The sequence below is a fragment of the Rana temporaria genome, chromosome 5 (assembly GCF_905171775.1).
Source record: "Rana temporaria chromosome 5, aRanTem1.1, whole genome shotgun sequence".
Lineage (NCBI taxonomy): Eukaryota > Metazoa > Chordata > Amphibia > Anura > Ranidae > Rana > Rana temporaria.
Window position 1 is genome coordinate 380,309,948 of NC_053493.1, and position 144,179 is coordinate 380,454,126.

Consider the following 144,179-nt stretch of genomic DNA (forward strand, 5'->3'; position numbering starts at 1 on the left):
CTGGTATGCTCCTGGGGGGGGGAACCCATGCCGTTTTTTTCTTTGAAAATTGGCATGGAGTTCTCCCTCTCAGGAATGCATGCCGAGCGACGCTGACAATTTTTCTTTTTTGTTTTTGTTTTCCCGGCGCTTTTTTTTTTTCACCCGTCGCAACTTTAGTGTCCCGTCGCAATCCACAAAGCCCGCCGTAAATTACGTTCGCGCGCTGCACGTCAGGAAAATTACGTCACACGCATGCGCAGTACGGCCGGCGCGGGAGCGCGCCTCATTTAAATTTTAAACGCCCCCCGGAGAGGAGGACCGCCTTGCGACGGAGGCACTTAAGTTACACGAAGTGTAATTTCTAGGTAAGTGCTTTGTGGATCAGGCACTTAGGTAGAAATTTTAAGTCAGTGTAACTTAACTGCTGAAAGTTAAGTTAGGCAGCTTTTTTGAGAATAAGGCCCCTAATGACTACATAAAAATATGTTTACAACTTTTCCCTTTGCATGCAATACTTGCATATAAACAATACCATATGCCTGCTGTAAATCTTAATATTGAACAGGTGACATACAGTAGTACTGAAAGAATGGAGTGAAACAATTTGCATTAAATAAAACATATCATAATAAATCATATAGCATCAGTAAGAGATCCATCTAATGCTTTAAAGCGGTATTAAACCCAAAGCCAAAAATTTAATATATTGCAGTTTACAAATCATTAGATGTAGTGTCTGCATTAGTTTATCAAATTATTCATGAAGCCCAGAGATTTCAATAAATGCACCACCTCCTATATTGTATAACAGAAAAGTGTGTAGGCCCCAAGGGGGCAGTGAGTGGAGTTTTAAAGGATCACTAAAGGATTTTTTTTTTTTAGCTAAATAGCTTCCTTTACTTACTGCAGTCCTGGTTTCATGTCCTCATTGTTCGTTTTTGCTTTGAAGTAGCTGTAATCCTTCTCTGATCTCCACACTTCCTGCTTGTCTGACTCATTATGAAAAAACTCATGCGAGCTTCTCACTGTGGTCCATGATCAAGATTACTGTGTGTCTAAAACTCCTCAGAACCAATTAGATTAATTTTAAAAACAAACACTGCCCTGTGTTTGTTTGTTTTTGTTCTGTGTGTCTCTGTACTTCACATAAACATGAAACTAGTTTAAAAACAAAACTAAACTGAAGGCCCATTATATGATTGATTTGTATCTATTTTTAATCATTTTTAAAAGGAATCAGTTAACTATTATGTCTATATACCCTATAAACAGTCATTTCAGCAAAAACACTTTTTTCCTTTACTGCTCCTTTAAGGTGCAGAAAATCAAAGAATCAATTATACACAAAATACAAAATGTATTGACACATAAACAGTATCAAACTACTTAAACAATTAGGGCTATAGATAGCCCAATGGTCATATTAACCACTTCAATACAGTGCTTCTAAACCCCCTTCTTACCCAGACCAATTTTCAGCTTTCGGTGCTCTCACACTTTGAATGACAATTACTCAGTCATGCAGCATTGTACCCAAATAAAAATTGCGTCCTTTTTTTCACACAAATAGAGCTTTCTTTTGGTGGTATTTAATCACTCGTGGGTTTTTTATTTTTTGCGCTATAAACAAAAAAAGACCGTAAATTTTGTGAAAAATTGCCTTTTTCTTTGTTTTTGTCATAAAATTTAGCAAATTAGTAATTTTTCTTCATACATTTTGGCCAAAATTTATACTGCTACATATCTTTGGTAAAAATAACCCAAATTGGTGTATATTATTTGGTCTTTGTGAAAGTTATAGAGTCTACAAACTATGGTGCCAATCCCTGAAAAATGATCAATCTGATCACACTTGAAGTACTGACGGCCTATCTAATTTCTTGAGATACTAACAAGTCAGAAAAGTACAAATACCCCCCAAATTACCCCATTTTAGAAAGTAGACATTCCAAGGTATTAAATAAGTAGCATGGCGATTTTTTTTAAGTTGTAATTTTTTCCCACAATTCTTTGCAAAATGAAGAATTTTTTTTTTTTTTTTTTTTTTTTACAAAATTGACATATTAACTGGCTATTTCTCTCACAGAGCATATGCATACAACAAATTACACCCCAAAATACATTCTGCTGTTCCTCCTGAGTATGGGGATATCAAATGTGTGGGACTTTTACACAGCCTGGCCACATACAAAGGCCCAACATTGAAGTAGCGCCATCAGGCGATCTACGAGCATAAATTGCACATCTCATTTCTCAACCACCTATTACACTTTTGAAGGCCCTGGAGCACCAGGACAATGGAATTGCCCACAAAATTACCCCATTTTGGAAAGCAGACACCCCAACGTATAATCTAGGAGGCATAATGAGTCTTTTGAGCGGTTATTTTTTTCCAGAAGTTTTGGGAAAATGTGCAAAAAAAATGAAAACGCATTTTATTTACACAAAGTTGTCTATTTATAAAGATATTTCGAACACATAGCATATGCATAGCAAAAATGACACCCCAAAATACATTCTGCAACTCCTCCTGAGTATGGGGATACCAAATGTGTGGGACTTTTACACAGCCTGGCCCCATACAAAGGCCCAACATTGAAGTAGCACCATCAGGCGATCTACGAGCATAAATTGCACATCTCATTTCTCAACCACCTATTACACTTTTGAAGGCCCTGGAGCACCAGGACAATGGAATTGCCCAACAAATGACAACATTTTGGAAAGCAGACACCCCAACGTATAATCTATGAGGCATAATGAGTCTTTTGAGCGGTTATTTTTTTTATTTTTTTTTTTTATTTTTTTTTTTTTATTTCAATATGTTTATTGAATATTTGAAGGGTAAAAACATAAAAAACACAGATAACAAAGGGCATCATAGGTATTGTGACATACAAGCTTCCAAAATGTATTTATACAATGTAGACATAGCAGGGTGAAAAGTATTACCATGCGGCAGTAGTATCTAGCCACGTAGCCCAGCAGTCGTCAAAATGCTTACATCTCATTGAGTTAATAGCTATCAGTCTCTCAAAAGTATAATTCCTATGTGTGGCTATTACTATATCTGATAGGTTTAAGGCCTGACTAGATTTCCAATTTTGTAGAATCTTGGAACGTGTCTCTAAGAGTATGTGCGTAACCATTGGTCTTAAGACATGATGAAATTTGTCAATGTTTAAGTGTAAAATCGCCAAGGCAGGGTCTGGAGGTGTGAGTACACCTGTCAGGGAAGAGATAAGACGGAACACCTGGTTCCATAGACTTTTTATATTCGGACAGTACCAAAGCATGTGAAGCAGGTTCCCCGGTTGTCCACAGTTTCTCCAGCAACTAGGAGATGCTCCTGGGAAGAACTGGGCAATTCTAAGCGGAGTGTAATGCCATCTATTTGCTAACTTGATTGTTTGTTCCCAGTGTTTGACACAGTGTGATGCCGTATGTATGGTCTTGAATGCTTGCGTCCATTGGGAGTCAGAGAAAGTGGTACCAAGGTCCGATTCCCATTTTTTCATTGCTATGGTTTTTGAGAACGTCAACCTATCCCTAAGCGTGTTATAGAAGAAGGATATGCCTTTTGTGACAGGTGTGGCTGAGGAGTAGAAATGCCATATCTTGCTCGGGAGGTGTATTGTTGGTGGAGATGTAGTTCTGAGGAAGTGATTGATTCTCAAACACGTGAACAGTGTGGTGCTGGCGAGGCGATATTGTGCCATAATTTGGCATGTCGATTTAAGTGTAGGGCCTGCGTAAAGGTCAGAGATATGTGTAATGCCTTGGTCCATTAAGCCTCTCACCTTCAACATTGGGAGTTTAACCTCCAATAATTGTAATGGGAGTTTGTATTTCGTGTCTTGCATGTCTTGTTGGTGGTGTTCCAGTAGGAACCTCCATGCCCTCATAGAGGCTTGTACGGTAGGTGGAAGTGTAATCAGGTCCCACTGCACCCATCTATCACTCAGGAGTAGTAGTTTTAAGTCTGTAGTTACTGACATGTCCCTTTCCAGGTCGACCCATAGAGGCGTATCCCTCTCTAGGAACCAGTGCTTGATTTGGTCCAACCTCACCGCCCAGAGATACTGATATACATCTGCCAATCCCGCCCCTCCTACTCGTTTATGGGAAGTTAGGTTGTTACGTGAGCATCTTGCTTTTTTACCTTTCCATATGTACTTCCAACCCATAGATGTGAGTTTCTTCAAATAGTGCTGTGGTATATGGATCGGCAGAGTGCGGAACACGTATAATATTTGCGGTAATATGAGCATTTTGTATGCAGCGATTCTACCCATCCAGGATATTTCTTTTTGTGCTATATCCCTGAGTTGGTTCTCCAGTCTAGCTATGAGTGGGGATACATTGGCTCTGACAAGCGCTGAAATGGTGTTTGTAAGCGTAATGCCGAGGTATGTGATTTTCCCCGAGCTCCAAGTGTAGGGCAGAGTGGTTTGTAACAGGGATCTAGTGCGGGGGGGTACCCCCAGGTCTAAGATCAAAGACTTGGCAAAATTGACTTTGTAGTATGATACCTCCCCAAAGGACGTGAGAATGTTGTGTGCTTCTTTCAAGGATGTATGTGGATTGGTCAGGAGCAGAATTACATCGTCAGCAAACAAGTTAATAACATGCCCCCTAGAACCAAACTGAAAGCCCGTAATCTGGGTGTTCGACCTGATAGCTTCCGCCAGGGGCTCTATCATCAAGTTGAAGATGGATGGGGACAGGGGGCAACCCTGCCTTGTTCCATTGGAAATGTTGAACGTTGATGACAGAAACCCCCCAGAAAGCACCCGTGCCGAGGGGCATGAATATAACGCCATAATAGCATTCAATATGGGTCCCCTGAAACCAAACCTTTCCAGAACTTTTTCCATATAAGTCCAGTGGACTCTGTCGAACGCCTTCTCTGCGTCAATAGATAGCAGCAGAGAAGGCGTTCGAGTTCGCTCAGCATGATGTATAATGTTAACAAGTCTCCTCGTAGCATCGGAGGTTTGTCTCCCCCGCACAAAACCCATCTGGTCGCGTTGAATGATATGGGGGATAATATCTGTCAGCCTCTTGGCCAAGAGTTTCGCATAAATTTTTGTGTCCGTGTTGAGGAGAGATATGGGCCTGAAGTTTGCCGGTGTCGTGGGGTCCTTGCCTGGTTTAGGGAGGGTTACTATGTGGGCTATTAGCATTTCTCGTGGCAGGGAAGCTGAGACTGTGGCTTCATTAAAGATAGTGGACATGTGGGGAGACAGAATGGATTTGAATATCTTGAAGTATTCATTGGAGAACCCGTCGGGTCCGGGTGATTTCCCAGGAGGGAGTGAGTGAATTATTTTTTCCACTTCCTGTTCTGTAATAGGGGCATTAAGTAACGTAAGTTGTTGCTCAGACAGGGAAGGAAGGTGTATCTTCCGCAGGAAGGTATTGATGGCTTCCTCGTTTGGTTGGGGGGTGTTAGGGTCGTCTCGGAGGTTATAAAGTGAGCTATAATACTCTGCAAATTGGTTAGCTATTGCTTGGGGATTAATTATTTTGTGAGTGGAGGTTTGGTTAAACAGATATGCAATTCTCGTCTTAGTGCGAGCTGCTTTAAGCCTATTTGCCAGGTATTTTCCTGCTCTGTTAACATTAGAATAATGATTGAGCCTGAGGCTTCTCAAGTGTTTGTCGTATTGTTGAGTTAGGAGTTCTCTAATTTTTTCTCTAAGGGCCTGTAATTTTTTTGCTAAAGGGGCCGAGGGAGATTGTTTGTTCTGGTCCTCTATATCTCGTAATTCTGCGAGTACCGTGTTGAGCTGACTGGCCTGCTTTTTTTTTTCAGTAGCCCCTAGTTGGATCAGTATGCCTCTTATGAAGGCCTTGTGCGCGTTCCATATAGTAAATGGATCCCCCACCGAACCTGCGTTATCGAGAAAGTAGTTGTGTAAGTGGGTCGCTATGGTTTTTTGGTAGTTTTGATCTTGGAGGATTCTGGGATTACAGCGCCAGATGGGTGGTGAAGAGGAGACTCCCCTTTCTTTTACAGACAATGCAATAGCTGCATGGTCAGACCATGTAATGTCATGAATTGTTGTGGCTTCCACATTCTGCAAGAGCCACTTATCCACCAAAAACATATCTATGCGGGAATATGAGCAGTGTCTGTTAGAAAAAAAGGTGTAGTCCCTTTCATTCGCATGAAGGCATCTCCATGCATCAAATAGTTCCTCCCTGTGGATCAGGGACTTGATTGCCAAAGCTCCTTTGACCTTGCCTGAGGAAGAATCTATGGATGGGTCGCATGTAACGTTGAAGTCCCCGCATACCAGCAGGTTACCATAGTTCAGGGCTTTTGCTTTCTTGAGGACTTTGGTTATAAAGCGTAGTTGGTGCTTGTTAGGTGCGTATAATGTGGCTATGGTGTAAGGTTTGGAGTTGATATCCCCCGCCACGATAATATATCTGCCACCGTCATCCAGAACCACGTTTTTAGGTTGGAAGGAAAGAGTGTTCCTTATAGCAAGCAGGACCCCTCCGCTCTTGCCGGTAGGTGTGTAGGCTGTATATACATTTGGAAAGTCTTTATGGGAGCAGGCTGGGGCGTTGCCTAAGTGAAAGTGGGTTTCCTGCACACATAGGATGTCGGCTCCTCGCTTACGGGTTTCTTTCCACATGGAGAACCGTTTAGCAGGGTGGTTTAGACCCCGAGCGTTCATTGATAGTATTTTAATCGTCATTGTGACAGAGACAGAGTATTCTGGGTGACAGTGCTGTTCAGGTACTCACAGGTCTTTGGTCGATCGCATCTGGGTGCCGGTAATGTGGACGAGGGTGAAAGTCTGGGTAGTCGGTCTTCGCCAGTGCTGGGCTTATTAAGACGGAAGCGGCTGTGTACATCACAAAAACATGGGTATATGAGGGAAGAACAAAAAATGCAAAAAAAAAGAAGAAAACCAACAGAAACAGTTAACAAGGTTGAATTAAGAAATGGATCCATAAAGCGATCCTTGTGCAGTCGTAGCTGCTATTGAAAAACGGGGGTGAGTGGGAGAGTTAGAAGACAGTAACTCCTCCCGTTAGGAGAATGTGGTTCTGTAGTTAGGCGTGAGCAAATCCACTGGTATTCTTTTTGGAGGATCTCTTGCGTGACACCACCTGCCACTCATTTTGCAACGGTTGTGGGGCAGAGGCGGGAGGTGGGAGAGTGGATTGATCCGGGATTATGCCCCAGTTTCGTAGGGCCGCCAACCCTTCTTCCAGCTTGGACACCGTGACAGTATTGCCATTGTGGGTGATCGTAAGCGTAGCTGGATATTTCCACTTATGGAGGATATTGTGGTTTCTCAACGCTTTGGTAATAGATAACAGGTTCCGCCGACGTTGCAACGTGTGCCTGGATAGGTCAGGTAGAAGCCTTACTGTAGCGTATTGCTGAGGCATACCTCCAGGTTTACGGGACATTAGCAGGATCTGGTCCTTAATATGAAAAAAATGCACTCTTAACAGGACATCTCTCGGAGTGTCATCAGGGAGGAAAGATGGTTTGGGGATTCTGTGGATTCTGTCCACTAGGAGATCCTGAGCCGTCGCCTCCGGTAGCAGCGTGGAAAATAGGGTCTGCGCAAATTGTAAGAGCTGATTAGGCGCAACAGACTCAGGAACACCGCGCAGTTTGAGGTTATTCCTCCTGGTTCTGTCTTCAAGGTCCGCTATTTTGTCTTTTATCCAGCCCATTTCCTCCCTCTGATCTGTGTGAGCCCCAACCAGCACATTGTACGATGCTGTGCACTCCTCCATTTTGTTTTCCACCTGAGTGACTCTGTTCCCCAGGGCGTGGACCTCTGCCCGACATTCTTTAAGCCCTGCATATAGATCAGCCTGCAGGGATGATCTCAGGGACAGTAGCATGTCCTTAAGCACCGTGTCAGACAGAGGCCTGTTGTCAATGGGGAAGTCCGTTATGGGATCCCCTCTCTGAGGCCTCTGACTAGAGCTGTCACTCTGGGGTCCGCTTACCTCCATGTCCGGAGGGAGGTGCTGCTGTGACGGAGAGTGCCTCCTCTGTTTAGTCTTAGCAGGGCTCCGGGTAGTTGGGCTGTCCGTCCCCGACGATGAACTGCTGATCGGGAGCAACGGGCGGGTGTCATCAGACAGGAGATCGCGTCCCCCGTGCTGCGCTCCGTGCCTGTCCTCTCGGGTGCTTCTGGCGTCGGCGCCATTTTGTTGAAAGCCGCGCGCTGCTGAGGAGAAGAAGTTCTCCAATTTCTGCGGCTGAAGGGGTTTTTTTCTGTTCTTCCCCATCGCAGATCGTGCGGCCTCGGTTCGCAAGGCAGGCGGTGGTGTTTGCGGCTGTGGATGCTGCCTGTGAGCGCTGTTGGGAGCTGATTTTCTCCTGGGGATCACGGAGCTCCTAAGCTATGCGTCCATCTTAGGGTCCGGTCGCCACGCCCTTGAGCGGTTATTTTTTTTCCAGAAGTTTTGGGAAAACGTGGAAAAAAAAATAAAACTCATTTTTTTTACACAGAGTTGTCCATTTATAAGATATTTCCAACACATAGCATGTACATAGCAAAAATTACACCCTAAAATACATTCTGCTACTCGTTCTGAGTATGGGGATACCACATGTGTGAGACTGTTACACAGCTTGGCCACATACAGATGCCCAACATCCAAGTAGCACCATCAGGCATTCTAGGAGCATACATTACATATATAATTTCCTGGCAACCTATCATTTTTGAAGGCTCTTCATATTTCTAACACATAGCATGTACATACCTAGAATTACAATCCAAAATAAATTATATTGCGGAAAGGGTAAAAAAAAGTCTTACCTGTGCTTTTAGTAGTGTCCACAGAAGAGAGCACTGGTCCAGGCAGCAGTCAGGGATGTGTTTAGCGACAGCTATAGTGATTCTCCAGGCAGCATATTTCCAGATAGCAGTGGTCTGGCTCATTCATGCCGCAGGCAAATATGATGGCAGGCATGATGGCAGTAAGTCAGCAGCAGGCTGAGGGCTGCAATCGGGTAAGACCTGTGCACAGGGGCACAGGGGTAGAGGCTTCGACCCACCCAAATCTCTATGAAGCCTCCGAACTCCAGACCCTAATCCGGAAATTACGAAACCCGGAGAAAACAAAAAAAATGTTTTCTCCATCCGGAAAAACTATTCTGGAGCCCCTCACATATGTGAGACCCCTGTGTACTACAATAGCAGGGCAACAGATCAGTCCAAGTGGAAGGCAAATGCATAGTCCATAAAACAAGCCAGGGTCAGTTCACGTGAAATCAGTCCAAACGGTAGGCAGAGGCATTGTCAAAAAACAGGCCAGGGTCAGTTTACGTGGAAGCAGTCCAAGCGGTAGGCAAAAGCATAGTCCATAAAACAAGCCAGGGTCAATTCACGTGAAATCAGTCCAAACGGTAGGCAGAGGCATTGTCAAAAAACAGGCCAGGGTCAATTTACGTATAAGCAGTCCAAACGGTAGGCAGAGGCATAGTCAAAAAACAGGCCAGGGTCAGTTCACGTGGAAGGCAGTAGGATGAAAATGGTCAGAAAATGGTGAGATGGGGGAAATGGTTAAAAATATAGACTAATATTTTAGGGATTCATGATAATTTTCGAAGCATTCTCCAATGCAAAGGCCAGGTTGGGAGGGACATCGGGGACAATGGTAGCTGGTATCTTTTCGAAATCCTTTTTTGCTGCACACGCGACATCTTTTTTGCCGTCTTCGGCCTTCTTCGGATGGTGGGATGTTGTAAGGGTAGTGGCGTCCATGAAGTCGGCTAACAACATCAGAGCAAAGGGTTTCAGAGGGGGGTCTTTTTGCATAGATGAGGGCCATGACTACTTCTTCTGTGAAGTGTAGGAAGGGGGCAGGGTTTTCAGTGGATTTGGAGTAGACTACATAAGAGTTATAAATGGCCAAATGGATAAGGTAAATTGCTACCTTCTTGTACCAGAATCGGGACCTCCTTATTGATAGATAGGGCTGAATCATTTGATCGTTGAAATCCACCCCCCCATGTACAAATTATATTCTTGGACACATGTTGGCTTTTCAATGGGACCTTGTCTTCGTTGAACAACAACAGCAGTGTCATTATGAATGGTGGACAGCATGTGCACGTCTCTGCTATCCTTCCACCTCAAGGCCAGCACTTCGTTGCACCTCAGTGTTGCTCTTTGCCCCCTTTGCAGCTTTTTGCTTACAATGGATTGTGGGAAGCCCTTCCTATTTTTTCTGGAGGTTCCGCAGGCCAGGGTTTTTTCAACATATAAGTGTCGGAAAAGGGGCAGGCTCGTATAAAAATTGTCAAGGTAAAGATGATATCCTTTTCTCAGGAGTGGGTAAGCCAGGTCCCATACAATTTTTCCAGCTGTGCCTATGTAGGCCGGGCACTCAGGGGGCTGGAGCTGGGAATCTTTTCCTTCATATATGCGGAACGCATACAAATATCCCGTGGCTCTCTCACACAGTTTGTAAAACTTGACACCATATTTAGCCTTTTTACTAGGAATATATTGCTTTATTCCTAGACGGCCACAAAAGGGTACCAGGGATTCATCCACACATATGTGTTTATCGGGGACATAGAGTTCTGCAAATTGTTGGGAAAGGAAATTTATCAGGGGGCGAATCTTATACAACTTATCGGAATCTGGATGATTACGGGGAGGGCACTGGGTATTGTCATTGATATGAAAGAATCTCATTATCATTTCATATCGGGACCTGGGCATTGTGGCAGAATACATGGGCTGGTGGTAGATGGGTTTGGTGGACCAATAGGAATGTCCTTGAATTTTTTTGTTAAGCCCCATGTTTATCGTAAGGCCAATAAACAATTTGAACTCCTCCAAATTTACTTCTCTCCACTCAAATGGACGGGCATAAGATGATTGGGGGTTGTTGGCAATAAACTGCTGGGCATACAAATTTGTCTGGTTGATAAGGAACTGCAGAAAAGTGTCGGGCAAAAAAAGATGAAAAAAATCAATTTCTAAAAAATTTTGGGTGTTGGCCTGCACACCTGGCTGTGCTGTGAAAGGGGGAATAATTGTTGATCCAGATCCGGAAGGCAGCCATGTTGGATTGGCAAGAACATCTGGCATAAATGTAGTGGCCCTGGCTCCTGGGGGACGTGACACTCCAGGAGTTGGGGGGGTTGAATTTCTTGCGCTGGTACTTGGATGTGATGTGGCAGCATTGGTACTGGGCCTGGGCATTTGTTCGCGAGGGGTTTCGCTGGCGGCATCGCTGGTACTGGACCTTTGTTCCCGGGGCCTATTGCTGGCGGCAGCGCTGGTACTGGGCCTATTGCTGGCGGCAGCGCTGGTACTGGGCCTATTGCTGGCGGCAGCGCTGGTACTGGGCCTATTGCTGGCGACAGCGCTGGTACTGGGCCTATTGCTGGCGGCTGCCTGGTTTTCAGAGGGCCTTGCCCTTTTAGGGGGGACCCATTCTTCATCTGAGTCATTGCTGTGTTGAATCGGTTCAAATGACGAATTTGATTCGGAATCAGAAATGGAATCTGATGAGAGCTCCCCGGTGCTCTCATCGGTCATTGAGATGATCTGGAACGCCTCCTCACCAGAATACAATCTTTTGGACATTTTGGCGGGTAGCTGTATACGATGGGTGGCAGGTGACGGTCACTGATGGGTGATGGTGTGACGGGAGATGGTCACTGATGGGGTGACAGGCCACGGACGGTGACGGGTGATGGGTGACAAGCCACAGACGGTGACGGCGATGGTCACAGATGGGTGACAGACGATGGTCACTAATGGGGTGACAGGTCACAGACGGTGATGGGTGATGGTCACAGATGGGTGACAAGCGACAGACGGTGACGGGTGATGGTCACAGATGGGTGACAAGCGACAGACGGTGACGGCGATGGTCACTGATGGGTGCACCGCTGATGGTCACTGATGGGTGACGGGTGATAGGGCAGGTCACTGATGTGTGACGGGTGCACCGCTGATGGGTGATGGGAGATAGAGCACAGTCACTGATGGGTGACGCGTGATGGGTGACAGGTGCACCGCTGATGGTCACAGATGGGTGACAGGGCAGGTCACTGATGGGTGACGGGTCACTGATAGGTGACGGGTGACAGGACAGGTCACTGATGGGTGACGGGTGACAGGACGGGTCACTGATGGGTGACAGGACGGGTCACTGATGGGTGACAGGACGGGTCACCGATGGGTGACGGGACAGGGCAGGTCACTGATGGGTGACGGGACAGGGCAGGTCACTGATGGTTGACGGTTGATGGCAGTCTCTTTGTGTGACAGGTGCACTTTATGGGTGACTGTTGGGTGACTAGTGACAATTGGGGGGGGCAAAGGGACAGGTGTGGTGTTTGTGCAGACACTACAGAAACACAGAACTAACTCACTGCTTCTAGCTCTTCTCTCCTCACACTGGAAACGATGTGTGAGGAGAAAAAGAGCTGGCAACAGTGTTGCAGGCTCTGTGTTTACACTTAGTGATCAGGCTGTGAATGGATCACAGCTGATCACGTGGTACACAGCCCTGACCAATGGCTGTGTACCATTGTCGGTGACGAGCAGTGTTCCCGAGAACACGCTGCCACCGACGTGCACTCGCGGCGCGCGCGCGATCGCGCGCGCGACGCATACACCGCTTCTTCCTATTATGTGATCAGCCGTGAATTCATCACGGCCGATCACAGGGTTAACAGCGCATCCGCGCCGCTGTTCACCCCTGTCGGTGACGAGCGGTGTCTCGGTGACACGCCGCCACCGACAGTACAGGGATGCGCGCACGCGATCGCGCGCATTCCCTATTTAAATGACATGACGTCATATGACGTCCTGTCAGAACAATGGAGTCCTCCGCCCGCCGTCATTTGACGGCGCGCGGTGGACAAGTGGTTAAAAAAAAAATTATTGCCTCTACATGTTTCACCACAAAGGTCCTACAAAAGCTCCAGAAGAAGCATGTTGAGGCAACCATTCTTTTGTAATATGACCATTGGGTTAGCTATAGCACTAATTGTATAAGTACTTTTATACGGTGTATGTATCAATACATTTTGTATTTTTTGTATAATTGATTGGTCATGTAACAATACCAATACTAGATAATGTAGTTTATTTTATTGCCATCCATGTCCTTTGAGTCTGGGATATCTTGATACGAATGAGCAAAATAAACACCTTGACTAACAAAAGATTAGTCTTATCAGGATGACAGTGAGCACTTGTGATAATGCAGCTACACATGTCATCATCTAATAATTATCTACCAAAGCCATATATTTGTTTTCATTATTTGGTCCCTGTGATGTTATTTTTATTATGGACACATGCTGAACACTTTAATTTGTTGTATTGTTTAACTTGAGAAGTGCAATGTGTTTTATTATAAAAACACCATGTGACGACTGACCATAGCTTAAAGCTATCTAAAAAAACAAACACAATTTTACAGTGTAACTCATTAACAGGACTGTGGTAGTGGTTTGGTGCCATGCTCCTTCTCTTCAGCATGCTGTCACTTGAAAACTGGCAGCATCATGTATCTGAGATAAAGACCCTATTACCAGTCTGGCTCGGCAGCTATAGTTAGAGAAATAAAAAAGAAATACACAAACATTCACACAGAAAAAAACAAAAAACAGCAGTTAGCTGTACACCACAAACAATAAGGTAACAAAGTAAAAAAAGATGTCATAGTCTGGGGCCTTCATAGACTTGTTATTGTAGCACATGCCACAGATGCTCAGTTGGATTGAGATTTGAATGATTTGGCGGCCAAGTCAACATCTCAAACTCATTGTTGTGTTCCTCAAGCCATTCCTAAACCATTGCAGTGTGACAGGGTGCATTGTCTTGCTAAAGGAGGCCATTGCTATTCAGAAATACTGTTTCCATGAAGGGGTGTACTTGATCAGCATCAGTGTTTAGGTAGGTTGTATATTTCAAGTATCATTGTCCACATGTATGGCAGGACCCAAGGTTTCCCAGCAGAACTTTGCCCAAAGCAACATGAGTCAGCATGGGCAGCCTGACCGGTCTGCTGCTAAACGGTCCCATACACAACAAACTGTGATGCACATTTTTTTTCAACATATCAACTTCAGGGACAGCATGTTTACTTGCTGCCTAATATATCCCACCAACTTTAAGTTGTCATTGTAATAGGGTGATCAATGTTATTCACTTAAATTGTAAGTGGTCAAAAATGTGTGGCTGCTCTGTGTATACATAGTAACCAGTAACATGGAGGAATAAAATAGAAACATGGAGACCAGTCTTCTAACCAAAAGTGGGATATGGATCACTGTATGGTGAAAAAAGAATGTTACAAACCAGTTTTTGGTTTTATGCTCTAGTGTCCATGCGCTAGGGTCTGGTGGACAATTGCTTCATATGCTGTTTAAACTATAGCATTTCAAGTAAATAAGGATGGATTATGAACAAGAAATGCTTCATCGGTCAGATTATTACACTTTAAAAAAAGAAAATGCATTTAGACCTCTGGCATTCATCACACAAGATTGCAAGGATCTGAAGTTATCTAAGATTTCATTACATGTATAAAGAACTCTTAAGCTGGATCCTTAAATTTAATCACAGCCTACAATAAACCTACACATGCCCTGGAACAATTTGAAGTTGCTAACTCCACTAGCATTCAAGTGCAGTGTATAAACACTCCTTTGTATGATTGCCATCAATTTTATTGATCAGTGTTTTCCAGCTGCAGAAGAATGCTAAAAAGGCCAAGATAAAATTCAAGGAAAATTCCAAGCTCTACTTACTGACCAGTCTGTGACCAACCAAATTGACATTTCGAACAGTATGCATTCAAAAACAGGGGTTTAGTCTGCACACATTTGCAAATACATGCACCCCGGCAAGGCCCCCTGTTACCTGTAGTACCTACCTCTAACCTATAAAAGGCACAAGCATTCTGATGGGATAGATGAAGGGCAGATGGTCTGGAGGGAGTCCACCCCTCCTTAAAGGTACAGGGATACATTGAACACCCACACATAGCACCATTACTGCAAAGACTAAACCCCTGTTTTTAAATGCATACTGTTAGACAGGTCAATTTTTTTGGTCGCAGGCTGGTCGGTAAGTAGAGCTTGGAATTTTCCTTGAATTTTATATTGTTCTTTTTTGACATGTGTTGCTCTTCCTTGCTCCTTGCTGCATAGCCCAGTTATAGGTGATGGCAATAGCTAACTTTTTGTACGTTTGATATATAGGTCAGGCAACGCACTGACACATTTGCAGCCTTGGTGCTATGTGCTGGGTGTTCAGTGTGTCCCTGTATCTTTAAGGAGGAGTGGGCTCCCTCCAGCCCAACTGCCCTTCATCTATCCCATCAGAATGCATGTATTTCCACTGTTGAGCCTCTTATAAGTTAGAGGTAGGAGCTACAGGTAAAAGGGTGCCTTGCCGGGGCCTGTAGCTTACGCATGTATTTGCAAATGTGTGCAGACTAAACCCCTGTTTTTAAATGCATACTGTTAGACGAGTCAATTTGGTTGGTCGCAGGCTGGTCAGTAAGTAGAGCTTGGAATTTTCCTTGGATTTTTCCATAGCCTTTTTTGACATGCGTTGCCCTCCAATGCTCCTTGCTGCATATGCCAGTTATAGGTGAGGGCAATGCCTTTTTGTATGCAGAAAAATGCTGCAGTTATGGCTGGATGTCCATCTTATTCATTATGGAATTTAGATTCTGTGGTATCATGTCAAAGCTCATACTTGACATTTTTATAACAATAAAGATGATGTTGACTTGAGATAACAGTTTAATTGTATGTTGAAAACAGTCATTAGAGTACTTATTGGAGAGGTTATTCTTTATGGAGTAGGTATTTTTCTTTTATGGAACACTAAAGTGTAATTCCAGGCAATAAGCAAAGACAGTCATTGAGCTGTAGATCCTATCTACCAAACAGCAAGAAACCAGAGAGCACTACAATAATCCCAACAGTACTAATTCCTCCCTATCCTCTTCCCGTATTATCAACCGCATTCAAGTGTCTGAGGCAAACCTAAGTCTAATTGATTACATTAAATTTAGTACAAGATTAAAAAAAAAACATTATTTTATGAAATTTGTTATTTCCATCTCAAATTGTATTTGAAATTGTGAACAGTAGTGATGCGAACATAGGAATCCAGATATTATTTATAGTCTTTTTTCTTGTAGAAGGTTACTTCTAAGTACATGTTGGTTCACCTGTATATTTTCTTCTGCTTCTCTACAACTCTGTTCAGATCTTGCTCAAATAAATTTGTGTTCCTTTGTACATATGCAGGTTTATCTGTTCTCCATCGTTTTTATGGTCACTTTCGAAAGTTTTTTTTCTCAGACAGTAGGTGCAGATACTCCCCCATTCCAATTCACCCCTTGACTCTGCCCCCTACACACCTCTGAGCATCGTCTCTTAGTTCCACCCCCTACCCATCCGCCTGTACTGCCCCTCTTAGATAATAAAGAACAAAGTATTTTGTGGTGCTAAGTAGTTTGTATGGACTTTGATCACATTAACGAGAAAATCAGTAAAATAGATCTCCTGCAGCTAGCAACAAACGACCCCTCTATCCCCCAACAATAGACCCTCCCAGCATCAATATACCCCTATAGGAACAGTAGAACTCTGTCATCATAATCATATTTCTCACACACCACCATTATATCAGTATTGCTGAGCCTATAATAACGAATAGCTTTAGAAAAGCTAATACAAGATGGTTTAGAGCAGCACTTCTTAATTAGGGCTCTGTTGAAGCCTAGGGTTCCTTCAGAAGTTGCTAGCTATTCCAATAGATTTGACTTATTAACTTCCCATCTGATGGTGCCTGCATAATTATTAGACATGTGCATTCGTTTTCATCCAAATGCATTTTCGTCCGAATTTCGGGTATTTTCGTTATCGTTTTAACAAACTAAAACAAGCGCACAGAATCCAAAATCGGAAAGATCCGACATAATAAAAGCTTTATTTTAGTTTTTGTTGCTACATACATATAGATAGGAGATTCGACGCTGACAATAGCAATCTGTGTCTATTAAACCTGTGGTCGAATGTGCCTAACCTTAACTATATTAGTCCAAGATTATTCTATATAGAGAGGAAAGATTCGACATAGAGAGAAAATATTTAACATTATTGAGACAGTGTTGGGGTAGACCATTCAACATGAACGACGAAGATTCGACAAAGCAGCGAAAAACATACAAAGGTTGGACCTTACTATATAAGATGCTGACGCGGACGTACGGCTGGCAGATGCGTCCGGCGGGCGTCCTATGAAGGCAGCAGACTGTTGGATTATACAGCGGGGAATCCAAACACTGCATTCTTAAAAGGTAAATGGCCAATGGGACCTTTTAGCTCTAATTATAATACAAATACCCTCTGTGTTTTGCAGTAAGTAAAATTCAGTAGTGGTTATGTCTAAGCAGGAGAATGGGTTGCCTTACATAGCAACACTTTCCTCCTCCTTCTCCTTAAAGGAGTTTACCTTATATATATATTTTATTTTTCTTATTTCTAGAGCATTACCACCAGTTGGCCCCAGCCCTCCACCAGCTTCAGGTTCAGGCCTCACATATATATATATATATATATATACAGGGAGTGCAGAATTATTAGGCAAATGAGTATTTTGACCACATCATCCTCTTTATGCATGTTGTCTTACTCCAAGCTGTATAGGCTCGAAAGCCTACTACCAATTAAGCATATTAGGTGATGTGCATCTCTGTAATGAGAAGGTGTGTGGTCTAATGACATCAACACCCTATATCAGGTGTGCATAATTATTAGTCAACTTCCTTTCCTTTGGCAAAATGGGTCAAAAGAAGGACTTGACAGGCTCAGAAAAGTCAAAAATAGTGAGATATCTTGCAGAGGGATGCAGCACTCTTAAAATTGCAAAGCTTCTGAAGCGTGATCATCGAACAATCAAGCGTTTCATTCAAAATAGTCAACAGGGTCGCAAGAAGCGTGTGGAAAAACCAAGGCGCAAAATAACTGCCCATGAACTGAGGAAAGTCAAGCGTGCAGCTGCCAAGATGCCACTTGCCACCAGTTTGGCCATATTTCAGAGCTGCAACATCACTGGAGTGCCCAAAAGCACAAGGTGTGCAATACTCAGAGACATGGCCAAGGTAAGAAAGGCTGAAAGACGACCACCACTGAACAAGACACACAAGCTGAAACGTCAAGATTGGGCCAAAAAATATCTCAAGACTGATTTTTCTAAGGTTTTATGGACTGATGAAATGAGAGTGAGTCTTGATGGGCCAGATGGATGGGCCCGTGGCTGGATTGGTAAAGGGCAGAGAGCTCCAGTCCGACTCAGACGCCAGCAAGGTGAAGGTGGAGTACTGGTTTGGGCTGGTATCATCAAAGATGAGCTTGTGGGGCCTTTTCGGGTTGAGGATGGAGTCAAGCTCAACTCCCAGTCCTACTGCCAGTTTCTGGAAGACATCTTCTTCAAGCAGTGGTACAGGAAGAAGTCTGCATCCTTCAAGAAAAACATGATTTTCATGCAGGACAATGCTCCATCACACGCGTCCAAGTACTCCACAGCGTGGCTGGCAAGAAAGGGTATAAAAGAAGAAAAACTAATGACATGGCCTCCTTGTTCACCTGATCTGAACCCCATTGAGAACCTGTAGTCCATCATCAAATGTGAGATTTACAAGGAGGGAAACCAGTACACCTCTCTGAACAGTGTCTGGGAGGCTGTGGTTGCTGCTGCACGCAATGTTGATGGTGAACAGATCAAAACACTGACAGAATCCATGGATGGCAGGCTTTTGAGTGTCCTTGCAAAGAAAGGTGGCTATATTGGTCACTGATTTGTTTTTGTTTTGTTTTTGAATGTCAGAAATGTATATTTGTGAATGTTGAGATGTTATATTGGTTTCACTGGTAAAAATAAATAATTGAAATGGGTATATATATATTTTTTGTCAAGTTGCCTAATAATTATGCACAGTAATAGTCACCTGCACACACAGATATCCCCCTAAAATAGCTAAAACTAAAAACAAACTAAAAACTACTTCCAAAAATATTCAGCTTTGATATTAATGAGTTTTTTGGGTTCATTGAGAACATGGTTGTTGTTCAATAATAAAATTAATCCTCAAAAATACAACTTGCCTAATAATTCTGCACTCCCTGTATAGATATATATATATGTGTAGATATATATATCCACTTATTCTTGGTTGATTATTTATGTGGAATACCATCTACGGAATTAGTAGGTATTTTTATTGATTATCTCAATTGGTTGAGTATTTGTGTTGGATTTATCTAATACAAAATAATTTACATGGATTACCATTATATAAATTACGTTTAGACCCTGAAAGCCACATATCCTTATAAGTGGTAATAAGGTCCAGCAGCTCCACAGCAATCTGATGGGTCTGGCTCCCATCGGTTGTATGTCCCCTTGTGAATGATCGTTACTGTCTTTGATGTCCACGAGTCGCCTTTTGCAGTCCCCATAAAAATCCGACAGATTAGGTGAGCATAAAATCTTAATTTGATTACCAGTAAATACGTTTTTGATTTAATAATGTTATTATACCCTGTAATGTCAATCTATACTAGTAACACGCTTTGTGCTTTATTTTGTATATAATTAGATGCAGAAATAGATGGATGCGGCGCCCTGATGACGCTTAACTGTGAAACATGTTGGCGACCAGCACTATCTCCGTCTAATAATTCTGTCACCAGCATTCTATAAGGGAAAAACTGATTTATTTATCATATTTTAATTTATTTAATACAATTTGTACTTTTGTATAAAAACTTTGTTGTTATCTATGCTCGCCTTTAATAGACACACTCTCTCCATAAAAGTTCTAATTATTCTGAGTTGGCTAATACCCACTCAGTTTACATTTTTTCCAATTTTCTTTTAACATTCCAAGGACTGGAGCATCGTGTCTATTCTGGAAACTGTCCAATTATCTTCCTCTAAATATACAAAGGTTGAATCTGTCAATGAAGGCTTATGGTGTGTGTCGAAAGTTCTAAGAAGATTCGACAAGCAGCTAAACTGTACGACGCCGCAATCGTACATTTCCGGTCAAATGCTCGGCCCATAGGCTATAGAAGAATTTGAATGTTGGTTGACTAGTAATAATAATTTATAAATATAATTATTACTAGTGTCATACAACATTAGAATTCTTCTATAGCTTGTATGCGGAACATTCGACCAGAAATGTACGATTGCAGCGTTATACAGTTTAGCTGCTCCGTCAAATCTTCTTAGAACACTCAACGGACACCATAAGCCTTTAATGACAGATTCAACCTTAATTAATTCAGATTTTCGGATGAATGCATTTTTTAATGAAACAAAATAAATATAAATTAATTTAGGGAGTAACTAAATAAATGTATTTTTCGGACGAAAACTAAATTCCGAAACAAAATAGTTCAGTGTGCACATGTCTTATTAATTATGGGTCTAGCAGCACTTAGCATAGCCAGCTGCATGACACCAATGATCTTTTTAGCTGTCTGATAGGCCCCGTACACACGACCAGTTTCCTCGGCAGAATTCAGCTTCCGACCGAGTTTCTGGCTGAATTCTGCCGAGAAACCCGGCCGTGTGTACACTTTCGGCCGAGGAAGCCGACGAGGACCTCGGCGAGGAAATAGAGAACATGTTCTCTATTTCCTCGTTGTTCTATGGGAGCTCTCGTCCCGCCGAGCTCCTCGGCGGCTTCAGGGCTGAACTGGCCGAGGAACTCGATGTGTTTGGCACGTCGAGTTCCTCGTCCGTGTGTACAGGGCCTAAGTGTGTACTAGGGGCATTCTTCTCCCCGACCACCAATGTAAATTACATGTTTTCCCACTGTTCCTTAAACACGCTGTCATTTGTGAGGCTCCCTGAGACCTGAAAATAATTTCAAGGGTTCCTCTGAGGTAAAAAGGTTGAAAAAAATGGTTTAGAAGCTGAAAACAAATACAACAAATTATTTTTTTGTATGTATTTTATAATATATAACTTCCAATGACTTCCAATAACTTCCAAAGAGAAAATTGAAATGTTTTTGTTGTACCATTTTTTTTAATTAGGACCATAAAATATAAAAAATTAAGCTGTATTGAAACATTAGGTGTATTTTAAACTTTGCAGCAAAACTTTTGTATTGCTGGAGAAAAAAGGCATTGCATACACTAGAATTTCCCTTTGAAACTTAAAAAAATATTTACTTACACACTGTGCACTCTTGTTAGTATATAAATCTATATTTCAAAAGGACATTGTGAATAGTACACAGAACGTAATGCGCAGCAACATCCATAAAAAGAACAATACCTTTCTGCCCAGTTTTTGTTTGTTTTATAGATAAGATATGACACACCGCCTGCGACACACAGTGAGAGACAAACAAGATGTAAATCACTTTGATATCCCTGTACAGAATAATGTATAATATGTATAAATATTCCAGAATGTATCTAAGCAGAGACTCTCTTCATTATCCATTAGGTTAGGAAGACAGTGGAAGGAGGTGCACTGCTGCTTTAGGATTGCTTTTCTATTAGGCAGACAATAATGATTAATGAATTGTATGATTCTCTGCTTTTGAGTGCTTATATTCAGGGAAATAAGGAAATAGGCAATTCGCCAGTTTCTCAGAGTTGTCACCTGATTTGCGTATATATGTTTCAGGAACAATCCCTCAGTCATCTGAAACTCATTAGATTTGTTTTTTGAGGGCTTTTTTAATTTTTAATTGAGAGGCACTAAAAACACATGGTTGAGCCGTGTTTAAAGCAACCCCCCCAACTGCCCTGTCTTAAGTTGCAATGAGACCGAAAGGGGGTATTCACAAGCCATGGTTACAATGCTTTGCTTTGTTCCCACAGAAAAATTTACCCTTGTCACTTTTGGCAACAGAACCACCACTGTATATGATCTATTCAAGTGGGTCATGTGCACTAAGGAGCACGCCACAGCCATTGGTGCAGCATTTACAGGGTTAAAACAAGTGATGCGGAGCATCATATCACCTCCTCTCTGTTTGTCAAACCATCCATACGTGACATTTTTAGGGCACCTTTCCTGATGACTGCAGTGGACCATGCATCATATGTGTTAAAGGAATTGCTTGTAGCTTCCATTAGAAGTCAATGTGACAGAATGGCAATGCATCCAACACTCTCTTCCCAACGCACACATTCCTGTAAAAGTGGTATGTCCTGTATGTCTAAGTGGGTGCTGAAGCAACCAGCGGCTGGAACCATGAGCAATCAGAATGAGAAATGTCACCAGCACACCATGGGTCTCCAAAAAATGGGTCCAAAGCTTTATTAAGCACATTGTTACAGCAAACAACAATGTTTCAGAACCCAATCAGGCATGTGGTGTAAGTTTCCTGATGAAGGGGTCTTGTGAGACTCCGAAACATTGCTGTTTGCTGTATCAATGTGTTTGCTGAATAAAGCTTTGAATCAATTTTTTGGAGATCCATGGTGTGCTGGTGACATTCCTTGTTCAGAATGGCAATGCAGGAGCCCAATTGAAAGGCAGGGAGAGCATTATCACACTTATCAGGAAGTTCCTGAACAAGGACCATCATAGCAAGGTCATCAGATATTATTTTAGTGGAAATTTTAATGAAAATTTTAAAATGTTGGAAATTACTTTTGCAGTGTTAAGCCTCATACACACAATCGGACTTCCATCTGACTTTTACGCGGATTTTTGTTCGAAGGGCATTGGCCGTGTACTTGTTCTACATACACACGGCAGGACTTTTTCAGCCAACTTTCACCAAATCACGTGATTTTTCAGCTCTTTACCACCACCCTGTGGGCAACTTCTGCTATTGTTGTCTGATGTTTAGCATTGGTTCTGAGCATGGGTGTTTGTACTTTGGACTTTAGTTCGATGGACTTGTGTACACACGATCGGATTATCCTCCATCGGACATTTGTTGCCAGAAAGTTTGTCTGTTTGCACAGCGAACATTTGTCTGATTAAAAACAAAATGGGCCGGATTCAGGTAGGAGATACAATGGCGTATCTCCAGATATCGCCGTTGTATCTCTGAGTTGCGGCGTCGTATCTATGCGCCTGATTCATAGAATCAGTTAAGCATAGATTTCCCTAAGGTCCGACTGGCGTAAGTGTCTTACACCATCGTATCTTAGGCTACATATTTACGCTGGCCGTCGATTTACGTGAGGAATATGCTAATTAGGTAGATACGCCGATTCACAAACGTAAATACGCCCGTCGCTATTTTGTTACGTCGTTTACATTAGGCTTTTTCGGCGTAAGGTTGCTCCTGCTCTTATGAGGCGTACGCTGTGTTAAGTATGGACGTCGTTCCCACGTCAAATTTTGAAATTTTTACGTCGTTTGCGTAAGTTGTTCGCGAATAGGGCTGTACGTAAGTTACGTTCACGTCTAAAGCATTGACGATTTGCGGCGGAATTTCGAGCATGCGCACTGGTATTCTTTTACGAACGGCACATGCGCCGTTCGTAAAAAACGTCAAATACGTGGGGTCACACTAAATTTGAATAAAACATGCCCACATCTTCCAAATTTGAATTAGGCAGGCTTACGCCGGAGCACATACGTTACGCCGCCTTAACTTAGGGCGCAAGTTCTTTCTGAATACAGGACTTGCGCCCTAATTTACGGCGGCGTAACGTATTGGAGATACGTTGCGCCCGCACAATATTACGCAAATCTATCTGAATCCGGCCCAAAAAGTTTGTCCGATGGAGCATACATGGTCGGATTTTCCAATCAAACAGGTCCATCGGACATTTGTTGTCAAAAAGTCTGATCGTGTGTATGGGCCTTAAGACTATTGAACCTTGTTTGGCCATTGATTAATGCAGAAATATTTAAGTATATATGATACCCTTGGCTAAGGTAGCCATTGGCTAACTTAAATGCATTTTGAAATGACAATAATTTCTTAAGACTTATATGAGATTGGAGTAATTGAGCATATATATATATATATATATATATATATATATAGATATCTATATATTGATAGATCTATATATATAGATATAGATATATATAGATATATATATATATATAATAGATATATATATATATATATATATATATATATATATATATATATATATATATATATATATATATATATATATATATATGTATAGATAGATATAGATATATATATATATATAGATATAGGTATATATATAGATATAGGTATATATATATATATATAGGTATATATATATATATATATAGATATATATATATATATATATATATATATATATATATATATATATATATATATATATATAAATTTGGAAGTTTGACTGAAGTGTACTTTTAGCAATGTGAAGACACCAAATTGAGGAGTGAGGATGGGACAGTTTCTAGAAAGGCATTTCTCAAGATAAGGTTCTCATCATATATTGTGTATGGCAATACAGCTCCAGAAAGTATAACAGGTACACAGGCTGACATAAATAATTATGTTATTTAAACAGATTTGATTTAGGATAACTATACATGTGCCCTTCTTGCATATGCCAGAGTTGCCAGTCTAGACCTGCTGGGCATTTTCATATTCATACATTTGAATGACTTGTATTTATTAGGCTGTTTTTCTTTTTTTGCTGTTATTTTGCACCTGGGTACTTTGAGTTATGAGCTGCAGCACTAAACAGACTGATGTATATAAATCTAACAGTATATAGTGCTCTTCATTAACTTTAGGGAGCTCCAGAAATGTGTTGGAAGATTAATTTCTAAATGGGGTCAAGCGAGACTTGTCAGATATTGCTTAAAAGGCTGTCGCCATTTCCACCTAATGAATACGATGTGCATTTGTTTTCTTTTATGAAATAAAATTACCTTGGCACATGATGTATATGGCTTATTCTAGATTTCTACTGGGGTTTCCTGTGTTAAGCTACACAGTAATGGAGGTCAAAGATGCAATTAAGCTGTGGCACACAGAACAACTTCTCAATCCAGCTGATTTGATTAAGGTCAGGTCTTGTGCATTACAAATACATTTGTAGCTTTGGGTAATAATCCATTCTCAGAACCTTTAACATTAACTGGATGCTTTGAAAAATAGCTCTAAACAGGTTGAAAGGGGGTAATCACATTCCGTTACAAAGAGAAAAAAAACACTTCCAGAAACTTTATTCAAAATTATAGGTCATTGTATTCTTTTCAGATTTAATACCAACATAATCAAACACTAAACTAAAATGTTTAAATGGCTCAACACTTGACCATGTTTTAAAATCTATTTTTAAGCTGATAGTGTTCCTGAAATACGCCTAAAGAACATCAAGTGAATGCTTTCTTGGGAACATTTTAACCTGTTCAACCATAAAGAAAGGGGATGTTAACATATTCATTTGCTATTGAGCCCATTAATTTGGTCAGATTGTGGTACATCTAAAGCCCCGTACACACGATCGGACCTTTGTCCGACCAAACTCACATCGGAATTCCATCGGAGTAAAAGAGAACATGTTCTCTATCTAAACTCCGATTGAATTCATCGGAATTACTCCAATGGGGCACACACAGTCAGAATTTCCGATGGAAAAAGTCAGTCTGACTTTTTCCATCGGAAATTCCGATCGTGTGTACTGGGCTTTACATGTTCAAACCATGTCCAATGTTCTTAAAGTCTTTAAATGAAACGCCATTATGAGAGTACACAAACTCAATGTTTGTCAACATCAACCACTGAGCTTGCCCCTAATAAAGCACACTCTTATAAGTTAAAACAACCAGTGCTGAAGGAACTATGCAGGCTGCCATTGATGACCTCCTTATTAAAAATGCTAGCTGCCAGGTAGTAGTCATGCTGAACCAGTAGCTCAAAATGTATTTAATGTCTAACAATGAACTTCTGTTATTTGCTACCTTGCTTTGATTATTGAAAATGCTTTGTTCAATAAATCATCTGTTTAATAAATGCATGCCATAAAATCAGTCTTGTGCACACTTCCTGTGTTATCTCAAGGAGCCTAAATATTCTTCCCAGGTCTTGTCTTGGGCTATAAAACAAATAGTTTCTTTCCTTATAGTGCAGCGCTGTATGACATTTACAAAACTTTTTTTTTTTTTTTAAATATGATAATCCACTTTTATATATTCTAAATAAATGATTGATATCCCAGTGAATCCAGTCCATATACATACAACATCTATTATTGAAAAAGATAGTTCTTGTATCACAGTGTATAAAAAAAATCCACCGCTGTGCTCATCCGTCCTAACTGAGATCAATACTTGTATATCCTTCACCAGCCAAAATGCCGGCTAACCTCAAAGATGAGTAAATAACTGATATAATGGTCACTCCTTTCCTCTCCTCTACAATCTCTCTCCTCCACGCCCCAACAGCTGATCCTCCTACGCTCTCCAAGCAGTGTGCTCACACTGACAGCTTCACAAGGATTGAATCAAGGCAGTTGTCCCTTTCCTTACTGCTTGCAGCTCAGCTCAGCTTCTCTCACAAATCGATCATTAACATGTCATCACTGCTTACAGCTCAGCTCCGCTTCTCTCTCAAATCGATTGTTCACATGTAATAACAAACGTAAACTCCATAGTGCTCTCTGCTTGTTACTTTATAAAAAAAAAAGCCCAAGAATAAGGCACACTTACAAGATCCAAGGCTAAAAACAGCATAAATATATAGTTCACTCGTTCACCAATACCATGGACTCATGGTGACTGTATGACATCACAGGCTCAGTTCCTCCCCTCTATAAGCGTGTCTCCCTCTAATTGGGCTTCATCAGTATCTATGTATAGAGTTAGGACTGCAGTACACTGGGGCTTATGCCTATATTTGCAAATATGTGAAAATGAAACCCCTGGTTTTAACGTGAACTGCTAGACAAGACATTTCAGTTTGTTGCAGGCTGGTTGGTAAGAGAGCTGGGAATTTTTCTTTGTTGTTTTTTTCACAGGCTTTGATTTTCTATGTGCTTCTTGCTGCAAAGGCCAGTTATAAGTTGGGGTAGTTGCCATTTGTTTGTACGGGCCCAGATTCAGGTACGGGCGCGCACTGATATGGCGGCGCAGCGTATCGTTTTTACGCTACGCCTCCGTAAATTAATTGAGCTACGCTTCATTCACAAAGCATTTGCTCCATAATTTGCGGCGGCATATCGTAAAAGGGGCCGGCGTAAGCGTGCATAATTTAAATGATCCCGTAGGGGGCGTGGATCATTTAAATTAGGCGCGTTCCTGCGCCGAACGTACTGCGCATGCTTCGTCGGGAAAATTTCCCGATGTGCATTGCGGTAAATGACGTCGCAAGGACGTCATTTGCTTCGAAGTGAACGTAAATGGCGTCCAGTGCCATTCACGATCCACTTACGCAAACAACGTAAATTTCGAAAATCGCGACGCGGGAACGACGTCCATACTTACCATTGGCTGCGGCTCCTAATAGCAGGAGCAGCCTTACGACGAAAGCGACGAACGCAAACGACGTAAAACACGACCGCCGGGCACGCGTACGTTTGTGATTTGCATACTCTACGCTGACAACTACGGGAACGCCACCTAGCGGCCAGCGTCAGAATGCACCCTAAGATACGACGGCATAAGAGCCTTATGCCAGTCGTATATTAGGCTACAGTCGGCGTATCAAGCTTTCTGAATACAGAAAGTTGATACGCCGGCGCTACTTAGCAATTACGCTGCGTATCTATGGATACGCAGGCGTAATTGCTTTCTGAATCTACCCCACTGTGTGTGAAAACGCTGACTGAATGCTGACAAGGTACAAGAGATATCAGTTTGTTCTGAGGGACACAAATACCCATTCACCTGATTAGTTAGGAATTGACCGGAATTTAGTCAGTGGCGTGGATGAGCAAAAGTGCAGGACAAACATACTTTGATTCTTCCAGTGTGTCCCTGCCATGGTCAATACCGATTGTGCATGTACCCCTAAGGCCATGTGTAGATTGAGCAGTATGATAACCTCTGTCACATTTTTATGTGTTCTAATGATCGATGTCTGTCAGACAGAAAATTAGGGTAAATCTTACCAACAGTACTGTGACAGGGATCCTATTTTTTTTCTGCAAACAATGTTTACTGTTGTCTGTTTTCTCACTGGAGAGATTTTCCGTCACTTCCTGTTCTATTGACCATTGTCATCCGGAGTAACTACCACCATTGCAGACAAAGACAGCAGTAAAACTTAACAAAGGTCCTAACCTTTTGCCTAAACATTCTTTTACTCCAAATGTGTAATAAAGTAGCTGTGTTTATTTAATTACACTACATTATTTATAAGAAAATTAGGCAAAAGGGGTTTTGCTAAACTTGCTCATATGCATTCTACCATGGACCCTACCTCCCACGCATTCAGGGTAGCGATAAGAGAGTTTAACCGCTTGCCGCATGCAGATATACGTCTGTAGCATGGCACAGGCAAGCAAAAGGACGTATATATACACCCCCTTTAAGATAGCAGCATTGTGGATGCGCGCCCGCCCCAAGCTCCGTGACTCTGACCGCGTGTCCCGTGGACTCGATGTCCGCGGGTATACCCGCGATCGTGTCACGGTGAGAAAGAACGGGGGAAATGCTGATGTAAACAAGCATTTCCCAAGTCTTCCTAGTGTTCACGGCTTCCTGTAATCGGAAGTTGTGATCACTGTCCTGTTACACACAGTATATCCCTCTACAGTTAGAATCACTCCCCTTCAGTTCCACCTAGTAGTTAACCCCTTCACTGCCAGTGTCATTTTCACAGTAATCAGTGCATTTTTATAGCACTGATCGCTGTAAAAATGGCAATGGTCCCAAAAATGTGTCAAATATGTCCGATGTGTCTGCCATAATGCCGCAGTCATGATAAAAATTGAAGATCGCCACCATTAATAGTAAAAAAGATAATAATAAAATAGCCATAGTTCTATCCCCTATTTTGTAGACGCTATAACTTTGGCGCAAACCAATCAAGAAACTTTTTTTGCGATTTTTTTACCAAAAATGTGTAGAAGAATACGTATCGGCCTAAACTGAGAAAAAAACATGTTTTTTTTTAATATATTTTTAGGGGCTATTTATTATAGCAAAAAGTAAAAAATATTGAATTTTTACAAAATTGTCGCTCTATTTTTGTTTAAAGCACAAAAAGTAAAAACCGCAGAGGTGATCAAATACCACCAAAAGAAATCTCTATTTGTGGTAAAAAAGGATGTCAATTTTGTTTGGAAGCCACGCTGCACGACTGCGCAATTGTCAGTTTAAGCGACGCAGTGCCGAATCGCAAAAAGTGGCCTGGTCTTTGGCCAGCAAAATGGTCCAGGGCTTAAGTGGTTAATATGGTTTTGTAGCAGTGCTTTAAAGGGCCACTATAGTCCCCTGTACAAATTATAGTTAAAAAATACTTTTTTTGCAGCTTAATGTTATATGTAAGCTTTTATGTTTTTTGGAGGCAAAATTAGATAACTATTAATTTTCTTCTATTGGATTATTTCATAACTGTGTGCTGGAATGGCACTTAACTATTTTCAATTTACATCTTTAAACATAAATTGCAATGTTACCTTATTGTATCACTTAATTTTTCGAAATTTGTAATCAGGTAAAGTAGCCCTTTAAGATATGCCCTGATTCTTTATCTCTCTGTCAGCTGCAACTACACAAACTGGCTTAAGTTCCTTTGTTAAATGAAAGTGATGATGACATTTTAACCCACCTAAATCCTTGAGGAGTCATATATATTAATTGACTAGACTCAACAATATGACCCCTTGACCTGTTAGCAGTCACGATAAAAAAACGACACTGCTCCAGTCCCAAGCTTCCCACCTTAAGTACTATTATAGATGCTTGGTTACCATGGTAAAAAATACAAATCTGTTGATCACTTTTGACCTATGCATATAAAATACAACTACAAGATATACAAATAAATGGCAATAAAGAGTTAATGCAATTCTGGATAATAATCTGCTTTTCCAGTCAACCCTCAAAAATGTAGTACAGCGTAAATATTCACTAAGGCAGTACAGCGAGTTTGTATTTTGTCACAGAAATCTATAATTCTGATATATCAAACCTATTATTTTGTATACAGATCTGGGTACCAATAAAGGATTTAACCACTTAAGACCCGGACCATTTTGCAGGTAAAGGACCTGGCCCCTTTTTGTGATTCAGCACCGAGTCGATTTAACTGACAATTGCGCGGTCGTACGACGTGGCTCCCAAACAAAATTGGCCTCCTTTTTTTCCCACAAATAAAGCATTCTTTTGGTGGTATTTGATCACCTCTGCGTTTTTTTTATAGAAATAGAGCGACAATTTAAAGAAAATGCAATATTTTTTACTTTTTGCTATAATAAATATCCCCAAAAAAATATATATATAAAAAAAAAAAAATTTCCTCAGTTTAGGCTGATACGTATTCTTCTACATATTTTTGGTAAAAAAAATCGCAATAAGCGTTTGTTAATTGGTTTGCATAAAAGTTATGGTGTTTACAAAATAGGGGATTGTTTTATGGTATTTTTATTAATTTTTTTTACAGTGATTTTTTTCATGACTGTGACATTTTGGTGGACACATCTGACACTTTTGACACATTTTTGGGACCATTGTAATTTTCACAGTGAAAAGTGCTATAAAAATGCACTGATTACTGTGACAATGACAATGGCAGTGAATGGGGTTAACCACTAGGGGGCGTTAAAGGGGTTAAGTGTGTCCTATTGTGTGTTTCTTACTGTAGGGGGGTGTGGCTGGACGTGTGACGTCACTGATCATCGTTCCCTATGACAGGGAACAGACGATCAGTGACAAGCCACGGAGAAGAACGGGGAAGGTTTGTTTACGCTCACCTCTCCCCGTTCTTCAGCTCCTGTGACCCGATCGCGGTAAACCGGGGGCGTTTGGGTCAGGACTAGGTCGTGATGAAAAGCATACAATGACCTATAATTTTGAATAAAGTTTCTGGAAGTGTTTTTTCCCCTTTGTAACGGAATGTGATTATCCCCTTTCAACCTGTTTAGAGCTATTTTTCAAAGCATCCAGTTAATGTTAAAGGTTCTGAGAATGGATTATCTCTAGAGATCATCTATTATGTCTGTCTCTTCAAAAGAACTAATAGACATTTTCTTTGTAAAAGAAGCAAGGGACTCCTCCCCCCCTACAGAGTGGATCTGGTAGAAGCATGGACTATGACTATACAAAAATATATTTATTCTTTAAACAATCCTGATGATAGTAAAAAAACATTGTTAAAAAGACCAGTCTGTAAAAAATCATGTAGTTCTTATCTATCCCATTGCCTGTGCTGTTGATTTTCGCACAGATATGGTGACTGAAAAGTTTTCAGCATCCAACATCTCTGGAATGCTGTGGTTACATCTACAGGCCCTCTAAATCACTATAGAATTCACTAGGGATATAGCAGCCAGCAGATGGAACCACAGCGGGCAGTGCGGGAATCAGCCATCAGGCACAATTCTTTTGCAGAAGATTTTTCAGCTGTTGGAACTCTACAAGACGCCAAATGGCAGAAGAGCAGGTAAGTATTAAAGTATTAGTCCAGCCCAAACAGTTTTTCTTAGTTCAGTGTAAAATCATTGTCAGCAGTCCAGGAAGTAGGGGACAATCCCTTTAAAAGAGCCCCAGATAGCAGTTAAAAACAACCATAGGTTCTAATCCTTTAACACTCTTTTTTTAAATTAAATTAACAAAAAAAGGAGGGGAGTGGACAAATGGACAATGGTTAAAAAGACAAAAAAATATATATGCAACCACTTTTTTATAGACATGTGCACACTGAAATATTTTGTTTCGGAATTTCTTTTTCGTCCGAAAAATACATTTATTTAGTTACTCCCGAAATGTGTTTTTATTTTTGTTTCGTTAAAAAATGCATTTGTCCGAAAATCCGAATTAATTAAGGTCGAATCTGTCATTGAAGGCTTATGGTGTCTGTCGAATGTTCTATGAAGATTCGACAGAGCAGCTAAACTAAATGATGCCACAATCGTACATTTCCGATCGAATGTTCTGCCTACAAGCTATACAAGAATTCTAATGTTGTATGACTAGTAATAATTATATTTATAAATTATTATTACTAGTCAAACAATATTTGAATTCTTCTATAGCCTATGGGCCGAGCATTTGACCGGAAATGTACGATTGCGGTGTCGTACAGTTTAGCTGCTTGTCGAATCTTCTTAGAACTTTCGACACACACCATAAGCCTTCAATGACAGATTCAATGTTTGTATGTTTTTGGCTGCTTCGTCGAATCTTTGTCGTTCATGTCGAATGGTCTACCCCAACACTGTCTCTATAATAGTGAATCTTTTCTCTCTATGTCAAATCTTTCCTTTCTATGTAGAATAATCTTGGACTAATAGAGTTAAGGTTAGGCACATTCGACCACAGGTTCGATAGACACAGATTGCTATTTTCAGCCTCATGTCGAATCGACTATCTATATCCAACTGTTGTAGCAACAAAAACAAAAATAAAGCATTTTTTTATGTCAGATATTTTGAATTTTCCTGATTCTGCATGTTCATTTTCATTTGTTAAAACGATAACGAAAATACCCAAAATTCGGACGAAAACAAATGCACATGTCTACTATTTTTGCACAAATACATATAACGATATAACAGATATTAAATGTCAGCATTTTAGATGCCTTTGCCAATGAATTAAAATAAGGAAATTATCCTGAAAACCTTTCAAGGAAACCCTTAAGGAGAAAGGTAGAGTAAAGACCAAAAAAAGGTGTTGTGTGCTATAAGGTAAAAGTATACTGCTCTTTTAATGGTACCATTGATACAGTAAAAAGCACCAAGGTTGTTTTTCTTTAGTGGTTTATTTGGAGAAAAGTAATATTCCACCAGTGCTAAAAGCTATTAGTCCATTTGGGTGTCCCGCATTCTGTCTCACTATAATTGCTGCATATTTCACCAGAGGGTGAGATGATAATCACTCCTGGCAAGGGTAACACTAAAGCCAAACTGTTTACTAAATGAGTGTCTTGTTTGGCAGTTATATTTATTTTATCCCTCCTTTAACATTAAACATATGCTGTATATTGCTTTTTTTTTATGGATAACTAAAGCCATTGCAACTGCATATTTTTCCCATTCTTAGATATGCTTGCTACATTAACTTTGATTTTTTTTTCATGCTAAGAACGTTTTCAGCAAGTACAGAAAATACTTTTTACCAGAACTAGCCTTGTCACTCTTAAGAGATGAGCCGTAAACTTAAAACAATCTTATCATCTTTCTGTAAACTACAATTCCCCATACCCCATGTAATGGAGAGGAATAAAGGCAGACATGTCCAGCTTTTGTCCACAGAGGATGTGTTTTAATTGCAGGATTACAATTTTACGATTTAAAAAAAATAAAAAAAAAATAAAGGAAAAGGCTTTACATAAAGAAAATTAATGCAGCCATCACATCCTAGAGCTTGTAAGATGCAATATATTAAATGTTTGTTCTGGGTTTAGATGCTTTAATGAAGTTATGCTTTCTATACATATAGAAAGATATACAAAGAGAATATAATATGAATTTGGTTTATTTGGCAATGTCCCTAGTTTTAAGGCTAGCCAACTGTACTCCAAAACCATATTGGTCATATAAGCAAGTTTTTTTTTATTTTCCTATATTTTATTGCACAAATTAAAGACTGATTAGCTTTTTAAATTAGTATCAATCTAAGCTGTAGGCTGTGCTGGCTGGTAAGATCGGCACATAATTTGCCACACATTATAACTGATTTGAAAATGTGTGTGAAATATGTAATATCACATATTTACAATGGTTCCTTATCCATCAATTTTCTAATGGAAATGTCTTACTGTATATTTGTATAAAGGCTTCATTTAAATGGCTTAAATGTGTTCTTTACTGACCTAGCATAAAGATCTGCTTCCCGTCTACATTAATTTGACTTGGATCTTTATATCCTCTGACCTCGAAAAACATATGCATTCATCCTTGTCTGATCAATATATTAGCACATGAGTAAGTACTTAAGCCCCTTCAAGTTGCACTAATTAACCTCTTGCCTCTCAATGACAGACATGTGGTGAAGAGATCAACCTTATCCTGACAGAGAGCAACCAAAGGACTAATCATAAGTTCTGCTTTTTTTTCCAGGGTGAAACTTATTAAACCCTTTTCAACCATATATTGAACCCCCTATACATTAATTTATTACTTAGTTGGTGGAGTTACCCCTTGAAATAGCAGAATCACTAAACCATGTCATCCTACTACTCTTTGGCAGCCATCTGCATAGTGCAAGTACAGAACTCAACCTAATTTTTAGACCTCAAAGAGAAAACATAGCTGGGAAAAGGTGAAATCTGTCAATAAAGAAAATTCTTTCTTCCTTCTATTTAATTATGTTTAAGTTAAATCTCAGCACCAGCAAAGGGTTCTAACTTTTGTCAAATTTTTAAAGCAGTCTGTGGTCCCTGTCAGATAGACCTACCTTCACTTCCAGATGATCAAACAAGAAGTGGGAGTTCTCTGCAATAGGAACACAGATGGCTGTAAAACCTGCCAGAAGTTAAAACACTTAGCCACTATACTTGAAGAGATTTTATCTTATCTTGATGACCACAAGGAAACAGATTGCTTGTTCACACAAGCGTAAAAAAAGTGTGCGCACTGAGGTACTTAGTGTAGGGGGGGTAGAGATGGGCCAAACACCCCCCCCCCTGTTGGGTTTGCAGCAGAACTCCAGAACAGGGGAAAGTTCTGCCCCGAACCGGAAACTCTACTAAAGTCTATGGGAGCAGAACATGAGGAATCAAAAGTCCCCATTTTGAAGGTTTATGTGCAAGTAATTGGCCATACAAATGATATGGGGGTCTGGGTACTGCCTTGGGGAATATGTATCAATGCAAATAGTTTTTTTAAAAACTATTGTTTTTAAAGGAGCAGTGATTTTAATAATACTTGAAGTGAAAATCAAAACAAAAATGTCTTTAAATATAGTGCCTGTGGTGGTCCCCTTAGTCTGCATGTAAAGTGGCACATCTGTAGAATGCATAGAACATGCTGCAGTAAAAATGTAACTTTTAAATAAAATCACATTAAAATTGTTGCAATTGCTGGCATAGCTATTTAAAAAAGAAAAAAAAACGTGGGGTCATCCCTCCCAGTCCATACCAGGCCCTTTGGGTATGGTGTGGATTTTAAGGGGAAACCAATGCCAATTTTATTTTAAAACGGCATGGGATCCCCCCACACCAGACCCTTATCCGAGCACACAGCCATGCAGACCAGGAAAGGGGGCTGAACAAGCGCCCCCCCTCCTGAACCATACCAGACTACATGCCCTCAACCTGGGGGGATGGTGCTTTGATGATGGGGACAAGGGTCTCTTCCCCACAACCCTGAACTGTGTTTGTGAGGGTCTGCAGGCAGGAGGCTTATCGGAATTTAGAAGCCCCCTTTAACATGGGGACCCCCAGATCCCGCCCCCTCATGTGAATGGGTAGGAGTACATAGTACCCCTACCCATTCAGCAAGAAATGTGTTGAAAATAAATAAAAACAGTAGACAAGTTTTTGACTATTTCTTTATTAAAATACCTAAAAAAAATGCCCCCAGATGTAAATCCAATGCCTGCAGCCACCGTCGGACCCCAAAAAAAATGTTCTGCTATCAATGAAGGCCAACCACCTACTGCAGGCTCTGGTGTTTGACAGTTCTTTTATAGGTAAGGGACAGAATCACCTGGAGATGTCACCTTGTGATATCATCGTCCCAGCATGCACTGATGGGTGATGCCACAAGGTGACATCACCCCTTACCTATATAAGCACTGTCATAGATGGCGGCTGAAGTAGGCAGTCAACCTTCATTGACGGCAGAGTATTTAATTTTTTTGTCTTTTTTTGGGTCCAGTGGTGGCGGATCTACACTGGGGGGGGGGGCATTTTTATTTATTTTTTAATACAATAATTGTCAAAAACCTTTCTATTGTTTTTAATTGTTTTTGACAATTTATTGGTGATTGAGAAGTGCTGCAATGTACTCATACTTCACATGGAGGAAGGTGGGATTTGGGGGTCCCCTTGTTAAAGGGGGCTTCCAGATTCTGATCTCTGCCTGCAAACCCTCACAACCACAGCTTAGGTTTGTGGGAAAGAGACCTTTGTCCCCATCAACATGGGAAAAAGGTGCTTTGGGTTGGGGGGATGCCTTGTTCGAAAAACTCTAGTAGTGAGGGTTGGTGTGATGCATTGTTAGAGGGCATCACACTGTTAATTTATTTTATCTTGTTGAAGTGTCACAAAATTACACATTATTCAAGTATATGCAGCACATCACACCTCCATGCAATGTAATGGTGTGAACAGGGTACATAAAAAAACAATTGTGTTCATGTGTCCTTGCATTGAGCCTGCATTAATCTATGCAGCTTACTGCAGCTCAACAGATTAGGTGTGAATGGATCCAGATGGGAAATCTCTCCAATTGCAACAGCAACAACAACAGAAACTTGACAAAGGTTCGAACTCTTCCTACACTCTGCCCTCTACAAAAACAAACAACCAGTGCAGTCACCAGTGCTTTACAGTCTCTAATGATGGTGATTTTTCCTTTTTTCATTAATATTTCCATGTCTCAATCATCATCAGTGAAAAGTTTTGGCCTTTAAAGCGGAAGTAAAGTTTGCTATAAATTTTTTTTTTTTAAAGTCCCCCAAGTGGGGTATACCATAATGTACTAGTATGCACAGCATATTAGTACATGATGGCAGACTTACCTGTCTTATGGTGTTCTCCAGCACAGCGCTGGAACCGATTTGGTGGGTCCCCAGTGCTGACAGGCAGAAGGATGCATTTATGGCAGAAGAGACCAATATGGTCTCTTCTGTCATAAATACACTGCCTCTCAGCTAGTTGATTACACATCTACTTTACTTCCACATTAAAAAGAAGTGTGAGGGCTGCTATTGCTGACCTTCTTATGTGGATGAGATACTGATCCAATGGCTTCAGTAATCTCTTAACAAGCATGCAGATTTGAAATCCTAATCTTTAACTTATTTTCTGTCTTTCCCAGGTCAATATCTCAAAGAATTGAAACCAGAGACAGTCAGACAACTGGCAATTTCAGAAACGATAAAATGTGTAGGGGATTTTCCTTGTGATTTTATACATTTTTGTAATTCTGTCACTGTATCTGACATTTATAGCTTGTTTACACTGGTGTTTTGGGGGTGGGGGTGGTAAAGCTATGGCTATGGCTATGGCTTTACCACCCCTCAATCTCTCCCTCTTTAGCTGCAGAGACAATGGCCAGGATGCTTTGCTTCACAGCTGCAGAAGGATATATACCCCTTGTCACCCATCGATCTCGGCCCATTAAAGTCAATGGGGACACTCTACAACTGCCTGCAACCGCATACAATGCATGTGACTGCGGTTTGCAAGTGTGCGTTTTGAAGGGTTAAAGCAGGCAAGGGGAAGGTGATGCAACACCTCCTCGCTGCCTGTCAAATGCTCTCTGAAGAGCAATCAGAAAATGGATCACAAACAGACTGGGAGACAATCTATATGCATGCCCATAAGGGTTCTCTCAATGTAGCCACCCAAAAATGTGGTTTCAAAATTATTACTAGATGGTACAGAACTCCCACACTGCTTCATAAATTTTCACCTCAAATATCTAATAAATATTGGAGATGCAATCAATAGGAAGGCTCGATATTACACATATGGTGGTCCATACCTTCTTGAAAATGGTTCACGATACTATTATCTCAATCATCTCAGAAAACCTTAGGCTTGATCCAGCACAGTATTTATTGCATCATAGCTCGATCCCTAAAAAACATTATGTAAAATCCCTGGCAATGTACATGATAAACGCAGCTAGACATTGCGTTCCCTGCCACTGGAGGTCGATCGTTACACCAACACAAAAAGGAGTGGTTTCGTAGAATAAATAATGTCGAAAAAATTTAAGAACTCATTAGCATAGCTCAGGAGAAAATAAACAAATTTACAGTGATATGGTACAACTGGTTAGAGTTCAAAAACACCCCAGTCTATAAAGCACTCAACATATAATGGTTTAAACTATCATATAGAAGTTCATAAAAACTCCCATTGCTCCCTCCCCCCCCTTAGTTTTTTTCCCTTTCCCTTCCCTCCCTCCTCCCCATACCCCATTCACATTTTAATACTTATATATTATTTCAATAAAAAAAATGAATGTAAATTTTTATGCACATTATGCACATGTTCCTTCTATTCAATCTTTGTTCCTCCAAACAACATATTAATGTCTTGTTAATAGTAATGTCTTAAAGTAATATGTACAACATTGCTAATGTGCCATTGTTACATACAGAAGACTGTGTATTCCATACATTGTTTGTACATGATATTTTCTTTTTGTATTCATTCAATAAAAACTTTATGAAAAAAAAAAGAAAATGGATCACCCCTCAGACAGCATTACTAGTGTGTATGAGCCCCTAAGCTGTTATCCTGAGACTGAAGTGGTATCTGCAAGCTGACATGTATTTCACAAGTGAACCTCTAGTCACCTGCACTGTCACAGAGATCTCATGCTCAGTAATGACACTTATGTCCTGTACACACGATCGGTTCGTCTGATGAAAACGAACCGATGGATTTTTTCATCAGATATCCAATGAAGCTGACTTTCATCAGTCTTGCCTACACACCGTCGGTTAAAATCGTGTCAGAACGCGGTGATGTAAAACACAACGACGTGCTGAGAAAAATGAAGTTCAATGCTTCCGAGAATGCGTCGACTTGATTCTGAGCATGCGTGGATTTTTGACCGATGTATTTCACCACATACGATCGTTTTTTTAATCATAAGAAAAATGTAAAACAGGTTCTATTTTTTTTCACCGATGGGAAAAAAACTGATGGGGCCCACACACGATCGGTTCGTCCGATGAAAACGGTCCATCGGTCCGTTTTCATCAGACGAACTGATCGTGTGTACGGGGCATTACTGGTTGCTTATCATTTGTAGAGGCCTTTAGCTGTCAGTGACAGTCCAGTGTGACAGCTTGCAGCGAACATTGTGCATGCTTCTAGCTGTCAAATGAGGGAGGCAGGTTAATAAGACATGTACCTTGCAAAGATAATCTGCAAATTGCAGATGTATAGTGGATCAGCAAAGCATGCAAATCACATTACATTATAAACAGATGACCACTGGAGAAAGTATTTACAAATCAGTATGTAAAATGCAATTACAAAATCATGGAATGGGAAGCAGGTAAACATTTGAAAAATTAGTTTCAGTTAAAAGTTACAATACTGTGTGCTTTCTAAAAATATAATTTTGTTTTTCTTTACAGCATCCTGTTATTTCTTTTCTTAAACAGTTTTTTTGGAGGGGGTTAGTATTTGAAGTCATACATTGCCTGTCTTTTAGAGAATAGCGGGTAGTTAAACCTGTGACTATTTTCGTGACAAAAAAAGTGGATGGACCACCAAAGGAGAGAGCAGATTGAAAAATCAGACAATAGCCAAGCACCTTTTAGTTATAGGTAAAATACAGTCTTGTGGCACACTAAAAATGCTCTGAATTGCTGTCTGGAGATCATTGCGCTATACTGTTTCAATTTACCCTGCTGTATATTTTTAGTTCACTAACAAATAGATTTTTGTGTATATACTGCTGACCTCAAAATATCAAACAGCTTTAAATTATATGCTGTACATTTGAAGTAACCCAGATAAATATATAGCACCTCACGCTTGGTATATTTGAGAAAAGTAAGCACAAGATTACATGTTTCTAGGACAACGTAACTGTTCTTGACCTCAATATATTCCAGAGATTCAAAAATAAGGTCATACCAAGGTGTTTTTCTATGAACTCTGTAGGAGTTGCAGAAAGTATACAGTATATTTTGATTGCTTGTATAGTTTTAATACATTAAATGTGTTGATTCTGTCTCTGTTACGTGTTGCAACTAAGACATAGACTTAAGAATCACTTGTAGGGACCCTGTGCATTTTATGTTTTTTTTGTATCTGTTAGATTGTTTCCCTGCCAAGCTGTCCCAAAGTGTTTATACAGTAATGTGTTTTTTGGTTTACTGCATTAATACTATATACTAGGAACTGTCCATATTTCTCAGTATTATAATCATGTGCTGATTGCCTCCCAGACAATCTCTCGAATGCTTTTGTTTGGCAGTACATGTTAGCTAAGCATTTTGCAGGTAAAAAAAAATGTGCAATCATATTTTTTTTAGGAGTCTGTAAAGCATTACACCCATGATCAACAGATCACAGGTGCAATTTAGGCTCCTGCAGACTGTCTGTGTAGCTGCCACAGTTACAGGAAGAATCAATGGACTTTAGAGTGCTCACCAGTGTGGACAGTAAAACGTATTCTTTAAAGGCTTGGATGAACTTTCTGGAAAGATCTAGTGCAGGGGTAGGCAACCTAGGCAATTTAGCTGTAGCGCCCCTAGGAGTCATGTAAATGGCTGTTATGCCTTGTACACATGACCGTTTTTCACGATGAGAAAACTGCAATTTTTTATATTGGTCGTGAAAAACAATCGTGTGCATGCTCCCTAGCAGTTTTCGCGACGAAAAAACTGCCCACAAAAAATTTAAACCAGCTCTCTTTTTTCTCGTCGTGTTTTTCCGAGGGGAAAAAAATGTGCATGCTCAGAATCAAGTATGCAGCCCAAAAAAAAGCCCAAAGGGTGGCGCCATTTGAAAGGAACTTCCCCTTTATAGTCCCGTTGTACGTGTTGTACGTCACAGCACTTTGGTCGGACGTTTTTTTGCATGAACGTGTGTTTTTGTAAGTCAAGCTGGAGAGCAATCACGTCGGGAAAAACTTTGTTTTTTTTGCTGCCGAGAAAAATGGTCATGTGTATGAGGCATGAGAGTCTTGCAATGTTTCATAGCATTTGTAGTTTTACTAAAGCTGGAGTTCTGAGGTTGCCTACCCCGGTCGAGGGGATTTATTTTGGAAAATCTTCCAATATGTGATGTCTGTGTCAACTACCCACCTGAGACTAGGTATGCTTCATGCATTTTCAAAAACAAAAAGGCTTGATGAATGTTTTAATATTAAAAAATCTCTACTAAATACTAATCCTGGTACAGAAAATATGGCAGAACCTCTGCTGGTGGACATGTTACCATAGCATGAAGCGCAAGTGACCAAATTTAATTGGACAATTCCTGGAAACAACTAAATGCTTAGATGAAATGCATATATGGGTGCTGTCTTATCTGGTAAAGGATTTGTATTTCTGCCCATTTGGCTCTGAGAATTACTCCAACCCATCACATAACAAAGCCAGGCAGATTAGGTAGGGACTTTAGAGTGGTGTCCTACCTCTTGTGCAAGCACTCTGAGTACAGTAAAAGGCAACAACAGACTGATGAGGCACTTTTTCTCCACCTATTGGAATGTTCCTTTTCAAAACATCTGCATGCAGAATTCTTTATTGGCTACTAGTCCTACCCTTCTTTCTCCTAATCTAAGTGCTATTGTATAGGATATTGCAAGAGACTTATAATAAGTCATATTTTTGTACATAAAATATTTAGCTAAAAAGGAATGGTTTAATATTGAATACAAAGTTATTAATGTGTTTCTTTTTTTATATATCTGCTGTTCATCTTTTTTACATCTACTCTAATATCCTCCCCCCCTCCAGCCCATTACCAGCCCCATTGGGTCTTGTATGGATATTAGGGGGAAACCCGCACCCAAATAAAAAAAAAGGAAAGGCGTGGGGCCCCCAAGCCCTATATACTCTGAACAGCAGTATACAGGCGGTGCAAACAAGACAGGGACTGTAGGTTTGTAAGAAACCTAAAGCTGGCTCCTCCTCCTCCTCCTCTCTCCTATCAGGCACCCACGTGGAGTCAGTGACCTCATCATCCCCTCCCTCCTCATCACTGGAGCAAACCTGTCAGTATGCTGCAGCTGGGGGAACATGACTGCCAGATTGCTGTCCTTCTTGGGCACCCCCTTTCTTTGGGCTCACGTTACTGCCTTCCTCTACCTGGGTACCATCATCTGAGCCTTTAAAACTCTAGGCATCCTCCTGCAGCATGTACCCTACACTGTGTTCAAACAGTTCGGGGGACTCCTCAGGAGGATATGGTGGGGCTAGGGAAGGAGTGACTGATGCCATTGAGCCGAGGGAAGAGGCCGCGTTTGCAGCTGCTTTGCCAGACAAAGTACCCTGAGCCTGGGTGAGAGAGGATGAGGACGGCTTGGTCATCCACTCTACCAAGTCTTCGGTTTGTTGCACTCAACACGGCCAGCTGCTGAAAAAAGGACAAGCATGTCCCACGGCTACGTGCTGATGAGGATGCACCGTGTCCACGACCAGCACTGTTGCCTCTAGACACAGAGCCTGCTTGCCCTTATTGGCTTGTGACTGTCTGCCTCTTCTTGTTGGCCTTCCAGACATACTAATGGCCTGCAATGAGATGTAGCTGCACAAAGATGGGATGTATATATATATATATATATACTGAATTTTGAAAATTTTACGTTGTTCGTAATTCGGCGAACAACCGAACAGGCGATGTTCGAGTCAAAGATGGGTTATATTCGAACTCGAAGCTCATCCTTAATCAACAGCTGTTAAAGCGGAGTTCCAGACAGTTTTTTATTCATTTTTTTACAAATTTACCCCTTTCTTTAACAATTGGCTATACTAAAAAGTGTCCCCTTTTTGTTAGTTGTGCAGCATTGTTTTCTTACTTTGTTCTCCTTATACACAGCGAGGCCATCCTAACTGTGGGCATTTGAAGCCCGCTGGGTCTCTCTTCCGAGATTAGGTGTGTGCTGGCTACCCAGCACGCACCTCCCGATCTTGCAAATGGAGTGAGATCTCCCGATCTTACCCATTGACTCCTGGATTTGATGACACAGCAATCCTAGGAGCTGATGCAAAAGAGCAAATAATGTACATTGCCGCAGCGAGCTAGGACGGAAGTCCAGCATGAAGACATTAAAAAGGGTACCAAGCGACAAAAAAAACTATATCCAAAAATGAATGGGAGTGGGGTCCTCTCTTATTCAATACATAGTTGCGTTTTTGCCTGGAACTTTGCTTTAGTAAGGGATGCAAATTGTTTGCCAAATGAATGTTTGCATCCTCTAGTGGGCCTAGTCTATATTTAATATAGTAATTTAAATATATCAGAGCAACAAGCACTGGGGAAGGTTGCCAATGGGAACACAGGCCAAAATAAATCCAAATATTTAGTAGAGAAGGGAAGAGTTAGAACATCTATTCTTCATACTGAATATTGTATTGCTTTCTGCCTTCCTGTCATAGAAATACCTGCATCTCCCATTTGTGTATGGGTGTCAAAAATGAGAACTTCCAAATAGAGTAACAGAGGAGAATCAAAAAAGCAGAAATGTTAACGCTTTCCCACTTAATCCAATTCTTTCAGTGGTTAAGCTTGTCAATTTTTATTTTTTATATTATGTTTTTACAGTTTGTGCGGTATGTTCCTGGAAACGTGGTACACAGGAATACATTTGGGGATTTTAAAAGATATCTGCACTGTTAGTTTGAACATAGGTTAATTTTAGGCCTCTTTAATCTTACCACCTACAAAAATGAAGATCACCTTGACACAACTGGGACCTTTGGGTGACATAAACACATTTTCTACAAAAAATAAAAATAAATCTTCTACCAGGATATGCAAACTTGCAATAAAACAGTTCTTACTAAAATATGTTGCATGTCAACGAAGACAGCTGGCGAATTTGAACAAATAAGAGTTCCCATACACATCAGTAACTGGTCACTTAGTACTTGCTGATCAGGCAGTCCCATAACTTTTCTACCCATATACTACAGAGTGACATTTGGCCATTTTTAATGTCAGCATAACGTTGGAAATGAATGATCTCTTCCAATCTCCTTCCTGCTGCTGAGCAAGCACATTTCATAGAATCATCAGACACTATCGTTAGACACCTCCACACCACACACTATTCTGGCAATGAATACAAATTTCCAAGTTCTGTGCACAGTTGTACTGTACACAGCCAGATAGCTGAAGAAAAATGTGTTATAGAAGAAATCCAGATACAGCAAATACAGTATACATTGATATGGATATGGTATAATTATGTGAAAGATATTTTAGGAAACACATTTTGAACCTGCTGAGATCTGCCCAATCCTTCATATGTAAATGTTCCTCTAAAAACCTGACATCTAGAATAATTAGTTATAGACATATGAGATATGGCTTTTCTTTAGATAGGTTAGCATACCTGGAAATGTTTAAAAGCTAGTGAGTCTGCAATAGGTTGGTGCACACCATGGCAAACTGATGGGTTTAATAAGCAAAAATGGCAATCCAAAGAACACATGGGCAACAGCAATTTGCTCATTTGTTGCTCTTGTGGGCAACAAATGGGCAATCATTACAATGCAATACAAATACAATTCTTCTTCTATCATTACACTGCATGGCAATAATAACAATGTCTTTAAACATGTAATTGCATGGTGCCAGAGTGAACTCAAACTGATTAGCTGGAGTCTTTGAGTGAAAGCTAGAGAATTTCCAGCCATGGAGATTAGGAAAGGGATTTGTGTAAATTCCAGCAAAATCTAGTGGGAACATCTTGCATCTCTAGTGAGAAGGCTTTCCTTTTGGTGTTGCAGGTAATGTATTTGCAACCTTTAAAGTATATATCTAGTGCATAGCTCAACCTCCCCTACATTGTTTGTAGGGAAGCAATGGGTGCAGGGTGTAATATAGTTGTGTCTGTTCTATTAGCAGTGATGAGCAGAAAATGAGATGAAGCCAAAGGGTGATTATTTATTTATTATTATTATTATTATTATTATTATTATTATTATTTTCTGTTTTGCTGCATCTCAGATCTCAGAGACTGTAGGATAAAGTATATAACAAGTACAGGCAATATTAAAGGGTCAGACTAATATTTCAGTTATACAGACAGTCTGACGGGTTGAATCGCCTGGCTTCCAGCTATCGCAACTTTAAAACTCATTGGACCCATGTAAAAACCAGTAGTATGGTATTATCGCAAGCCAAAAAATCCACATAATTATAAAACAAAGATGTGAAAAAGCAAAGCAGAGAGGGGAGCCTAGTCACATGACTAACACTAAAAACATGACTAAAACATTTAACTCTTCAGTATCTATCAGAACCGAAAGCTCCCTTTTCAGTGGACTAACCCTTTGGCCCACAACAGAGATGTGATAATCTTACCATATTTTCAGTGGCTCAGATCCTTCAACTTCTAAGTAATCATATTTTTCCTCCATCTGGAAATCCGTAAAAACAAGCGATATGGTGTCTCCAGGTTCTGTGAAAATCGTCCATGTGCAGTCAGCGTTGTTGTGGTATTCATTAGGAAATCCAGGGCTTGAGATGATTCCATTGGTTCCTCGTACAGTGCCCCCACAAGCGTCTTCAGCTGAAATATAAATAAAGAACTATTTGACTAAACAGAGAACACAATACATTCAGTTTGTTTTAATTCTCATTTTCTGTCTTAAACTCTTGAATTTTCTCTGAGTATTTGCAATTGTCAAGATGATCTTAACCACTTCCTGCCAGTCCGACGACTTTCTACGGCCGCAATGTGGATCTGAATTGCCGGGAGGCTGTCTATATACGGCCTCCGGCCTCCAGCCACTGGGGGCGCGCGAGTGCCGCTGGCGGCGCGTGTGCGCATCGCCTGCCGCGTCATTTAGGTGCCGATGTGCGTGCCTGGCGGCCACGATGTCCACCAGGCAACCGAGATCCACAGTCACAGAGACAGGGACATGAATCTCTCTGTGTAAACACAGAGATCCATGTCCTGTCAGGGAGAGGAGACCAATGGTGTGTCCCTTGTATATAGGGATAACCATCGGTCAACTCCCCCAGGCACCTCCCACAGGGCACACATTAACCCCTTCCTTGTCCCCTAGTGTTAACCCCTTCCCTGCCAGTCACATTTATATAGTAATCTGTACATATTTATAGCACTGTTCGCTGTATAAATGTGAATGGTCCCAAAAATGTGTCCCAAAAAACTTTAGGTCCACTGGCTACCCCAGCAGATGTAATTTAAAAAAAATTTGTCCCACCCCAATACCTTTGTACCTGTGATGGCTATCAGAAAAAAAAATTGACCTGTGTGGGGCAAAAGATCTCTGTCAACAATGTACTTTATTAATCTTATTAGGTCTAGTGGTTGTGTGACGCTGATGAATCAGAAGACTTTTTCTATCTACTTGCCTATTTTATTTGACAATAACATTTCCATTACCTATGATATTGAATAATCAATAATTTCTTTTTAATGTGTTTCAGGAATCATTTTAGTTTTATTTGATCAATGGCAAAGATAAATGAAAAGTACAACGTTTTAAAAGTACACCTTTATCCCAAATTTGACCAATGGTGTTTAGCTAGAGTTGGTCTAAGAAGAAAACCTGTGAAAGGAGAGATATATTGGCTGTTCACTGTACACTTGACAAAGATAATGTTCACTTTGAAAAATAAATGATAGTAAATAAGGTCAACACCCAAAAGTCTGCATATTTCCTTCAGAATTTACAATCGGCTAGAGATTATTTAGAGAGTTTAGTAAAGATGATGCAGCTGTGCTCACCTTAGTCAGTTAATTACTTGTCCGCAAAAATCAAGTTGTTTTCAGGTTAGTTTTCAGGTAAGTTTCACATAATGTGCTAGTATGAGATGCATACTAGCACATTGACATTGCCTTTCAGGTTAAAAAAAAAACACCCAGTGGTTTACTACTGCTTTTAGTGGCTTAAAATAATAGGTACACTATTGGTTAATTTCATTTGTAGGATTTAAGGATTTTTTCATAAGTAGAAATATTAAGAATCTGATGGAACTCAAGTTCCTAAAGAAATTTAAATATTTTGCTGTTTAGTATATTTTTCTAAACAAAGTCATTTTTTTTACACCCCTTGAATGGGGAAAATAAAAAGACGTATACGTTTATAATTTCCCTTTGACCCAATAAAACCTACTAAAAGAAAACATAAACCAAGACATATTATGATTCTAACAGGAGTCATTACTTCTACCTCAAACAAGACATTATATATGATTATAACTGTAAACAAGCATACTTGATTTTAAAATGTCCAAAGGCAAAATAGAAATTGCAGAACATTTCAAATGCAGAGAAACAAGAATTGAGATTTAGGCTAGCAACTCAGTGTTTATCATTTTATCACTACGTGAATCCTGCTGGGTTAATGAAACTGTGGTCATACAATACAGCAATTAAATCAACATCTGAAGTTAAGGGTGTCATCAAAGTAGATACTCCACAAGCAATCCGGTTATAATGTAATTGCTAGAATTTGTTTTCGGTAGGAAGTGTGGCAACGATTTTTCAAAGCAAGAGTTTGATACTTCTAATGCACAATTATCGTCTCCATATATAATATAGTCATACAACTAAAGACTCCAGTCCTGATATGCTCTAAGTGAATTCAACAGGAAAAAAGGAACATAAAGTAAACCTATTACAAACTTTAGCAAATGCTAAACTGAATATTATTATTTACATTATTATTATTCAGAATCTATATACAGTAGCCCCAACAGTTTGTGCAGCACTTTAGAATATAAAGGAAGACAGTACATTTACAATACAGGGCCCTGCTTATGGTGCTTACAATCTAAATGACACATTTTATACTCAATATACTCATATAATCACATTCAATTAAGACCACGTGAAATTCTATTCTATTCCCATAAATTGGGTTCTATACCAGGCTGTCTCCTGATTGGTGCTTTAAACGTGTAAGACACTCTAAATAACAAATAGAGAGAATGGTAAAATTAGTGGAGTGAGGTTCAGGCTCAACTTTTCTGAAAAAAAAATGAAGGTCTGTAAATAATTTCAGCTATTATTATCTCTGTATTTAGTTAATATTTTAACATGTGGCTTTCACTGGAGATAATCTCTGCTTAGATTTTGTTTTTCATGATAACAATTATCTGGTTTTGTGACTAAGTTACTTTAACCACTGGTTGCCAACATAATGCATATGTGTGGCAACAAAGATGGTGTGCTTTAATGCCTACATGTTGCACTTATGCATCCATTGGTTTGAAAAGATTGCTGTGCGCTCACGCTCACTGTGTCAAAAAATTAATTCCTGGTCACTGGCAATGGTTGGGAGCTTTCTTAGTCTGGCTACTGATCATGTGACCACTGTGGCAGCCAATCTCACTAGTCATGTGATCAGGCAGACCTTCCCACCCCAAACCATTATAGCTTAATTAAAGGGATTGCTGGGGCTGGGTGGAAAGGGGTTAAGGCTGTTGTTCAGGCTTAAAAACAATGTAAGCAAGTGCTTCAACCTTTTTGTTGGGCATTTCTTTATGTAGCCACAAGCTCTAGTTAGGTATAATTCACCAGGAAATGTTGCTAACCTACTCAATGCTTCCTTCCCCAGCTCTGCAGGACATGTTGTCCATCTTAATGTAGGGTGCCCTGGAAACTCCTACTTCTGCTATGCTGGAAGCCAAGATTCAGGGCACCAGGAGATGGACTTCACCTAATCCACTGCTTATACCATAGCAGTTGCAGATTGCAGTACCTGGATCTTGCTTGGTACCAAAGCACAAGATACATGTGCAAGAAAGACTGTGCACATGCTGCTCATATGATTCATTTCAGGTTTATTAACAGCCTAAGGGGCAGAAACAGCCAGTCTACAATATAAAAAAAATTGATGTGTTTTGTACGGTAAAGCCATTACTTATTGGGTCCATCTTATATATTCTACTATTTACAGTAGCATTTACAATAAATTGGAATGCCAATCTCAGTAGTCATGTGATCAGGCAGACCTTCCCACCCCCTAAATCATTATAGCTTAATTAAAAGATCTGCTGGGGCTGGGTGGCAAGGGGTTTAAGCTGTTGTCCAGGCTAAAAAATTAAAAACATCTAACCAAGTGCTTCAAACTTTTTGTTGGGCATTTCTTTATGCAGCCACAAACGCTAGTTATGTATAATTCACCAACTAGTTGTGTACTGTATGATCAGTCCTCTCAATGCCTCCTTCCATAGCTCTGCAGGACATGCCTTCCATCCTAATGTAGGGTGCCCTGAAGACTACTCCTTCTACTCTGCTGGAAGACAATATTATGGGCACCAGGAGATGGACTTCACCTAAGTCACTGCTTATACCATAGCAGTTGCAGATTGCAGTACCCGGATCGTGCTTGGTACCAAAGCAAAAGATAAATGTACAAAAAGGACTGTGCCCATGCTGCTCATATGATTCATTGCAGGTTTATTAACAACCTAAGGGGTAGAAACAGCCAGTCTTCAATATAAAAAAAAAACTTGATGTCTTTTGTATGGTAAAGCAATAACTCATTAGATCTATCTTATATATTTTACTATTTGGCAGTTACCATAAATTTGAATGCACAGAAAAAAAGGAAAACCATATCCTGTTTGTGTCTCACAAATCTCATTCAGAAACATACGATATATATTTTGCTGCTACTTTCCAGTATTCCTGTGGAAGAGAGCCAATGACAACCTAGCTCAAATGACTAGGAACAGGGGTGCCTTAATATTTTAGGATTCACAGAATGCCACACTGAAACTAAAGCAATCAGCAACAGCATGGTGTAAATAGAACAAGGCTTTATATATATAACACAAACACAGGTACCTTTTCCCCCACGCAGTTCAATTACTTTACAAAGCTGAACAGCCAGCGAAGAGACAAAGCAATCTTGTTACTGTATTTTTTGGGGAATCAGAGCACATTTAAGCACACTACCAAACATCCATAATTCTCAAAAAGCTCAATTATATTTTATACTTATAAATCTTTTAAAATCCTGAGTCATTTATAAATTATCTAGATATAATCTTCAGTGTTCTAAGGCGAATACAAATTGGAATATACAGATTAAGACAGAGACTAATGACATAGCTGGTCAGCGCTGTGCAAGTTTACAATTTATGCTCACATTAAATAAAGTTGTAGTTAGTGTTTACACTTTGATGACCTTGGCTGTAAAACAATATGTTTTAAGACTTTAGTCTGGTGAAATAATTAAAGCTGAAACATTATAATGGTCTCCTCAGTCCGCCAATATGTCCTATTACATAGTTACAAATTGTTATTACTTTTGAGATTGGTGGCATTTATCAGTGTTACCCAGCTGGGAAACAACACGTCATCTATTTTATCAAGAAGGGCCATTCCAATTGAAATTGAAATTCAATTGGATTTTTTCTTTTGATATGTGTGGTACTAGCTTTAGCTGCAGACTTTGATAAACAGACCCCTTGATGTCGACAGGAGAAACGTCTTCATTTTGGTACAATTTCTCCTCATTATATTTATTCAGCCTTGTCACTTGTTAAAGAAAGAGGGCAACAGTTTAACACAAATGAAGAATTTGATGAGGTATTTTTTTTTATAAGTTATGTTGCCATTTGTTTGAGGCACGATTGTCCTATTTACTGCTTGGGTAGCATGACATCCTGTTTTATTTCTTATTCTTTCAATAATATTTCTATATTTTTGGAATATTGGTAGGTTTTAGTTAAGATTTACAATTTGATTTGATTTGATTTTGTTATTTGTAAAGTGCCAAATACAGTTCATGAAGTGCAAACACAATCCAACATTTGCAGCATTGCGGACAATTATTGTATCACATTGGAAGTTATCCAGCAGCAATAAAGACTTTTTTGAGAGACTTTGGTGTTCTTGTTTCTATAATGCAAAACAATTTTTTTTTTTTAGGACTGAGAGATCTTTTTTAAGTCATGAATTTGGCAGGGGAGTCTTACAGTAGAATAGATAGATATATAGATAGATAGATAGATAGATAGATAGATAGATAGATAGATAGATAGATAGATAGATAGATAGATAGATAGATAGATAGATAGAGAGATAGATAGATAGATAGATAGATAGATAGATAGATAGATAGATAGATAGATAGATAGATAGATAGATAGATAGATAGATAGATAGATAGATAGATAGATAGATAGATAGACATTTTATTTAAGTCTTATATAGGACAATTATAACATTCAATACAACATTTTTTTTTATGCAAACAACTTAAGAACTTGAACTTTGACTTATGTTTATGTGCTCATGGGCTAACAAGAACCATGTTAATAAAAGAAGACAATAGAGTTAACTACTTCAGCTCCAGAAGGTTTCGCCCACTTCCAGAGCAGACCATTTTTTCCTATACTGCACTGCATTGCTTTAACTGACAATTGCGCAGTCGTGCGACACTGTACCCAAAAAAAATTGATGTTCTTTTTTTCCCCACAAATAGAGCTTGCTTTTGGTGATATTTTATCACCTCTGCAGTTTTAATTTTATTCGCTATAAAAAAAAAATTCTATTGAAAAAAACTATATTTTTTACTTTCTGCTATAAAACATTTACAATAAAAAAATCAAATTTCTTCATAAATTTAGGCCAATTTGTATTCTACTCCATATTTTTGGTAAAAAAACAAAAACAAAAAGCATATATTGATTGGTTTGCGCAACAGTTATAGCGTCTAAAAACTATGGGATATTTTTAGTAACTTTTTTTATGTTTTTACTAGTAATGGCGGTGATCAGTGATTTTTAGGGGGACTGCAGCATTGTGGTGTACAAATCTGACACTTTTTTGGGACCAGTGACACCAATACAGTGATCAGTGCTAAAAGAAAATACACTGGCATTGTATAAATGAAGGGGTTAACATCAGGGGCAATCAAAGGGTTAATTGTGTTCTCTGGCAGTGTTTTATTACTGTGTGGGGGAGAGATGTACTCAAGGAAGAGAGACATCTGTTTTCCTGATTAGCAGGAATCACAGACGTCTCTCTTCCTGTCTGAGAGAAGGACGATCTTCCTTGTTTACATAGGCAGACTGTCCTTCTTTCTTACCAGTAAGTGACCGTGGGTGGCTGTACGTATGGCCCTGAGCTGTGCATGAGAATCACGTACAGGTACATGTATTTGCGCTTAAGGGCCGCCTTGCCACAGTAAATGTATGTGGGATGGTACCTAAGTGGTTAAAGGAATACATTTATCAGTCTACTGCTTCTCTTTTCACTGTTATGCAAAGGGCTGTGTGCAGGGACAATACATGTAAGTATTACTTAAAGTGATTCTACAGGTTCCTTTTTTTGTAACAAACATGTCATACTTACCTACTCAGTGCAGTGGTTTTGCACAAAGCCACCTTGATTCTCTTCTGCTTGGATCCCCCTCCTGGCTCCTCTACTAGTTCCCCCAATAGCAAGCTGCTTGCTCGCTCCCTAACCCTGATCTATGCATCCATAAGAAACATAAAGCTGCGTCTTGGCCCCACCCCCGCTCTCTGCTTATTGGCTCAATGGCTGTGATTGTCTCCCACTACTGTGTATCAGCCAATGAGGAGAGAGAGTACCAAGACACATGCACCAATGCGCATGGCTGGATTGAGAAGGGGCTCAGGTGAGCATTAGGGGGGTTGTGGGGGGAACAGCACACAGAAGTTTTTTTACCTTAATGCATAAAATGCCTTTAGAAACCACTTGAAACTAATCTCCACTCCACTACGCTACAATTCAATCGCGGACCCTTGTACAGAAAAGTTACCCGCTTGCTTATTCTACGAGTAAGGGGACAAGAAGAAATCCTTACCTTATTCCTCCCTTTTCAAGCAGGTGGTGCACCTCTACCCTCTCCTCAATGGGTGGGCCATCAATGTAGTTAACCTATGGCTCTGTATTGTACTTGATGATATAAGAGAGAGGCTGTGAATGAATGAGTGGCAAAAAGGAGAGACTTCAAAGGATCAGTTGTATGGCATGGCAGGAATTTTCAGGAATGATGAATAAGACATGTATGTCTTTTTCTTCCTTACTCTATAATTTAAACAAGCAGGTAACCCATGCTATGCAAGGGAGAGCAACTGACTAGCAGAGTTTAAGGCTGGATTCACACTGCAGCATGCTCCAGCTCACAGCAAGAGTCTAGTGTGTCCCCATTCACCGTTTCAGGTCCCATTTCAGCCCAAATATTTGGCTGAATTTTAGACCTGAAGATGTGTGAACATAGATATCCTGCTATGTGAACTGATTCGGGGAAACCCACATCCAATTCGCAACAGTGTGAACCCAGTCTAAAGGTTAACTGGAGAAAAATCAGGTCTCTTGTCCGTCCAGTCAGCACTGTGCTGTGTGGCAGGGTTGTGTATATCTCATAACTAGATGGTCAAAAATACAATTCCTGGGCATGCACATCAGAGCATTCCGGTGGTGGCTGGATAAGGAAATGTATCAGATCAGGCAATTTTATACTTCCGCAGGACCCATTTCCCTCTCCTATTGTATTAAAATTCTGGATCTACCTAATTCGGAGAGATTCAGATTTCAACAACTGTCACATTTCCTGCATTCTATCTGGTCTACGAAACCTGAGCATTCCCAATTTACCCCCTATGAACAATGGTGTGAACTATTAATGGAGTAAAGAGGAGGGATTTCCATAATTTATTTGTCACTTGCCTTAAATAGCAAGAAAACTCCTTATATGCTGGCGTGGGAGGCTGATATGCAGGAAACCTGGGACTTGGACATTTGGCACAAAGGTTTTTCCAGATCATTCAAGGGTATCCTCAACATCTCTATAGCATAAAGGTCATTGCCAGATGGTACCTGATACCCCTCAGGCTCTCCACCATATCTCCTTCGGTTTCCTCTTTGTGCTTCCGAGGGTGCCACATGAGGGGAACTATGCTGACACATAAACTAACACATTTAGTGGGAATGCCCAAAAATCAGAAGCTTTTGGAACAAAATCTTTAAAATAGCATCCAAAGTCACAGGACTTGTGGTCACCAAGTCTCCTTCAACAGCTCTTCTCAACCAGTTGATTCCCAAGGTTCCGAAATTCTCCCAAAAATGAATATTCTTTATATTCTTGGGAGCTAAACTCACCATAGGCCTGGAAACGTCCCAAGGTCTCTATCACAGTGGCTAAATGCAAAATATTGTTGATTATGTCCCAAGAAAAAATGGTGAGCTCCATCTTAGACACTGCCACCCGGTTCAGGGGGATCTGGGAACCTTGGGCCAACTACATGGGAGTTGGCAACTCCCCCAATGCGTTTTAGCTGTAATGATTGTGTTTAGACCCTGACTGACTGACGTTGTTGTCTCTTTCTCTTCTTCATACTTTTTTCTTCCTACCCCTTTCCTGTTACCTTTCCCATACCCATTTGCTATGTTTGGGCTTCGCCCTTATGTAATGGTGTATTACAAGTGGACACATTTCTTGATATAGTTGATTGAAGGGCTTAATCCTGTGCATGCCATGCAACAACATATGCAGTACAACATGTTAAGGTCAAATTTAGACGTATGAATATTTTACAGATACCGATTTTGCATGAGGAAATTACGATGGGAAGCGGACAGGTGGGTGGGGGTCGGCCCATTCCTCCCTGGAACAGTTAGATCCCTTTAGGGGTGCTGGGAGGGGAGGGGACAGATCCATACCCCGAGGCCCACTAGGCTACCAGCTCACGAGTCGTTATTGCACTGGCATCCTTGGTAGCAGAAATGCTTGAGCGGTCTTACGTACCAATTCTATAAATCTTTTTTATAAGACATTGTACTGCTTTACTCCCTTACATGTGCTTTGGTATGTCTTATATATCCTTTGAAAAACACTAAAAACATCTTAACAAAAATACAATTCCTTAGAAAGGTAAAACAGCTACCTTATATCTATTTTTTTTCTCTGTTTTTAGACTGAAGAAGACATGTTTTTAACCAGAGGAGCTTCTGTCTGGACATAATTTGCAAACAAAACATAAGAAGATCTTTGTCCAACAATTGTTTAATATATTTTATGTTTGTCTCTGATATTCCTCATATGGCATGCATATGTGGTGGAATTATGTATGCAGTACTAAATGTAACCAGCAAGATCTTTTCCTTCCAGTCCTAAAAAAAATGGGGGTGGTTCTAGAGGACTATTTTACTAAAAAGTGATCTAGGGAATAGAAAACAGAATAATAGAAATAATTCTCATATCTTTGTAATAAAAATTATATATTTTGTAAGCATGCATACCACAACATCAACTCACTGAATCATTAGTTCATGCATTAGTTCATGCTTGCTTCCAGTCTTGTCAGTCACATCCTTGGGCATAATAATGTCCTTCTGTTCCATATTCACTTTGTGATAGCCTGTAGTTGTTCTGCCCTATGCCATTTTGTCTAAGCAGTTTCCTAACTGCAAGCAGAACTATTTTTTCTTCTTCTTCTTGCTTTAGATATCAGCACAGCATTTGCAATAGTTAAACTATCCAAAACAAGAGGTTCATGGTGGTGTGATAAACCTAACAGCATATTTGGCTACTTGACATTTACACATTTACGTAGGTCCCTAATGCAAAACGGACACTTAAACATTATCTTTATTATCCATTTCCTTTGGTGTGCAGATATATAAACTCAGAAAAAATCTTGTAAAAAAAGTTCTTGGAAGCTAAAATGTATAAGTGAAACCAGAGACATGACAGATATGTATGGTATGTAGGATTTTTTGAGGCAGTAAAGAAGGACGTGTTTGGTGACATATATTTGGAGGATTTTGCCAGACTTACAATTTTTTGCAAATAGGGGAAGTGATATAATATTTTAAAAACTCTTCTCATCCATCATCTGCATATAAACATTCCCTAACACAATTTCCCACACTAGTGATACTGTCACTAGGGTCCACACTGACTATTGAAAATCAATCACAGTCAGGGCTGGTGCAAGGATTTTTGACACCCTAGGCAAAACCTAATTTTGCCACCCCCATTGGCTCCACCCCTGACTTCACACCCTTTAACCTACCCATATGACAGGAGGCAGCGCTATACAGGAAGCATTGGCTTCCTCTAGCGCTGGTTTCAGTTCTGCGATGCCCCTCTAATCACACCACTGACAGAGCAGCTGCCTGGGACTGAGTTAGTTACATGCTGCGGCCTGCAGAGCATGCAGACGTGGAGGGAAACCAGTGTCCAGGCGCTCCTAGGCAACAGTGCACCCTAGGTTGCTGCCTAGTTTGCCTAGCGGTAGCACTGGCCCTGATAACAGTGGTTCTGCATCATCTGAAGTGATCACATGCAAACTGGAGGCTTTGTTGAAAAAAAATGAAAGCCATTAGCTTGCAGACAGACATTTCCACCTACAGGCTTCAGTGTTCACTTGTAGTGTTATAGGTTTTCTGTAACTATCATGTTACTACATTATTGATAAAATAATTAAAACATATGCATTTGTAAACCCAAAATTATTATTTATTTTTGTAACAGAGCACCAAAGAAAAAACTTGTATGCCTTTTTTTACTACAGGTATTTATATAGCCCAATTTATTCAGTGCTTTACATAATATACCTTAACATCAGTTCCTGCCCTCAATGAGTTTAAAATCCATGATCTGCATCATACATGCACAAATGTGTGCAAACACATACTAAGGCCAATTTTGGACAGGAGGCAGTTAATCTACCAACATGTCTTTGTGGTGTGGGAAAGAAAAAAGTACTCAGAGGAAACCCATGCAAGCACAGGGACAACATGAAAACTCCATGAGAGTGTCCTGACTAGGATTTTAACCAGGGACTCTAGTGCTGCAAGGTAACTAAGTCGCTTGCTGCTGTTTATAAAAAAAATATAAAAACTAAAAATATTTCGGTATCTTATTAACTTCTCTGGTGTTCTGATGAACTGCTGCTTACAGTGTTCCAAAACTCAAGCTGCAATTTTAGCTGTAAATAAATAACTCATTCTTCATCAGATGGCTCCAAATGAAGATATAGTCAAACAAAGAGAGGTTCCAGTAAAGCATCTTCTGTTATCTCCCATAGTGCTTTGAGAATCCTTTGTCAGGTATACAATGTTTATTTGTAATAAAAAGAATGTATATTTGGAGTACATTTACAATACAATTTGATGGTTATTTGCCAGAAATTCATCTGATACATGCCCAAAATTGGGTAACATTCACTCTATAAAGCAAAATTAGTGGACATTTATCCAGCAATTACCCAGCAGAAATGATATATCCAGCTCTGTCCTTCCATGGGAGAATATCTTTCCTCTAATATATTAATGGGTGAGTATTGCCGTGCCCACACATTCAACTGTAATTTCCACAATCTGTTTATGAATAACATTTGTTTGCTGTCAAATCTGTAGAATCATTATATTTTCTTTAATGCTCCTAGTTTCAGAACCATGGAGAGGTCCTGTGGACATATGTTTTTTTGGTGAATTTCAGGACAATTTGTTATAAAATACTATATAAATAGACCTCGTGGTATAAACCAGGGGTCTCCAAAGTATTGCCCGCGGGCCACATCCGGCCCGCTAGAACCTTTCTTCCGGCCCGCAGCTAGAGTCATCAGACTTACTGCAGGGACGGTCTCTGCTCGGGTTGCAGGGCTTGCTCTACATACTGACAGGCAGTGGGGGCTGTGCAGTGCAACTCGAGAGACCCGACAAAGTTCAGATTCATTCACTGCAGACCAGCTGCTCCTCCTGCCTCCCGCCCGCAGTTAAATTCAGTGCCCTTAATGCTGTCATGTCACATACAGCGTACACGTGTAACAGCTGAGCGGGAGCCGGGAAGTGCAGTAAATCTTCACTACAGCCAGCCCTTCAGAGGAGTATCAGCGGTAACGTACACAGATCTACAGGGGAAGTATAGGATGGTGCAGGGAGACTGATGGAGAAATAAATGTGCTCTGGTAGGGATGCAAGAGAAGGGGGGACTGTGATGGGGGACAAAAGTGTGGAGGGAGCGAGCTGTAATGTTGGACACAAATGTGAAGGGGGGCTCTGATGGGGGCACAAGTGTGGGGGGATTCTGATAGAGGACACGTGTGTGGGGGGCTCTAATGGGGACACAAGTGTTTTGGGGGGCTCTGATGGGGACACATATTCAGGGGGGATTATGATGGGGACACAGTTTTTCATGGAGTCTCAGGTGGGGACACAATTGTGGGAGGAGAACTCTGGTAAGTGACACAAGGATTGGGGGGCTCTGATGGAGGCACATATTCAGGGGGATTATGATGAGGACACAATTGTTTGGGGGGACTCTGATGGGAACACAAGCATTTGGGGGGACACTGATTGGGGTACACGTCTTTGGGGGGGACTCTGAGGGGGGCACAAGTGTTTAGGGCGTGACTCTGATGGGGGTACATTCAGGCGGGATTAAGATGGGGACACATTCAGGGGGGATTAAGATGGGGACACATATTCAGGGGGATTAAGATAGAGACACAGTTTTTCAGGTAGTCTCTGGTGGGAACACAAATGTGGGAGGAGGACTCTGATAGGGGACACAAGTATTTTGGGGGCGGCCTCTGATGCAGACACATTCAGAGGGGATTATGATGGGGACACAGTTGTTCAGGGAGTCTCTGGTGGGGATACAAATGTGTGAGGGGCTCTAATGGGGACACAAGTGTTTGGGGGGGCTCTGACGGGGACACATATTCAGGGGGGATTATGATGGAGACCCAGTTGTTAAGGGAGTCTCAGGTGGGAACACAAATGTGGGAGGGGCTCTGATTGGGGCACATATTCAGGGGGATTATGATGAGGACACTATTGTTTGGGGGGACTCTGATGGGGGGGTCTCTGGGGCACAAGTGTTTGGGGGGGACTCTGATGGGGGCACATTCAGGGGGGATTAAGATGGGGACACATATTCAGGGGGGATTAAGATGAGGACACATATTCAGGGGGGATTAAGATAGAGACACATATTCAGGGGGGATTAAGATAGAGACACATATTCAGGGGGGTATAAGATAGAGACACAGTTTTTCAGGGAGTCGCTGGTGGGGACACAAATGTGGGAGGAGGACTCTGATAGGGGACACAAGTATTTTGGGGGCCTCTGATGCAGACACATTCAGAGGGGATTATGATGGGGACACAGTTGTTTAGGGAGTCTCTGGTGGGGATACAAATGTGGGAGGTGGACTCTGATAGGGGACACAAGGATGGGGGGCTCTGATGGGGGACATAAATGTGCAGGGGGCTCTGATTGGGACACAAGTGTGGGGGCTCTAATGGGGACACAAATGGGCAGGAGGGGATTTAATGTGTGTGGGGAGGTGGCTTTGAGGATAGTGTGTGGCAAGGTCTCTGATGTGGACACAAATGTGTGGGGGTGGCTTTAAATGGAGACACAAATGTGCAGGCAGAATATGATAATGACACAATTGTGTAAGGAGACTCTGATGGGGACACAAGATGTATGGAGAGACTCTGCTGGGGACAGAAATTGGCGGGGAGTCTCTGTTGGAGACACATATGTACTGTATGAGGAAATTCTAATGCCATGTACACATGATCGGTTCATCCGATGAAAACAGGCCGATGGATTTTTTCATCAGATATCTGATGAAGCTGACTTTCATCAGTCTTGCCTACACACTATCAGTTAAAAATCTGATTGTGTCCAACGCGGTGACGTAAAACACAACGACATACAGAGAAAAATGAAGTTCAATGCTTCCGAGCATGCGTCGACTTGATTCTGAGCATGCATGGATTTTTGACCGATGGATTTCCCCACAGACAATCTTTTTTTTTTTCTATCGTTTTTTAACCATCAGAAAATTTTAAAACAGGTTCTATTTTTTTTCACCGATGGAAAAAAAAACGATGGGGCCCGTACACGATCGGTTCGTCCGATGAAAACAGGACTGTTTTCATCAGACGAACCGATCGTGTGTACAGGGCATAAGTGTTTAGCCCTGGTGCACGAGACTCCGGGCTCTGAGAGCAGCCTTTCAAATTCTATTCTATTTCTTGGCTGAAGATTAATTTTGAAATAACTCGCCCTGCGAATATCTGTGAAATTTATGATGTGGCCCTTAAAGTAAAAAGTTTGGAGACCCCTGGTATAAACCATCAGTTTAAAAGCTTATATGCTTAGAAAAAATACAATTAACCTAATATCACTACTGTTTAACTTTAAATCTTTACAAAACTATGGAGTACAAAAGGAAGAAAACAACTAAATACGTTTTGTTGAATGTTTTTGGAAATGTATAGAAAACATGAATCATATTGCTGGATATTTTACATTGCCTTGTCTCAGTCTTGAAATTGTTATGATCATCTAAACACATTACTGAAATGTAAGAAGTCAAGATGTCCTTTGTATGCAAATTTGAGGCACTCTCTTTTTTTACTGCAGAAACCGAAATTTCAGAATTTGACCAAAGGTCTCGATAAATTAGTAATGAAGTCTCTTAAATGAGCACAATCCATTTTATCTGTGAGTGGAAAAACACAATGTTATCAAATACACGAACAAAGGTAAAGCTGGCCACTCATCCAGGTGAAGTAATGATCTGCAAATAATGAACACTTATGTCTTGCTTTGCAGCGTAGAGTGTTAATAACTCAATTTACCAACATGATACCCTGCAGGTGCACCATTACTAATGCAAAGACAAATGTGTAATGCCCGCTTGACAGATTCTACTATTACAAAAGGACAACAACAAATCACTCTTATAGCTGGTTAGATATTTATAGATCAGATCTGGGCATTCTACATGAGTGCTAATTAGCTCACACATGTCAACTTGGATTTCTTACAACCACATTTTCTATAGCGGTCAATAACCTCAAGATGTCTAATATATATATATATATATATATATATATATATATATATATATATATATATATATATAAATGAAAGTATTTATATATTCTTAACCAGCTGCTGACCTCCCTCCCTCTCAGAGTACCCAGATTAGAGTGCTGGATGGCAGCTTATTCATCGTTGGAATGGGAAAGCAGCATTGACTAAGCTCCTGAGTTCTTGCTAGAAGGGCAGCAGGGTAAGTTGATCTGCTGAGTAACTGCTGGAAGGGGGCGTAAGGAAGTTGAGCTGCTGTGGAAACAACTTGGTGTTTCTGCTGTAAAATTTGAGGATAAATTGTTCCACAGATTCTGCAGCTACAGAGGTCAGTGAGGGCTTGTTCTAAGTTCATGTACTACTTGATACCAGTATGGAAGCAATTAAATGTATATTGCCTTGCCACAGGTCTTGTCCACTTTAATAGTAATGAGTCTAGTGATAAATCCTTGGTCAATTATTGGTTGAAAAGAAGTAAACATATTTTTCTCCAGATAATCTCCCAAAGTATTGGCATACAAAGTGAAACTATACTTATTTTTTAATGATGACATACTATGAGTTTTTGTGAAGTGAAAGTATTATAACCTCTTGCTGATCGCATAACACATTAATGTAACAGGAAAATAAGTGAATTTTAACCCCCAGCCACTATACATACAGTATGCATCATTGGTGGCCTGAGATTGTGTGCTGAGAGAGAGCTCTCTGAGTGTTCCCAGCACACTGACCGAGCTGTAACCGACAATTCTCAGGCAAGGCTGCTAATCGGGGTCAACTGAAGGACGCAATGATGTCAGCACAACAAAACATGTAGGGCATGGCCTGGTTTACCTTATTTTACAATGTAAGTGCTATTTTATATTTATGTTATTAATAAATAGTTCCGTAAGCACTATGCTAGCCTTTATTTTTATTTGAGCATTGAATTGCACTGATCTGCCTTCCCATCACCTGAAACATTTATATTTAATTTTTAGGTGATTTTTCACTTTGTTACTTGCAGATTATAATATATATATATATCTATATACATATCTATATAGATATATAGATATTTATGGTCGGATCACCCTGTCCGGAGAGATATGAATCACATAAACATGTCACAAGACTAACAACATAAAGTAGACCTGAAGTGTTCCCTGGTCTGCTGGACGGTATGCCAAGAGAAGGGGGCATACCCTAAGATAAGTAAATGGATGATTTTGTAGAGAAATAGTTCCAAGTGAAGTATCCTGAAAAAGGGGAATGGGTGGGTGGGTACCACGCACTGGAACCGACACAGACTATCCTGGGTGGTCTGCTTAAATACCCCTGAGCTCCTCCCATAATTTCAGGCCACCATACTGGCCTTCATATATATATATATATATATATATATATATATATATATATATATATATAGAGAGAGAGAGAGAGATATAGATATATAGATATATTCATAGATATATTTATAGATAGATAGATAGATAGATAGATAGATAGATAGATAGATAGATAGATAGATAGATAGATAGATAGATCGATAGATAGATAGATAGATAGATAGATAGATAGATAGATAGATAGATAGATAGATAGATAGATAGATAGATAGATCTTTATATATTGTGAGGGGGTTAGCTCAGCTTTGGTTGTGTGTGACCCCCTGGAAGAGTTCACTACACAAAAATTAGGCACAGCAAACAGTAGTGAAAGTGAACAACAAAGGTGTGGTTTATTTACACTATATACAATGGTCAAGAACAGCAAAACAAAAATGTTGCTGGGCTCATTAACTCTACCCCTGCATTAGCATGTTAAACCATACATTTTAGTCATTGGGTTTAGATGTACTCTAAAGCTGCACACCTCTGTTTATTCTACAGTTTCTTGAGTAGATCCAAGTATATGAATACAAACCTCATGAATACATTTCCTGTTGTTTACATAATTTAATAATCCTAATTAGTGATGATCATAACTGATGAAGCCTACTGTGTTTGTAGTGTATGTTTTTGAAAATCTTGCATCGTACTAATATTCCTGTAAATACAGGATTTGTTTTGTTTTTTTTCTTTCAAATTATTGCAAATCTTGTAGTTTGTGATCCCACATAATTATTGCTTCTGCAAGCAACGAAAACCTGTAATGTAATTAAAATGGAATACACGGTAATAAATTGAAAGATTTGTTCTGACCCTATAAAATATATCCAAATTTAATGGAATGCAAAAGTGTAATTAAAGCATTGCTAGTTAGGAAGACAAGTTATAAAAAAATTAGAATGAGAGAATTAGAAGTGTTCCATGTTGATTATGTCTGAAAAGTAGCATAATTATTTTAATTTGTACAGTGCGGCACACATAGTGCTGATTTTTTTTTTTTTTTAGTAATTACGACTAATGGAGTTAAAACTAGTAATGTGCTGAATAAACACATAACATACTGCCACAATTTATAATTACATCTGTGTGCCTTGAATAAAGAGGTGGGTGGTATATTTAAATCCTCAGTCTGCCACTACCATGCTTAAAAATGTATAAATCTTTTGCTATACTTCTACTTTTTAGGTTGTGAGAACCACTGAAAACTTGTACTTGTATTAAAAGGGGTCATATTGTGTCTTAGGCCCTTGTGGAATCCCTTAGGATTCAGAGACTTTTTTCACAAGTTTAAGATTTAACCATAACTTCTGGTGACGGCCCTTCCCCTGTTTGCTGCCAATTGGCAAATTTCAGTGGATAGGAGAAACTGTGGCATTCAAGGTAATGAGGTTTGGTGTTGTTGATTAATGCTTGACATGAATTCTGGCAAAGTTAAGACACAATGTATAGATTGGGTGGACAGAACAGTAGATTTAAATTTGGAGAAGGAACAAATCAAATTAAAAATACACAAATCCTTTAAATAATATGCTTGATGGATGGCTTGAAGATGTGTATCGAAATATGGAGCAGTATAATTTTCACGAACAACTTTGAAAACGAAGTACTCTGGCAGTGTATATTTAACTGTGAAATTGAATGTATTCTTTTTGGCTTCATTCAGGCCCCATACACACGGGAGTATTTATCCGCGGATACGGTCCAGCGGACCGTTTCCGCGGATAAATCCTCTCGAGGATTTCGGCAGATTTTAATGCGATGGAGTGTACTCACCATCGCATTGAAATCCGCGCCGAAATCCTCTGGCGATGACGTGTCGCGCCGTCGCCGCGATTATGACGCGGCGACGTGCGCGACGCTGTCATATAAGGAATTCCACGCATGCGTTGAATCATTGCGACGCATGCGGGGGATCCCTTCGGACGGATGGATTCGGTGAGTCTGTACAGACCAGCGGATCCATCCGTTGGGATGGATTCCAGCAGATGGATTTGTTCTGCATGTCAGCGAATATCCGATCTGCTGGAATCCATCCCAGGGGAGAAATATCCGCGGATAAAGATCCGCTGGCGTGTACCATAGGATCTATCCGCTGAAACCCATTTGCTGGGATTTATCTGCGGATGGATTCTATGGTGTGTATGGGGCCTCACAGTAGCAATGAAAAAATGAGAGGACATTTCTAAAAGTATATAAATCCATATGATGATTTTGAATGGTATAATTCCCACTGTGCATTTCCTTGCATTTCGGTGCATTCAGTTTAGCTGCACCCCAGTGATTACCTCCTTCCTGTCCAGGCCATTTTTTAGCTTTCAGTGCTGTCGCAATTTGAATGACAATTACACAGTCATTCAACATTGTACCCAAATACATATTTTTATCTTTTTCTTCACACAAATAGAGTTTTCTTTTGGTGGTAGTTATTCACTGCTGGGATTTTTACAAAAAAGAAAAAAATGTTGAAAAAAAAAGTTTTTCTTCGTTTCTGTAAATTTAGTAAAAAAGTATTTTTTCTCCTTCACCGTTGTGCGCTGATGAGGCTGCACTGATGGGCACTGATAGGCTGCATTGATGGGTACTGATGAGGTTGCATGTATGGGCACTGATGAGGCATCACTGATGGGCACTGATAGGAAGCACTCTTGGGCACTGATATGTGGCATGGATAGGAATCACTGATGGGCACTGATGGGTGACGCTGATGGGCACTGAAGGGCAGCACTGATGGGCATTGATGGGGGGCACTGATGGGCAGCACTGATTAGCAGGCACTGATGGGCACTGATGGGAGGCACTGAGTGGAATCACTTTTGGGCACTGATTGGTGCCACTTATGGGCACTGGTTGGTGGCACTGATGAGCACTGATTGGTGGCACTGATGGGCACTGCTGGGGCTTTTCTGTAATCAGGGCACAGATAATAAGTGCCCTGATTACTTTCCCAGGTCTCCCCTGCGAGGAGATGCCACTGATTGTCACTCTTCGCCACACACTCTGTCAGTGTGAGGTGAGGAGATTTGATTCACAGCACTTCTGTAATTACATGAGACCTTCTGTAATTAGACACAGCCGATCACATGGTTAAAGAGCCGTGACTCCTTACAGAGATCGGAGTCGTGCCATGTCCTAGCAACATGACATGGCCAAGATCGCCACGCTGCATGCCACTGCAGCGACATTCTGGGGCACGATCACATGATGGTTTTTTTTTCGGTTTTAGCAGTGACAGGTACCATTTTTGTTAATATCATTTTCACTAAACCTGTTTTGACCGGCAGTAATAGTAACCACAGGTAGTGCTACCCCCGAGGGGCCTCTGTAGATTTAACATGTTCTTTACCAAAAGAGTGCAGAAGCAGCCTAACACACAGCAACAGTCTTTTTAGTATTTATTGCTAAAAAAACTTGTATCAGGGCCAAAAACTATGGGGAATAGGACACTCCAAAATGCTTGAGTACAGTTCTGCAGGGGACACTTATTCCTTAGCAACAGCAGAACAAGAAACAGGCAGACTGGAGCAGTCTATAGGTTCATGGCTGGGAACCATGAAGTATGGTCAAGTACAAGTAGTGGTAGACTGGAACAGTCTATAGATTCATGGCTTAGAACCATACAGTAGATTTGAGCAAAAGTAGTGGTAAACTTTAACAGTCTATAGGTTCACAGCTGGGGAACTATAAAGTAGGCTTAGAAACAGGTAAAGGAGGATCCCCCCCAGAAAGCCACATGATCAAGTAACGAAACGCATAGGGGTGGAGCTGGATTACATCATGACGTACATTGTAAACTGGTAACAACTATCTAAAAAGATTCTAGTGGCTGGAGTTTACATGTCTGTATATGTATCAGATACATTGCTGCATGTTGGCTGGCTATACTTTGTGCGGTTTGAGCGCCTTATAAATGTGAGTGTATCAGGTTTTATCTTTGTGAGGCAATAAACATATTTAAAGGATAATGTAGTTTCTCTTTGCTTCAGCATTGTGATTGGGTGAAGAAGACCAAAGAGTGCGTTTAAAGGGCCAGAGTTCTTTTAAAAGTTGGCTGTTTCTCAATATAATTAAAGAAGCAATACAGTAACACACTAATGGATTGATGAGGATGTAAAATAGTTCACAGAGGAGGACAAAAGTGCAATTGACCCTACAGAATATGTAAAGTCATCAAGGTGAGAGCACAACTGGTGATGGCCACAAGGAATAATAGAGCCCAGTGGTGGAAATACAGAAGATATTGAATAATCACAAATGGACTGTTTTTTCCATACTTTGTTTGGAAGTGTTATTGAAGCAAGAGACTTTATTTGTGATCTAATTTTTAAAGGCATCAGGCACATTATGTTATATGTATAATATTGATTGTACACCAAGCTCTGTACGTTTTTTTATTTAGTGTTGTAGCTGCTGACATTTTTTTTTAAACAGATAGAAAAAAATGCTTTAAAATGGAAGTCCATGCTAAAACTAAAATCCCTGCATCTATAGCCACTAACCTCTCTAGCCACGAAAATAAAAAATCTGTATACATATCCTCTCTGCAGGCGATCTGACCCAATCTCCAGTGGTGGAATCTTTGATCCTACGCTAAGCTGTCAGCCGCGGTTTCGCTGTGTGGGCGGGTGCAGATGACACATCCATCAACGGATGCCCCATAGTAACTTTATGGGTGACGTCACTTCCCATTAATTTTACAGCCTTTGTCGTATGAGTACTCAGCAGAGCTTCCGCCACTGGAGATTGGGTCAGATCACCTGCAGAAAAGGTATGTATACTGATTTTTTTCTTTTCAGGGCTAGTGTTAGAATGTTGATGGCCATAGATGCAGGGGTTTTCGTTTTAGCCTGGACTTCCACTTTAAGCAGTAAAAATACTAACTCTAAGTGATTAATATGATATACTGTATATATTAAAAATACTGTAGCTGCTGACTTTTAATATTAGGACACTTACCTATCCTAGGCGCTCGCAATGTCTGCACCCGAAGTCGATCTGTCGCTCGGCTCTCGAATGCTACCGCTGCCATCTTCTGGAAGGGAATCAGGAAGTAAAGCCTTGCGGCTTCACTTCCTGGTTCCCTACTACACATGCGCGACTCGCTCTGCTCTATCCCACTTGACCCTGTTGTCTTCTGGGACCAGTGTGTCTCCCAGAAGACAGAGGATGTGGGAACATAGGCACAGAAAGTGGCGTAGGTCACAGAGGTCGCTGCGGTGATCTATGCCTGGAAGTGGGAGCTAATACCTGGATTACACAGGTATCTGCTCCCTCCTTCCCGCTGAAAGGTGTCAAATGCGACATCAGAGGGGGGGGGGATTCCAAAAAGTGGAAGTTAAATTTTTGGGTGGAACTCTGCTTTAATAGCTACCTGGCTAAAAAGTCTAAGGCCTTGTACACACGACCGAACATGTCCGCTGAAACTGGTCCGTCGGACCAGTTTCCGTGGACATGTCCGACCGTGTGTAGGGCCTACCGGACAGTTTTACGGCCTAGCGGACAGGTTTCCAGCGGACAAAAGTTTCTTAGCATGCTAAGAAACTTGTCCGCTGGACATGTCCGATGGTCAGTACGACTCATCGGACATGTCCGCTGGCCCGAAATCCCACGCATGCGTCAAAGTGATTCGACGCATGCGTGGAAGCATTGAACTTCCTTGTGCGCGCACGTCACCGCGTCATCGTCGCCGCCACATCACCGCGTATTCTGTCCGCGGGGAATTTGGTCTGATGGTGTGTACACACATCAGACCAAATGATCCCAGCAGACATGTCCGATGAAAACAGTCGTGTGTACGAGGCCTTAGAAAATTCAAAGAAAATTTATTTTCTATTAAACCGTATTTTTTTGTCCTGAACATACTTAAAAAAAAAAGAAAAAAAAAAGACATCATATATTTGAACACTATACCCTTTCAGAAAAATCAACTGGACCTAATATATACACAATATTACATAACAAGATATATTGAGTAGATACATATTTATCTATCAGTCTATCTATCTATCTATCTATCTATCTATCTATCTATCTATCTATCTATCTATCTATCTATCTATCTATCTTTCTATCTATGTAGATGTTACATCATACTAAAATGACTATATTCCTACGTAACATACTAGAACTTTTTGTACTTTTAAGTTACAGAAAAGTAATGTACAAATATATTAATACAGTATGTGTTTGTATTTTATAAATAATATTCAAACCTATTCAAACCTTAATTGGCAGCTTTTACAAACCCAGCATCCAAATATATATTTACTTTCATAGATTTAGCTTTAATGGTCTTTTAATACGATAGGCATTTTATGAAAATGGAAAAATAAAAAAAAACTTGAACAATGTGTTCAAAAACCTATAAAGACTCTTTTGTCCAAGAGAAAGTGGTAATTAATTTCAGTTTTAAAGTGTTGCAAAGGTCAGCAAGGATCGTTTTCTTTGTATAAATGTCTATATGCAATTCAGGTTCCCAGTGTAGGTCTAAAGTTTAATTATATATGACGTGGCACAAATGATCAATTCTTAGGGTGCACAGAAAAGGTATCTACCACTCGATGGAACCTTTTTTCTCTGGAAGAAAAATGTTCTTCTAAATAGAGCTATTGAAATGTAAAATGTGTTTTTACTTTTGGAAAAAAACATGCAGGGTGCCAGGCCAGCATACAATAAAACAAATTAAATTAAAACAGTAGAATACACTCAAACTAGAAAATAAAAAGCTACCAAAAAAGGCAGGGGATAAAGAGATGTAATTGTTATTTAACAAGTTACCTATTGACGTAGGAAAGCTGGAGACTCAACCCCCAGATGAATATGCTGGAAACTAACGTGGCCTTAACAATTTTACCAGCCAAGTAGGCATGTTAACATGGAACTATAGCTTCCCTTCTGCAAATTGTCACAAGTACCCGTTGATCCTTCCAGTGAAGTCCACCTTATTCTGTGGGTGATAACACTGGTGCTCTGCTTTAGAGCATTGCCTAGAAAAGCCTGCATACCAGGACATTGCAGGGGTATAGCTATCAGCATTGCCACTGCTAAATCACAAGCCTGTAGCCTTGTCAATCAGCACCTGTCAACACCAAGTCTAGCCCACTGATTTCTGTGTTGGCAGTATTTCCTCTTTTATTGGAACCCTCTCATTGTGAGCTGTCATGTCCGGACAGGGGACCATGTAAGGCACAACTCTGCATAGTTAAAGGAAGTATTTGTATTTAATTTATGAGACATACTATGGATCACATGGTAACTGGAATTGGTACCTGTTTTAATTGTCATACTGGAGCCTTTAGATGTACTTTAGCACTGTTTGCTTACTTATGGGAAATATTAGTAGTAATTTAGGAAATAACAAATATTTTTTTTTATTTAGACAGCCAAAAAGTGAACTGACCAGGTGAAGCCTACAGACAAATAACTTATCATTTTAGCTCTCATTGGCTTGACAAGAGTTTTTGTCAAGATTGGACTTACTTGATGAATTCATTATAAAAAAGCTTTGTTTTGTTGATTCCAAAATGCACCCAATTACCCTGATGAATGGGTTCTTTTTAGAGCTCCAAGATGAGTTGGAGCTTTATATGGGCCTTGATTGTGCACTGGTCCAAATGATTTAGTGGAGTGGGGATTATGGTGTGGGGTTGTTTTCAGGGGTTGGGATTTGCCCCTTAGTTCCAGTAAAGGTGACTCATAAGGCATCAGCATACCAAGACATTTTGGACAATTTCATGCTCCCAATTTTTTGGGAACAGTTTGGAAATTGCCCTTCCTGTTCCAACATGACTGTGCACCAGCGCACAAAGCAAGGTCCATAAAGACATGGATGAGTGAGTTTGGGGTGAAGGAGCTTGACTGGCCTGCATAGAGTCCTGACCCCAACCCGATAGAACACCTTTGGGATGAATTAGAGTGGAGACTGTGAGCTAGGCCTTCTCGTCCGACACCAGGGCCTTTCCTCACAAATGCACTTCTGGAAGAATAGTCAAACATTCCCATAGACACATCCCTAAACCTTGCGAACAGCCTTACCAAAGGGAGTGCCAACTTAATATTGAACCCTACGGACTAAGACTGGGATGCCATTAAAGTTCATGTGCTTGTAAAGGCAGGTGCCCCAATACTTTTGGCAATATAGTGTAGGTCTTTACTAGAACCCAATGTCAGTCTATGTGGGAGAGACGCCTAGAGAAATATTCTCATAACAACAATTTATAAAACTAAGTTTTTAAAATTATTAAAAGATCCAGTGCTATTTGTTTTTGCCACCCTACTGATTTTATATTTTTATATCATTACAATTTACCCATATATAAAATAAAATGTGTTGTTTTTCTGTGATCAAAAAACCCTTCATTCTATTTATGCATATCAAAATACATCATATTTAATTATACCTTCAGCACCCTCTCTAAAGTACAGAATAATTGTGGGGGCAGTAGGTATTTCCTGAGGTAAAATGTAAGAATGTAATATTCTCTGCGTTAAAAAAAAGTAAAACAAATGTATTACCTGAAGCAATGACAACTTCTCATTCACGAAGCAATACCTAAGTTTGTTTGATTCTTATATAACCTCAGCACATTAACTTTTATATTAAGTCAAAACTACAAAAAGTCAGAACTTAAAAGTAGCTCTCAAAACTATGTGGACCCCCCTATAAGTTATTTAGCTCAGGTGTTTCATGTGAAAGGTGCTACTAAAGCATGCATACATCTCAAGCCTCGTACACACGACCGAGTTTCTCGCGGAAAAACCAGCAAGAAACTTGCTGGGATTTTTTTTTTGCAGAGGAAACCGGTCGTGTGTACATTTTTCGATGAGGAAACTGTCGAGGATCCCGTCGAGCCAAAAAGAGAGCATGTCTTCTTTTTCCTCGACGGGAATGGAGAAACTTGCCTTGTCGAGTTCCTCGACAGCCTAACAAGGAACTCGACGAGGAAAACAATGTGTTTTGCCCATCGAGTTCCTCGGGTGTGTGTACGAGGCTTCAGACAATTGTGCACATCCAACATTGTGGTAACAGTTTGGGAAAGGTCCCTTTATTTTATGGCATGGCTGTGCCCCTGCGCACAAAGCCAGCTCAGCAAATATATGGTTTGATGAGCTTGTGAAGACATGTGAGTGGTCTCTACAGAGCCCTAAACTAAAGCTATTTCACACCTTATGCCTCGTACAAATGATCAGTTTTCCCGGCGGTAAAAAGTCTGCCGGGAAAACCAAGGGGAAAACCGAGAACCTTCTCAGTAACTTTTCCCCCTACACACGGCTGGTTTTCTTGGCAGGAAAACTGCCATGAGAACTTTGGTCGGGAAACCCGGCTGTGTGTATGCTCCACCGTAGGCTTTTCCCATAGAAAAACTGCCGACTTAAAAACCGCCGTGAATCTCGGCAGGAAAAAAGAAAACATGTTCTAATTTTTCCTGTTGGGAAAACTGCCATGGAGCATACACACGGACAGTTTTCCCGGCTAAAAGCTGTCATGGCTGTTTTCCCGACGGGAAAACTGGTCGTGTCTACGAGGCATTACAGATGAATTGGAGCTCCAATTAGGAGCCCGGCCTCTTCATTCATCAGTGACATGGCTGCATAAATGCTCTTTTGGCTGAATGTGCACGATTTTTTACTGATATCACTTAACATCTTGTGGAACATCATCCCACGAGAGTTGAGGTTGGTATAGCTGTAAAGGATAGGAAAGGATATCTTAATGCTCATGTTGTTGAAAAAAAAAGTTCATGGCACACGTGTACCTGTTGTTGTTGGGCAGAAACTCACATTTATATTCCAACCCGCTTCCTTAGTGCTGTACGGGTGTATTTGCTTGCTACAGTCACATGACCAACCACAGTATTGTAACAAGAGAAAAACTACTGGAAAAAGCATTAAGCCAATCACTTTAGCTACAAATTGAATTTCTGGGTATGTTTTGTATGAAAACAATGTCTGCAGTCCAAGTTAAAAGATCAAGGGGCAGATCCACATACATCTTTGTGGGCTCAGCGTATGCGAGATACGCTACGCCGCTGAAACTTACTTTTCTTTTCTTTGAATCCTGAAAGAATTTGCGCCGTAAGTTACGGCGGCGTAGTGTATCTCTCGCGGCGTAAGGGAGCGGAATTCAAATTGGGCAGGTAGGGGGCATGTTTCATTTAAATGAAGCGTGTCCCTGCGCCAAACGAACTGCGCATGCCCCGTCCATTAAAACTCCCAGGGTGCATTGCTCCAAATGACGTCACAAGGACGTCATTGTTTTCGACGTGAGCGTAAATGGCGTCCAGCCCCATTCACGGACGACTTACGCAAACGACGTAAAATGTTCAAAGTTATACGCGGGAGCGACGGCCATACTTAACATTGAGTACGCCACCAGATAGCAGCTTTAACTATACGCCGGAAAAAGCCGAACGGAAACGACGTAAGAAAATGCGACGGCCTCTCGTACGTTCGTGGATCGTCGGAAATAGCTAATTTGCATACTCGACGCGGATTACGACGGGAACGCCACCTAGCGGATGTCGAAAAATTGCATCTAAGATCCGAAGGCGTACGAAGACGTACGCCTGTCGAATCTAACCCAGATGCCGTCGTATCTTGTTTTGAGGATTCAAAACAAAGATACGACACAGGAATTTTGAAATTACGCCGGCGTATCAATAGATACGCCGGCGTACTTTCTTTGTGGATCTACCCCCAAATGTTGGACAGCTATCAGAGCACTACCTATGTAGAAAATAATATCCATCCATCCAAGCAAAACAAATATTGTTAAAATGCAAGAGGTATATGTATTGTTAGTTCAATCTTGGTGCCCTTGTATACCCTCCACCTATTCTCTTCTTGCGCAGGGTAATATGTCTTGTCTCTGCCCCTTCTGCAGTTTTCTGCAGGCAGCATCTAGTCTCTCTCACAGCCCTGCTCTCTTTACTTTGTAGCCTAGTAATAATGTCACTGTTAAGCCTCATACACACAATCAGATTTCCATCAGACAAAGCGTAGGAATTTTGTCCGAAGGGCGTTGGCCGTGAACTTGCATACAGATGGCAAAACTTTGTCAGCCAACAAATACGAAACGGTGTGGTTTTTCAGCTCTTTAGCGCCACTCTTTGGACAACTTCTGCTAATGTTGCGCTATGGTTAGCATTGCTTCTGAGCACGCGTGTTTGTACTTTTGATTTTTTTTTTACGACGGACTTGTGTACACATGATCGGATAATCCGACATCACACATTTGTTGTCGGAAAATTTTAAAGCATACCATCCAACATTTGTTGTCGGAAAAACCGACAACAATTGTCAGCTGGAGCTTACAAATGGTCAGATTTTCAAACAAAACCCTGCCATCACACCCTCTTTGTCGGGTCCGGCGTCCTTCTGCGGCGTCCTCCTCGCTCGATCCACGCTTTCCCGCGCCGAGTTTGAATACTGCGCCGGCATATACCGAGTGCAGTACACTCGTGTATAGTCGGGCAGGCTCGGCTGCTCTCGTGCTCACGTCCTGTACGTCCAGGACGTGAGCGCGAGAGGAGCCGAGCCTGCCCGACTATACACGAGTGTACTGCGCTCGGTATATGCCGGTGCAGTGTTCAAACTCGATGCAGGAAAGCGGGTATCGGCGTATATAGCGCACCCACGATTTTGGCCTGATTTTCAGGGCAAAAAAGTGTGCGGTATACGCCGATAAATACGGTATATTGTTTTGTTAATATATTTTAATAACACACACACACACACAGTGCCTTGAAAAAGTATTCATACCCTTTGAAATTTTCCACATTTTGTCATGTTACAACCAAAAATTTAAATATATTTTTAATTGGGATTTTAATGCGATAGACTAACACAAAGTGGCAAATAATTGTGAAGTGGAAGGAAAATTATAAATGGTTTTCAGAAAATTTTACAAATAAATATGTGAAAAGTGTGGTGTGCATTTGTATTCAGCCCCCTTTACTCTGCTACCCCTAACTAAAATCTAGTGGAATCAATTGCCTTTAGAAGGCTCCTAATTAGTAAATGGAGTCCACCTGTGTGTAAATTAATCTTATAAAAATACAGCTGTTCTTTGAAGCCCTCAGAGGTTTGTTATAGAACCTTAGGGAACAAACAGCATCAAACAGCATCATGAAGGCCAAGGAACACACCAGACAGGTCAGGGATAAAGTTGTAGAGAAATTTAAATTATGGTTAGGTTATAAAAAATATCCCAAGCTTTGAAAATTTCACGTAGCACTGTTCAATCCATCATCCGAAAATAGAAAGAGTATTGCACAACTGTAAAGCTACCAAGGAATGGCCATACACCTAAACTGACAGCCCGGTCAAGGAGAGCATTAATCAGAGAAGCAGCCAAGAGGCCCATGGTAACTCTGGAGAAGCTGCAGAGATCCACAGCTCAGGGTGGAGAATCTCATAGTCGTGCACTTCACAAATCTGGCCTTTAGGGAAGAGTGGCAAGAAAAAGCCATTGTTGACAGAAATCCATAAGAAGCCATTAAAAGCCCTGTTTGCAGTTTGCAAGAAGCCATGTGGGGGACAAACATGTGGAAGAAGGTGCTCTGGTCAGATGAGACCAACATTTTACTTTTTGGCCTAAATACAAAACGGTATGTGCAGCGGAGAACGAACACTGTACACCACCCTAAACACACCATACCCACCGTGGTGGTGGTAGAATCAGGTTGAGGGATTCTTTTCTTCAGCAGGGACAGGGAAGCTGGTCAGAGTTGATGGGAAGATGGATGGAGCCAAATACAGGGAAGTCTTAAGCCTCGTACACACGACCGAGGAACTCGACGGGCGAAACACATAGTTTTCCTCGTCGAGTTCCTTGTTAGGCTGTCGACAAACTCGACAAGCCAATTTTCTCCATTCCCGTAAAGGAAATAGAGAACATGCTCTCTTTTTGGCTCGTCGAGTTTCTCAACAGTTTCCTCGACGAAAATGTACACACGACCGGTTTCCTCGGCAAAAAAATATCTCCCAGCAAGTTTCTTGCTGGTTTTTGCCGAGAAACTCGGTCGTGTGTACGAGGCTTAAGAAGGAAACCTGTTAGAGTCTGCAAAGAACTTGAGACTGGGATGAAGGTTCACCTTCCACCAGGACAACGACCCTAAACATACAGCCAAAGATGAACAGTGGGGCAATCCTAAGGACCCTGACCTGGCACTAGCATGAAACGAACCCCATCTCCACCAATTTTAATCTTGAGCTATTGAGTTCTACAAAACATAACTTTTATTACAGGTTATAAAGTAAACTGTGACCAAACCAGAATACAGAAGACTTCTGCCGGTAACAACTCTTTTGCCTAAGTCAAGAATTGGAAAAAATAAAAAAATATATAAAAAAACAATTAACACAATGATCATTACTTATTGTCAATATCATGTGTCCATTGAGCTGATGACTGATGCATTCCTTGAAATCTTCCTGCTCCTTTTGCCCCCTACCCAGCTGTTGTAATATTTTGATGTGTGGGGCGAGTAGAGCCAGGGGATCTGTCATATGCCCTTATTAATGGTGTGGGCCATGCCTGCCCTTTTTGCCCACCGTCTCAATTCCTAGAAACTGTACTATAGTTTTTATGAATGAAAAGTGATCTATGAATGGAAAAACCAAACCAAAACTGTGCTAAATAAAATAAGTAGGTAATAAAATAGTAAAAAAAAACGATATGGGATTGGGAAAAACAAGTCCATAGGTTGACGTGATTTCCACACAATTCTTAAGCTGTGAATAACCTGTGAATTCACTACAGAAGGTTGTGATAGTAGAAAAAGGAAACCTCCACCTCATAAAATGGCTGCTAACCAGCTCCTGAGACCTCTTATTACAGGAGGTCTGAGGCACCTGTGCCTCTAAGAATGGAGGTTGTGGACCTTTCATTCACCCATCTGTCCTCCATTCACAGATTATTTTTCAATATAGTACTGCTTCTATGAATGCAGTAGGTGAGAAGAAATAGAAGGCATAGCAAACCCGCTTGTTGAATGTAAATAACAGGTCTCTTGGCTTTATTAACCCCCACTGCACTGGAAGATTAGGAAGGCTGAGGTAGGGGTGATCAAGGAGGAAGATTTATACTAAACCAGGAGCCAGTACAGGACACATCACATTAACCACTTAAGGACCGCCTCCTGCACATTTACGTCAGCAGAATGGCATGGCTGGGCACAAGCATGTACAGGTATGTCCTCTTTAAGTGTCCAGCCATGGGTCGTGGGCGCGCGCCCGCGGCACACGCCTACGACCCGGTCCGAAGCTCCGTGACCGCGGGACCCGCAGACCCGATCACCGCTGGAGTCCCACGATCGGTCCCCGGAGCTGAAGAACGGGGAGAGCTGTGTGTAAACACAGCTTCCCCGTTCTTCACTGTGGCGCCGTCATTGATCGTGTGTTCCTTTTTATAGGGAAACACAATCGATGTCGTCACACCTACAGCCACACCCCTCTACAGTTAGAAACAGACATGAGGTCACACATAACCCCCTCAGCGCCCCCTTGTGGTTAACACGCAAACTGCAATTGGCATTTTCACAGTAAACAATGCATTTTAATGCATTTTTTTGCTGTGAAAATGACAATGGTCCCAAAAATGTGTCAAAATTGTCCGAAGTGTCCGCCATAATGTCTCAGTCACGAAAAAAATTGTTGATCGCCGCAATTAGTAGTAAAAAATAATTAATGAAAATGCAATAAAACTATCCCCTATTTTGTAAATGCTATAAATTGTGCGCAAACCAACCGATAAACGCTTATTGCGTTTTTTTTTTTTACCAAAAATAGGTAGAAGAATACGTATTGGCCTAAACTGAGGAAAAAATGTTTTTTTTATATATTTTTGGGGGATATTTATTATAGCAAAAAGTAAAAAATATAGATTTTTTTTCAAAATTGTCGCTCTATTTTTGTTTATAGCGCAAAAAAATAAAAACCGCAGAGGTGAACAAATACCACCAAAAGAAAGCTCTATTTGTGGGAAAAAAAAGGACGCCAATTTTGTTTGGGAGCCACGTCGCACGATCGTGCATTTGTCAGTTAAAGCGACGCAGTGCAGAATCGCAAAACTGGCCGGGTCCTTCAGCTGCCTAAAGGTCCGGGTCTTAAGTGGTTAATAGTAATGTCCCTTGTGCTGATTTAAAAAAAATCACTAAACTTTAAAAGAAGACAAAATAAAGATAAGCTCCCACCTGCTGGAGATGCCTCTCGGACACAGGCTCTTTCCTCCATGTGTGGTGGGACTGCCCTCTCATCCGTCCATTTTGGAAAGCGGTGCACGACCTCATCTCCCGGATCACCACATTCACGCCTGAATTCACACCCGCCCAATACCTCCTACATCACTCTCCCAGGGCCACCTCAAAGTACCGTGAATCCCTCACGCTTCACCTCATAAATGCCGCCACCCAATGTATACCCCTTCGCTGGAAGTCGGCTTCTCCCCCCACTGTGGCCGAATGGGAGTCCAGAGTCGACAAAATAGAAGAAATGGAACGAGTCATACACCAGGCTAGGGACATGCACGACAAATTCCGTCTTACACGGACCTGCTGGTCTCACTATAGGGACCCCTCACGTCAATCATCTCCCCCCAATACCACAATACCCCAGACACTGTCGGACGCACCAGGACGCTCCGGTATCTTGAGTACCGATCCGTCACACCCTCTACCTCTGGATTGATCCCCCCCCTTACTACTATGGCCGTCTTCTCCTCAGTACCCTACCTGTATGTGTACAGATAATATGGGTATAAGATCACCTAGCGACTTACTCGTCCCCTAGGTGTCCCGGATGCACTGAAATAGGATAGACTGACTTCTAAATCATCTGCCCATCTCACACATCCACATGGCCGCGATTGGCGAACGCTTTTGCATTTTGTTAGATGGTTTCTACTGGACCTAACACCATACTCCTCACTGTACACCTCAGTGGGCCCCTCCCCGCCCACAGTGTGTTCCCTCTTAGGGGTGGGCGGCAGTTGGGTTGTCCCTCCAAAGGTCCTAGGCTCTACCTTACATGACGTAGACTTAGCTAATACTATCTCTCTATATTATAGGTTCACTGACCAGCGGGGATCGGGATCTCGGCCCATTTTCTCCCCTTTAGTGTTACGATGTAATGTCATTCCATATCCTCTGACACAGTTTGTCGATTACTTGAGATGTTATGTATTCTTAGATGTATTACTACTGACGACACTCTTCGTACTGTCGATTCAGCTGTATGTTCACTTTATATAACTCAATAAAATAAAGATAAGGATTTTGTATGATAAGCGTATTAAATGAAGCTTCTGTACAAAAAATTAAAAATAAAATAATGGATGCATTGAGCCTGGTTATTACAACTCATACACCTCTGTGCGAAGCACAGCTCATGCATTCACCTTGTCACACTTCTCACACATTCTACGCTTATTCCAAAATAAAAGTGCTGCAACCAACAGACAACAGCAAAATAAAGTATTCTCCCATTTAAGAAGACAACTGTGAAACTCTTTTTTAGACTTGTATAGACAAGGGTCAGAAATAATCTTTCTTCTTTTCTAAAAATATCAGTTGGCTTTACACACAGCAATTGTACTCATTGGCTCTTAAATAAAAGAGCATTGCCACAATCTGTTCATCTCTCTGCTCACATTTTTTCCACAGCTAGTGCTGCTGTATCACAAAGCAAATAACTAAACTTCTCGTTTCATCTCATCTCTGAACTCTGCGTGTGTGATACAGGATTTACCAATTGGTTTATCACAGCACATCCCCAATGGGGACAACAAAATTGCCTTGAAATTCACAGCAAAAACTAAGCATGGGAGCTGGGAAAGTATACATGTAGTTCTCAAATGATGTATCAATTACTCGGTCTTGTTAAAATGCGCTTACTGTATTATTTTCTTCATTTTTTTTCTGTGTATTAATGTAATCAGTTAAAATACTAATATTACTGGTCTATAAGACTTCCTTTATTGCATATATTCTAATGATATAGTGTATGCAGATGGTAACACTTACATTGTCATGCAGCTATCTGGTTGGTGGCACTCATGTTTCGTCAGCTACAGTGCCTTGAAAAAAGTATTCATACCCCTTGAAATTTTCCACATTATGTCATGTTACAACCAAAATTGTAAATGTGTTTTATTGGGATTTTATGTGACAGATAGACCAACATCATGTGACACAAACTTTTGAAATAGAAGGAAAATTATAAATTGTTTTAAATTTGTTTTACAAATATATATCTGAAAAGTGTGGCATGCATTTGTATTCAGACCCCTTTACTCTGATACCTTTAAGGCCCCTTTCACACGGGGCAGTGGAGGTGCGATGGCGGTACAGCGCCGCTAAAAATAACGGCGCTAAACTGCCGGAATTGCCGCGGGATTCGGCCACTAGCGGTGCGGTATTAACCCCCGCTAGCGGCCGAAAAAGGGTTAATACTGCCCGCAATGCGCCTCTGCAGAGGCGCATTGCGGGCGGTATTACCACGGTTTCCCATTGTTTCAAATGGGAAGGAGCGGTGAAGGAGCGGTATACACGCTCCAAAGATGCTGCTTGCAGGAGATTATTTTCTCTCCTGCCAGCGCATCACCTTCACATTGAGAAGGCTGGGCAGGAGTTTTTCAGGTGGTATTTAGGTGCAATTTTTAGCGCAGTACCGCCTGAAAAACTCCTCAGTGTGAAAGGGGCCTAACTAAAATCTAGTGGAACCAATTGCATTCAAAAGTCACCTAATTAGTAAATAGAGTCCATCTGTGTGTAAGTTATTCTTAGTATAAATACGACTGTTCTGTGAAGTACTACTGTTAGCAGCTCGTTTGTGAGTTTCAGGAGAGTAGTTTCCGTGGAGTATTGAGGGCAGAATCCAGACCAAAGGGGATGAAGAAGGTTATTCCCAGCGAGGTGGTTGCTCAGTTGGTTGCAGACCAGATTTTCAAGGTGTTTGGATAAAAAGGGGAGCAAGGAGATGGGGTGTAGGTTGTTAAGATTAGCAGGGATAAGTGAGGGCTTTTTAACTATGGGGGTGACTGGTGCATGTTTTAGAGAGTTGGGGAAGGTGTAATTCATAATCATTATTGTAGACCCCCTAGCATTCCATTGGATTCACAGCACTAAAAGTGTCAGTGCTAGTATCTGTTAAATGTTTCTGTCACAGACAGGTACATAAATCCATAGGGCACATCTTCATCAGTGTGCTGCCTCCCTCTCCTTGGTAATTGTGCCCATCACATTGACAGGCACATAGCCTGTTTTGTACTAGGGATGAGTGGAGCCTGATAGGGAACTGAGACACTAGTTCTCCATTAGGTCCACTTTACTTTTGAATCACTGAACAGGACAGTGGGTGGATCAATAGCTGCTATTCAGTCCAATTGTAGTTTTCAAATATACCCACTGCCATGTGCAATTGATCAAATATAAAAATAAATAAATAATTAAAGTGGACCTGATGGGGAACTAGTACTCAGTTCCATATCAGTGCCATATTTGGGTAATAATGACATCACCTGTATCCCTGGCTCATTTGTTTATATTTCGTTTTTTTGCTAGACATTATCCTGGTGATAATGAATGCTACAGCACTGTACATTTATGCCAGCTTACCAGCACAGGCATGCCCTGCTCTGTGTACTGGTACCGGTCTTAATCACTGACAGTTTTCTAAAGTGAGAACTGGCTGAAATTCTTTGCTGCCTTAGTGACAGGTTCTTATAGGAACTAACTAAATCGTTAGTCTGTTTATGAATGCTGCTGCCAGTCTCATCTACCTTACCAGTGTCCTTATTCAGTGTCTGCTACTTCTCTCACTCAATCCCTCCACTGGCTTCCATTCACTCAGCAAATTAAATTCAAGATATTAACAACAATTTGCAAAGTCATCTACAACATGGTTTTTCAGTTGCTTTCATATCTCAAGGTGATAGTATCTGCTATCCGGGACTGAAATGCTCAAGGAAAGCAGTTTTCATGCTGAGCTAATCAAAATGACCCCAGCTGATCACAGTTGAAAGTCAAATGCATTTGTGTGCCATTGGGAAGGTGATTAGCTGCACTTTATTGAGTTTACAAATCAATCTTATTAGGGGGTGATCCAGTCAGTGATTCTGTTTTTGATTATTATTTTTAAGTTTTTTCTGACATGTTGGTGTTATATCTTTCACTTGGATGTTATAAGTGCACTGAGTAAATACAGCTGGATAAAACAAAAACTGTGTCTGTCTTCATTTCAGGGGGTTCCCCAAAAGGCCTGGTATGGATTGGGAAAGGGGGCACACCATTTTTTTTTACATATATGTATTATCGGCAATAGAATGGTATTGCTGACAATTTAAATGTCATTTGTATTTCTTTATAAATGTCAGTTTTGCTGAAGTAGGTTCTATACATTGTACGGATGTGCCATTTTACAGGCAGACTAAGGGGACCCCCAGGCACTGTATTTAAAGGACATTTTCATTTTTTTTGTTTCACTTTAAGCATCATTAAAATCACTGCTCCTGTAAAAACTGTTTTAAGCTCTGCATTGATACATGTCCCCCAGGGCTGTACCCAGGCCCCTATACCCTTTTTATGGCCAATAACTTGCATATAAGCCTTCAAAATGGGCGCTTTTGTTTTTTCAAGTTCAGGGTTCGCGTTTTGAACTTTTGTGATATTCAAAAGTTCTGGTGTAAACTGAAACGTGGGGTGTTCGACCCAACTCTACTAACTACCCTGAATGAAACAAACATCAGTTTACCATGGAAATCTCATGCCTGTAGAGCTGTAGGCTCAACATTGGCCTCAACAGTTGCTGGCCTTTTCATATGCACAGATCCTGGCAGAGAATCCTTCTATTGATAGGTGGTACTTTTTACAGAGATCATGCAGCAAAGATCTCTGTGGATCATGGACAGGCAAATACAGGACATTGGGATGGGGGGTGCCCAGGAGACTTTCTATATCTCCTATAGGAAGTTTGTCAACTCTTGAGGCCAAGAACGCCAATAACAACTGTGGACATCCTTCCAATAAAAATGAATTAAAGGGGTTGTAAAGGTTTGTTTTTTTATTTTCTAAATATGTTCCTTTAATTTTTGGCCCACTTACCCTTTCCTTCGATTTCCCTTCTAAATGTTTTTTTTTTCTTTGTCTGAATTTCTCATTTTCTGTTTCTCCTCAATAAGCTGTTCTGGCTGACTAACCCCCATCCAGAACTGCTTGGATGATGGGGGCAAGCTTACTGAGGAGAAACAGGAAGTGAGAAATTCAGACAAAGAAAAAAAAAACTTTAGAAGGGAAATCAAATGAAAAGGTAAGTGAGCCAACAATGCATTAGCTTAAAGGAACCTACAGTATTTAGAAAATAAAAACAACATACCTTTACAACCCCTTTAAAATTTGTACTGAAGCAGAGCATGGATGAAAGACTTTTCATGGGAAGTTTGCAAGGCTTAAAGTGACTATACATCAAAGATCTCTGTGGAACCAGGATAGGTAAGTGCAGGACCCTTCCTCTGTATGCTTGTTACATGGGGCAGAACCTTATCTTTTAAAGGATAATTGCACCATATGTACAGTTATTCTATAATGAGTAACTATAGAGATTTGGGGTGACTTTTTATAAATAATTTTAAATGGATAAATAGCTTTGAAACTGTTTGCTTTCTGATTGTCTTTCTCTGAATGAAGCTCCACACTTCACTGATTCAGTTGCGTATTTAAAGCAGGGGTTCACCCTAAAATAATTTTTTTGCCTAACCTATCTCTAGCCTTAATAAAGGTTTTTGTGTACACTTACCTGTCTTCAGCCGCACTTCCGTGTCTTCTTCCTGGCGGGGAGTGGGCGTGTCGCTCCTTTTCCCTGAGGGGAGCTCTGCATAGATGATTGACATGTGCGTCATCGCCTTCCGAAGATATCCGACGGGGTCTCGGCTCTTTACGGCGCTATACGGCGCCTGCGCCTGCCGTTTAGAGCTGACTGCGCAGGCGCCGTAAAGTGCGAGTCCCACTCGGATATTTTCGGAAGGCGATGACGCGCACGTCACTCATCTATGCAGAGCTTAGGAACGCATACTCCCTGGGGGAGCGAGAACCCGGAAGCCAGGTGAAAATGACGAAAAAAGGTAAGTAAAGACCGAAAAAAAATCCAGCATACTGTTGATGTCAGCAGTATGCTGGATAGAACAGTTTTTTTTTTTTTTTAGGGTGAACCCCCGCTTTAATAAAATGTTGAGCTATTGTGCTCTGTAGATAACTAGCTTCAGCAAGGCAACTAGTCTGGTAAATAGATTCTAGTGCTCCACCTGAACAATTAGTAATCATGAAATAGTACTATACAATAGTACACAGTTTCTGAGTGACTACTAAAATAGTTCTACTGTAATTGCATTTTACTGATACTGATTTATAGTCTTAGATGAAAACAATGAGGTTTGTTTACTAAAGGCTAATACAGTATACGGTGCAGTGCAAGTGTAATTGTTCTAGATCTCAGACTCTGGAATTAGGGGAAGCTCTGCTGATTTCTATAATCCAATTACAAGCAGGCAAAAATGCATTTTTTTTCATTGCATGTTCCCCTCAGAACAAGAGCAACCACACTTGCAGTGCACAGACTATTTACCTTTAGTAAATCAACCCCAATATCCACTCAATTCTTTCTCTCTTTATTTTCTTATTTCAGTTTTTCTCTACTAACTGTATTGTAATAAGATATGGAAAACACTGGCACATTTGAACGACGAGTACGCTACTTATGTAAATAACCCTCACTTTTGTTTTGTGGCATCTCTTCTCCTGTCATATAAGTGAACTAGATTTGACACTACTGGAATACAGCATTGACAGCATATTCTATTAAAGTTGACCAGCACCTATTGATATGTCAATCAGGAAGAAACAAGAAAGCTTGAAGAAAGAGACAGAGGGAAAAAAAAAGAGGAAAAAAAAAAACAAGCTTTCAGCTGCTTTTCAAGATGAGACAGCAAAATTATACCAAGTGCCACTGCTTTAAAAAATAAATAAAATAGTATAGATAATATCAGGATATCGCCTAATTATAGTGTTTGCATTGCAGACATTACACTTGTATACAATAATAACTGCTTTCAGAATGCAGACAAGGACAATTTTGCATAATTTACTCACCACTGTCTTTTACTTATGTGTTTATCTTACATATTTGCATCACATATGTTCATTTGCATGTTTTTATTTAGCTGTTAAGTTAAATGTCACAGACTCGGGTACACATATCAGATTATGCAATGGGCACGGTGAGGTCAGGCTGCAATGAGTACGGTGAGGTCAGGCTGCAATGGGCACGGTGAGGTCAGGCTGCAATGGGCACGGTGAGGTCAGGCTGCAATGAGTACGGTGAGGTCAGGCTGCAATGGGCACACGGTGAGGTCAGGCAGCAATGAGTATGGTGAGGTCAGGCTGCAATGGGCACAGTGAGGTCAGGCTGCAATGGGCACGGTGAGGCCAGGCTGCAATGGGCACGGTGAAGTCAGGCTGCAATGAGTACGGTGAGGTCAGGCTGCAATGGGTACGGTGAGGTCAGGCTGCAGTGGGCACGGTGAGGTCAGGCTGCAATGGATACAGTGAGGTCAGGCTGCAATGGGCATGGTGGGGTCAGGCTGCAATGGATACAGTGAGATCAGGCTGCAATGTGCACAGTGAGGTCGGCTTACTGTATACTCGAGTCAATATGTTTTCCCAGTTTTTTTTGTGGTAAAATTAGGTCCTCGGCTTATACTCGAGTCGGCTTATACTCGAGTATGTATACGGTAAATACAATCATTTACATATAAACATGGATTGTTTGGCTCCACCTCACGCACCTCATTCAAAGTCCCACCCTCCCCCCTTCTTTTTTGCATAGCAACTAGGGATGGAGGCGCAAACCTTCTCTTGCATCTAATTTAAAGTCCCAAATATTCCCTCTTTTTCTGATTCATGTGCATTGTGGTGCACTGCATGTGAATTGGAACTGCATTTCCTTAGTGCACTGGGGTACAAAACAAGATATGACGGCATCTGCATGTTTTCCGCCGGCCGCTAGGTGGCGTTTCCGTTGAATTTTGCGTCGAGTATGAAAATTAGCTAGTTACGGCGATCCACAAACGTACGTCCGGCCGGCGCATTTTTTTACGTTGTTTGCATTCGGCTTTTTCCGGCGTATAGTTAAAGCTGCTATATGGTGGCGTACTCAATCTTAAGTATGGCCGTCGTTCCCGAGTTGAAATTTTTATTTTTTACGTTGTTTGCGTAAGTCGTTCGCGAATAGGGATTTGCGTAGAATGACGTCACCGTCGGAAGCATTGGCTTGTTCCGGTTTAATTTCGAGCATGCACACTGGGATACCCCCATGGACGGTGCATGCGCCATTCAAAAAAAACATTGTTTGCGTCGGGTCATGACGTATTTACATAAAACACGCCCCCATCACAGCCATTTGAATTCCGCGCCCTTACGCCGCCAAAGATACACCACGCCGCCGTAACTTACGGCGCAAATTCTTTGAGGATTCGAAAAAAAAAAAGTTACGCCAGCGTAGTGTATCTTAGATACGCTGCGCCCGGCGGAGAGGTACGTGGATCTGCCCCAAATTTGGCAGAGAACTGAATTCAGGATAGTGGAAGTGGCTAGTAAATGAATACAATTTCCGAATATTTGCAACTGAGATGTCTTTTCATTTGAATGCAAACTGCTGCAATACCTGCAGTGAAAGGTCTTCTTAGCAGAACAGGTTACTAATTACAATATTTTGTTGAATGCTATATTGCTGAAGGGAATCGCTGTGGAATCAAGCTGTGCTGTAGTAATGGCTATTTGGTATTATAAAACACGGGATCAATATCATGACTCATAGTGGGTTTATTTCCTGCTGCAGGCCTAACATTTTATTGAAAAAAAACAGACACAGAAAAATAGCTTTTAATTTAAATATTAATTAGGGAATGTTGTGCTTTGGCTACATTTCTCTTGTTTAGCTTAGAAAAGTTATCGTGATCTGCTACGTATATCTGTCTGCAGTACATATTTAAGGTATTGAGAGCCTTGTAATGGCCCCATTCTCCTTTAGAACTCATAAACGTAACTGCTAAAACATTACAGAGACAAATGACCTGTTGATGTTCATTTGTCAACAAGGGAAGTAATCAGTCATTATGTTGTTGTGGGTGATTCATCAACTAATGTGATAATTCATGGTGCCCTCACTGACATGAAAGACATTTGACTAGAAGGTGTGACTGATGCATCTGACTGATGGTCTTTAATAGTATCCCACAATGAATTACAAGTAGGTAGGTGGAACCGGAGAATATGCTGATGCTAGACAAAAGCTTTATATGTCACTGCACTACAGCTAAATATATTTTAATTAAAGGAAAGCTCTTGTTGAAAAGGGGAAAAGGTATTTTCAAGCACACTATATCTTAGGAAGAGTGTGGACCAGAGGATGGTTCCAACTCTAGTTATTGACACCAGTACTCTTTTTAGGGGACATAAATTACCACACTGACCAGCAAAGTAAGAGGGAACTTCTTCAGCAATCAATATTGTAAGAGAACACTTCTCCACAAAATACGAATGTTATGCTGCCTACACGCGATTGGATTTCCCTTCGGAAAAACCTTGGATGTTTTTTCAGACGGAATTCCGCTCAAGCTTGGCTTGCATACACACGGTCACACCAAATTCCGCCTGTCAAGAACGCGGTGACATACAACACGTACGACGAGCCGAGATCAATGAAGTTCAATAGGCAGTTTGGCTCTTCTGCTTGATTCTGAGCATGCATGTTTTTTTGCGCGTTGAAATTGCATACAGACAAGCGGATTTTCCATCGGAATAATAGAGAACCTGCTCTCAATTTTTTGCTGGTGGAAATTCTGACAGCAAAAGTCCAATGGAGCATACATGCAGTCGGAATTTCCGACCAAAAGCTCACATCAGACTTTTGCTGGTCGGAATTTCCGATCGTGTGTAGGGGGCATAAGGGGCACTTTTCTTATGACCACCATTATGAAGAGGCACTAAACTGACCAAGCTGTATATTATATTGTTTGTAGCATTGCACTTGGTATACCATAGTCCATACTCTGGACTGCAGCACTCTGTAAACCATTCTGTATACATACGTACTCATGACCACTGCACTATGCACAACATGCTGTATGTTATGTATTTCAAATTACACTGTATTATATATATCATGTTGCATATTGTATAAGCTAGACAACTCTGCATGTTAGGCTGTTAGTTACATACTGCACACCACTGTGCAATGTATGCAGTTTTATATGTTACATACATTTACCAATATGCTCTGTACATTTTTTATGTCACACAGTTAGGGCTTTTCCATTCTGTATGTTGTGCTATATACCCCATTCTCTGGACCACCATAATCTTTACACTCTGCACAGGCTGTGCTATATATTACATTCCTCACACCACGGACATCTGCACACATGTTCAAATGCAAACTGCTAGGAACCAATTTAGGAATTCTGAATTTCATCTGAGTGGGACCATATTCATATACATATACCAGTATATATTGTACAGGACACTGGAAATGGCAGGTATATTTCACAATATTAGAGTTATGGTTGATTTAAGGGGGACAGCTTTGAAGACAATCCCGAGTACTTAGGGGTTCTTACTGATGTAGGTTGTGAGGTGTTCCTTGGGAGTTTTGCTATACAGAGAAATGGTTTTCAGTACTTTATGGATTAATAAATCAGTATTAGGAACTTGAAATTTCAGAGGACCCCACACTGTTTTTCTTTTTTTATTGCCGGAAATGGTATTGTGTTGCCGGAAATTTAAATGTAATTTTAAGAATTTTTTTTCTTTAGAAACTTCATTTTTGCTGCAGCATGTTCTATACATGCTACATATGTCACACTTTACAGGCAGACTAAGGGAACCCACAGGCCATTAACCGTTTTAATCCCAAAGTTTATTGATTCCCAGGATAAATTCAGCAGCATGGCATGCATCAATTGCCTTGACAATATCTCTATATATATAATTTTAATACCTAAATACCTTTTTTGCACTCTGTTTTAGTAAAATGCAGTAATTTTTTTATCAAAGACTGAAAAATGTGCAAACAAGTATTTTGGAAACATTTTAAAACGTTTAATTTATATTGATGTCAGCATTTTATTTGACAATAATGGTATTAAACCTTTTTTTTTTGTAAGTGAAATCTCCAGACTGCATATGATCGCTAGTTCATAGCTGACATAATGATCATATGATCAGGAGCCATTCTGTTTGGTCACCTTTATCATAAGTGGTGATCAGAGTGGAGATTAAGAACCCCAAGTGTTGGTTGGTGGCTCTCAAAGGGGAGGACATTTATTAACATGACCCTGGTAATGGGCAACATGTGTGAGGGTGGGAAATAGGGTGGGAAAAGGCTAAACATAATGTTGATGATCAAGCAAAATAAATTGTGGCAACAATGTACTTTAATTATAGGTAATACGTCTCTGGAAAAGTCATCAATAGTACTCCCTCCTTCCTTACGGCATTATTTGAATTATTGGTCATGAAGTCACATAATTGGTCTCATATTTGGAATAGTCATGGAAAGCATTGTAGAACAATCTATCAAACTCAGAAGAAAAAAATAAATAACTATAGTATACTTTCATGTGGTTATTATTGAAGAGTTTGAACTACATTGTGATAGAATCAAGCTATGATTAAATGGTTTATGTTGAAGTCTATGTTGTAAAGGACGAAAGCATGAAGAATAAATTCAATACCTCACCTTGTCACTACGGAAATACGCACAATATCAGGGGTTGTAGCAATCACTTGGATGCACAGAACCATAAATCGGCTTAGGAATGTCATTACTTTTGCAATGGAATAATATAGAATAATATGATGAAAAGTATTCAAGGACATGTGCATTACAAATGCAAGTTAAAAAAAAAAAAAAACCTTGTGAATTAATAAGGACTTTGAAGAACCTGAGCGGAAGAAGAAATTCAAGCAAAGCTGTCAAGGTTTTATAATATTTATGGAAAGTTTGCTACAAATTGTTCAGCTTAACACGATTGTCACAAGCCTAACAGTACAAGCTAAGCAAAAAGCTTGAAAATCCAAATAAATATTCATTGTACAAAGACATTAAAAAAATGATATTTGAAAGATATGTGGCCCTGGTTAGCTGTACCATGAAACTGTTGCATAAGTTTCTGTAATGTGCAGAGATTTTAACAAAGTGGTTGTGACACTGTTAATCTCAAGCAGAATGGATATGCAGGTAATTAAAAAATAAATAAAAAATACAACTTTTCATGCAGTGCTTGCCTTTATTCTGGCGCTGCCCCCTTCCCCACAGTAATTTCTTTCCACCACTATATATCCTTAGCCTTCCAGGTTGAATGATCACCAGCATCATTCAACCAACTTCCTCCAACCCTGGCTGTCTTGAACCTTCCCCCTGGGTTTATGTTTTCGCACAGACCTAATTTTAGAATACTACTATGATAAGTGGCACTCGCAAATCATCACATAAGCACCATTAAGTTCTAGGTTTATTGCACTCTCTTCTTTAAGAAATCAGGAATACTCTGTCATCAGACTGGCCATTAGACCCTTGGGAAAACAGTATATATATATATATATATATATATATATATATATATATATATATATATATATATATATATAGATAGATATCTATATATATATATATATATATATATATATATATATATATATATATATATATATATATATATATATATATATATGTGCCTTTATATGATCTTTATTGCTATCCTGGTCTTAGTCCATAGAGTTCATTGTTGAGTTGGCCCGCTCTTTGCAGCTATAACAGCTTCAAGTCTTCTGGGAAGTCTGTCCACAAGGTTTAGGAGTGTGTCAATGGGAATGTTTGACCATTCTTCCTAAAGCGTATTTGTGTCAGGCGCTGATGTTGGACAGAAGGCTTGGCTCACAGTCTGTGCTCTAATTCATCCCAAATGTGTTCTATTGGGTTGAGGTCAGGACTCTGTGTAGATTAGTTCCTCCACCCCAAGCTCACTCATTCTTGACTATATGGACCTTACTTTTGCACTGATCCAAATAATTTGGTAGAGGGGGGGGTTATGGTGTGGGGTTGTATTTCAGGGGTTGGGATTGGCCCCTTGGTTCCAGCGAAGGGAACTCCTAAGAAATCAGCATACCAGGACATTATAGACAATATCATGCTCCCAACTTTGTGGGAATAGTTTGGGGTTGACTCTTCTCAACATGACTGTGCAAAGGAAGGTCCATAAAAAGATATATACTGTATATATATATATATATATATATATATATATATATATATATATATATATAGCTAAAGCAGATGGACAGTGAGAAATAAAATCCCAAATGTTGAGTTGTCTCCATAAAAAGAAAAAAGAGTGGAAATCGTCCAACGGGGACACTAGTTCTGGTGACCCTGGTGGCAGCATGGTATTACCCTCACGTTGAAGGGATTTATTCTCACTTTGTCGTGTGGCTTTGGGACACAAAGTGAAGGAAAACTCACCAATGGAACACAGATGGCAAAAAAATCTCCTTTACTTGTCCAAAATGAATAACCTTTTTTCTTTTTTTTTTTCATTTTGGATAGTGTGGAGAAGAATTATAACACCTGTCAGTTTTTACTACAGTCTGTGCCCCCATTAGGAAGATTGCCCCTCTATATTAGTCCTGTTTACCATTATCGTTGAAAGTTGAAGTAAAAGAAAATCCCAAATTTTGGGTTGACATCAGAACACTAACAGAGGGGAAATCTTCCAATGAGTACACTAGTTTTGATGACTCTGGTGACACACTGGGATTGCCTCACTATGGAGGGATTTATTTTTACTTCCTGCATTGGGTATGGTACAGAAAGTGAAGGGAAATCTCCCAAAGAGACACAGATGGCAAACAAAACTAACAGTGGTTATAAATCACCCTTACGCCATCCAAAATGAAAATAAAAAAGTTATCAAGCAGAAACACTTTCTGTATACATATTTAGCTACCTTTTATTACAGTCTAAACATTCACTGAATTGACCCTGGAAAAAATGTATTTCTTTAACTAAGAGAAAAGAGATGTGTGTTCTATCAATACTATGTTACCACTGGGGTAAGACAGGAAACATAGAAAAATTGCATTTATACAAAAATTATGCAACAAAAAAATTCAAGTTTTCACCAAAAATAATGTTGACATTGCCAAAGTTTGAAACCATGTACTGTATAAAGCAATCATTCCCTGCCTTAAGGAAAAAATACTTCCCTGGGTTGGTTTCAGTAAAGGTTTAGATTGAAAAACTTTACAATTTTTCTGTATTGAGATAATATTTCTGCTTGAGCGGGTTACTAGGACAGCTACAGTATGTCAACAGATAATGTGTTCGCCACTCCAGGAAGGGACAGACAGCTATGACTAAGGCTAGTGTGGTTGAAATGCATCAACATGTTTGCTTTGTTGGATTTTAATGGAATGTGTCAAACAGTTCTATACATTTAAAGTGGTTGTAAACACTTACAGACCACTGTTTGCTACAGGTAAGCCTATAATATGGCTTACCTGTAGCTACACGGTTTTGGACATATCCCCTGTATTTGCATGTGCTGATGTCATGAGCACATGCGCACTGAAGCAATGGCACGTATGTGCCATTGCTTCAGAGTGTGTGTCATTACCGCGGTGTGACGTCATCGTGGCTCTGGCCAATCACAGCACCGGATCCGCTATACTCGGAAGTAACTCCTGTTGGGGGGCGGTGCTGTGTACGGGCACCACAGCGAAGGCTTCAATCTCGGGTAAGTATTACATAATAAGCTAGTATGCTATGCATAGCTCATTATGACTTTGTCTTGCAGGTGTTTTTTTTTTTTTGTCAACATGGGTTTACAACCACTTTAAGATCTTGCGATGTTGCCGACTTTTGGGATGGATTGTATATTGGATGAGTCTGAGCACTGGTATCCCTCATCTGCGCAATGGAAGGAGAGGTTAGCACATTTGGTTGGAAGTTGCAAGTTTGGGACATTGCTTTTGGACTAAAACAGTTCAATTCTGTTGTCTTCGTTGCAAATATTCAGCCATGCATGAACACACCATGATATTGATTTACTAAAGGCAAAACGACTGTGCAGATTTCAAAGTGCAGTTGCACTCCTCAAATGCAGTTGCTCTAGAGCTTAGTAAATGAGGTAAAGATTCACTTTGCAAAGAATATCCAATCATTAATAAGGAAAAAGTAATGCATTTTTCTTGCACATGATTGAATGATGGAAGTCAGTGGAGCTTTTGCTCATTTACTAAGCTCTGGAATAACTGCTCTTGCAGAGTGCAACTGCACTTTGCAAAGTGCACAGTGTATTTGACTTTAGTAAATCCACATCCCCAAGTGTCACCAGTAGAGTGTATGGTGACTCTAACTTCAGGGGTGTATGGTAATGGCATATCAATCCTTGAAACTACTAGGAAGTTGGCAAGATGCCATTAATTCTAGACTTGCAAATCCCAGGAACACTACAAAACATACTGAAGCTTTAACCTCCCTGGTGGTATGATTCTTTCAGATTTTTGATGCTAAAAGCGGTACAATTGTTTTGCATGGAAATTTGGCGTTTTATATTGTAGGCCTGTAATTCTTAGGAATAACTCACTTGAATCTGTCCAAACAAGAGTGTAGTAGAAATCCCGGGTATGATAAAGTTTGAAACATGAAATCATAAATTATAATATAATAAATAACTATAAATAATTATAACAAATAATAATAATAATAAAAAATTATAACTTTCAGTGTTTGATGACGAATTTCCCCACAAATCGCTATCGCTCAATTCTGCAAGTGATTCTCATTTATTATCGCTGTTTTCTAGCTGTCTAAAACCACTTCTGACATACAGGGACACTTTTTGGACAATCTACAGTTTCCAGGCAGAAATAACAGTCTTTATTATATAAAAGTTCATGCAGGACACTGGGCAGACCACTAGGGACAAAGGGGATGTGTGAATCAAGCTTGTAGACAGCTTGATCACACAGCGGGGAGACATCGCAGGATCCAGGGGACGAGGTAAGTAAACTCCGCCTGGATACTGCGATGCAATCCCGAGTCTGGCTCAGGGATACCGCTAATGATACTGGTATTTCACCCCGAGCCTGACTCAGGATTACCGCCAGGGAGGTTAATATAGGTTTTCAGATGTTAGATTACCTAAAACCTTACTTCATTTCAACTCCTAACTGCAGTCTTCCCTATTTTATGTAATCATTTTCTTAAGTTGTGTGTCGGTCAAGATTCATGTGTTTGTTTTCTTCTTTCACCAAACCATTGCATTTCTAATATATCTAGATGCAAACCAAACTGAAACAACAAATGTCTTATGCTATACACAGCTGTCATGCGTTTTTTTTTTTTTTTTAAAGATGGGTCTCTATTATGCTAAAGAGATGGATGAGCTTATCTGGAAGATTGAGATATTACACATGAATATTTTATTGTGCAATTAGCATTCAAGAGCAGTGGAATTTATCTTCTATAATTTAATATATACATTTTACAATACAAAGTACATTCAAATGTACTAATATGGTTAAGTAAATAAGTATTTACTTAGGGGATGATTTGATTGCTTTTTGTACAAATTGGTTTTCTTGGTTTGCTTATTTGCTATTTCTTTGGTTTGGGAAATAAAATAAAAAAATAAATAAAGGAAAAATAAGAAATGCCTTGGGCCATTTCTTGGATTTTCAGAGTTTGTACATTTTATGAAGAATACTGAATCTTTGAAACATTTCTTCAAAGACAAGATTGACAGCAGAGTCATTTTTGAAAAAAAAAAAAAATACAGAGGAAGGAAGAAATATAAAACAAACAAAATACTAAAGAAAACTTCCACCAGAATGAAACACTATGTTTCAGAAGCCTAAATGTCAAATTGTTGATTTTCTGTAGAGTTGCATAGTCAGGGATCTGCTTAAGCAACTTTAAGCCAAGTCACAGATCTGATGGACCAGCTATACCTACAGTAACTCCATGTTTTAGCTTGCAAAAATCATCTCTCTAAAGTAGGTTATGGTTTCCTGTAGCAGGTTTTTCTTGTCTCCTTCCTCTCACTGGCTTAATATTTTGTTGCTTGTGACCTGTGACAGCTTACTGTTCTTTTACTTTACACCAAATGGGTGTTATTGGTGTCTAAAATGAAATAACGTTCACTTGGGCAGTGTGCTACAGTGAACATGGGTTATACTTTTTTTGTACTCCATGTCTCTTTTGATTTCTCTTTTTCTGCTCTTGTCCCTTTTGATTGTCTGCAAGTAATTTTTTTTCTCCCCTAGTACCTGGGTTATATCCTCTTAAGTACAGAAACTGTAGGGTTATTTTACTAAGAACAAATAGACTGTTCACTTTTCAAAGGAAGTTGCACTTTGCAAATTATTTGACTCCTGAGTTTAGTGAATGACGTGAAGCTCCGAGAAATTCCATTATCCAATAATGTGGAAACAAACATGACTGAGTATGCTTTGCAAAATGAAAGTTCACCATATTCACTAAGTTATGGGAAAATTCCCCTTGCAAAGTGAAAATTCCTTTACAAAGTGAACAACCTATTTGCACTTAGTAAATCAAATCATAGTGTGTCTTCCTGCTGTTTGGGCATTCCTAAGGATTCCCTATAGTCCATGGGGGCACAGTTTGTAAAAACGAAAAACATATTTGGAGGATGACCTCTTTCCCACAACATTGGGAAATGTTTTCTTTCCTACCTTACCCTCTGTAATTTTTTTTATAAGTGAATAAAAATGATAAGTAGGTCTCCTAATTTGAATTATCAAAAAATGCACAAATTCTTTACTTTTCAATCATCTTCTGCTTAGAAGACAAAGCTTAATTTAGGCTTACAAAAAGGTATGCTTGTATTGGTTGTTAATATTGGAAAAAAAAAAGTTAGAGCAGAGATAAGTGTTATGCCGCGTATACACGATTGGGCTTTTGCCCGGCCAAATCACATCGGAATTCTGACGGAATTCCATCGGAAAAAAATAGAACATGTTCTATATCTAAAACTCCAATGGAATTCATCGGAATTTCCGATTAAAAAACACAGATGGGGCTACACACGATTGGAAAATCCGATGGAAAAAGTCCATCTGACTTTTTCCATCGGAAATTCCGATTGTGTGTACGGGACATAACACAAAATACTTGCAATGCTACCTATTTGCAGTCAGTGAGTGCCATATTACATGCACTGTTTTGAAGCAGAGGAGGCCTTTATGGAAAAGGCAAGGTGTATAGGGTGGCACTCTTTATACAGTGTACTAAAAACACTGTACTAAAATAGGTGCCAGGAACTTCCAAACACAAAGTAAAGTTATGTGAAGGAAAACTTTAAACAAGCTAAATAGCTCTGGTAAAGCAGCTCCCACACAGCATTGCTTCCCTTAATGGGCAGCCAACAGTAGCCCAAGCCATACATGCTGTAGGTATATATAGTTTTTAGTTTATGCATCCCTGTGACATTTGTATACCCCGCACTTCCCTTCAAACTGGGTTCATGCCTTAAACCTTGAATGGACACAGTGGCAGAGTCGGTTTAATCCAGAACAGCATACTCAAAGCAGTACTTTGGATAATGACAGCAACTCAAACCACCTAACATTTACAGAAATGTGTAGAATCTCATTCACACATGCATACTACAGCATACGCCCATGCGCGGGGTGTGTTTGCCTGCATGGGAATACACAGGTGTTTCATGCCACCTTATGCCACCTTGTGCAAGAGGTCACATTCAAATCAATTGGGACACAGCAGCTGCATGGACACAGCAGTTGCTCCTACTTTGACAGCCATGCAGGTGTGGATGAATGACCCCAAATGTATAATGGCTGTGTTTGGGCCAACTGACATGAATGGGTCTGCCTGTATAGGGATGCATGGAACACCTGTGCATCCCTGTGTGGGCAAGCACGGCCATCGCATGGATGTAAACCCAATGCAGATGGAGCACCTTGTGGGATTTATTTTTTTATTACATGAGGGAGACTCAGTGGGGTTCTTTGCAACTATTGTAGCTGTGAGTGGGAAGCCTCATTAAAAGCAAAGGGAGCCTAACAATGCCTGCAGCTATTTGTGGCCACTTGCATATAATCACCCTTGCAGCAATTACCTTTGGATGATCGGCCCTGGATGCAAACAGTCAAAACGCAAGACCTCAGCAAGACATACATGCAAAGTCTGTATACACTTCAAAAAGATAACACTATCCCCATAAAAAAATATCCCCTACAGAACAAACAATTTGAAAAATACATGTGTTCAACTGATACAACAGAAATTGTTGTCTCCACATGACTTTGGCTTAATAGCAACGACTCTGAATAAAATGTAACACAAAAAAGGGAATTGGCTATGTAACAATCTTGAAATGTCAAATCTGTCAAAACTATTCTACTTATTTTATATGTCTACTGACAGTAGCATTTAAAGACAAGGAGCATTTTCAGAATTGCTTTTTTTTACATTTTATCAGAAAAATAGGGAAAAACACCTTAATACTTGACATTCTTGCTCTAAAAATATCTGCAGTCAAATTCCTGTCAATGCACTGACATTCAGCCTTTAATGTAGGTTAGCATTCTCTGCAAGTTAATGAAGAGCAAAATGGCAACTGCCAGGAATGCTTAAAGGAAAATCATTGTGTACTTACTTTTGTGATATTACAAAGTTTTCTTGAATGCACTTGCTATGCCAAATGCAGAGTATTGTGTTTTCTATAAAGATTTGCAACCCCTGTATGTCAGATATTACAAGCAGCATGATTGCTGAATGAATAATATAATAACATGGGGAGCAGGATAAGCCATAAACTTTAAATAAACTGGACCTATCATTAAAAATCAAAACTTTGCAGAATCAGGGAATTGTTATTTTCTAAAAGGAGTACCTTCTCCTTGATGGGGAAAATAAACTGTTGCTTCATCATGTGGCCCATGTATTTAGAAAATATGGCTGCACCCAAGGGCATATTTAATTACAAGTACCGTATCTTTTTTGTAAAATTATTTTTATTGAATTTTTCAAGACACATACACAATAACAGGCCACAAACGCGACCAACAGTTACCGGTCATGACACAGAGACCGGTGTACAAACCAAAACCCAACCAAGAGAAAAGGGGGAAGGGGGGGGAGTGGGGGGGAGAAGAGGGAAAAAAAAAAAAAAAAAAAGGGGGGGGGGACAAATGCTTGCATTAGACATATTCAACACCGGTCAAATGTAATGAGATGGATTATAATGCAGTGAAGTCCAAGCTTGACCGTTCCCCCTTACACAGTATAAATAACGCCTTCTTGCCGACCCTTGACCCCAGTACCGAGCTAAGAGACGGATGCTCGCACTCCATCATGGAGGACCGAACCCCTCCATAGTAGCATAGTAACAAGTACCCTCTTCAAAGTGCACAGTCGTCATGAGACATATCCTGCGCCCCTACCCACAATTTCCCTGACCCCCTCAGCCGTCAGACCCCGCATGCCTCCTACCCATCCAGCTTAATCTGACACTGTATCCACAGAGGCCATCCAGCCCCCCCATACCTTATCAAACTTGGTCAAAGCCCCTCTATTCAAGTAAGTTGCCTTATAAAATGGGATGGCTTTGTTGACTAACACCTTCCAGGCTGTCACCGTTGGGGCTGAGGAGCTTTTCCACGAAAGGATGATTCTTTTTTTGGCATAAAAAAGCAGCAGAATGAGAAGAGTCCTTATAGCCCTGGTCGTGGCCAGGGGTTCAACTAGTTGCAGCAAACACACCTCCACAGTCATGGGGATCGAGATAGAGGTGACCGACCTAATGCAATCTACCACCGCCCGCCAGTATGCCCTGACCTGGGGGCAATCCCAGAAGACATGCATAAAACCGGCAGAGGGCATGGAGCACCGCCAGCAGGCAGAGCCCTGACCTCCGAACATTCTAGCCAGTCTGGCCGGAGTCAGGTATATCCTATGCAGGAACTTGTAGTGTATAAGCCTGTCCCTAGTGGATACCAGGACCTGAAATGCCGCCCCCCAGACATCGTCCCAGTCGTCCCTGTCCAGTCCCGGGGCCACAGCCACCCAAGCACTCCTGCAGGGCGACAGCAGCCTGGTAGTGTCCTGAAAGAGCTCCCGATAGAGGCTAGATACCGTCTTAGGAAGTGATTCGCTACGGGCCAGCGATTCCAAATCCCCGATCTCTAAAGTCAAAGGGACCCCACCAAATTGAGCCAGGAATGCATGGCGCAACTGCAGGAACCTAAAGAAATGGGTATTGGGAAGGTCATAGCGCGCCTTTAGTTCATCAAACGTCAGAAGTATACCGTTCCCCACAATGTGACTTAAGGTCTTTATCCCATAGGCCGCCCACACCACCGGGTCCGGGTAGTCCAGAAAGTGTGACAAATTAGGGTTTCTCCATAGCGGCGTTTTAGGGGAGAGGGTGAGGCGACCAGAAGGCCTCAATTCTTGTGCCACAGACCATGCTCTGATCACTGACCTCATGGAGTACGTCAAGGGGTAAGGGGCCCTCGGGCCTCTATAAACTAAGTAGGAGAGCGCCTCATAGGAACCCACACAAGCCGCCTCCAACGACACCGCAGCATCGTCCGGAGCAGAAGTCAGCCAACGGTGTGCAACCGTCAGCTGGCCTGCCAGGAAGTACCTATGAAAGTCGGGTACCGCCAAACCCCCCTCCCCCCAGTGTTGTTTAAGGATGGCCAACTTGAGACGAGGGAGATTACCCTGCCACAAGAAGGAGGAGATCATACCATCTATGGCCTTAAAAATGGACTTTGGGATCCACACCGGAGTGTTCCTAAGGGTATAAAGCAGGAGAGGAAGAATCTTCATTTTAATAAGATTGACCCTACCAATGAGGGACAGGGGGAGATTCTTCCAGGAGTTCAACTTCCTGGAGACAGTGCTCAACAATGGGGACACATTGAGGTTAACAAAGTCTGACACAGAGTTCGTAATTTGTAACCCCAGGTACCTAATCTGAGTTACCCACTGTAGGGGATTAGAAGGATCAGCTTGTCTAGGCGACCCATGGGACCGGAGTGGGAGGATTTTTGACTTGGTCCAGTTGACCTTGAGGCCCGAGACCACAGAGAACCTGCTCATCAATGAGAGTGCGGCATGTAGGGAAGGACCGGTATGCCCCAGAAACAAAACCAGGTCATCTGCGTAAAGCGCTAGTGACTCAGTCAAGGTGCCCACCTTGATTCCCTCAATTTGAGGAGAGGATCGTAGTGCAATTGCCAGGGGTTCCATCACCAGGGCAAATAAGCCCGGCGACAAGGGACACCCCTGTCTGGTGCCTCTGAATACCGGGAAGGTGCACGACACCTCACCATTTTAACGAATTGCCGCCACCGGACTACTATATAGCAGTGATATCCATTTAAGGAACACAGGGCCGAAGCCCATACGCTCCAGTACCTGGGTCATGTAGCCCCAATCAATGGAGTCAAACGCCTTCTCAAGATCGAAAAACACCAGGGCCCCCCCGTGAGATATGTCCCCGTCAATCTGTGTGTGGGCGTACACTCTGCGTAAGTTAATATCTGTAGCCTTCTTGGGCATGAACCCTGTCTGGTCAGGTGAAATTAAGTGTTCTAAGCAGGGCATCAACCTATTAGCTAACATCTTGGTCAAAATTTTTAGGTCCATATTTAGTAGAGCAATTGGCCTATATGAGGAACAATGGAGGGGGTCCTTCCCTGGTTTGGGAAGCACAACCACCTGGGCCTCGTACCACGAGGGGGGCAAACTTCCCACCTCCAAACATTCCCTGTAAAGGGTCAGCAACCTGTGCGAGACCACATCAGAGTAAGTCTTGTACCACTCTGCCGGAATCCCATCAGGGCCCGGTGCCTTTCCATTTGGGAAGGAAGCAATAGCCACAGCCAGCTCCTTAGGAGAAAAAGGGGCCTCCAGGAGCTCCACCGCCTCCCCAGGCAACACCGGGATCGGAAAGGAGTCCAGCAGGTCCGTCAGAACCTGATTGTCATACTGTGGGATAGCCGCATAGAGGTCAGAGTAGTAGGACACAAAAGCCTGCATTATCCCCTCCCTGTCCCCCACCAAGGCTCCTCCTGCCGTGTGTATGCATGGAATTGCCACATGAGGCCTAGCATCTGCCGCCAAGTATGCCAGCAATTTTCCGTTCTTGTCCCCCTTCTCAAATAAGTCTTCCGCCTTACATTTAAAAATGCATTGCGTAAGAGATTGCTGATGAACCAAGAAGGCCCTTCTGGCCATCTGCAACTCCGCGAGTGTGGAGGCAGAGGGCGCCTCAGCATGAGCCTTTGCACACCGAACCTCATGGACCTGGAGCGCCTCCGACTCTGAATTCTTCTCAGTCCTAGCAGCCTTGATAGCAGCAATGTACACACCCCGGGTGGACGCTTTAAATGCATCCCATACCATGTGCCTACCCGTAGAGCCGTCATTAACCTCCCAGTACTCAGCAATATGGCCGGCAACCAGCGGCTCAACCGATGGTTCATCAACCCACCCCGGGTGTAGTCTCCAGATCCTCCGACTACCCCCCCCAGGGCGGCACAGCGTCACCTGCAAGGGGGTGTGATCCGAGAGACCCCCGGCCAGGTAACCAACATCGGTCACCAGCGGCAGGAGGGCCAGATTTGCAAATGGCCAGATCAATACGGGAGGAGGATGAGCTGACGTGGGAAAGATAGGAGTAACCTCTCTCAGCAGGATGTTTCCACCGCCACACCTCCTCCAAAGCCGCCACATCTGCCCAGTGCCCGAGATCCAGATTCCGCACCCGGTTCGGGTTAGAAGTGTCCAGCTCATAATCGATCACATTATTAAAATCCCCAGCCACTAGCAATTTTAGTGGACCAAAGGTGGCAATCTTCTCTAAAATCAGGTACAACACCTCCTTGTGAAAGGGGGGAGGGATGTAAACATTTGCTATAGCCAACAGCTGAGAGTCTACGGTGAGGACTACAATAGCATATCTCCCTTGAGGGTCCGTCACCACATGTTCTATATTACATTGCAATTTCTTATGCAGCAAGATGACCACACCTCTGGCGTATGAGGAGTAAGTGGAGTGCACTGCCCTCTGTATCCAGCTCCTGTTCAGGGAAAGGGTTTTACTACCCACCAGGTGGGTTTCCTGCAGGAGGACAATATGGGGGTTCAGGGATTTGAGGTACTGTAAGACTAAAGAGCGTTTGAATTTAGAGTTTAAACCGCGGACATTCCACGATACTATTTTAATATCATTCATTGGGTCTGGAAAAGAAAAATATTTGAAGGACAGGAGGGGCACACGAATCAAGCCAGTCAGGGGGGGGGAGTCTGGACACAGAGAGCCACAGGGTAACATATTTCAATGGTTCAATATACATGTCATGAAGGGTATCACACACTGTAACACGCACATGGGGCGAGGCCCCAAAGCAGAGGAAAGGTGAAGGCAAAAAGTCAATGTCCCAAGGGTAAAAAAAGGAAGGGGGGGGGAGAGGTAAAAAAAAGAGGGGGGGGGGAAACAAAACATGCCAGTAAGAAAAATTAAAAACATCTGGCAAAAGTACAGTGAAGAAAACATCACACAAGCCCCAACGCCCTGTTTGCTCCAGGCGAACCAAACTAAAAAACGGTTTCACCGCCGGAGAAACTTTGTACCCAAAACGTATAGAACAGCCGTGGAACGTCTCAAAAGTCCATCCACTTCAAAAAAGAAAAAAAAAAGTTGTGGGGGGTTTCAGGGAATCACGCAGGATTTTCAATCCGTGCTTAACCGTACCTGCTGCTCCTGTCCGGAACAGATGATTGACCGCTCGTAACATTCCAACCAGCTTTCAGCCATGGAGTTCCACAACAAAGTGTAACCGGAGCATATCATTCAAACACTGCAGCATGGAACCACTGCTCCCAGCAAGGACATCGTAGACAGGTAAGTGACTTCTCCTCCCAGGTCAATCACATCGCCACCTCAACACCTCCTCAGGCCAGTGAATCCAGCCAATCCACCGCTTCCATCGGAGAATCAAAAAATTTTGCTGAGCCCCTGTGAATCACCTTCAGACGGCTAGGATAGAGCATGCTGTATACCAGGCCCTTCTCTCTCAAGCGTCGACGGACGTCTGTGAAGGAGCGCCGCTTCTTCTGCAGCTCTTGTGAGAAGTCAGGATACAGGTGAATCACAGCATTTTCATGTTTCAGTTCAGGGTGTTTACGGGCCTCGGCCAGGATCGTGTCCCGGTCCCTGAAGTTAAGCAGGCGGACAAGGAAGGCACGCGGCCATGCGCCCGCAGGCCTCCTACCGGCAGGTACCCTGTGGGCGCGTTCCACCACATATACAGGTGACAGGTTCCGCAGGCCCAGAAGATCTTTAAAGAAGGATTCTGCAAACTCCACCGGGTTGGCGCCCTCTGCGCCCTCAGGGAGCCCAACCACCCGCACATTATTGCGGCGCAGGCGGTTCTCGGCATCTTCAGAACGGGCCATCAGGACTCTGACCTGTTGTTGTAGTTCCCCAACAGAATGAGAGGTGGAAGCCACTGTGTCCTCCATCACTGACAAGCGTTGCTCTGCCTCAGACAGGCGGCCCCTGAACTTATCCATGTCCTGCCTTATGAGCCCACACTCTATAGCCAGCGTGTCTATCTTACCCTCTACAGAGGATTTGCTGTCTGCAATGGCCGCCAGGATCGCGGCGGTGGATCGGCCTTCCAGCTGCCCCGGGGGACTCCTCACCTCCATCTGTGACTCCTCCAGGTCCAGGGCCTCAAGATCCGCCATCCAGGACTCTGTCTGCACCGCTACCGAGGCCGGAGAAGATGAGGAAGGCTCCAAGATGGCCGCCGCGCGTGTGGTCAGCGGCGGAAAACGGGACGAATAACTCGTCACCTTCTTAGCCGAGTTGCGCTTGCCGGGCATCGGGAGGACCGGGGGAGCCCCCCAGACAGGAGGGAGAATTTTGCTGAGCAGGATGGCTCTTTTAGTATCGAGGATGGGGACGGATACTGTGCGCGGATGGCAGGAGCACAAGCTAAGCACGTCCGTTCCTCTCTACATCCCGGCCACGCCCCCCACAAGTACCGTATCTTCTAAGTAATTGGCTGGGAACAAGATTGCATGGATTAAAACCCATCTCTTCTAAGGTCAAGGGGGCTTCCATACCGATGGAATGGAAACAGCGCCCAGAGGCGATTCAGTTTGCATGTGTTGCGCTATACAAGTTTCTCACTCACTCACTCAATAGTTCTGATTTTTCTCTGCCTTTTTTTTCGATCTGCATGTTTGTTCCTGGTCATTGTACATCATGCTACAAATATTAGGAGGCATTTCCATAAGAATCAGAGAAGACTCTTCTATGCATGTGCTCAAAATGCAAAAAAGTAAAATAATAAAACTTTTTTTTAGTTTTGGTAGGGTTTTCTTTTTTTTTTTTACTGCATGTGTCCTGCTGGAGAGATTTCCCTTCACTTCCTGTTTGGGAAATCAACAGGAATTGAGGGGAGATCTCCTAAGGGGAACTCGTGCTGGTGTTCTGGTGATGTCGGGAAGATGTCCCCTAATTTCCAACAACAAATCTTCACACAATCTAATGGGTAACCAAGGCTCCAAGTGCAAACTTGCACTCCCCTGATCTGAGCCCATTTTTAATGGACAAGCAAACTGCCTCAACCTACCATGTCAGGCCTCGTACACAGGACCGGTTTCCTCGGCAGAATCCATCAAGAAACTTGGTAGGAGAGCTTTTTTGCAGAGGAAACTGGTCGTGTGTACATTTTTCATCGAGGAAACTGTCGAGGAACTCGACGAGCAAAAAAGAGAGCAAGTTCTCTTTTTCCTCGACGAGAGTCTCGATTTGCTTGTGCTGGTTTTCGATGAGAAACTCGAGCGTGTGTATGCTAAGGAACCCGCGCTTGCTCAGAATAAAGTATGTGACGGGAGTAAAAGTTGCATTTGTAATGGAGATAACACATTTTTCAAGCTGTAACTGACTGTAAAGTGCAAATCGTCTCTTACCAAACTCTTACATAACTTGCAAACTCATGAGATTAGCAAAAGCAGCCCCAAGAGTTGTGCAAGTGGAATCGAACTTCCCCTGCAGTTGTATGTGTTGTACTTCACCGCGTTTGAGAACGAGGAGATTTGGTCTGTAAAGTGTGTATGCAAAGCAAGCTTGTCGAGTTCCTCGACAAGACTAACAAGGAACTCGACGTGGAAAACGATGTGTTTCGCCCGACGAGTTCCTCAGTCGTGTGTACGAGGCCTTACTGTTTTTGCAAATTGTATCCACAGTGGATTTCTCTGTTGATGATAATGTTTTTACCATCTCTAAACATATGTATCTATTTCATTTTATTCTCAACAATGAGTCTCTAATAAATCTTAAAAAGTTTTTTATTTTTATTTTAATATTGAGTACAAGTGGGATGCCACAGTTGCCATAGAGAAAATGTTGTTTTGTAGCTCCATGCCCTCGGTCTTAAGTTATCTTTCTTTTCACTGTACTGCAAACCATAGGGAATTGTCTTATTACTAATTATATAAAAAGAACTGCTATTGCTTGTAGCTTATAAAGAACCCACAAGTGAATAGAAAATAAGAAATAGGTAGCACTAAGTGAGATCAAACTGCAGTGCCAAGCCTTTATACACACACATCCAACACATATAGAAAATGTATGCAACCGATGCAAAAAGGGAAAAATATGAAACTTAATCATTGTCTTCTATGATACTGATCTCATTATAGTATGAATGACTAAGCACTGAGTCATTGTTACATTTACTTTTATTATACTAATTCTGTAGATTGTGATATCATAAGAAATTTTATAATGATAATGCTTTATTTCAAACCATAGGGCTAAAAACATTTTTTTTCCCTGGAGACAATTAAAGTCCTACATGTTTTTATTCTTCCTCCACATTTGAGGGAAAATATCTGAAAGTACCCACATTATCACACATTTGTTCATCATTGAGGACTGTGCCACAGGAAGAAAATTAAGGCAGCTCAGTTACATCCCATGACCACAGGGAAGACAGCTCCTAAAAGGTACTTACAGTATCTCATAAAAGTTTCTCACATGCCTCACATTTTTGTAAATATTTTATTATATCTTTTCATGTGACAACACTGAAGAAATTACACTTTGTTACAATGTAAAGTAGTGAGTGTACAGCTTGTATAACAGTGTAAATTTTCTGTCCCGTCAAAATAACTCAACACACAGCCATTATATCTAAACTGCTGGCAACAAAAGTGAGTACACCCCTAGATGAAAATGTCCAAATTGGGCCCAATTCGTAATTTTCTCTCCCCGGTGTCATGTGACTCAATGTTACAAGGTCTCAGGTGTGAATGGGGAGCAGGTGTGTTAAATTTGGTGTTATCGCTCTTACTCTCTCATACTGGTCACTGGAAGTTTAACATTGCACCTCATGGCAAAGAACCCGCTGAGAATCTGAAAAAAATAATTGTCGCTCTACATAAAACTATAAGAAGATTGCCAAGACCCTGAAACTGAGCTGCAGCGCGGTGGCTAAGACCATACAGCAGTTTAACAGGACAGGTTCCACTCAAAATAGGCTTTGCCATTGTCGACCAAAGAAGTTGAGTGCACATGCTCAGCGTCATATCCAGAGGTTGTCTTTTGGAAATAAACATATGAGTGCTGCCAGCATTGCTGCAGAGGTTGAAGGGGTAGGGGGGTCAGCCAGTTTTCTGAAGACAGGCAGACTAAGGACATGGATTACTGGAACTATATCCTGTGGTCTGATGAGACCAAGATAAACTTATTGGTGTCAAGTGTGTGTGGCGGCAACCAGGTGAGGAGTACAGCATGGTGGTGGGAGTTTCATGGTATGGGGCTGTATGAGTACTGCCGGCACTGGGGACCTACAGTTCATTGAGGGAACCATGAATGCCATGTACTGTGACATACTGAAGCAGAGCATGATCACCTTCCTTCGGAGACTGGGCCGCAGGGCAGTATTTTTTAAACATGATAATGACCCCAAACACACCTCCAAGACGACCACTGCCTTGCTAATGAAGCTGAGGGTAAAGGTGATGGACTGGCCAAGCATGTTTCCAGACCTAAACCCTACTGAGCATCTATGGGGCATTCTCAAACAGAAGGTAGAAGCACGCAAGGCTTCTAACTTCCACCAGCTCCATGATGTCGTCATGGAGAAGTGGAAGAGGAATCCAGTGGCAACCTGTGAAGCTCTGATGAACTCCATGTCCAAAAGGGTTAAGGCAGTGCTGGAAAATAATGGTGGCCACACAATATATTGACACTTTGGGCCCAATTTGGACATTTTCACTTAGGGGTGTACTCACTTTTGTTGGAATTGTCAGAATGTTGTAATGTTGGCTCAAACTTGTGTCTGAAATTCCGAATGTCAAGATAGTGGTGACATACAACACTGCGACGAGCCGAGAAAAATTAAGTTCAATGATTCTGAGAATGTGTCAAATTGATTCCGAGCATGCATAGAATTTATGTGCGTCGGAATTGGCTACAGACAATCAAAATTTCCGACAAGAACTTTTGTTGTCGGAAAAATTGAGAACCAGCTCTCAAACATTTGTTGTCGGAAATTTGACTGCAAATGTCCGATGGAGCATACACATGGTCGGATTTTCCGACAACAAGCACACATCGAACATTTGTTGTTGGAAATTCCGACCGTGTGTATGCGGCAAAAGAGTAGAGCAGTGAGGCACAGTCATTGTGTAACACTCCTGAGCAAAATGAGGCAACTATGTATATGAGTATTTATGGCTGGCCCCATGTACATAAACTGAATATTTATAAGATACATGCTAAAAAAAATGTCATTAGAACATTAACATTCATTTACATTATTTACATTATACAATTCGTAGAAATATAAATATTATCCCTTTAAATTAACCAGCTTTTCTATTTATGAAGGAGTAGCATATACAGTATTTTAAAACATTTATTTTGCCCATCCGGTCATTTGAACCTACCTCTGCATATAGGAACAGGGAAATCCCAAGATGCTGTGTTTGCTGAATTTGCTATACACGTAAGCAGTGGATGACCATCCAAAATGTATCCTGTTACACAACTATATTGGATTTTGTCGCCAATATCAAACTTTATTCCAGACAGAACACCCTTCGGTGGTACTCCAGGGTTCCCACAGGAGCTGCTCCGTAATTCTGTGAAAGGAGATGAAGTTATGAGGTCAAAATCATAATTATAGGCTAGTCAAAGTTTAGCTTCATAAACACAATTCATGAACTTTGTTTAATCATAATATCATATTAATGCATTCATAAATTGTCAAGAGAGAGATGACACAAAAGGTTGAGAAGTACTTACGACTGAAAAGGAAATTAATTCCTGACTGATTTTAATTTACTCCTGAAATTATTGTGGCATTTTATAAATCTGTCTTATAGAATAAGTGCACATTTAACACATCTTAGCTTCCTTTACTATAGCTGTGAAAAGTTAAAAAATATAATCTTTCACATTTTCTTTACCCTTGAAAGCTTTACTGAAATCTTCATTGGCTGTGCCATTTAAAATGTCTTGATTTATCGGAAAACTGTCGGCAGACACAGGAATATCTTCATACATCGCCATAGCAAATAAAGTATCTCTACCATCTCTTTATATCTCTGTTGCTCAACCTGCAGCCCAAAGGCTATATGAGGCCCAATATTAATGTGTGGCTTTGGGATCCTATAGTGGGAATAGGAGCATTGATTTGTAAAGGGGTAGCAGTGATCCCTACTAGCCTCATGGAACATGCCCTATTGCCTTCTGCACCACTTCTACAGTTTTCAGCCAAACATAGATGTCTGTGGTCTCTGACCATCATGTCTACAGTGTTATTACTCAGTTTCTTCACTTTGCAAGGGAATGTTCCCTTAGCTTAGAGAATAAGGTGAAGCTCTGCTAGCTTCTTTAATCGAATCATATGCAAGCAAAAAAAACTGTTTTTTATACTCTTCTAATTTGGATGATTTCCCTACCATTAGGAGTGAGTGGAGAGTTGTTGCGACAAAATTAATTTAACCCATGGTTACATTTCAACAAAATGAAATTTTTAATTGCTTCTTTATTTAGAGAGTGTGGCTGTTTTGTGGGGGTAATTTAAGCAGTTTAGAATATTTCTAAACATGTGGTGTGTCTGATGACTGAGGCAGTGTTTTCTAAGATTATGTGGCCTTGCAGTACCGTAAAACAAGTGGGAACACCAAAACATTGATGTTGGACTGATTTGCTAAAGGAAACAATTTTTGGTGTTGATTGTTTTGTGAGTACACAATACAGACTGTTTACTTTTATAAATGTCTGGCTGGTGATCACCTTCAGTACTGACTCCAATGCATTTTACTAAGAAAATGTTCCAATTTTCAACTCCCATCATATCTCCCAGTTTTGTTTATCCCAAGCAAACATACTACACCAAAATACAAGCCTCATATAGTTCTCAAGCTCCTAGGCAGACATCTTTTCAATATGACCCTATGCAGGAAGACTTTATATATTTTATCAGATTAAAATGTCCTTGACTAGACAACAACATGGAAATTAAAGCGTGAGCCTTGGTGTCGTCCTCAACCATGCTGTAAGCTATAATAATAATAATTTTAGTTGATGGAGTGGCATGCAGGGAAATCTCAAAAAAGGGAACCTCAAGCATCTATGAAAAATGTGGTCCAAACTTATATTGCACTGAAAAGTCCTGAACCCTGCTGTCAGAAAATAATAGATGGAAGTCTTAGCTTTAGTACTATAGGCAACACTACATAGAACAATTTAATGTCAAAAAGTAGTTACACAAATACGTTTGCCACCAAACTAGTGGATTGGGGAGCAAGGCTTCAATGAATTAACCCTTATCCAGGGGGGTTTGAAATTCCCTTCTCCTGCATGAAAATGTGTCTTTAGTAGTATTGAGTATATTACAGATCGCATTACCAAGTAAAGACACACTTGGAAAGTAATCAGTGGCAAGAAACAAGGTGAGTGGAGTATTGCATTTTTTTTTGGGGGGGGGGGCAGAACTGGTTCAAGGTTTGCACTGGGGCTCCTAAAGTCACTAGACCTAACACAGTTGCCTTTCTCACCCTTTTCTTCAAGCAAGTTCAAAACATACCCTATAACTGACATATTTTACCCCACCTCTCTCCCCCCCTACTTTTGCTCGTACAAGTAAGCATTAGCTAAAACCTACTGTATATAATAATGGTAAACAGTTCTACGCTCAAAGAAGGCATTTGCTAGAATACATTTTAAACATTAATAAGGTATACTACTTCAAGAAAACAGTAAGTACATATACAATGTAAATGTACTGTATGACAGTCCAATTTTACCTTTTGTCCTTGGGCAATAAAATAATTGACACATGGTCTACGTTATAACTTGCCGCTTGCCATTGATTTACAGATCCTGTTGTCTGGATCCTTTTAGCAACTCTGCAAACTCTCAGGAGTTCACAGACAGCAAAGGTAAAATAAGGGAATTCAGAGAAAGGAACATATTTGCAGAAACATTTTGCAAAATAGTAACAACTGAAGATCTTTTGCTTCAATTTGAAAAGCAAATTAGCCAGAATAAACTTTTCTTGACGTGCATCTAAAACCAAAACCAAAAATATTGCAGTTTACTAGTCCTTGGTGTAGTGGCTAGATTAGTTTTCTTCATTTAAGCTCTTGCTTTATTTGCTTTATCACCTAATACATTTGCAACATACTTCCTGTCTCTGGATGTCACAATCCTCCACTTCTATAGAGGAAGCCATTGTTATTACCCTAGGCCACTCCAGATATATACCAGAATCATGTCTGAAGCTCTTAAATTCCATTACATGGGGGGGGGAGCAATATAACTGTTATGTCGCGTACACGCGATCGGTTCGTCTGATGAAAATGGTCTGATGGACCGTTTTCATCAGACAAACCGATCGTGTGTGGGACCCATCGTTTTTTTATCCATCGGTGAAAAAACTAGGAACTTGTTTTAAAACTATCTGATGGTTAAAAAAACGATAGAAAAAAATGATCGTCTGTGGGCACGTCAATCGGTTAAAAATCCATGCATGCTCAGAATCAAGTCGACACATGCTCGGAAGCATTGAACTTAATTTTTCTCAGCACGTCGTTGTGTTTTACATCACCGCGTTCTGACACAATCGTTTTTTTAACTGATGGTGTGTAGGCAAGACTGATGAAAGTCAGCTTCATCGGATATCTGATGAAAAAATCCATCAGACCACTTTCATCGGATGAACTGATCGAGTGTACAGGGCATTAGTTTACAGAAGTAAGCTAGTAAAAGAAGATATTTTTTGGTGCAACTCACAGGAAGTGACAATTACACTGCATTTCTGGCAAGATCAGAATATAATGTATGTGCTTGCTAAAAATGTTTTTAGCTTGAAAACAAAAAGGAATGAATGCAGTCACTACATTTAAGGACTGTATGCTACAATATATTGCAGTGTACAGTGTATGCAATATCTAGGGAAGGGTAAGTAATTGATAAGCCATCACTCCAAATATAATTTGAAGATAGTTTTACCTCAAAAGCATCTAAGAAAATGTCTTTATAATTGTCCATTATGATGAAACACTTTGGAAAAAGGGGCCTGCAAGTCCTGAAAATATAGTTATTGCTAAAAACTATCCTCAAACACTATTTAAAATGCTGGTTCATCAATTCCTGTTGTATGCAGTGCCACCGATTGCGATGCACTCAACCTTCCACACCAGCCTACAGATGTGTAAATGCAGGATGGATCTTTTTTTTTACTGTGATACCTAAGCCAGTGTTTCTCAACTCCAGTCCTCAAGGCGTCCCAACAGGTCATGTTTTCAGGATTTCCCTCAGATTTAATGGCTGTGGTAATTACTAAGACAGTGAAACTGATCAAATCACCTGTGCAAAATAATGGAAAGCCTGAAAATATGACCTGTTGGGGTGCCTTGAGGACTGGAGTTGAGAAACACTGACTTAAGCAACCAGCATGCTACTAGCACATTGTTGAACAAGGTAATGCTTCTTACAGTGCCTAGAGGAAGAGAGGAAGCAGTGTGAAACATATTAAGCCCCCAGGAGTTCTTGGAACATAGCACAGCTATCAGTAATGTTAGTTGGGTGCTGGCTACATTAGGCATACTCCAGACTGAGGAATTTGTTCTTAATAATTCATTCTTGACATGAAACATTTACATATGTACATGAACATATATGTCAAACAGAGCATTTGTGGAGCTATTCCCATTGGAGATGGTATGCCATTAAGGAGGCTTTAGTAGGATCATGATCTGGTGTGCGAGACAGTCTTTTCCTATATGCTGTGTTGACCCACATGTGGGCCTGGTAATAAGATGAGTGTCTATTTCACCTGGTGGTAGAGCACTGATTGCATGATTATCTGGAGCACAGAGGGGATCCAAGACATTCCTATGCACTGTTTTCTTCTGTGAATAAGCTCACTGGACTATTTTCTTTTGGATTTCTGGGACTCTTTATTTGTCTTTTTCTCAAGTTATTTTCCTTTTTGTTTTTTACATAGTTACATAGTAGGTGAGGTTGAAAACAGTCCATCAAGTCCAACCTATGTGTGTGATTATATATTTTAATTTGGACTTGATCAGATTTTTTCATGTCATTTATATACTTGCCACATTTGATGTTAATTGTGTTTATTGATTGTGGATTGACATTATTTGGGCAGCACAATCACCTTTTATTATTATTATGTTTTCCCTTTATTATATGTGGGAACACATATTGTGATAGCAGCAGCCAAGAGTAATTTTATTTAGTTAGGTGGCAAGGCACATCAACTTTTTCTGATTTAATTTATGTCATAACATATGTTAGCTTTTTTATCCTACATTATGGATTATTTATAAGACGTTTAAAATTTAAATGTTTGGGGGCGTGGCTTGCGCGCATACAAGATGGCAGCTTAAGCCTGGAGCTCTCCACAGCCGACCGGACATACTCCACAAAAGGCGAGTTCTCTGCCTCATCAAAGCTCCTCAGCAGTACCCTGTGCCAGCGGATTCCCCCTGCACTGACCAATCCCGCAGAGCCCTGCTAAAGCGCGGATGCGCATGGACCCTTCTCACCAGGCCGGGACCACAGTGAGTGAGCTACACAACGCTAATGCAATATCCTCCCTGCAGTCCTCCATAGCGGTCTTTCCTAACACAGGGCAGCCTGTGCTGGACACAACAATGAAAGAAAAGCCTCCCTCATGTCTAATCTGTCCTCCCTGATACAGAAGTTCACCACTGACATAAGACTCATGGATGATAGAGTGCAGTACATAGAAACTAAAATGGAGGAATGCACGGACACAGTAAACGATTTGGTAGATGCATGTACGTCCCAAAAAGATGATACTGCCTGCCTGGATAAAGTCAAAGTTAGCGGACCTTGAGGACCATCCTCGCCGCAAAAATATTAAGATAAGCGGTATACCAGAAACAATCCCTCCCGCAGAGCTACACGGTTATGCTAGCACTATGTTCTCTATGCTGCTACCTGAATTGTCCCCCATAGAGCTCACAATTGACTGCATCCACAGGATCCCCAAACCACGCCATCTGGAGGAAGCTATCCCTAGAGATGTGCTCCTGCGGATCCATTTTTATCAGGCCAAAGAAGAGACCCTATCCAGAGCAAGGGCACTTAATACTCTCTCAGCGCCATATGCGGATATTCAATTATTCGCAGACCTTTCTCAATATACACTGCAAATGAGGAGGCAACTGAAGTCGGTAACCAAAGCCTTGACCAACCATAAAATGATCTACAAATGGCGACACCCAGCCACCGTCTTGGTCACACACAATGGAATCCCTCACACTATCTCCACGATTGAGGGGGGATTGAAGCTTTTACACTCATGGGGCATAATCCCAGAACCTCCACGCACTGCGCCTGATCCCATAGGGAATCACACTTCCTCTCAGCAAGGAAAATTCAAAGGGCTAAACAAATCTAAGTACCCTTGAGAGAACTTGTCCTTAACATTATGAGTTACCACACAAAGTCCGGTCCGGCTTTCTGCTAACTACAATCTAAAGGTTTAACTTTCCCCCAAGTTAGTCAGCATCCTATTTCGGTTGTATACTGCTGACCTGTTTGACTGTTTACTGTTTTTTTTTTCTTCTGTTTTCTTTTTATCCATTGTTTTGTTTTGTCTCCCTTGCTTCTGTTCTCCTTTGCTATTTGCTCATCTGCTGATAAATTGACACTAGAACTTCAAGTACCTTTCATCGTGCAAGAGAGAACATCTTACACCTATTCTGACACGACTACAGTTTCCGAAAAGTTAATCCCACCTGCGGTAAACAATATCCTCTGAAGCTACATCTATACGAAACCTACCAATCGTAAGATCACGCAACGCAACAACTTGACAACATATACCAACATGTCCTTCACCATACTCTCCCTGAACGCAAAGGGGTTGAACCACCCAGCCAAGTGCTCATCCCTGTGGAAAACAGCACTTTCACTTAAGAGTGATGTACTTTGCGTCCAGGAAATGCATTTTGCCCAGAACTCTGTCCCTAGATGAGAACATAAACTGTTCCCCCATGTCTCTGGATGTCACAATCCTCCACTTCTATAGAGGAAGCCATTGTTATTACCCTAGGCCACTCCAGATATATACCAGAATCATGTCTGAAGCTCTTAAATTCCATTACATGGGGGGGGGAGCAATATAACTGTTATGTCGCGTACACGCGATCGGTTCGTCTGATGAAAATGGTCTGATGGACCGTTTTCATCAGACAAACCGATCGTGTGTGGGACCCATCGTTTTTTTATCCATCGGTGAAAAAACTAGGAACTTGTTTTAAAACTATCTGATGGTTAAAAAAACGATAGAAAAAAATGATCGTCTGTGGGCACGTCAATCGGTTAAAAATCCATGCATGCTCAGAATCAAGTCGACACATGCTCGGAAGCATTGAACTTAATTTTTCTCAGCACGTCGTTGTGTTTTACATCACCGCGTTCTGACACAATCGTTTTTTTAACTGATGGTGTGTAGGCAAGACTGATGAAAGTCAGCTTCATCGGATATCTGATGAAAAAATCCATCAGACCACTTTCATCGGATGAACTGATCGAGTGTACAGGGCATTAGTTTACAGAAGTAAGCTAGTAAAAGAAGATATTTTTTGGTGCAACTCACAGGAAGTGACAATTACACTGCATTTCTGGCAAGATCAGAATATAATGTATGTGCTTGCTAAAAATGTTTTTAGCTTGAAAACAAAAAGGAATGAATGCAGTCACTACATTTAAGGACTGTATGCTACAATATATTGCAGTGTACAGTGTATGCAATATCTAGGGAAGGGTAAGTAATTGATAAGCCATCACTCCAAATATAATTTGAAGATAGTTTTACCTCAAAAGCATCTAAGAAAATGTCTTTATAATTGTCCATTATGATGAAACACTTTGGAAAAAGGGGCCTGCAAGTCCTGAAAATATAGTTATTGCTAAAAACTATCCTCAAACACTATTTAAAATGCTGGTTCATCAATTCCTGTTGTATGCAGTGCCACCGATTGCGATGCACTCAACCTTCCACACCAGCCTACAGATGTGTAAATGCAGGATGGATCTTTTTTTTTACTGTGATACCTAAGCCAGTGTTTCTCAACTCCAGTCCTCAAGGCGTCCCAACAGGTCATGTTTTCAGGATTTCCCTCAGATTTAATGGCTGTGGTAATTACTAAGACAGTGAAACTGATCAAATCACCTGTGCAAAATAATGGAAAGCCTGAAAATATGACCTGTTGGGGTGCCTTGAGGACTGGAGTTGAGAAACACTGACTTAAGCAACCAGCATGCTACTAGCACATTGTTGAACAAGGTAATGCTTCTTACAGTGCCTAGAGGAAGAGAGGAAGCAGTGTGAAACATATTAAGCCCCCAGGAGTTCTTGGAACATAGCACAGCTATCAGTAATGTTAGTTGGGTGCTGGCTACATTAGGCATACTCCAGACTGAGGAATTTGTTCTTAATAATTCATTCTTGACATGAAACATTTACATATGTACATGAACATATATGTCAAACAGAGCATTTGTGGAGCTATTCCCATTGGAGATGGTATGCCATTAAGGAGGCTTTAGTAGGATCATGATCTGGTGTGCGAGACAGTCTTTTCCTATATGCTGTGTTGACCCACATGTGGGCCTGGTAATAAGATGAGTGTCTATTTCACCTGGTGGTAGAGCACTGATTGCATGATTATCTGGAGCACAGAGGGGATCCAAGACATTCCTATGCACTGTTTTCTTCTGTGAATAAGCTCACTGGACTATTTTCTTTTGGATTTCTGGGACTCTTTATTTGTCTTTTTCTCAAGTTATTTTCCTTTTTGTTTTTTACATAGTTACATAGTAGGTGAGGTTGAAAACAGTCCATCAAGTCCAACCTATGTGTGTGATTATATATTTTAATTTGGACTTGATCAGATTTTTTCATGTCATTTATATACTTGCCACATTTGATGTTAATTGTGTTTATTGATTGTGGATTGACATTATTTGGGCAGCACAATCACCTTTTATTATTATTATGTTTTCCCTTTATTATATGTGGGAACACATATTGTGATAGCAGCAGCCAAGAGTAATTTTATTTAGTTAGGTGGCAAGGCACATCAACTTTTTCTGATTTAATTTATGTCATAACATATGTTAGCTTTTTTATCCTACATTATGGATTATTTATAAGACGTTTAAAATTTAAATGTTTGGGGGCGTGGCTTGCGCGCATACAAGATGGCAGCTTAAGCCTGGAGCTCTCCACAGCCGACCGGACATACTCCACAAAAGGCGAGTTCTCTGCCTCATCAAAGCTCCTCAGCAGTACCCTGTGCCAGCGGATTCCCCCTGCACTGACCAATCCCGCAGAGCCCTGCTAAAGCGCGGATGCGCATGGACCCTTCTCACCAGGCCGGGACCACAGTGAGTGAGCTACACAACGCTAATGCAATATCCTCCCTGCAGTCCTCCATAGCGGTCTTTCCTAACACAGGGCAGCCTGTGCTGGACACAACAATGAAAGAAAAGCCTCCCTCATGTCTAATCTGTCCTCCCTGATACAGAAGTTCACCACTGACATAAGACTCATGGATGATAGAGTGCAGTACATAGAAACTAAAATGGAGGAATGCACGGACACAGTAAACGATTTGGTAGATGCATGTACGTCCCAAAAAGATGATACTGCCTGCCTGGATAAAGTCAAAGTTAGCGGACCTTGAGGACCATCCTCGCCGCAAAAATATTAAGATAAGCGGTATACCAGAAACAATCCCTCCCGCAGAGCTACACGGTTATGCTAGCACTATGTTCTCTATGCTGCTACCTGAATTGTCCCCCATAGAGCTCACAATTGACTGCATCCACAGGATCCCCAAACCACGCCATCTGGAGGAAGCTATCCCTAGAGATGTGCTCCTGCGGATCCATTTTTATCAGGCCAAAGAAGAGACCCTATCCAGAGCAAGGGCACTTAATACTCTCTCAGCGCCATATGCGGATATTCAATTATTCGCAGACCTTTCTCAATATACACTGCAAATGAGGAGGCAACTGAAGTCGGTAACCAAAGCCTTGACCAACCATAAAATGATCTACAAATGGCGACACCCAGCCACCGTCTTGGTCACACACAATGGAATCCCTCACACTATCTCCACGATTGAGGGGGGATTGAAGCTTTTACACTCATGGGGCATAATCCCAGAACCTCCACGCACTGCGCCTGATCCCATAGGGAATCACACTTCCTCTCAGCAAGGAAAATTCAAAGGGCTAAACAAATCTAAGTACCCTTGAGAGAACTTGTCCTTAACATTATGAGTTACCACACAAAGTCCGGTCCGGCTTTCTGCTAACTACAATCTAAAGGTTTAACTTTCCCCCAAGTTAGTCAGCATCCTATTTCGGTTGTATACTGCTGACCTGTTTGACTGTTTACTGTTTTTTTTTTCTTCTGTTTTCTTTTTATCCATTGTTTTGTTTTGTCTCCCTTGCTTCTGTTCTCCTTTGCTATTTGCTCATCTGCTGATAAATTGACACTAGAACTTCAAGTACCTTTCATCGTGCAAGAGAGAACATCTTACACCTATTCTGACACGACTACAGTTTCCGAAAAGTTAATCCCACCTGCGGTAAACAATATCCTCTGAAGCTACATCTATACGAAACCTACCAATCGTAAGATCACGCAACGCAACAACTTGACAACATATACCAACATGTCCTTCACCATACTCTCCCTGAACGCAAAGGGGTTGAACCACCCAGCCAAGTGCTCATCCCTGTGGAAAACAGCACTTTCACTTAAGAGTGATGTACTTTGCGTCCAGGAAATGCATTTTGCCCAGAACTCTGTCCCTAGATGAGAACATAAACTGTTCCCCCATGTTTTTATGTCAAACTATGAGCGGAAAAATTTAAATGTTTCATAAATATGTATACCCTGGATTTAAAAACTGGTGCATAGGATATCTCTCAAAAAATGTAAAGTCTATGTTAACCCTAACAATCAACTTCTCGTATTATCTTTGTTTTAGTCTGATAAAAATAAAGGAGGTGGAGATGATGAAAGCTGTTTAGGATTTAAGAGCTCAAAATACATGCTGGTAGGTTAATGGTATCATGTCTAAAGTGGCCCTTGTATGTGTAAATATAAATGTTAGTAAATTCCATACACACAAGTCGAATGTCAGGAGACACTGGCCGGTAAAAAAAAAATGCCGACATTCAGTCCCTGTGTAAGGTATCCTGTCCAACAGACGCCAGCATGCTGGAAAATCTGCAGCCGACTGACTCCCAATCAGCGCTCTTAGCCAATGGCGGAGATTGCTGATTGGAGTGTTCTGGCGTGGGGGCTGTCCCCCTGTCAGAACATAATAGCTCAGCAGGGGAGATCAGTATACTAACTTCAGATGGTTAGTACAATGGCTCATAGTGTGTACCAAGCTTTAGGGAACTTAGACTGTAAGCTCCTTGAGGACAGGGGCTGATGTAAATGTACAACATATATGTAAAGCACTAGTAAAGTATCACTGCTACATAAATACCTGTAATAAATAATTAAATACTTAAAATGTATTGTCAAACAGGAAGGTAGGACTATACATACTATAAACAGCTGGGATTCATTTACACTTGCATTAGCTTTCGGAAGAGCAATTTGTGGTGCATCAATTTTCAGAAGGTATTTAATAGATTTTAACCCCTAAAAGCCCACACCACTGTGCTGCAACCAAGTACAGTCACGGCGTTGCCCCATTCACTTGAAAAGGTCATGTTTGGCATTCTGTACTGCCCACTAAATGTGACAGGATGCATCGTTTTTGTCACACCATGATGCAAAACATCATGACCACTGCATGTGTATACACCCACATGGCTACCTTTGAACCTTAGGGGAGTTATTGGGGAATCATAAAAACATGGCTCAATCGTCTGGTTTTACTAACCGTCAACTGAAAAAGTCTAAAAGATGCTTTAGCGTTTTATACTTGCAGAATGTTTAAGGGACACAATTCTGGGAAACATGAATGTACTGCTGAGATGTAATATATATATATGTGTGTATATATATATATATATATGGTAGCGGGTAAAAAACTGTGGGAACCAATCTCCCCGGTCATGAGGAACCTCCACTGGTTAGCCGCAAAGAATCGGGTGACATTCAAGACCCTCTGCCTCACCCACAAATGCATGCAAGGAAACACACTGCAATACCTATGTGAGAAAATAAAACACTACACCCCAAATTGGGCCCTCCGATCAACTAATCAGAACCTCCTCCACATCCCCAAATCTTGCTTCAAAACTAAAGGAGAATGAAGATTCGCTGTTCAAGGACCTCGGTTATGCAAGGCTCTACCCATAGACCTTCGAATTGAGGAAAATCATTGCGCCTTCAGAAAAAAACTTAAGACCCATCTATTCTGGAGCATGGCTGGACGACCACATTTAGTTCACATTTGTAGCGCTATATAAGTTACTCACTCACTCACTCACTCTAAGCCTAACAATTTGCATTTCAGTATCACAAGTTCATTAACCACTTCCATACAGGGCTTTTATACACACCTCCATACCGGGCCTATTCTGGCACTTCTCTCCTACATGTACAAATCATAATTTTTTTGCTATAAAATTACGCAGAACCCCCAAACATTATATATGTTTTTTAGCAGACACCCTAGGGAATAAAACAACGGTCATTGAAACATTTTATCTTGCACGGTATTTGCGCAATAATTTTTCAAACGCCTTATTTTTGGAAAAAAATTGTTTCATGAATTAAAAAAATAACAAAACAGTAAAGTTAGCCCAATTTTTTTGTAAAATATGAAAGATGATGTTACACCGAGTAAATAGATACCTAACATGTCACGCTTTAAAATTGCGCACACTCATGGAATGGCGCCAAGCTTCGGTACTTAAAAATCTCCATAGGCAACGCTTTGAAAATTTGTACAGGTTATCAGTTTAGATTTACAGAGGAGATCTAGTGCTAGAATTGTTGCTGGCACTCTAACGCACGCGGCGATACCTCACATATGTGGTTTAAACAGCGTTTACATTCTTTTTTTTTTTTTTACATATTTATTTACATTACACTTTTTTTTTTTTTTTTTATATTATCACTTTTATTCCTATTACAAGGAATGTAAACATCCCTTGTAATATGAATGTGTGTGACAGGTCCTCTTTATGGAAAGATGCAGGGTCAATAAGACCCCGCATCTCTCCTCCAGGCCTGAAAGCATGAAATTGGTGAAAAAAAATTCACCGATCTCATGATTACAGTTTCTTAGCAGCCGCAATCGCGGCTTTGTTTACTTACGGGGACCCGGGCTTGACGTCATCACATCGCGCCCGGGTCCTCCGACGGTCATAGAGATGACTGGTGACCATCTGGTCACCAGTAATCTCTATGCTTCCTGCCAGCGCCGGAAGATTCGTTCTCCGGGCCCCCGATGGCACGGGAGAGCCTGGAGAAGCACCGGATGGTGGCGGGAGGGGGGGATGTCCCCTCCCGCCACCTGTAAGCACGATCTAGCGGCGGAACTTGGTAGAGGTCCTTTGTGGACGTCATTTTACAATGGGCCCGTATTGAAGTGGTTAAAAGATACTATTAAGCCTTGTACACACGATCGGTTTTTACGATGAAAACAGACCGATGGACTGTTTTCATCGGACAAACCGATCGTGTGTGGGCCCCATCAGTTTGTTTTCCATCGGTGAAAAAAATAGAACATGTTTTAAATTTTTCCTATGGATAAAAAAATGATAGAAATATCTAATCGTCTGTATGGAACATTGGTCAAAAATCCACGCATGCTCAGAATCAAGTCATGCTTGGAAGCATTGAACTTCATTTTTTTGGCTCGTCGTAGTGTTGTACGACACCGCCTTTGGACACGATCGGATTTTTAACTGATGGTGTGTAGGCAAAACTGATGAAAGTCAGCTTCATCGGATATCCGGCGAAAAAATCCATTGGATTCGATTCTATCAGCTATCCGATCGTGTGTACGAGGCTATACACTGGGCAGTGTTTTTTTCCCTTTTATCTGCATGATTTGTCTTCAAACCTTTGCAAGATATAGTATATTATTCTTGCAGGTTGCAGCTGTGTAGTATGTATTATGCCAAAAAAAAGAGTTAGGCCTTGTACACACGACCGAGGAACTCGTCGTAAATGAAACATCGTTTTCCTCGACGAGTTCCTTGTTAGGCTTATCGAGAAACTTGACAAGCTTGCTTTGCGTACACACGGTCAAAACCAAATCTCCTCGTTCTCAAACACGATGACGTACAACACATACAATGGCAGGGTAAGTTCGATTCCACTGGCACAACCCTTGGGGCTGCTTTTGCTAATCTCATGTTACTGCGTGTTAAGTAAACGTTTGGTAAGAGACAATTTGCACTTTTGCGCTCCCATCTCATACTTTATTCTGAGCATGCGCAGGTTTCTTAGCATACACTCGAACATGTTTCTCGTCGAAAACCAGCCCGATGAGGAACACGACGAGGAAATTGAGACTCTCGTCGAGGAAAAAGAGAACTTGTTCTCTTTTTTTCTCGTCGAGTTCCTCGACAGTTTTCTCGATGAAAAACATACACACAACCGTTTTCCTCGGCAAAAAAGCTCTGCCACCAAGTTTCTTGATGGATTCTGTCGAGGAAAATGGTTGTGTGTATGAGGCCTAATAGGCAATTATTGATTATGTCCCATTGGAGTGATTTACCTTCACTTTCTGTCCCATTACCAAAACAGGAAGTCAGAGGAAATCCCTGCAAATAAAGGGAATCCCCTCCCGGTCACCAGAACTAGTGTTTCCATTGGAAGATTTCCCCTCTATTAGGCCTAGTACACACGAGAGGATTTTTCAGCGGATACGGTCCAGCGGACCGTTTCCGCGGATAAATCCTCTCGAGGATTTCAGCGGATTTGGATCCGATGGAGTGTACTCACCATAGGATCGAAATCCGCGCCGAAACCCCCTCGCGATGACGTGTCGCGCCGTCGCCGCGATGATGACGCGGCGACGAGCGTGACGCTGTCATATAAGGAATTCCACGCATGCGTCAAATCATTACGACGCATGCGGGGGATCCCTTCGGACGGATTGATCCGGTGAGTCTGTACAGACCAGCGGATCAATCCGTTGGGATCGATTCAAGCGGATAGATTTGTAGACATGTCTACAAATTTTTATCTGCTGGAATCGTGAAATTCCCGCGGATAAATATCCGCAGGAATGTACACACCATAGAATCTATCCGCTGAAACCGATCCGCTGAGATTTTTCAGCGGATGGATTCTATGGTGTGTACGGGGCCTTACTCTACTGATGACTTCCCAAAATGTTGGATAATAGTAAACAGAACATATGTAAAGGGTGAATATCCCTAACAGGGACACTGAACAGCAATAAAAACTGACAGGGGTTCTAAGCCCTCTCCACTCTATCCAAAAAAACAAAAAGAAAACAGACACCAATGACCAAATTTGTAATGTCAGTAACAGTTAAGACTTTTTTTATGGCACGGTTAAGCCACTTTCTCTTTTCTGACAATTTATAGATCAGACTGTCACAAGGAAGAACACTATTACATTTCAGACAGAATTTGTAAGCAAATTTTAAAAAGGAATACTTTATATGTCATTCCAGCACTGCATGTTATTCCTTAAATTAACTCTCCTGATATTTTACGTTGGACATGCTAAAAAAAAATGTGTCTGGTTTTCAAAGTGTGGCCACATTTAAGTAATTTGCCTTGCAAATATAATCAGCTTTCTTGATGCAGAGTAATTGAAACATTGAACCGCTCATTACTATTACTAGTATGCTCTTTCATCTCATCAGATTGCAGCAAAGGCTGGTCTGGAGCTCTCTGCTGTTTAGTCCTGATATTACAGTTCTCTTGTTCTTTTCTTACTCTTTGTCTTATTTCTCTACATGAATAATGGCAAAGTGCACAAGTGAAGAGTCACTGTCATTTTGCTGCTACTCCTATGTATACAGTATATTAAACTTAGTGAGTATATGGGATAGGAGAAAAAGTAAATACAGCAGATGTTTGCAGTGAAGAAAAGAGCAAATATATGTGTAGCAACATGTCAGCTGTAAATGAAGAAAATGGGAAAGCATGTGTTATCTTAGGAGACAAATTATTTTTCAGTGCAAATATGAAGAAAAAAAAGGCATAAAGGGTTACCCCCTCTAAACATCAATGTATCACATTTAAAAAAAAAATGAAATACCCAAAACATGAACACATAGATAGGACTTTTACGGTACAATTACGAGTACACTATATAAAATAAATTATAACACATGTTTATTGATACAGCATAAAAATAACATGTATACATGTAAAGCACTAGCTAGCTACAAAACATGTACAGAATAAAAATGTCACAAAATCTACACACAATCAGAAATTCCGACAAGAAAACCATGAATTGTTGACTCAAACTTGTGTTGCATACACACGGTCACACAAATCTTGACGAAAATTTTGACCGTTAAGAACGCCGAGCCGAGATCAATGAAGTTCAACAGGCAGTTCAGCTCTTCTGCTTGATTCTAAGCATGCGTATTTTTTTTTGCGCTTCGGAATTGCATACAGATGAGTGGATTTTCCGATAGGAAAAATAGAGAACCTCCTCTCAATCTTTTGTTGGCAGAAGTTCCGACAGCAAAAGTCTGATGGAGCATACACATGGTCGGAATTTCCATCCAAAAGCTCACATCTGACTTTTCTTGTTGGGATTTCCGATCGTGTGTACGTGGCATTACATATGTTCTCATATACAGGTGTCTTAGTATCACCACTGTTCTCTTTGATTGCCAGGTATTCAACATCACTTATAATATTAGAAGTAAATATGCTGTTGTATTCATTAGTCATATTATACAGTAAGAAAAATAACACTAAATTGATGTGTTTAATCCAATTATGCTTCTTCAGGAGGTATGGCATTATTATCAGAATGAATAGACTAGATGACTAAAAGAAAAAATGTTCTAGCCTCTAGGTATTAAAATCTCCCAGAGGGACCTGTTCTTGTGCCAAAAAATTATCCTCATTAGCCTGAACATTTTAAATTTTTATGTATAGAGAGGAGGCATGGACAGTGAATATAAATAAAAAATAAAAAAAAATGCTTTATGTATGATTTTTTTTTCATTATGTGATAGATTTATATATTGCAGTGTTTATTCAATTATTGCACTTTGTTTCAAATGTATAGTCTATTCCTGTAAGGAGCACTTTAGATTTTTTTCTCACATAATATAAAAAAATTAGAGTACAAAAATAATGATGGAAATATAGAGCACAAATACCACCCCCCCCCCCCACCAAAAAAAAACCTCCATATAATAGAAAAAAGAGTGGATATTTGCTTGAACAACTCAATGAGCTGTTTTCACAACTAAATCAATTGTGTTAAAAGATAGCCTCTCTCCTCATCCATAGTCTCCAGATCACAGGATTTCCAATAAAAGGAACCGGGGTGATCTGGAACATTATAGTAGTACTTTGATTGATGGATTAATGATTATGCTTCAACTGGCTAATCAAAATTAGTTTCATTAATCTGATTTGTTGCTGCTGGCTTATGAATTGCTCTTTTGTTTGGCCTTCACAGCAAACAGTAATCATGTGTAAATATGTAGTGACCTCCAAGACGGTCTTCAGCTAATCATCACAATCCTAAAAAGGCTGTATATGGATGAAAAGAAAAAAAAGGAAGAGAAGTAGCAGTAAAACAAAATAAATGTGTTTGTTTTGCTGTTTTTTCTTTTCTAAGTATTCTTTTTTATTCCTTTGAAACTTTTTACCCCACATTGTATTGTAAAAGAACATATGTTATTATATGTTAGCTATGAAGATAACATACGGTTTTCCTTTTTTTTTTTTTTTAAACTGAAAATAAAAATTAATAAGAAATAGCATCTTTTATCACAAAACAGTAGAAACTGCACAAAACTACTGTATTTTAAAAAGCTATACTGGCAAATGTAAGAATTGTTCTCCTTTTAATACTGCATACAAAATAAACTGGAATTGGATACTGATAGCTAAAATAAAAAAAAATAAAAAAAATATATACATATTTTAAGAGGCTACGATCAACTGGCTTATAGTGAGATAGACCAATTGAAAACCACAAGCTTTTTATCTATCTATTTATCTATCTATAGCATGATCTTGAAAGTGATAAACCTAGCGATCCCCCTTGATGACAGCTAGGCCAGATTTGCAATTTAACAACTCTAGAATGTTGCAAAAAAAAGGTTTTGTATCTGTGAGTATGAGGCTAGGTTCACACTTATACAAATTGGTTGCAGGTTTTTCCAGACCCCTGCTGTGAGCCACATTTGTATTAGGTGAGAACCGAGTCTAAATAGTTGGAACGAACTCCTGTATATTGCTTAGCCTAATGCCTTGTTAACACGATTGGAATTTACGATGAAAAAAGTCAGATGGAATTTTTTCATTGCATATTCCGACTGTGTGTGGGCCCCATCTGACTTTTTTCGTCGGAGTTTAGAAATAGAACATGTTTCATTTTTTTCCAATGGAAAAAAATCCTATCGGAAATTCAGTTCATCTGTGTGGAACTCCGATGGAGAACAAACTAAGCATGCTCAAAATCAAATTCTAGATTGTAAGCTCTAACGAGCAGGGCCCTCTGATCCCTCCTGTATTGATTGTATTGTGACTGTACTGTCTTCCCTGATGTAAAGCGCTGCGCAAACTGTTGGCGCTATATAAATCCTGAAAAAAAAAATGGACGCATGATCGGAAGCATTGAACTTAATTTTTCTCGGCTCGTCGTAGTCTTTTATTTTGCTGCATTTTGGACGGTCGGAATTTGGTCTGATGCCCTGTAAACACGATCGGTTCATCCGATAAAAACGGTCTGATGGATTTTTTCATCAGATATCCGATGAAGCTGATTTTCATCAGTCTTGCCTACACACCATCAGTTAACAAACCGATCGTGTCAGAACGCGGTGACGTAAAACACAACGACGTGCTGAGAAAAATTAAGTTCAATGCTTCCAAGCATGCGTTGACTTGATTCTGAGCATGCGTGGATTTTTAACCGATGGACGTGCCCACAGACGATCGTTTTTTTCTATTGGTATTTTAACCATCAGATAATTTTAAAACAAGCTCCTAGTTTTTTCACCGATGGATAAAAAACAGATGGGGCCCACACACGATCGGTTCGTCTGATGAAAACTACCGTTTTCATCAGACGAACCGATCGTGTGTACGCGGCATTACAGTGTGTATGCAAGACAGCTTGAACGGAATTCCAACAGAAAATTCCATTGAATTTTATTCCATCAGAAATTCCGATTGTGTGTACAGGGCATAAGTCTTCCGTGAATTGCAAAAATGTTTCTGCAGCCTAAAATAATTTTCCACTCATTGTCCCTCAAAAATAGTAATATCATCTTTCCAGATTTGGCCAAAATTGATCTCCAACACAACAGTGACTAGCATTGAAGGGGTTGTAAAGGTTTGTTTTTCTTATTTTCTAAAGAAGTTACTTTAAGCTAGTAAATTGTTGGTTCACTTACCTTTTCCTTCAATTTCCCTTCTAAATGTTTTTTTTCTTTGTTTTCTTTGTCTGAATTTCTCACTTCCTGTTCCTCCTCAGTAAGGTGTTCAGTAAGCTGTTCTAAATGACTTTCCACCGCTCGGATGATGGTGGAAAGCTTACTGAGGAGAAACAGGAAGTGAGAAATTCAAACAAAGAAAAACAAAACATTTAGAAGGGAAATTGAAGGAAAAGGTAAGTAAACCAACAATGCACTAGCTTAAAGGAACCAATTTAGAAAATAAAAGACGAACCTTTACAACCCCTTTAATGCTAGAGTTACCTATCCTTTGAGTTTGGTCCGGGAAGGAATCATTTCTCTTCCACAGTAAGCAATGTTGGGCAAAGTTTTGCTACTTGTAAACAGTGGTTGTCTTCTACATTTATTATGACTAATGAATGTGCACCGACAGAAAAACAAATCTTGATTGCAAGAAGGCAAACAAAAATATATGCATACTTTTATACACATGTATGAAATGAAGTTGATAAAAATAGACTTTGTGACAGTTAAGAGGCAAGATAATTTCAGACAATGTTTTTCATCAAAATTTGTGAATACATGAATGAATAGATGAATATGCAATTTTGTGGATCAAGTATAATTGTTCAGTGAAATGAATGTTTGAGCGTAATCACTCAACGCAACCTGCTACAGTAGATTTCAATTACATTCCATTTAATTGCAAGCTATATAAGGTTTCCCTAGATAAATCCTGGCTAAACTTTTTCAAACTTGTGTTATTACTTTAGCTAGTTTTTGAACTACAAAACAGTAGATTTTTGGACCAAAACATCATTGGAACGTTGACTCTTTTGGTTCTTTTGGAACGGGTCAAAGTGGTTTTTGATTCATAAGATCCAAGCACAGGAGATATGAGTATACAAACAAGGGATTTTGTTAAGATAAAGTAAGGGTTAGTGTAAGTAAGGATCATGGGGAGGTTTAGTGTGAGGGACAGTGTCAGGATTCAATGAAGGGTTAGTGTAAAATTACAGGGGAGGTGGCAACATTAATGTGAGGCTTATGCGAAGAGTTATTTTAAGAGTAAGGCCGGCCATAGATTGCAAATTTCGCAAGATTCCCTCACCAACACAGACAGTGCTGACAGAGCAATCCCTCCTGCTGAGAAATTTTCTGCTCCTGGAGGGGGGGGGGGGGTGGTGGATGTCTCTCATCCAGGGAGAAGACAGTGATTATTGATAGTGGCTATAGCAACCGTCAGCAATAATCAAAGTGAATCCGGCAGGCTGGTTGTACCCAGGTTGGCATATTTAGCCTACCTAAACATGATTCAAATTGCTGAGGAGACATAGGACCTGGCAATTAGCCGACTGTCCTGACAGTATCTTTACAAACAGTTATGTATTGGATGACCTTTAAGCATATATAAGACTGGTATCCCTTGAAATATCAAATCCATATTGGAGATCAGATGACTTCAATGATGGGCAGGGCTTTTTTTCAGCGGGAACGCAGGGGAACGCAGTTCCGGCACCTCCTGGACTGACTGTATGTAATGGCAAGGGGTGATGGGGTGTGCTGCAGGGTATTGATGCTCACTGCTGGGGATCTATTTGTGCAGGGAGGTCTATTGTTGCTGGTGGGGGACCTATTGTTGCTGGGGGTGTCTTATGTTGCTGGGGGGTTAGTTGTTGCTGAAAGAGGTCTACTGTTGGGGGAGGGGTCTATTGTTCATGGCAGCCAGAGAGTCTATTAATGCTGGTTGTGTGAAGATCTGTTGATGCTGCTGGGAGTCTATTGTTGCTGGGGGGAGATTTTGTTGTGGTTTGTCCATTGTTGTTAGGGGGATCTATTGTAGCTGGCTACAGGGGATCTATTTTACAGTTTCCCTAGATATTATTACCAAATTCCATAGAAATTACTTAGAACCACAAAATGATACTTGGTTCTATATTGTCTAAAAGGGGCGGTACTGGGAGGTGGGTGGCGGCGGAGAAAAGGGGTGACTTGGATAGGGGGAGTTCTTGCACCTATTGTCTGAGAAAAAAAGCCCTGGTGATGTGTATACACCCACTCATGCCTAGAGTTGTGACCTTATAAATGGAGTGAGAGGAGGTTGTGTAGGTGTATACCACATTTTACAATACATTAATGAAAATGTCACCTATTAAGTTCTTTTTATTTTTGTACCCCTTTTTGGAATTGTATTCTGTTATCTCTACCTCACCCTGTCAGTAGCATAGACTCCTTATTAAGTGAATCCTGTTCACAAAACTCATTGAGACTTGTGATGCAATTTGTCTATCTGTACATCCTGCAAGTTCATATAATCATTGTTTGAGTTAAAGATTGTGGTTGTAACACAGAAAATGATTATATCTGTAAAAGACAAACGGCAGTAAATCAGTGTGCCTTGTATAAATTAGATTTTTATCTTTGCATTTGGCATATGATACGGTTTAACCCATGAATATTGAATACAATTAAGAATTTATATATAATTCATGCGTTGATATGCCTACTAAAAGTCCAATGAGCATTTTGTTTGACATGATGTTTTATTAAAGATGGAGGTGCTGTAGTCTATGCATCAGACCTAAATCCATGGGATTGGTGGTTGTCTAGGCTGTCCATAACTACTACAGATAGAGGGGTAGATCCACAAAGATCTGCCTATCTTTAGGCAGGCGTAGCGTATCTAAGATACACTACGCCGCTGTAAATTACTTTTTCTTCTTGAGAATTCTCAAAGAATCCGCGCGGTAAGTTACGGCGGCATAGTGTATCTATTGCAGCTTAAGGGCGCGCAATTTCAAATGGGAGTGATGGGGGCGTGTTCTATGCAAATACGTCGTGACCCGACGTAAACAGTGTTTTTTTTAACGGCGCATGCGCCGTCCTTAAAATATCCCAGGGTGCATTGCGACAAAGTACGCCGCAAGGACGTATTGGTTTCGACGTGAAAGTAAATGACGTTACATTCCTATTCACGAACGACTTACGCAAACGACGCAAAAAATTTAAAATTAGACGCGGGAACGACGGCCATACTTAACATTGAGTACGCCACCATATAGCAGCTTTAACTATACGCCGGAAAAAGCCGAACGGAAACGACGTAAAAAAATGCGACGGCCGCTCGTACGTTCTTGGATCATCGGAAATAGCTAATTTGCATACTCGACGCAGAAACGCCACCTAGCGGACGCTGAAAAATTGCATTTAAGATCCGACGGCGTACTAAGGCGTACACCTGTTGGATCTAACCCAGATGCTGTCGTATCTTGTTTTGTGGATACAAAACAAAGATACGACGCGGGAAATTTAAAATGACGCCGGCGTATCAATAGATACGCCGGCGTAATCCTTTTGTGGATCTGCCCCAGAATGTAGTGCTGCCTATAACTGTGTATGGGTAGGAATATGAGGACACAATAGATATAAATTAGCCTACCTAAGTGCTTCCCTCTGTGAGGTCCAATATCAGCATGTACAGCTCAGTCTACTTTAGTATTTATGAGGTTGTCTTTAAACTGGTCTGACTGGGGAAGCATATTCAGAAAAAGAAGACAGTCCCAGAAGCTGGAAGGTCTGGAATATTGGGCTGTAAACAGGCAGAGATAACATTTGATGTATGCAAAATCAAGGGGGATATTTATTACAGCAAAAAGTAAAAAATATAGCATTTTTTTCAAAATTGCTCTATTTTTGTTTATAGCGCAAAAAATAAAAACCGCAGAGGTGATCAAATACCACCAAAAGAAAGCTCTATTTGTGGGGGAAAAAGGACGCCAATTTTGTTTGGGAGCCACATCGCACGACCGCGCAATTGTCTTTTAAAGCGACGCAGTGCCGAATCGCAAAACCTGGCCTGGGCATTTAGCTGCCTAAAGGTCCGGGGCTTAAGTGGTTAAGGACCCCTTCACGCCGATATACGTCGGCAGTATGGCACGGCTGGGCACAATCACATACCTGTACGTGTCTCTTTAAGCCCAGTCGTGAGGTCGCCTGATCCTAAGCTTCGTGACTGCGGGACCCGCGGACCCGATCGCCGCCAGTGTCCTGCGATCGGTCACCAGAGCTGAAGAACGGGGAGAGGTGTGTGTAACGGTCACCACCGTTTACGACCTTCCATCCACGACAACAGCTCATCTGACACACAGACAGACCAGCAGGCATCCCATTTTCCCAGATTCAAGACGAGACACCGCTCTGTGCTTGTTCCAAATGTAAAGATACTTTAATGATTTCTCTCAGTCTTTTTATATAGTACAACAGGTCACAGAATTTACAGGAACAATCAAACTGCCCCCCCACCCCAATCACACACTAAGGCTAATTACTAAACATTCCTCAATTACTAACAACAAAAGCCTTCACCCACTCCGTCTCTGCATACCGCTTGACACCTCTGAGCATCAATAGATTGTAGACAGGGTTATCACACGTAAGCAGTCTTTAGTATGCATAATTAGAGTTCTGGGAGCAGACCTGGGATTAACACCTGTCCGTTACAACACCTTTCCACAAGGACAATGGAATGTCCTCCAAGCCCTGATGCAATTAGCATGTCACTAGACTAATCATAGAAATGAGTCATAGAATATTGACTGGTTGGGGTCACAATTAACAACATCTTGTAGTCTCTCAAGATCCTGCAATATGAACTGTCCGTGATGTCAAATCTCATGTAATCCATGAATTACGATTCACTTGCCACTCCATGCCCAAAGGGCACAGAGTGGACTCAGACCCAAGAGTTATCAGTGACGCTGACACAGGAGTATCCTCCATCCTCACAAAGTCTCTGTTTGTCCCGGGTCATTCCGTTACATCTCTCCGCTTTCGGTGGGAGACTGACACAGGAGGAGACCCCGAACGGGTTGACTCCGAAGTCAGTCAGTAGATCCAGTCCTCCAATGCTGGTATCCATACCGTACCCCAAATAAATGGCTCCAAACAGAGCATTACTCACCCAACCAACCTCTGTCTCTCTCAGAGAATCTGCCTGCCGCTGGGGAGAGGCCTGGACTGGCCCTTCTCCCTGGAGTCCTTTCAGCCGCTGGAGAGAAGACAGGGTGACTGGGCTCAGTTCCTCATGCTGCTGGGGATCTGGGCCAACTGCCCCCCATCCCTGGGGTATTCCAGTGGAGACTGAAGTCCCATCCACTGGTGGTAGAAAATCCCCTGATGCTTGCAAAGCCAAGCCGACATCCTCCTGTCTCGGTGACGCACCATTTTCTGGGGTTGTGTCAGTGGAGACCACAGTCCCATCCACTGCCCCAGGAACTCCCTCTTCCATTAGTAGAGAGCAGAGGCTTTTGGCACTCTGCTCTGTTGCCAGCTCTTCTGCTGGGTCGCTTGGAGTGGAGACCACAGTCCCATCCACTCCCACAGGAACTCCCTCTCCTGCTAGGTGAGAGCAGAGGCTTGTGGCGCTCTGCTCTGTTGCCAGCTCTTCTGCTGGGTCGCTTTGGGGGGAGACCACAGTCCCATCCCCCGATGTCAGCTCAAGCTGCAGTTGTGTGCCGCAGCCAGTAGCATCCTGCCCTGCCGCCAGAGATTCAGCTGGGAGTAAATGCTTTACCACCACAGCTTGTTGCTGGGGAGAGGGGCCAATTGCCCCGGCTCCCTGGAACTCCACTTCCATGGTGACTGGCATCTGTACCTCTCCCCTCTCTTCAGTTGGTGCTGCTGTGACTTCTGCTGCTGCAGCACCTCTTTGCTCTAGCCAAGTGGCATCCACAGCCGCTATAACCCGGTCTATGATCTCCGGTGGAGGATTAGGTCCATACTGTGCCAGTCCACGTCTAACAGCCCGGTCCCAAAACTCTTCATCGGGTGTCCTGTCTGTTACGCTGGGCCTCTCAGCTCTATCCATTTCGACAAGTTGTGCGATAATGTCCCTTCTCTTACGGTTGCAGGCCGATCTGCCCCGACTCTCCAGTAAGTCCTTGAGGGAAGAGAGCTTCAGCCGTTCATACAGCGTCTCCATCGTCCTGTGTCCTTGTCGCCGTCCTTTAAGCGATGGAATTATCCCACCGCTGCCACCACTGTAACGGTCACCACCGTTTACGACCTTCCATCCACGACAACAGCTCATCTGACACACAGACAGACCAGCAGGCATCCCATTTTCCCAGATTCAAGACGAGACACCGCTCTGTGCTTGTTCCAAATGTAAAGATACTTTAATGATTTCTCTCAGTCTTTTTATATAGTACAACAGGTCACAGAATTTACAGGAACAATCAAACTGCCCCCCCACCCCAATCACACACTAAGGCTAATTACTAAACATTCCTCAATTACTAACAACAAAAGCCTTCACCCACTCCGTCTCTGCATACCGCTTGACACCTCTGAGCATCAATAGATTGTAGACAGGGTTATCACACGTAAGCAGTCTTTAGTATGCATAATTAGAGTTCTGGGAGCAGACCTGGGATTAACACCTGTCCGTTACAACACCTTTCCACAAGGACAATGGAATGTCCTCCAAGCCCTGATGCAATTAGCATGTCACTAGACTAATCATAGAAATGAGTCATAGAATATTGACTGGTTGGGGTCACAATTAACAACATCTTGTAGTCTCTCAAGATCCTGCAATATGAACTGTCCGTGATGTCAAATCTCATGTAATCCATGAATTACGATTCACTTGCCACTCCATGCCCAAAGGGCACAGAGTGGACTCAGACCCAAGAGTTATCAGTGACGCTGACACAGGAGTATCCTCCATCCTCACAAAGTCTCTGTTTGTCCCGGGTCATTCCGTTACAGTGTGTTTAAACACACCTTCCTTGTTCTTCACTGTGGCAGTGTCGTTGATCGTCTGTTCCCTGATATAGGGAAAGACGATCAATGACGTCACACGTCCAGCCCCGCCCTCCCTACAGTTAGAAACACATATTAGGTCACACTTAACCCCCTACAGTGCCCCCTAGTGGTTAACTCCTAAACTGCAATTTCATTTTCACAGTAATCAATGCATTTTTATAGCACTTTTTGCTGTGTAAATGACAATGGTCCCAAAAATGTGTCAAAATTGTTTGATGTGTCCGCCATAATGTCGCAGTCATAAATAAAAATGCTGATCGCCGCCATTAGCAGTAAAAGAAAAATCATTAATAAAAATGCAATAAAACTATCCCCTATTTTGTAAACGCTATAAATTTTGCGCAAACCAATCGATAAACGCTTATTGCGATTTTTTTTACCAAAAATATGTAGAAGAATATGTATTGGCCTAAACTGAGGGGGAAAAAAAAGTTTTTTTATTTATTTTTGGGGGATATTTATTATAGCAAAAAGTAAAAAAATATTGAATTTTTTTCAAAATTGTCGCTCTATTTTTGTTTATAGCCCAAAAAATAAAAACCGCAGAGGTGATCAAATACCACCAAAAGAAAGCTCTATTTGTGGGGAAAAAGGACGCCAATTTTGTTTTGGAGCCACATTGCACGACCGTGCAGTTATCAGTTAAAGCGACGCAGTGCCGAATCGCAAAAAGGGGCAAGGTCCTTAACCTGCATAATAGTCCGGGGTCTGATGTTGCAGTGGAAAGCAGCCAGTCCCACAAGCTGTAAGATCTAGAATAATGGGCCTGTTAGCAGAGAGGTAAGTTGCTTTGTGCAAAAGCAGGGTGCACACACATAAAATAATAGCCAATCCTTGACAGTTTAGTAAGCTGCATTTCAGTTGTAATTATTTTTTTCTTCCTGCCAGGAGTTTAGCTATAATTAATTTAATTTAATTTCAGGAATGTTTAATTCTGTTTGTTTTTGCAAAAAGTCCTCTACTCTCAAAATGACCTGATCTGGATAAAAGCTTGAACTTGGCAGTGCAATTCATCCTTCTCTGTGTATACTGCAGATACTATATATAGTAAATGTGATGTAACGTGATGTGAATGGCTAATGCCCTCTGCATTATATGGTGATATGAATAAGTAATAATGACACTAAAAACAGAAAGAAGAGTACTCAAAGTTCAAATCTCATAATACTGACAGAAAAAGGGAACATAAAGCAATACGTGACACCTGTTATTGGTAACAAAACACATTAAAATTGCAAGAATTCAAGACAGCTCAAATCATTTAAGCATTGTATAGCTGTCTCAGCTTATAAAAGGTATTGCTTAAAGTGGAACTTCACTTAAAAGAGAAAGTTCCACTTTTCTCCTTCTTCCTTAATTTTTTTTTTTGGGGGGGGAGTGAGTATATACTGTATATATTTAGCCCTTTCATGTCTAAGCCTATTTCTGACATTTGTTGCTTGCAATTAAAAATCTGTGGGCCAGATTCACAGATAATTGCCCAGGCGCAGCGTATCAGAGATACGCTACGCCGCCGTAATCCAGGAAGATTTTGCGCCGTAAGTTATGGCGGCGTAGTGTATTTCTCGGCGCATATTTCAAATTGGGCGGGTAGGGGGCGTGATTCATTTAAATGAAGCGCGTTCCCGCACTGATTGAAATGCGCATGCTCCGTTTCGAAATTTCCCGCCGTGCTTTTCGCGAAATGACGTCTCACCGACGTCATTTTTTTAACTTAGACGTGAGTTACGTCCTTTCCTATTCACGGACGACTTACGCAAAAAAAAAATTCTAAATTTGACGCGGGAACGATGGCCATACTTTAACATGGCAAGTCTATCTATACGGCACGAAATAGCAGCTTTAACTATACGCCGGGAAAAGCCGACTAGCGACGACGTAAGAGAATGCGACGGCCGCGCGTACCTTCGTGGATCGACGGAAAAAGCTAATTAGCATACCCGACGCGGAAAACTATGCAAACTCCACCCAGCGGGCGCCGAAGTATCCGAAGGCGTATGAAGCCGTACGCCTGTCGGATCGAAGCCAGAAGCCGTCGTATCTTGGTTTGAGGATTCAAACTAAAGATACGACACAGCAAATTTGAAAGTACGCCGGTGTATCAGTAGATACGCCGGTGTACTTCTTCTGTGAATCTGGCCCTGTATTTTTTGCTAGAAAATTACTTAGGACCCCCAAACATTATATATGTACTAGCTGAATACCCGGCATTGCCCGGTCTTCCTATCTTAACCTTTTGGGGAGGAAAATCATAGTAATATAAATATACCCATCTTTTATATAAGGGTGTAGGTAAGGGTTAATTTAAGTGTCATATATTTTTGTTTGGCATATAAGTAATATGTGTACCAGGTATTATTGAAATATCTCCAGGCGTACAGAAGTTATGTGGGAACATACATTTCCCATTGATTTGCATGGGACTTTAAACAAAAACCCTGACCCTCACAAATGGGGGTAGTTAAGGGATAAATTAACTATCCTATAGTTTAAGTGGACATATAAGTAACATGTGACCAAGTGTTATCGAAATGTCTACAGCCGTTTGTAAGTTATGAAGTAACATGTATTTCCCATAGAGTTGAATGGGACTTTAAAGGAAAACCTTGACCATGGCAAATGGGGGTGGGTAAGGGTTAAACCACCTATCCTATGTTTGTTGCTGACATATAAGTAACATGTGTGCCAAGTTTCATGTTAATATCTTTAGCCGTTTGGACGTGATGCTGGAACATACATACATACATACACACGTTGAGTTTTATATATATAGATATTTAGCAGAGAATCCAGAGAATAAAATAGCAATTGTTGAAATATTTTATGTCACACTATATTTGTGCAGCGGTCTTTCAAATGCCATTTTTTAGGAAAAATACATTTTTATGAATAAAACAAAACAGTGAAAAGTGTGAAAGATGATGTTACACTGAGTAAATAGATACCCAACATGTCATGCTTTGAAATTGTACACACTCCTGGAATGGCGACAAACTACGGTATCTAAAAATCTCCATAGGTGGTGCTTTTAAAAAAAAGGGTTACCAGGTTAGAGTTACAGAGGTGGTCTAGTGCTAGAAGTATTGCTCTCGCTCTGAAAATCGCACTGATACCTCACATGTGTGATTTGAATACCACTTACATACGCGTGCGTTTTCTTTGCTGGGCAAGCATGCGGGGACGGGGACGCTTTAAATGTATTTTTTTCACTTTTTTTATTATTTTTTTAATTTGTTTATTTATTTATTTTTGAGTGTAATCACTTTTGTGAGATACTGTATATACATGATATATTATACAGTGTGTGTATATATATATATATATATATATATATATATATATATATATATATATATATATATATATATATATATATATATATATATATATACAGGGCTTTTTTTCTGGGACAATAGGTGCAGGAACTCCCCTTTTCCGAGTCACTTGTTTTCTCTGTCCCTACCCACCTTCGAGCAACGTCCCTTGGTTCCATCCCCTACCCACCTCCCAGTACCGTCCATTTTAGACAATACAGAACCAAGTATCATTTTGTTGTGCTGAGTAATTTGAATGGAATTTGGTTTCCCCTTCAGCCAGCAACAATAGATCCTCCTAACAATGTACCACCCAAAACAAAATCCCCCCCAGCAACAATAGACTCCCGGCAGCATCAACAGATCTCCGCACAGCCAGCATTAATAGACTCTCTGGCAGCCATCAACAATAGACCCCTCCCCCAACAGTAGATCTCATTCAGCAACAACTGACCCCCCCAGCAACAATAGGTCCCCCACCAGCAACACTAGACCTCCTCAGCAAAAATAGATCACTTCCAGCTAGAATAGATCCACCAGCAGTGAGCATCAATACCTTGCAGCACACCCCAGCACCCCTTGACATTACATGCCTACAGTCCAGGAGGTGCCGGAACTGCGTTCCCCCGCGTTCACGCTGAAAAAAAGCCATATATATATATATATATATATATATATATATATATATATATATATATATTCTTTTTATAAACAGATTCGTCATTACATTTTCCCATGGAAGTAACCACACAGCTTAAACTCACAGGTAGTTTTATTAAAAGCTAAAAAGCAACGTCGGTATGAAGCCAATAACTTAAGAAGCTGTACATTCTGCAGTCTGAAAGCAGTGGGATGAACTGGATTTCACCCCTTGAACTAATACATGCTCATATTTCACAAAGGCTCAATAGACTAAAATCATTGGCGATTTGTCTGCAAAGGAATATTGTATTGCTGAGAATGATCAATAAAATCTAGATTAAATATACTGCATTTCCGAACACATGTTCCCTTGCTGATATAAAAGTTGGAGAAATTACGAAGTAAAATAAAGCAATTGGACACTCATGTTCATGCTCCTGAAATAATTATCTAGATGAGTGGCCTTGGCTCCCAAAATGTGATGCCTGTTTTATCTTATGTTGTGTTGATATGAAGTAAATAAAATTAATCATTGTGGTCTTTACTTCTATTGCCGTGATACCCTTACTACATCCCCCACGTTTGAAGGGTGCCTAGCTGATGAAAGTGGCCTTACCAGAGCCAGTAAGCTCAATGAATTGCATTCAACGTTAAAACAGAATTTCAATAGTGAATGATCCAGTGCCTCATATCCTTACTTCTCACATAACAAAAACCTGACAGGGGGCTCAACCTCACCATACCAAACTAAAAAAAGAAAAAAAAACGATTTAGGCTTTAGATACACTTCAAGCTCCTTTTGATAATAATGTCCAGCTGATTATGTGGCTTAACAAGTTGACAAGTGATTTCCCCTGAACAAGTAAATAGGCGGCTGCATGCTTGTTCCATAATGACTCAGAATGTGTTTAAAGCAGGGGTTTACCCTAAAACACCAATAGAGCATTACATCCAGCATACTGCTGACATCTACAGTATGCTGGATTTTTTTTTGTACCGCTGTACTTACGGTCTTATGTTTTTTTTCATGGGGTATCCTGGTTCTCAATCCCCCGGGGGGTAGGCGTTCCTAAGACGAGGCTTAGATGATTGACGTTCGGGTAAAGCGCGTCATCGCCTTCCTAAAATATCCAAGGGGGACTCGGCACTTTACGGTGCCTGCGCAGTCAGCTCTACACGGCAGGGTCTGTATAGCGCCGTAAAGAGCCGAGTCCCCGTCGGATATTTTCGGAAGGCGTTGATATCGAGCATAAACGCGCATGTGCCGCTCGTAAAAGGCATCATTTACGTGGGGTCATGATTAGTTTACATAAAACACGCCCACCTCATTTGATTTAGGCGCGCTTACGCCAGCACATTTCCCCCACCAATGTAACTTAGGACGCAAGTGCTTTGTGAATACTGCACTTGCCTCTCTAAGTTGCGGCGGCGTAGTGTAAATACGATACGCTACGCCCGCTTAAAGTTACGCCACCCTACGTGAATCTGGGCCAAAATGTTTGGGGTTTTATGTAATCTTCAGGCTTAATTTTTTTTTTTTTACATGTGTGTAAAAAATGCAAAAATGGCTCTCGTTAGTAAAAGGTTTAAAGGTAAATATTATACACCTTCTTAGGAAAACCAACAGATTACTGATGTTTATTGACTATTTAATGTGTGCATCTGTCTAGGTATTGTAATAGCTATTTAGGAGTACTTTATTGATTGTAATTTATATTTTATGTTGTAGTGTAGGTATTGGTGGAGGTCCAATAATAGTAAATCAATGATCGACTAGAAGGTGCAGGTTTTTGCTTCACGGTCTCCAATCATTTGTACTATTTTGATCACCATTATAGTTTCCTTTTTCAAATGCTATGTCTAACTTTTAACTACAGTGGGGCCATTCAACAATACATCAATACTTTTTTTTATTTTACCTAAACATGTAATTGGCATGAAATACCGAGTGTTTTTTCAAGGTTTATATTATTGATCCAGTAACAACATCTGTATTGTATCCCCTGGATACCGAATGTGTAAAAGCTAAAATGTTTTTTGTGTACATCAAGCTATATTTTTCAGGCTCAAGTTTTTATAAAGCTTTTATAAAGTGCCCAGCCTGCTGGACAGGGCTGGGTGCTGCACTCAGTGTTTCTTCCATTCAGGTCATTATACACCCAAGAATGAATGCCCTGATAGCAAACTGCTTGCATTCCAGTTATTTGCCCCTGGGTGCAAACTGCCCTAAATGTAAATATTGCTTGGTGCACCCAGGGCCACTGATAAGGCAATACAGCCAGCCCTCGTGTACTGGGCCCAGGCTTCATCAGTTCAAAAGAGGGGCCCCAGCACCTACCAAGCAGAAGGATAGGCAGTACTGCCTTACTGACACTTGGGACTCTTGTGCAGTGCTGACGGCTTCTACTTTTCTTTTCTCCCCCCAGCTGCCCAATTCTAGTATCTGTGCTCCCTGCTGTGCCCCTTTCCCCGCAGTGCTTCCGGTTTCACGCCTCTCCTGCCAGCAGCTGCTGAGAGCATACAGGAGGGTTATTTCAGAATGGCAAGTGGGGGGCTCAGCATCCGGAATGAACACACCATCCTGAATGAACAAAGTGAGCAATTGGTACCGATCACTCACTGTGTGGATGCAGATATTGCCTTTGTGCCACTATTCACTTGAATGGGTCTTGTTCAACGGGGTATCATATCATGCAAAGCATACAATCGCTGCTGTTGCATTTAAACAAAAAAATATCATTTGATATTTTCAGAGGGAGGGGGGGATCTGTCAAGTAGGCTGTACAGGGCCCTCTGATTTCTATCAACAGCCCTGGGTACACCACCCAGCTTTTAGACTCTCAAAGAGTTGGCAGGCTATATTCAGCAAGGCTGGACGGTGTCCTTACACCTTCCAGCTACTGCTAAACACAAGAGCCTCCTGAACCGGGGCTAGATGCCCAGTGCGAATGAGACCTTAAATGTTCATTTAACCACTTACCGACCAGCCGCCACAGGGCAGCTTTATTGCGGATCTATTGCGTGAATCGCTTCGTGTAATAGCTACAGCAGGCACGCTGTATGCCAGAATGGGGATATAGCAGTGTAAACAAAGCAGATCCCTATGCTGACAGGGGAGTAGAGAGAGATTGTCTGTTCCTAGTGATTAGGAAAGTGATCTCTCTATACTCCTAGTCAGTCTACTCCCCCTACAGTTAGAAACTCCTCCCTAAGGAACACTTAACCCCTTTATCGCCCCCGAATGTTAACCCCCTTCCACGCCTGCGCACGGGAGCCACCGGTAATGGCACACTCACTGAAAGCAACGGTATATACATGCCATTGCTTCAGTGCGCATGTGCCAATTTCGTTGGCACATGTAAATACAGGGGATATCTCCTAAACCATTCAGGTTTAGGAGATATCCAGGGTAGCTACAGGTAAGACTTATTATAGGCTTACCTGTAGCAAAAAGTGTGTTGTAAGGGTTTACAACCACTTTGAGTAATGCAAACATTTACTGTTGTCGCTAGACAAGACGGTAAGGGACAATCTTACAAAGGGCTGCTTGTCCTAGAGACAGCTATCTATGATGTGATTTTCCTTCTCTTTGGAGAGATGACTTCTTATTTCCTACTGTGTCTCTGAAAGAAGGGATTAAAAAAAAACACATACAGTCACATACTGTCCAATCATAAACTTGGGGGTTTGAAACTTTTAACTATGTCACTAATGTTTTGGACCAGGGTGGTGCTGTGAACATCAAGCCTATCTTGATTGCAAAAAGGCTTTTTATATAATTCCACATAATGATCTATTGAAAAAATTGAAGAAGCTAGGACCATTGGGCAGTTCAGTGGATATGTGGTTAGCTAAAGGATAGATACCAGAGTGTGGATGTGAATGGGGTTGATTCAGAACAGAGAGTAGTTACTAGTGGTGTACCACAATGCTCTGTAATAAGTCCTGTTCTATTTAATCTATATGTAAGAGATATAACTAAAGAGTTGTTGGGTAAGGTACTGTATGTCTTTTTGCTGATGATTCAAAGGCGTGTGATAGGGTTGGTAACCCTGGGGGTGTCTTTAACATGGAACATGAATTGACATTGTTGAAAGATTGGTCAAAGTAGTGAAACTGCAGTCCAATTTGTCTATATGTAAAACAATGCACCTAGGGAAAAATAATCCAATGACAGAGTACAACATTGGGGGTACAGTGTTAGCCAGCACTACAGAAGAGAATGATTTGTGGGCATTTTGCAATCTTAGATGATTGCAAAATGAGAAAACAGTGTGACCAGGCCATGTGAAAAGGGAATAGAATTCTACAGGTAGCATGGGCGGACTGACCTTTAAGGCACTTGGGCACAGCCCCATCAGGATTGGCAGGCTCATTAAAACCAGAGACAGTATGTCAAAAACTGTGTTTTTTTTTTACATCTGTCCCTGATATGTCCAAAACCGACATGCTTTTGATGTGAAAATCCTGAGATTTTAGCTGCCCTGCCTCTGCAATGCCTCCTGGCTTGGTGGCCATCTGTAACCCCTGGGGCCCCATAATCTTCTATTTCCCGGGGGCCCCATGAGTTGTCAGTCCGCCCCTGACAGGTAGGATGCATCACTAGATTGACCACCAGCAGGAGGAAGGTGGTCCTGATTCCTCTATATCGATCTTTAGTGAGACCTCTTTTAGAATATTGTGTCCTTGTCTGGAGACTGACCTTACAAAAATATATTGATAAGAGAACGTCCAGTAAGGGCTCTTTTACACGGGGCGGATCACTGATGATCCGCCCTGTGAACCTCCGCTTGTTCAGCGGGGATCGCTCCGCTGATCCCCTCTGAGCCGGCAGATGACAGGGCGGTCATCGCACACTGTGCAGGGACCGCCCTGTCTTTTCTCCGCTTTCCTCTATGGGGGATCAGATGAACACGGACCGTCTGTCCGCGTTCACCCGATCCAATCCGCAGACGGATGGAAAAGTATGGTTTTCCTCCGTCTGCAGAACCGGAGGATTGAGGAACCGGGTGAGATCGGGTGTCAGTGGATGTTCATCTGCTGACACCCGCAATCTCATAGGGACCAATGTATGTCCCTTTTTCATCCGTACACGAATGGATGAAAAAGCGGACATAAGGTCCGCCCGTGTGAAAGAGCCCTAACAAAAATAGTGAAAGGTCTGGGGGATAAAACATAACAGGAAATACTTTTGGAACTTAATATGTACAGTCTGGAAGAAGGAAGGAAAACGGGAGATATGACTGAAACCTTTAAATACATCAAGGGGGTGAATAAAGTTCAGGAGGCAGTATTTTTATTATGAAGCCAAGATCAAGAACATGGGGATATGACCTTAAACTGGCAGGAGGACATTTTTCAAAACTGATCTTAGAAAGTATTATTTTACCAAAAGAGAAGCTGATGCTTGGAAATTACTTCCAGCAGATGTAGTGAGTCAGTAAACAGTAAGTAGATTCAAACATGCTTGGGACAAACAAAGATCTACATTCAGACAAACCCCCCCAAAAAAAAAAACACAAAGGGTCTTTTTCTGCCATCGCTTTTCTATGTTTAAAAGTTACATCTGCCAGTCAAGACTGTGCTATGTGGCAGGACTGTGCAAATCTCAGAACTGAGAGGAAAGGCAGGCAAGACAACTCCTATATATGTATGTAATTTCTGTATGAATCCGTTTATCTGCAGTTCAGCTTTAATGAATAAAATGTCACTGTGTGATAAGCTAAACTAGTCCTTGAAAAAAATGCTTCACACTAAGAAATCCCATATTCTGGATCACCAGCATTTTGAAAAGGTGTAAAAATGGAATCAATATACAAGAAATGTACATAGGCCATCATACGACTGACTTCTAATGGGACAATGGAGTCACTTGGGAAATAATACTAAGATGCAGCCCCAGCAGGTGAATGGGCGAACAGAGAGGCAGAGTATGAACAGCTAAGTCCATCTCACGTCTAACATATTGATCAGATCCACACCTTTTGTAGGTGATGGCAAAAGCAATTATATGTGTGAAGCCTTCATTACAGTTGGGTTGATTGAAGAATGAGGAAACAGGCGAGGGGGGTGGGATAGAAAACTAAAAGCCTGCAATATACAGAAAATTCATTGCAGGTGGTTAAAGAAAAAGTATATTTTTGTTTTGCTTAAAGCCCAACTCCAGGAAACTGAAACTTGACAATTCTCCCTTGCACTGGGGCAATTTAGGCCAATATGTATTCTGCTACATATTTCTGGTAAAAAAAGATCCCAATAAGCGTATATTGATTGGTTTGCGCAAAAGTTATAGCGTCTACAAAATAGGGTATAGATTTAGGGACTTTACATTTTTAAATTGTTTTTACTGGTAATGGCGGCGAGCTACAAATTTTTAGTGGGACTGCGACATTGCAGCGGATGAATTGGACACTAAGGCCTTGTACACACGATCAGTCCAAACTGATGAAAACGGACTGAAGTCCAGGTTCATCAGTCCAAACCTACTGTGTGTATGCCCCATCGGACTTTTGTCCTTCAGACCAAAGTTTTAAAACTTGCTTTAAAATCGGACTGATGGACGGCTGACCGTCGGTCAAAACCGATGGTTAGTACACAAAAGCATCGGTTCAAAACCTGCACATGCTCAGAATCAAGTCGATGCATGCTTGGAAGCATTGAACTTCGTTTTTTTCAGCACGTCGTTGTGTTTTACACCGCGTTGGACTCGATCGGATTTTGAACTGATGGTGTGTAGGCACATCAGACCATCAGACTTCAGCCTTCAGTCCGTTTTCATCGGATGGACTGATCGTGTGTACAGGGCCTAAGTGACACTTTTTGGGGACCAGTGACACAATACAGTGATCAGTGTTAAAAAAAATGCACTGATCCCTGTATAAATTACACTGGCAGGGAAGGGGTTAACAATAGGAGGTGATCAGAGTGTTTCCTGGGAGGTGTTTCTAACTGTGGGATGAGTG

At 41.0% G+C, this 144,179-nt stretch overlaps 1 protein-coding gene across 1 annotated transcript; it reads right to left on the reverse strand.

The window, feature by feature from the left end:
• Positions 1–45,289: 45,289 nt before the first annotated feature.
• On the reverse strand, positions 45,290–107,858 carry LOC120941320 (CUB and sushi domain-containing protein 3-like). Its single transcript, XM_040354646.1, has 3 exons — positions 107,762–107,858; positions 107,240–107,434; positions 45,290–45,508 (listed from the first exon to the last, which is right to left on the reverse strand). Exons 1-3 carry the CDS (start codon positions 107,856–107,858, stop codon positions 45,297–45,299), a joined length of 504 nt encoding a protein of 167 aa, XP_040210580.1. The 3' UTR covers positions 45,290–45,296.
• Between the last annotated feature and the right edge of the window lie 36,321 nt (positions 107,859–144,179).

Bases quoted from the DNA above. Each gene is read 5' to 3' on its own strand.
- LOC120941320 (XM_040354646.1), bottom strand. From the start codon at position 107,858: ATGTATGAAGATATTCCTGTGTCTGCCGACAGTTTTCCGATAAATCAA. The intron at 107,435-107,761 runs GTAAAGAAAATG...CTCCTTTCACAG, and splicing joins TTTCAGTAAAGCTTTCAAGG to AATTACGGAGCAGCTCCTGT. The intron at 45,509-107,239 runs GTAGGTTCAAAT...TTTATATTTCAG, and splicing joins CCCTGTTCCTATATGCAGAG to CTGAAGACGCTTGTGGGGGC.